Source organism: Mustela nivalis (genome assembly GCF_964662115.1).
Source record: "Mustela nivalis genome assembly, chromosome: 15".
Lineage (NCBI taxonomy): Eukaryota > Metazoa > Chordata > Mammalia > Carnivora > Mustelidae > Mustela > Mustela nivalis.
The window spans coordinates 88,161,369-88,283,264 of NC_139034.1; the positions used below are offsets into that span (position 1 = coordinate 88,161,369).

Consider the following 121,896-nt stretch of genomic DNA (forward strand, 5'->3'; position numbering starts at 1 on the left):
CCGGGGTCACCAGCCCCTCCCGCCACACCCCCAGCCCCTCCCCCCGTGTCACCCCCCACCTCCCTCTCTAGCCACCGTGGACAGACACCAGCGTCATGCAGCTGCCAGGTCCTCAGCTTCACTGCCCGTAAGAGGGACAGATTGGAACCAAGTTCCCTCTTGCCTCTCAGATTCCAGAGCCCCATCACTCTCGCCTCCAAGCTGCAGGGAACAAAGCACAATGGTGGGACCTTGTTGAAAAGGAAGGGGCACGGTCGGAGCCCAGGAAGGGCTTCAGGACCCCCACCCTCCTTCACGACGTAAGAAGAAGGAACATCTCGCGTGTGCTTCCCCCTTTCCCTCCCCGAGGCTGTCAAAGCTCCTTCCGTTGTCACATGCGTTTCTCACAAACATTCCGGCTAACATAACACTGAGGTGTCTGAAAAGATTCCAACAAGGGCATCAAACCAACAAGATTAACCTCGTAAGTTGGTTTAAGAACACAGTTCTCAGAAGACACACGAAAGGCCAACAGACACGTGAAAAGATGCTCAACGTCGCTCATCATCGGAGAAATGCAAACCAGAACCGTGATGAGATCTCACCTCACACCTGCCAGAACAGCTAAAACCAACAACACGGGAACCACAGGTGTGGGCGAGGGTGCGGAGAAAGGGGGGCCTCGAGCGCTGTGCGGGGGAAGGCGAGCTGGGGCGGCCACTGTGGAAAACAGGGTGGAGCATCCTCAGAAAGTTAAATATAGAACTACCCTACCAGCCCGCGATGGCAGTGTGGGTATTTGGCCAAAGAAAATGAAAACACTAATTTGAAAAGACACATGCACACCTTGTTTATAGCAGCGGCATCTACAATAGCAGAACTGTGGCAGCCGCCCAAGTGCCCATCTGTTGACGAGTGGAAGAGGACGTGGTGTCCAGACAGTAGACTAGAACTTGGCCAGAACGAAGGACGAAATCTCACCATTTGTGGAAACATGGACGGAGACAGAGTATAAAGCTGAGTGAGCTAAGTCCGACAGAGAAAGAGAAATACCATACGCTCTTCCTCACATGTAGAATCTAAAAGACAAAACACATGAATAAACAAAAAAGCAGAATCAGACCTGAAACACAGAGAACAAACCGTGGGCTGCCGAGGGGCGAGGGTGGGCGCTGGGCAAAGCGGGTGAAGGTTGCGGGAGTCACAGGCTCCCGGTGGTGCAGTAAAGTCACGCAGGTGAATAGGACCGCAGGGGACAGCGCCGAGAATACTTTAACCTTTCCACAGTCAGATGTCGGAGTCAGTAATAGCGGGTGATGGGCGGTGAGCACCCCGGACCGCAGTGAGCTTCTGGTGATGCTACGGACGATCAGGTCTGGTACGCACTTGAAACGATGTATTACATGTCAGCTACACTTCAGTTAAGAAAACTTTTTGTTAATCAAATACTTGTGGGTATGCGACACGATAGCTTGTCGTTCGGATGATTCCTGACTATTGTAATGTCTTTTGCCGATACATGACTAGGAAGAGTTCTGAAAAATCCTTCTTTAAGCTCTGCAAGTCGGATCAAATCTCATTTTAAGAGGCGGTGTGCAGAAGCACCACACTTCATTTCTCAGGTGTGCAGCTTGCTTGAGTCTGGGGTGGACAGCGGCCCACGTCTCTGGGGCCCCCCGTCTCTGTCTCCGGTGCCCCCAGCAGTCCCTACGCTGCCCTGCACGGACCCGGGACCAGCCGGCACCAACTCCAGACCCGGCTTCTCTCCAGCTCTTGGAGGTCGGTGTGGTGAACTGCATCTCCGCCTCCAGAACCAGGTTCCATCACGGTCAGTCCGTCGGTGTGGGGGGGGCCGGCGGTGCAGGGGGAGGGGCACTCAGGTCGGAGGGACCCGAGAGCGTCTTTACCACCACGACTCTCGGCTAGTTTGCTGCTCACATGAGCCAAGCCACAAACACGTTGAAGGAAAGGAAAGGAAGAAAGGAAACTGGAGGGAAATTAGAGAAATTGCTACAAGGGCTCCTCTTCTTCTTCTTTTAAACTTGGTTCTTATTTGAGCTCCTTGCAGAGCCCATCAGCGGAGATCTGTGCTGTTGGACCCGTTCTCTGCCAGGCCACTCAGAAAGGTGTGACCTGGTTTAAGAAAAGGTGATATTTAAGAAGAAAAAGCCTTCCGCGCAGAAACATTAAGGATGACTATTCACATGTCAAAAGATTTGCCTGTTTCCGGAAGTTTCCTCACTGTGCTTTTTCAGGTGCTATACAAATCCAATGTGTTTTCAATGCCTTTCAGTTAAAAGAATTGATTCACACTCAACTTTATTTCAACGTTATTTCAACTTTATTTCAGCTTAAATATAATGCGATAAAAACTTATTGTTCCGCGTTTCATTCCGGGGGAATCTATTTCTTCATGGTTGATGGAAGCATCCGACATGGGAGCTGACAGCGTGTTGCCGCAGGAGGTTCTGTGGGTCCTGCACCGTTCCGCCGCCGACTAGTAGCGAGTCGTGGCCCCTGGCCTCAGTTTGCTCACCTGTAAAGCAGGAGCAAAGATGCTTGCCTACTTGGCCTGTGTCTCCAAAATTGTGATGGGTTTAAAAAATGAGACGGCCAAGGCTGTGACCCTCACCAGGAGGGGTTGTGGCCGTCCTGCAAGGGCTCTGCTGGCCGGGAGATGGGCTATTCCTGGCAGTGCTGGGAAACCGCGGCGGTGTTCCCGGGGGCCAGGCTGTTTCCCTCCAACACCGGCTCGAGCGTGCAGGCCTCCAAGATGCTCCCTTGCTCATCCTCCCTCGGAGCCTGCTCTGCCAGGACACGATCTGATCCCCTCATTTCACCTCTGGCAGACCTGATGGCCCCGCAGCTGCTCTCCCGGGGCAGCGAATGGGGAGCGGAGGATCCCACGCCCGCCCCAACGTTTGCTCCGGCTTCCTGTGAGTCACCTTGCTTAATCCGCAGTCACCGCATGGAGGTACGTGGGGCCCGTGTGCCTCGGAAATGCCACAGCTGCCCCATTCCGGCGACTTGTTCAAGGTCACACAGCACGGGAGATGCATCAGGGGCTCGGGATTCAGTCTCCAGCCCTCCGGACGCTAAGGCCGTTCTCTGACCTTGGAGTGGAGGCCCTGTCCTCTGTTACAGGCAGGGACGAGGGAGCAGCCAGGCCTGCCCGGGGCAGCTGACCGCTCGCCAGCCGGCTCGATTTATGGCCCCAAAGGAGACATGCGGAGCAATGAGGTGTTCTCGCCCCACCGAGGACTTCTGGAGTGATCCACACTCGTGCACGTGACCCGGTGGGTTGGCGTCAAGTTCTTCGTGTCACACGAGGCACACGTTGGACCTCCGGCTCCCCAGAACTCCAGCCATCCACTCCTGGGCCCCTATAGCCAACAGCCCCCTCACATGGTGGGAACAGGTCCCCAGTGAGGAGGTGTCCGCATCTGATGGCCCAGCAGTGGGGCTGGGGAGCTGCCCGTCCTGAGCCCCGAGCAGAGCGGCCCAGCCACCGGCACACAGAAGGGGGTCGGGGCGTCCCGGTGTCCGCACATGGGCCGGCCCTGACGGAGTGAAGGTGAGTTCACGGTGTGCGATCCTTCAACATCCAGATGCTGCGACTTCACACAAAATCGTGTCTAGGTCATTTCTCCGTGAGCTGGTCACACGATACGATGGCCCCTCCTCTGTCAGCGGCAGTTACTGGAGGCGAGATGTGGCCGTGGCCCGAAGGTCCCTGTCTCCGACAACATGTTGCCCCCCAGCCCCCGCCCAGCCCAGTCTGTCCATACAGCCCTGACCTGCAGGCTGTCCCTGGGTCTGGAGTGTTGTCTGCTGTGACAGCCCAGCCGTCAGTGGTCCTGGGAGGGGGCGGGGCGGGGCCTGCGCTCACAATACAGCCTGAGCTGACTCCACATGGGGAGGGCCTCAGGGTGGGGGGAGGCTTCTTTGATCTTCATTCCCCAGCCCCCAAATCTGAGCCCTGGCCATTCACCCCTACAAATAGGGTTCCCTAAGCAACCACTGAGGGCTGTCCTGATGACAGCAGAGGGAAGGTGACGGGGAGGGGGAGGGAGCTTCGGGACAAAGGAATGGGTACATCCTGTCCAGTTGAGGGCCACCCGTCCTGGGCCTGAAGCTCCCCGGTGACGGTCCATCCAGACCCATCCCAGTGCTTTGTCCCTCTGCTTTTCCCTCAGCCTTCAGACCTGTGAGGGCCCATGGGATTGGCCCCGTCAGCCTCCTGATGCTATGGGCCCTTTCCAAAAGAGCGCTGAGTCACACGGGCTGAGCCAGGGTTGGCGATTAGAGAAGGAGTTTGTAGGAGAAGCTGCAGGAAGGGAAAATGGGCAAAACGGAATGTTTCATTTTCAAGAAATCATTGCTTCACGGAAGAAAACGAATGGATTGCTCTTACTGGCCCTCCTCGTCCTGGCTTTTCTGCCAAGAAAGAAGAAGCACAATTTTTAACCTTCGTAGAACAGAGAGAGACAGCTGGAAGGTCCAGCAAGCAGAAAACGAAGGGTTTGCACAAATGAAGACCTCTGTCCCGGGTGCGGAATCTTGGCAACAGGACATGGGCTGCAGGCCCCTGCAACGTGCTCTTTGAAAGCTTATTGTTGAAAGAAAGACCAAATTCTGGGTCCATAATCAATAAGCCCTTTGATGAGAAATAGAGATGTCAGGTCCTAGGAGTGGTCACTACCGCGTGAGGTGACATCACGCCTCTGACCAGAGGCAGACACAGGACCGTGTCCGCAGGAGGGATCCAGGGCTCTGGCTGCCACTGCAGCCCCACGCTCAGCTCTGCTCAGGGATCTGAGGCGGTACACACTGTCCTGGGGCGCACGGCCACGCCCACCCACGCTGCTCCCGTGACAGAGGACCTCCTCCCTTTCATGAATGTCGGCCTTTGGGGACGCCACCTCCTCCCACATCCTTCAAAACCACACCTAAAAATACTCCGAAAATCCTTCTCACAGAAGGTGATGGCCCTATTGATTAAAAGAAAATTAGATTGAATTATTTTGGGAGACATAATGTCCATCATCAGTTAAAACGTATGTTAAATTAATTCATTTGCTGGTTTCAGAGCAGACAAATTAGGAGCCACTGGGGAAAATCCTGTTACAAATAGAATCTCTTAAAAAGACATATATTGCTTCTTTCCTATTATGCTATTCTTCCTTCCGTCAACATTGTGCACACGCGGGCACACACTGACGGCTCCGGTGTCACAAACGCATATTTTATCTCAACGTTAGTGTTTTCATAAAGTTATTGGCTTCTGCTGCGACGTGACCTGCCGCAGGCGCACCGAGCTCGGCCAGACCGGCAGCGGCTCCGCTGGGCGCCGCGGGCTGGGGCCTTCCTAGCCCTCCCAGCCCCCCAGCCACGCGGTCTGAGTGTCCCAGCCTGTGTGTCCGGCTGCACCTGAAACGCACGTCCCACTGTGTGTCCCACTGTGTGGGAGGAATGGAGCCCAGGAGGAAAAGATAACCGCTGGGTCTCTCTTCAGCCGTTGGTTTCAGTGACACAAATTGAAGGGCGCTGCCCCCTCCCCACCCCACCTGCAGCTCGGGGCACCTTGAATCTTGTCAGCTGTGAGATGGGTCTTTCTTGCCCCCCTCACCTCAGGGAGACGGAAGTTGGAGTCGTGAATCGTGAATCGTGAATCAGCCGGGCTGACGGCCCAGCCCAGGCCCAGCGGTCGGTCGGGGGGCGGCTCCTTTGTCTGGGCGGCTCTGACCTCCGTGGCCAGGTCGCCTGTGGGAACCGCCCAAGGAATGCAAGGGAGGGGCACAGGGGGGCCGGGGTCCTGCCTCTGCGGCCACCGGCCACCGGCGGGTCCGCACCTCCCCTGGCCCCATCCCAGACCACACCGGGAGCCAGTGCGGGCGCCGTCCTGGGTTCATGCCTGGGAAGGAGGTGGCCACATGGCGACCCACTGAGGTTGGGAAGCTCGGGGCTGAAGCTCAGGAGGGAGACGAGTGTGTTCTTGGCTCCAAGCTGCACAAACACCCCGGCTAGGAGGGGCCATTGCCCCCATGCACGGCCTGGGCCTTCGTTCCGTGTAGAACAAACGTTTTCAAGAAAACGTTAAAAGTCATCCGCGTCTCCCGGCGAGGGTGGGTCTCGCTCACCTTCAGGGACCAGTGGCACCCACACGCTGGCCCACGGGGCTCACGCGTTAGCCACCTTCCCCACACAGGGGCCGGTGGGGCAGCACCACGACACGGGGTGCCGGGGTCTGAGCCCAGATGGAGGAGGAGGGAGGGAACCGGCCTGAGGTGCCACCAGAGATGTTCCGAAAAGAGAAGGTACGGCATTGGCGTCCGTGAGTTTGGTGACGTTTCTATGTCCTCGGGACACTAGGCAGGTTCTAAACTTTCAGTAACTGGCTTGTGTGCTTCTGTCCGTTTACTTGGGATATTAATTTTAAAAACCCTTCTCCAGGCAGAATAAGACCCATGAAAGCCCGACACTGATGAATTCACAGGGGCCTCAGACAGTATAATACAGACACTTAAGACAACGAAGGCCACGCACCGTTCTGACCACAAAATGTCCTTCTGGTCTCCTAAGGGCAAAAATTATTTTAAACAATTAACTCTTTTTTTTTTTTTTTTTTAACCCAAGCAGAGAGAGCAGCAGAGAGAGAGCGAGAAGCAGGCTCCTTGCTGAGCCAGGAACCCACCCCCACCACCATGCGGGACTCGATCCCAGGCCTCTGGGATCATGACCCGAGCTGAAGGCAGACGCTTCACCAACTGAGCCACCAGATGCCCCATGGCTGACAGTTCTAAGGGCTTCGTGCATTTCTTACAAGTTGTCACAAAAGCAAAAAGGAGGCAAGTTGGGTCTTATGTAGAAGAAAAGAAATTACCTTCCATGTCTTCCAGAAAACTTCTAAAATAATCCTTAACATTCTATGCATTGTTTAACAAAATTTGAAATACAAACTCCAGGACCACATTACTCTGTCACCCAACTCATTTTTAGAAAGTTTTGGTTTTTGTTTTTGTTTTTAAAGATTTTATTTATTTATTTGACAGACAGAGATCACAAGTAGGCAGAAAGAGAGGAGGAAGCAGGCTCCCTGAGGAGCAGAGAGCCCGATGTGGGGCTCGATCCCAGGACCCTGGGATCACGACCTGAGCCGAAGGCAGAGGCTTTAACCCACTGAGCCATCCAAGTGCCCCTTTGGAACGTTTTGTAAATAGACCATCATTAACATTTTTCCTTTTTAAAAAAAAAATCAGAAATTATATTCATTCACCTTGAATTTTTTTGTGCGTCCTCACACACAGGAGAAATTGCAAACATCGTTATGTTATCAGTGTTCCTTCCAAGGTAGGAGGTGATGTTGGGCTTATTGTATATTGCCAAGACCGGAAAACCTCACCCTCCAAGCCTCGCAGGTCATGCTGGAGAGCTGTTTGCGGATCTTCTCACTGGTTCTCTCTCTAAACAGATCCCATCCAAATTTCAGTGTTCACAACCATGATCTGTGTCGAGGAAAACAAGTTTTTAAATGCACAGGAAAAACGGAAAAACAAAGGCAGGCACTAACACCAGAAGAACCACATTCCCTGCGCGGGGCCTTCTATTCTGCCCAAAATTAAAAATAGAAATCCACAGCACCCCGCAACTCTACTGCCGGGAAGTCACCCAAAGAAAACAAAACACTGATTTGAAAAGATCTGTCCGTCCTCGTGTTCGTGGCCGCATCATCTACAACAGCCACGCTGCGGAGGCCAGCTGAGCGTCCCCAGCACAGGCGCGGACAGCGGAGATGGGCTGCACAAGCTGTGCAATGTGGCTCAGCCGTAAGAAGGCAGGAAACCCCGCCGTGGGTGACAGCGTGGGTGGACCCAGAGGGCATTATGCTAAGTGAGGTCAGTCGGTCACAGAGAAAGAAACTGATTCTGGTTTCACTCAGAATCTCGGAAACAAATGAATCAACAAACAAAATGCAGAGAACAAATGGACAGTGGGGGAGGGGCGGGGTGGGCGGGCAGGAGTGGGCTTCCAGGGAGGGCAGGACTGGCTCATTGTATTTTTAAGACAAACAAATGCCCACAGACGTCTGTCCCGATCTGTCGACGCGCAGAAAAGGCTGCGTGGCCCCCGCCCCTTTCCCGGGTGAGCGGCGACAGGCCGTCACCGTCCACTCTCCTGAGGCTGCAGAGCCCCCGCGTCTGGGTGAGCAACATGGATTACTCCTCGCGTCCCCGAATCCCGGGACACTCAGGTTGCTTCCGGCTGTTGGGCTGTTGGTCAGCTCGTCGGAGCAGCGCGGCAGGGAGTCACTCGTGTGTGTCGCTCCGCATGCTGCCAACGGGTCAGCGAGCAGGTTCTAGAATCAGGACGTGTGATTCTCCGGCGCTGCCCTGATGGACTCCGCCGTGGCTGAGCCGCTCTGAGCAGCCCCGGAGAGGGTCTTTACGGGGCCGCACTGCCAGCAGAGCTTGGATTTTTATCCGCTGCATGAAGAAAATGAGAGTCTGCATTTCAACATCCCAGGGGAGCAGGACAGGCCCTCCAGCGCGCGGGGCGGCCTCCGGTGTGCTGGCAGGAAGCCGACCGAGCTCGCACCCTCCGACACGCGTGGTCACAGCCCAGACTCACTTCTCTGGAAAGGGCTTGGCCTTCATGCTGTGCAGTTTGGGGTGGAGACAACTGAGTACGGGGGAGCCGTGTCGTTCTGCCCCTGCCCCTGGGTCCGCACCTGCCCCTGGTTTGGGGGGCGGCAGACGGAGCCGGTCGGAATCGGGGGAAGCGCCACACCCGAGCCCTCGATTCTCGGAACCCGTCTCGAAGGACACAGATGCCGTTCCCTCGTCCTCCCGGCACCCCTGCCCTCCCAGCGCCCCCCGCCCCTCTCCGCTCGGGCCAGATGGTTCAGCAGCCGGCGGCGAGCTCACTGACATTGGCCCCGGGGCCAATGGCTGACATTGGCATTTCTGCACGCGTGGGCAACCTCTCTCGAGGCCACAGAGCCCCTGTGGCCCTGGCGGGAAGCTGAAATGCTCCCGTTCGCTGGGAACAGGGTGCCGGAAGCTGCGTGAAGGGACGGACGCATTCCTCAGTAGGGTGAGCGATGTGTGGAAACAGCTTTGAGTGGAGCACGGATGCAAACGCAGGACGTGATCAGGTCTTGACACAAAGCGCTTTGCCTGTGTCCGTAGCCACTTCCCACCGGGTGGGGCAGCGTCCCGCCCAGAGGATGCCGGCCCCCACTCCCCACATGGCCACTGGGACAGCCGCAGTGGGGGTGGCCTGCGGCAGACTACGCAAGAGGAGGCCTCTGGCCCCAGCCTCCCCTGCAGGAGCTGCGCACACCTGTTCACGGGCCTCGAAGGGACAGCAGGGCTCAGCGAGGCCCCCTCCCAGCCCCCCGTGCAGACAAGGGGTGAGGCACCTGCTGCTCGAGCCGGTCTGCCCCCTTCTTTATCTTCCTGTCTCTGTCTTGCAGGGGAAGCCTGGGTCCTACTCACTATATTTCCTGCAATGAAAGGACAGTCATTGTTTGTCCCCTGCTCATGATACAAGACACCAAGAACAGAAAGCCACTTGCTGTCCCTGCTAAGATTTCCCTCCTGGGTTCTGATGAGCTGTGGGGGAAGGAAGGCACCCCCCTGAGAGCCGAGGGGCAGCCTTGGCCCAGCCTGTGGGCCTCGAGTCGTTCCTGCTGCCCCTCCCTCCAAGGACACCCCCAGGCACGGTCCCCTCCCGCTCGCTGGACCCAGTCCAGCCCTCGTGGTGCTCTGGTTTGCTTCCCGGTCTCAGAGAGGTGAGAGTTCGCTGAGCGGAACCTCGTTGCTTTGCTGACCGTGTGAGGCCAGAGCGATGCTGCGGTCGGTGCGGACACGCAGGGGAGGGCCTCAGAGCCGTGGGGAGCTCGCACTGGCTCGTGGCTGAGGGGAGGCTGTGACTCCAGCGGAGCTAGTCAGGGAGGGAAGAGGGACTCGCCAGTGGGAAAGATGTCGATGTGAGAGAACTTGTACTCCCGGAAGAATTAAAACCAGGAGCGTGGCTTGGCGTCGGCTGCTCAACTTACCAAATGCGAAGTGAGGACGTTTACTCCTGATCCCCAGGTAACGGGCGGCCACCGAAGTGCTCATCAGCCAGTGTATAAAAGACAAGTCATTGTAGTAAAAATTCTGGTTGTTTTTTTTTTTTAATTCCCTCGTGATTTTTTAATTAGTTAAAAATACTAAGACCTAGGGGCACCTGGGTGGCTCAGTGGGTTAAGCCTCTGCCTTCGGCTTAGGTCATGATCCCAGGGTCCTGGGATCGAGCCCCGCATCAGGTTCTCTGCTCACCGGGGAGCCTGCTTCCTCCTCTCTCTCTGCCTGCCTCTCTGCCTACTTGTGATCTCTGTCTGTCAAATAAATAAATAAATAAAATCTTTAAAAAAAATACTAGGACATAAAAGTAATTGACTTTTTAGAAAATATATTTGGAAAAACGCAAAAGACAAAACAGAAAAATTTACCCATGATAGCATCACTTTCGAAGTACAGAAACTCTGCCCCCTACGATCAAGACACAGAGGATGGAGAGATGGGGAGGCTGGGAAACTGGGGAACGCCTCGGGTCAGCAAGTGCCCTGTGTGACCTGGTGCCCCCATCAGAACTACATGCGCTTAGCAGACGACACGGAGCCATGGAGGGTCTGCACCCCGAAGGCTTGCATTCTGCACAAGGACATGCGGTGAGCTCCGCCGCAGGCTGTCTCTTCAGACACTGTGAGGACAAGTGCATGGTGCGTGTGTGTGCACGCGTGTCTGTGCTGCGTGGGGCACACTGTGTGCATGTGTTTTTTGGCAGGTATGTGTGCGTGTGTACATAGTTGCGTGTGTGCTCAGCATGTGTGTGACGCATGCATATACACGTGTTTGTGGTTGTGGGGGTGTTCATGTGTGGCCGTGCATGTGGTTGTGTGTGCGTATGTGTGGGTGTGGGGGGGTGCGTGTGCATTTGTGCGTGTGTGTGTGGTGCACATGTGCACATAGTTGCGTGTACGTGCATGTGGGGGTGTGCATGGTGCATCTGTGTGCGTGGTGCATCTGTGTGCGTGTGTGTGCGCACGTGTGCGTGGCTCTCCACTTCCTGGCCAGCACGAGGGAAGTGGAAGGATTATTCCCAAGAAGCGGGAACCACCGCAGCAGGCATGGGCCGGCACCGGGACCGTGGCCCCTGCAGCCGTGCGACTTCCTGCTGTTGCCCTAGATGCTGTCTGCGGGGCTCGTGCACCTGGTGGAGGGGCCCCACAGAGCCCCCGTGCAGCTGACACAGCTGGTGCCGGCCCCATCACCGCTTCCGTCCTGATGAGTCTCCAGGCTTGGCCGAAACACGTACAGGCTGAGCGTTAGAGACTGCTCAACGCAATCCGCTCCATCTCTTTGGGGTGTGATAGTTGGTTAGGGAATAAGGAGCAGCCTGGTTCTAGAAATCAGCACATACAATGACCTAGTAAATTGTACCATAAAGAAACAGAACAATTTCCTATTGTTTTAGAAAACCCTGGGTCTGATCTTCAATGTTCTCCTCTTAGCAGCAACACAAGACCGCAGGGAAGCTGCCGTCCTGCACGTGGCAGCGGTCCTGCGACCTCCGGCTCCTGGGCCTAGGAGGCCCCCGCCTAAATGCCTTTCCTCTGCGTTCAGATCCACTGAACCCCAGGAAACTGAGTCAGTTGCCAAAGAAAAGCCAAGAGTTTATTCTTGAGAACGTGGCCGGCCAGGTGCTGTCAGCGGTCGTGAGCGCCTGTGGACAGAGTGTGCGCGTGTGCACAGTGCAAACGTGTGCACGTGTGTATGTGGCTGCGTGGGTGTGCATGGGGTGGGGGTCCTTCCGGGAAAGGTGGCAGGGGATGCACAGCATGGCCAAGGGCCGGCTGCCACGAGACTGAGCACGGGGAGCCCACGTCAGGAACCTGGAGCAAGTCCCGCGGGACCGAAAGCCGCACCGCCATCCAGACGGGAGGAGAAAGACAAGAAGGAAAGGGTGATGGCAAGAAGCCACGGGGACAAAAGCCAGGGCGTCCACTGGACCCCCTTCCTCTGTGCGCCCCGCTGAGACGGCTCGGGCAGGACCCAGAGGTGAGGGCGTGCTTGTCCCTGGCTGTCTCTGCAACGGCGAGGCTCCGTGTGGAGAAGCTCCTCGCACCCCGTCCTGGGGTGGGTTCTCCTCTAGCGACACCGAGCCCGCGTGGGGGGACCGGAGCCGCGGCGGGAGCACGGCCACGCCCAGGACGACCTGGCCCTCCCTGAGGGTCCCCGCAGAGATCCTGCTTAGAAACGCGGCCCCCAGCCTCCTCCCTTCGACTCCGCCCCAGTTCCTGAAAATCACGAGAAACCACAGTCTCGCCCGTCCCCCGTCCCGTGCTGCCGGGCGGAGTTGTCCCTGCGGCCGGTGTCCCTGCTCTGAAGGCATCGGCGAAGAGCTGGGAGTGTGTCTTTCCCTGATGGACAGCTTTTGGTTTCGTTACAGTGAAACATTGTCGCGTTTCCGCTAAGTTTGAACAGGATCCATAGCCGAGCCGCGCTGAACGATCAGCCCTCATGTTCGCGCTCATAATTATCACCTGTAATTGCTACAACAGCTAACAATTACCGCCGGCGGCAAGAGTCGGGGACGGTGCCACTCATGAACGAGACACCGGGGTTCTCGTCGCACGGGACCATCCAAGCTTGAGCAGCAATGGAAAACACAGAACGCTAAATAGACATTCAAATGCCGACAAAATCCTATGACACAGTAGTTCTTTCCTGGCTCAAATCAAAATTTTAAACAGTTTACTTCCCTCCGTCTTCCCGAGAGTTTTATGTAACAAACTTCCAGTGTCGTGACTAATAGCGGCTCTGGGCGAGCCTCAGCCTGGCGGCGGCCCCTCAGCCCGTGATGTGAGCTCCTTATTACAGGGTGCATTATGCAGCAGCTCCGCGCGGTGATGGGACACGGCAACCCCGCTGTGAGGATGCCTATCAGAGCTTCTTTTAAAGCCCTTTCTCAATTGTCAGCAAAGTATTTTTTAAGGTTAAAAGGTGTAAAATTATTCTGAAATGCTTTTCTGACCTGTCGCCTATCACTGCAAAGAGCTAGAGTTCATTTTTTTCTAAAATTGTATTTTTTTGAAATGCAGTAATATTATAAGAATAAGCTTTATAAGAGGAAAATAGTCCCATGAAATGTTCATGATTTTTTTGCATGCGTCCTTCTCCAATGAATGCAACATTAGCCATTGTTTCATGCTCCGAATTGTAATTCCTGGTGCAGGTTTTCTTGCTCACAGCCTCGGCTGCTGCGGAGAATTAACGTAAATGACCGTTACGCTCACACTCCCCTGCTTCTCCCCCTCCGTGTTCTTCACCGCTGTCCGTGCAGCGGCCGCCCCATCCTCCACCCCGTCTCGCCACGCAGCGGGGCCCGGGGCCGGCGGGCCGGTGTGCTGGACGCTGCCCCTGCCCGAATCGAAATGGCCCTGGGGGTCGGCGGGAAGGCAGCCGCCGCGCGGTTCTCGCGCCCCCCTGCCTCCGTGCTGCTCCGAGCCTGCGGGAGAAGGCCCAGCCTCAGCAGATCAGTCCAGGTCAGCGACCGCTGTCATGTTCGGTCCCTGGCCTCCGAGGCCCCGTTCCCTCTGGGGTGGCGTTTCCGACGGCTGCGACTGTTGATGCTCCCCTGGTAGATTTCGAAATCCAGTTTCTGCCGAGTCCTGGGAGAGCCTCCAGCACAGTCACGTCCCAGGCGCCGGGAAATCATCCGAGAAACTCCCCTCGGTGCAGACGGCGAGCCCACCCCGACCTCTCAGAGCAGGGAGAGGAGACGCGGGGCAGGTGCACGCACGCGGAAGCTCGAGCTGGCACCCCGTCCGTTCCCAGGGTCAGATGTGTGCGGACAGTTTGCAGAGGAAGGCGTTAACCCGTCCGATTCCCTCTGTCCTCACCCGGCCACCCACGTCACTGCCCTGTGCCAGGTGCAGGGACAAAGGGACTGCTGGCGTTCCCCATTCCCAGCCCCAGTGTCGGGGACGCACGTCACTCTAACGAGCGGACATTCTGTGAGGCCCTCAGCTCATTCCTTACTGCAAGGACAGCACAGGCACCCAGTGTCACAGCACTGAGTGACAGTTGTCAACTCAGGAATTCTTCACGAGAGAAGAAACTTAAAATCACCTGAAATCATGTGGCTTCGGGAGCGAACCTTGAGAGAGTGTCTCCCCCAGACCGGCGCAGTCTCTGGAACATTTAGGCGGTGTCACAACCACGGGTCACAAGTGACATTTTCCAAGTGGCAGAGGATTCAAAACAAAACCGGGTTGACCTGAAGGAGAAAAGCCTGAGCCCTCTCTCTCTTCTCTCGGTGGAAAATGCAGCCCGACACCTGAGCCACACGGTCCCGTGAGCCTGGCTTCGATGACATCCGAGGTGCTTATCAGCACAGTAAAAGTGGCTGCGGTCTTCTCTGTCATTCTAAGCAAATCTATATGTTTGCTCCCCATGTTGTATTTCTGACTTTGCATTCCTTTTCCAGCGGGGGTCCCCCACACCACGGGCTGTCAGCACCACATCTGCATCTGCCGCCACTACTGTCCCCCGTTTCACGCCCAAAGACAATAAAAATGACTCTAAGGCCTCCCCCCCAGTGAAAACAGAGACAATGTTGTTCTCATTTGTTCGGACTTGGAGTCACCCCGTCTCACGAGATGTCAACCCCAGAAACGCTTTGGTCACGGAAGGAAAATACATAAATACGCACTCCGTGTGTCTCGTTGAAAACAGTGACCAAATTTTGCGGATGCAAAGAATGTTTTAGACACGGTGCACCGTGTAATTCTGCTTTTCTCTCCTACTGATCAGTGTCCCCTCTGTCATCCAGACTTCAGGCCAGTGCTGACAGGTGACAGGATCCCGGCCGGGTCCGCGCGCCGTGGGGTCCCCATGGGCGTGCGCTTCCGAGAGCTTGCCCCACGTGTCCTCCACATCCGTCCCGCGGGTTCCAATCCCCACATGCAACACGGATCCTGAATAAGACACAAGACTCAAGACACAGGACCCGATGGCCGTCACCTTGTTGCACAGCCCCGAGGGACTCGTCTCGCCCCAGCGGGTCACGGTGGTGTCCCCTGCCCTCCCGACTGCCTCTGGTCTTGAGAAAACGAGAGAACACGCTCTGGGACTTCCGAGTGCCGAGTGCTTGCTCACAGCTGTAACCGTATTATTGTAACCGAGTTTTGAGGTCCTGAAAATGTGTGCATTTCACATTTGGACAAATATGGCAGAAGAAGGTGAGGATTAGGCATAATTTCTGAAGCCAGACGCAGCTCTGTGAGCATGCTGCGAGACACGGACATGCTACCGAAGTTCCTGATTCCTCCTTTGTCAGGTGAGGGCCCTAACAGCGTCCGCCCCATGGGGCTGTTTCAGGGTTTAACAGATGCGGCGTACGAGGTACTCAGCACCTGCCTGATACACGGCGAAGGCTCAGGAGTTCTAGCGAGTGTCCCTCTCTTTAGGAGTCATCAGAGCATTTGAAAACGTGTTCCACCAGTTGACGTCCCATATTGGAAAACATTTTTTTAAAAATTAAAGTGAACCAGAACATGTTTGCTGAAAAAAGTAAGGCCCCTGGAAAAGAGATCACCTCACGCTGCGCGGCGACAAGCTCCAGCCCGATGACGTTACCCCGGCACCAGGGAGCTCAGATCCAAAAGGGGGTCCGAAACTGTTTTGTGCCTGTCGGGAAGGAACTTACACCCCTCACAGGACTCCCTGACGTTGAGCTTTGCCACCAGCTCCGGCGGCTGCTCGTGGCCAACCTGACACTGCCCGTCCCCAGCGGAGCTGCCTGCGTCCGTTCATCGCCCGAGCCCTCCCTTGGCCTCGTCTTGCTCCGTCCTTGTTCAGTGGGCAGGAGGGACCCCCAGGGCCACCGTTCAGCACAGGCCGCGTGTGGGATGCCAGGAGCCATCACAGGGGCTGTTTCTGCTGATGATGCAGGCGCTTCCCCCACAGACCCAGACCCCGCACTCGCCCCTCCCTCAAGAGCAGCCAAATCCTTCCTGCCGTCTGGGCAGGGCGACTTCAAGAACTTTTTAGACATGTTGCCCCTGAAAGAACCGTCCCCCAAGAAGGTCAGGACGGGCCCCTGGACCAACGGGAGAGCGCAGGCTTTCTTAGCAAAACCTGCCTCAGCGGAGCCGGTCGCCTGCACCCCCCCAGTCCCACGTCCGCGCTGTGTCCGCCGCCCGCAGCCCGGGGCCGTCCCCTCCCTCCCAGGCCCTCTTACACTCACAGGGCCGCACGCCCACCCCGAGCCACGCCCCGAGTCCTCTGCTGAAGCAAAAATTGTACGAAACAGGGAGCTAGAGAAATGTGAAATGTGGTTTGGAAGGTGCCCGGCTCGGGCCTTCCTGGGAGAGGACGTGCATTTTCAAGCCTTTGCGCCTCCATCTGCTCACACGCCGAGGCGCGCACCATGTGGGGCCAGCGCCAGCCTCGGGCCAAGCTCTCCGCTCTCCTGTCTTGCAGCCTGAGCCCAGCCTGGACGTGCCCACTGCACCTGCTGTGTGGCTCCCGGTACTCTGAGTCCCCGAAAATCCCCGAGGCACCAGGCACACTTGTCGCTCAGCCCCGCAGAGCCTTCGGGGCTCGTCCGGACCCCACGCACACTTAGTGGACACCCATACGAGCAACGGTCTCACCGTCAACTCAGGAGGACCAAGCGAGGCGGGTGTCGCGCCCTTTGTTCATTTATTCCTGGCAGTTACGCTGTCTGGTGCAGGCGAGGTCACGCTAGACGGGCATACCCTGCTCTCCGCGGCTGCGAGCGACGGCGTTTCTTCCTCAGCTTCGCGCTCGCCTGCCGCAGGCTAGCTGTGGACCCCGCTCCCCGGTGTGGCTTCTGGTTCACTGTTTTCCATGACACTTGGCCCCTCCTTTTAGAAGGTTCTTCCTTTTCCGTCAGCCTCGTTGGCCATATTTGAAATAAGCACCAGACATACAAGCTCCAAGTCTCCTTGCTTGTAGATGATGGGCCCAAAGGTCTTCTTACGTCCCCCAGATCACAGCCCCTGTGAGCCCAGGCTGGTAGCTCTTGGGCACTAGTACCTTAGGGGTCTGGCTTCTTCCCCGCCTGACCCGAAGCCACGCGTGCGGGGACGTGCCTCTCTGGTCCTGCTTACACCTACCTTTCCCGCTGGCTCGACTTCTTGCCTCCTTGCCGACATGTCTGTTAACCCACCTGCTGCTGCTGTGCTGGGCTCTGCGGGAGGGCCACACTCGTGGTCTCATCACGAGCCGTCCTAAAGGCAGTCGTGACAAGCACCCCGGCTGTTCCCTTCCAGCTGAGCCTGCTAAGAAGCTCCAACAGTGGGTGTCGCGACCGTACTTCTGGAGCGATGTTGGCTGAAGGACTGAAATTCAAACATTAGGAGCGGTTTGAAGCTTTCCAAGTTAATTTTTTACGATTTTGGTGGGAAGCAATTGTCTTCTTTCCTCCTACAAGTTAATAAACTTGTGGATTTTCCACCCTCCCTCGATTTCTGGTCACAAGCGAGCAACCCTTGTCTGAGCTCCTCCCTCTCTCGAGATACGTTGCCGAACGCAGACAGGACCACTGTTGTGGGATGAATTGTCTCCCAGGAAAGATATGTCCAAGGTCTTATCCTCAGAACCCATGAATGTGACCTTATTTAGAAATGGGGTCTTTGCAGATGTGATCAAGTGAGATGTTTACTTCTCATTCCTGGTACTTGGCTATAGAGGCTGGTTGGTGATTCTGTTCCCGCTGGGACCCTACTGGTGGGGCAGCAGCCATGCCGACTAGAGCCGACACCATAGCGGACGGCTGGGAATTGCATACAGGTCCTAACACAGGTCCCGTCTCTCCTGAGGCCACTCCAACATCAGTGGGGACTTAGGGACAATGTTATGTGCCTGGGAAAAGAATTAGAAATACATGTTGGTTATTACCAGTGGTTGTAGGTGCTGTTTAACTGGTCTCATTTTGAAAACCGTATTTTCTGCCCACAGTTTGCTGGTAAATAAAAATGCCGTTGTGTTTTGTACTGTGACCTTGACTCTGACTATTCAACCCTGCTTAGCCCTCTTGTTAACTGTGAGTATGTGTGCATTCTGCGAGGGGTTTATGTGTGGATAACCCCATTGTCTGCAGATTTTGAGTGTTCTTATCATTTTCCTGATCAATCCTTAAATTTTTTTCCTCCATTTTTGGGCCTGCTGGAATAGGCAAGACTTTAAGTTCAGCATTGCACAATTGTTGATAAATGGTATCCTTATTTATAAATGATTTTAAAGATAACAGCTTCAAATTTTCTACCGTTAAGAATGATAGTTACTGGAGGCTTTTGGCAGCGACTCTGAATCGGGCTGAGGAAGATACCGTCTGTTCCCGGTGCAGTAAAAGGTGTAGCGTTACTGAGATCGTGACTGTCAAATACATATCCTGAGTTATGACAATAATTGTGTGATTCTTCCTCAGTCTGTAAATAGGCTGGTTTTTATCCATATATTCTCCTAAGGTGATAGAACTCTTGGATTCCTGAGTCAATCCCAACCAGACGGAGCAAGTTATCCTTTTAACAGACGCAGCCGGGTTACATTTTGCTAAGATCCTGTGCGCAATTTTTGTATGTTTTCTCATGAGTTGATTGGCTAGAGACTGGTACATTCTGGTAAATAAAGCAGAAGTGAATCTTATTCTCATGGTCCATGACATCATTAATTTCAAGGTCAGCACCGATCAAGTGCCAGGTTTTCCAGGAGGAGCCGCTCTTACATCAGTGAGACACATTCTAAGTGTAGCTGTTTCGACCACTGAGGAAAGCGACACACCGGTACAGGGTTGAGCGCGGCTTCTCGCTCCCTGAGCCTGAATTTCCTCGTTTGTAAAGGCTAGAGCACCTCTGAGGTGTCCTTTGGTCTCAAAGTTCTCCTTCTATTACACCGTCTCCCCAGCGGCCTTCTTGGCCCTGGAGGGGCCGCCCACACCCCTCCTGGACCATCACAAGTAGCTGAATGAACAGATCCCTTTCCGAGAGGCGACGGGAGGCAACAGAGAAGTTGCTCTGGAGCTAATGGGACAGGTTGCAGGGTCTGCATGCAAACCACCCCTTCCCAGAGTGGCGGCCGGAGGCCCAGTACCTGCCCTCGGAGTATTGGAAACCCGCGAGAGTCGGCCCCCGGGGTCACGCTGGGACGACGCGCTCGCCGTGACAAGGACAGAAGGCCCAGTCCCCTCCCTCTTCTCTGATTTACAAAACTACTTGTACATTTCTTTTTTAAAAGGGTCAAGGTACTTCTTGGTGTGTAAATAAGTAATGACATCCTTTACTGACAATAATTCCATTTCAGACTAGAGGATGGATATTCTCCTGCTACTTAACATATGAAAACATTATGTATGATAGTTTTATTTAATCGTCTTCTGACCTTAAAAAAAAAGGTATTCACTTTAGGGCTGAAATGCGGACATTGTGACGTGAACCCTTTGTGTGAAGAACTCTAAAAATAAGCAATGATCACAAAACCTTTTTATTTTCATTTTAACAACCACCCAAACAGGATCTCCAACCTGAGAAAAGCAGAAGAGACAATTCCTTCCGTTTCTCGTGCCACAGATTCATCGGGAAACCTCAGGCTCTGTTGGGATCCATTTTGAGTGACCTTGATCTTCGACGCTTAATTCCTCCCTTTGACTGCCAGGCTCAGGGTCCTGATTTTCGGAGGTTCATAAAACGGGATAAAAAGCTTTCTAAAAACCAAGTAGCACTGGGGCACCTGGGTGGTTCAGTGGGTTAAGTGTTTGCCTTCAGCTCAGGTCAGGATCTCCGGGTCCTGGGATCGAGTCCCGCTTCGGGCTCTCTGCTCAGCGGGGAGCCTGCTTCCCTCTCTCTGCCTGCCTCTCTGTCTACTTGTGATCTCTCTCTGTCAAATAAATAAATAAAATCTTTTTTTAAAAAATCAAGTATCACTTACAAAATCGGAATTTCTGTGAAGTCAACTCACTGTATCCCTGGATTTAATTTTCTTGACACATACTTGGGGTCTTTTCTTTAATGGATCAAATTTGGGGGAGATTCTTAGAGCTGGAAGGTTTAGAAGTGACAGTGTTGAGTCAAACAAAACGTCCGGACATCCGGCTCCAGCTCCGGTGACGGCTCTGTTTGCTCCATTGGGTCTTGGAAAGCTTTTCTGAACCAAATAACTGTTAAAAATCCAAAAGCTGAAACTCTCTGTGGAGAGAAGACACAGGGCTGCGGCATCACAACTCTCACCCATCCTATCCGAACATCGACAACACAAACCAACAAAAGGACAAAATCGTCAAGGGAGGAAAGAGCACGGAGGAGAAGACACATTTCCCCGTCAGCTGCCGGCTTCTCTCCAGACCCAGCAGCAGGAGCCGGGAGGTGACAGCACCGCCTCTCAGCGGGACCCCCGGCTCCGGCTCCCACTCTCCTGGTCGCCCCGTCTCCTGACCCAGTGCACACTAAACTTTCAGGAAACTGCTCCGTGTTTTCTCACATCCCACTGCCCCGCGGCACACCGGTCCACGCGGGACAAGCCCAGAGGCACTGAAGCCCAGAGGGGAGCTTAATTACATTTCTGTGTGATTCCTTTTGGCTCAGCGTTCTGTGAACTCTCCTGATTCCTGACAGTTTCTCCAACTATCACGTTCCAGTTAGCAAGTGTGGGAAGAAATCGTGGTTGTGCAGCACCTTGGACAGAGTCGTTTTCCGTCTGCTCCGAAGTTCCTCAAAGAGTCCGTTCCCGTGTTCCGGGACAAACGGGTTCATGACACCATCACCATGGTGGTTTCTTACTCAGGCGATGCCAGGGACCGGTGACCAAAAGACAAGCATTTTACACTAAGAAGTGGTGGCCAGGTCTCAGCCCTTAGGGACCAGGCTGCCTTTCGCCCGGCAGTGACGGCCCAGGACGGGAGAAGGGGCAGGAATGTCCGGATCAGACACCAGCCGTGATGTCAGTGCCACCGCCCGTGTTTTGTGCAATAAAACTGAAGGGTCATCTTCTGGTGCAAAAAGCTTTCTAATGTACTCACACAGTACGTTACGGTTCCGTAAATACCCAGAACCCTGAAAACCCGACTAGTGGTTTCTCATCCACGGACCTCTAAGGGTCTATGATCGCTTCGTCTACTGTGGTGATTTAATAATCGTGTTCTGTGTCTTTTTGTTTCAGATTTTGTAAGCACCTGTTTCTGTGGCTTCCCCATCGGACTGACGCCCCAGGACGGCGCCTCCCAGACTGTCTGGGGGAGAGAACGGCTCCTCAATTCTAACCCATTGAAGACCTTAGTTTATAGAACCGAATACGAGCCGATTCCTAGAAACTAAAAAGCAAGCCCTCATCAGGACCACCACGTGTTCTAAGCTTTTCCTCGGTTTCTGCACCTGCAGTGTGGGAAGTCGGCCCGTCTGAAAACCACACACTCGGCAGAGCGTTGCCTGAAGCTGCGGTTCCCAAAGTGTGTGTCAGGGTGCCCAAGAGTGCCCCAGGGACCCCACGGCACCCATTTTCAAGGGAAACGTAGCCGTGCTCAGCACCTGTTGGACCTGCAGAGGAACCGTCGGCCCGGGGCATCTCGTCGCCTCAGCATGGCCGGGCCTCGTTTCTCCTGACGGTGGCTTTCTAGCCGTCACAGAGCGAACCCGAGTCCGGCGCAAACCCACTGCTGACGGGAAGGGAATGTGCCAATTTCCCATCTGACCCCAAGCTTGAAGGGGCTATGGGGCGCGGCGCAGACGCTCACATCCATGAGTACGTGAATGGACGAGTTACTCGATCCCCTGCCACCTCGTGCGTCTGGGAAAGTGCTGGGCGGCCGACGCCTTCCCACGTTGTGCCCTGAAGTCTTGGTTCAAGTCGTGAGGACGTCCTAGCGTTCTCAGGCAGTTCTACCTCATCTCGACGTCTCGTCCTTCCGTCTGGAGAGCGTCTCACCTGCTGACAGCACACCCCCCCCACCCCCCCACCCCCGTCTTCAAACCCTGTTTTGCCCGAAGGGAACAAGAGGTCCAGGTGATGGGGCTCGAGGGAGGCCCAGGAGGCACTTTTCTCGGAAATCTCCTCTGTGGAGCGCATCTCATTTCTCCCAGCCGACACCCCCGCGAGGCAGGGGGCCGCTGCCCAGGGCACAAGGAGGCAGGCGCTGAATGCGGGCGCACCCTGTTTACGTTTCTAAACAGTGGATTAAGGTAGAAATGTTGAAATCTCTCTGGATTTCTGCCCACTCTAAATCATTCATTACTCCTCACGGTTTTAACTAATGTTTTCCCCATTTGACATTTGGACCCACTCGACTTTTAAAAAGTCACAAATTGTCCCTAATAACAGCACAAATTATGTGGGCTGCTGACGCTAACAGCTCTCGCGCACTCTGTCTTCCCTGCTACAGCCAAGCCACCTTCATTAACCAAACAACGCGTCCGTTTAGCATAATAATAAGGCAATTTCCTGTTCTCGGTGTTGACACGGAGATCCGAGGAAGTGACATTTTATGGCTAAAATCACAGAGCCCCAATGTGCCAAGGTCAGGCCAGGGGTCAGCCCCACGGGGGCACACGTGCCCTGCGTGCGCTCGGCGGTGAGGCGGCATGTAGGGTGGGCGCGGGCCGGGCCCTCCCCCAGCTTCCCTGCGGCCCCTCACAGGCCTGCGCAGAGCTGTCCCTGGCTCCCGAAGGCCTGCCCACCGGCCTTCTCCGTAAGGATGGACATTAACTACTTCCCCGGAAGTCAGCCCAAGACCACTGCAGAGCAAAATTAGAAGTTTGTTCCTCCCTTAAAAAAAAAAAAGAAAGAAAGAAAGACGGCACCTGGGTGGCTCCGTTGGTGAAGCGTCTGCATCAGCTCAGGTCATGATCCCAGGGTCCTGGGATTGAGCCCCACATCGGGGTCATGACCTACAGCAGCCGTGATAACTGGTTGAGGAGACCCTGGGCGCTGGCCACGTCTCAGACGGAGTGCGGGCTGAGCTCAGTATCCCGCAAGCAGCCGCCCAGCAGGGACGCAGCCGGGAGTGGGTCCCTGGGTCTCCAGACTCTGCGGACGAGGAAGGGCTGCCGGGCCTTTTCCCCACACCCATCCACCCCCTGTGGGCGTGCTGTCGCACAGACCTTGTGTCCCTGCCCTCGGAGGACCGCGCTGCCTGTGAGCCTCGCCCCAGACCCTGAGGGAGGCGCAGGAGGGCGTGCGCTCGCACTGAGGAAAAGAGGAATGGAGCGTCTGCTCCTCATGGGACACTAACTCTACAAGACAGCGAAGGGGAGAGACAGGCCCTTCAGCCGGGCCGGCACCACGTTTGTTCTAGATCTGCACGGAAACCAGGCGGGAACAGTAGGCAGCGGGACGGTGCATGGGGCTCCACGGACGAGCGTTCTCCTTGTTCCCAATCACCAAGGTCACTGGTGAGACTCGGGCTGCGCTGGGCAGAGAAAAGCAGCCTGGGGAAGGGGCGCGTAGGACAGCGGACCCAGGCCCGTCCCGGGCAGCCGCAGACACCCGGCTCCCCGCACGCCGGCCTGGCCCCCGGCAGGCTGTTCCAGCGCAGCCTCTCAACCTGCCTCCGGGCCATTCGCTCACCTTGGCTCAGCTTCACCCCGCCCCTGCAATACCCACCACCCGCCTCCCACCGCCCAGCCAGAGCCCACGGCTGCCCGACAGGCTCGCCCCACCCAGGGAGCATGAGATGCGCTCGCACCCCGCTTGGTGCCCCTTGGTGGGGACAGTTACCTCCTGTTCGGCTGGAAGTTCATGCAGACGAAGATTACTGACTCTGTTTCTCCTGTTTCCCCTCGGGGCCAGCTCAGAGCCGGACTGGGTTTGGTCAGACGGAAGGGCACTGTCCGGAACGCTCCTTATGCTCAGCCGGCGAGTGGGAGTGTCCCCGGAGGGGCCCAGGGCGGGGGCAGTGGGCAGGCGTGGGCTGGTCTCCGCATTCCCAACATCTCGAGCCCCAGAACTTAGTGCTCTTTCTTCCACGTTTGCTTTCCCTCGACGGAGGAGATGAGGTTTTGACACCAGCCAAGATCCAAGGCACCAAAGCAGGGGTCTGCGCACAGGTGTGATGGGCCAGTGACCATCAGTGAAGGTGGCCGGGCAGCAGGAGCGTCTGGGGGGCCAGGGATGGTGGCCCAGTCGGCAGTCTTCCATCTAAGAGACCCTCAGTAGCCGCTGGGGAGTCGGAGCCCCAGGGGCCTGGGAGCGTCCTGTGCTTCTCTCTCTGTTTTATTCTCCTGCAAACCTTCGAAGAGGCATGGGCTTGCACTCTGGATGCTCAGGACCACTCAGAAGAGCCAGGCCCCCGGGTGCTGCAGAGGCCTCCAGGTCAGGCCTCGATGTCCCTTGGGGTCACATGACCAAGGCCGGGCCAGTCAGAGTGGCCAAGAGGATGCCGGCTCCTGGCCATGGGCCTTGCCCCACCTGCAGGAGAGTCTGTCCCTTGAGAACCAGGGACAAAGCAGAGGCAGTCAGGACCAGAGTGTGGAGGCCAGCAGGCCGGGCCAGCCTGTCCCCCGCCGGCGGGATGCGGTCAGCGACATAGGGCCGTGTCGGCACAGTCCCCTGAGGCCCAGGAGGGACGTGTGCTGGGCCCCACAGGAGCCCTTCCTTCCCTCCTCCACACACACTCCACGTTCACTGATTACTTGGCCGCAGATCTCCGCTCCGGAGACAAGGCCAGAATGGGCACCAGGGCTTTGCGGCAAACCGTACACACTGATTTCTCAGGAGCCCTTCGGAATGCGTGAAATACTCAGGCCTGCGAGGGGCGGCCACGGGCCCTCCCCTGCCAGGTGGGCGCCAGTGGAGGGAGAACCTTCCAGGGGGCCTCCCTCAGGGCACTGTCCCCCTGCCGGGCCTCGGTCGCCAGTCTGCTGGAGGAGGGGGTGGGTTCTTTTCTTTCTCCCTAGTCTCTCTCTCTCTCTCTCTCTTTTTTTTTAGAAATGGAATTTTAAAACAGCCAGCGACTAAGGCAAACTCGCAGGATAACAGTCTTCACAATTTACATAATGCGAGGTTGGAGAGGACGTGAGGCAGTCCTTTTAAATTGTGTGACACAGTTTAAAATAGGGAACCTTGGCTGGCATTAAACCACAGTCCTCGGAAACACAATTATAAAGCACTTAGGACGGCTCGACCAATCCGAAGCCTTGATTGGCTGCCCGTCCCTCACCCTGTAATCTCTCATCTGGACCCGCGGGCGGTGGCTGGGCTGCTCCCCCGGCCATTGTCAGGGGCGGCCAGTGTTCATTTTAAGAAACGCCACTTTCTATTGCTTTGGTCCTTGTTCCCAGAATGTCAGTCCTGGGTAACGGGACCCTTTGTTCTGCCTGAGGATGCTGATTCCGTGGCAGCTGCTGGCTGGGAAGGGCGGCGGTGGGACCGGTCTCCACGCCAACCCCACGCTGGGGGCGTCCAGACTCAGCGCAGCTGGGGGACGTCTCTGCCCTCCCCACACGGAAGCCCCACACCTGAGCACTGTCCGTTTCTCCATCTGCAAAATGGGACCGATGCTGCAAATGACCTAATAGACAAGCTTAAGGGATAATTAACAAAATGTGGAGATGCGGGAGCCGTGAAGACTCAGACCCAACGGCCACGGCCCCATCACCTCACCCACGCTGCCGGCACTTCCCGAGCCCTTTGTGCCAGCTTGGGGTCAGTGCTGGCTTCTGGGTCTGGCCTCAGGCCTTCTAGGAGCTCGGGACCATGCCAGGGAGACACGTGTGTGTACCCCCCAGACAGATGTGATGTCGCAGTATGCAGCTCTGAGAGTCGGTAGCCACAGGGCATTAAAAATACCTTTGGGGACACGCAGGACACAGGAGGCAGAGGGTGGGCCTGAGTTGTCTGCGGGCGGTGGGCATGGCTCACAGACACGATGCGGTGGGCGTCTGGCTATGGGCATGTGGGGCTGCGTGCAAGGCCCCCCAGGTCACTCTAAGGGCATGGAGAGCACTGGGAACAGGCACCAGGCCCCTGAGCCCGTGAGAGGCAGGGTGAGAACCCTGGCACCCCAGCCCGAGGGACCGCAGCTGCTCCTTACCCACCGGACACCCTGATTCCTCCCCTGCGAGCCAGCAAGCCCATGTGGACGCTGCCGGGGAACACACGTGCCAAGCGTGTGAGACAGATGTCTGGCCCCTCCTGCGGATCTGAGGACATGGTGGCTGTCGGCACGGCCGCCCTTGACCACAGATCCTGTGCAGAGCCACAGAGGCCTGCCTCGCCCTGGGCCCCATGTTCCCAGCGCACGAGGCACGGGTAGCCCACGCAAGGACACGGTCTGGGGTTGGCTCTCAGAGCGGGCAGAGACTCAGCCAGAGACGGGGACAGCTCAGGGCAGGACCCAACTCCTCAGCAAAGGGGTGCGGCCTGCCCCACGCTGAGATGAACCTCCTCCCCTCCCTGTTGTTCCCGAGATGCTCAGCCTGGGGCCCTGACATGAGGGCCTGCACAGCAGGACCGCTCACGAGCTGTGTGTACAAGCACATGTGTGCAGCACACCACGCACGTCCACGTATGTGTGAACACCACGTGTGGCTCACACATGAATGTGCATAGCACAGAGTCCACCCCGTACACACGCACGCCGTGTGCTGTTTGCACACACACATGCATGACACAGGACACAGGTCACGTCCACATGCACTCGCATACGGTATACAGCTTACACACATGTAAGTGTGCACATGGTGTGCGATGCGTGCACACCACACACATCTATGCACACAGGTGTGCACACTCCAAGTGTGGTAATACACACCGATGCACACACGTGTGCCCACAAGCCTGCACCACGCCTATGCACATGTATGTCCACACACACGCACAGACACAGCCCCCAGATGTGTCCCCGGCGGAGGGACACACGGGGCTCTCTGCAGCCTCGAGGAGACTCCGTGGCAGGCCCAGGACGAAGCTGAGCCGCGGGCTCCCTCACCGGCTCCCGCCTCCGGCCGCGGCACGTCCCTGCAGCCCCCAGGCCGGTTCACGCAGGCCCTGGCCTCCCTTTGCTCGTGCTCGGGAACGTCTGGCACATGTGAGCCCCACACAGAGAGGCATTCTTTGTCACCGGTCCCATGTTCACCCCACGCCCTCACCGCCCCCTAACATGCCCTGAGGCTCCCTGGGGAGAGGTGTGCTGTTTCAGCCCCTACTGTCCCAGTGCAGCGGCCAGCAGGCCTGTCCTACCCATGACCCCCACGAGGGCCAAGACACCGGTGGGGATGGCTCCCTGTGCCCGCCCGTGGGCCCTGCGTGGTGGCAGACGGTCTCTGCACAGGACGCCCACGCCAGCCGGCCCCGGAGAAAATACAGCCCGTCAGTGACCTTCTACCAAGGCCGGAGGACAGCCCTTCCCCAAAAAGCTCTAGATGTTCGTAAACTGAACTAGAGACAAGTTGGTAACACCCACTGCGTCTTCTCCATGAGAAATAACCACCCGTGACCTCCTGAAGCTTCGCAGACTCAGGGCCCGGCACAGCCCGGGTCGCTGCGGCTTCAGAACGGCTTTGCTCCGCTGTGGGCTCCTCAGGCGCCTGGCGTTCCGGCTGCAATCCCGAGCGTGAGCCATAAAAGGTTTGTCCCTGACAGCTTCACCGCGTTACCGGAGCTGCACTTTGCGTCCTCATGGGGAGCATCTCGCGCGTAGACATCAGGAGCACTTTCCCCGGTGCACTGACACGTGACCCCAGGCCGCGGGGGTCTGCACGCTAATGTCTAGATATTGCAGAAATACAGGATAAACCAAAATTATATACCTCTGCACACAACAGCCCTGTGAGCGCAGCCGGTGCTGTATCTAACAGGGGCAGAGAAAACGCCCAGGAAAGGTGACGGTCTTTGTTCCTGCACCAAAGGAGCCCCGCGATGCCGGAGAAGGAGGGGAAACTGTGTGTGGGATCTGCAAGCCCCCAGACCCCAGAGAACACCGGTGATCCCACTTCACAGCCCTGCTTAGCTCCTTCCAGGGCTGGGGGCAAATTGCCACATGGGGGGGCCTCCCAGAAGCACCCCGCCCCCAGCTCCCGGGTCGCAGGGAGGAAGGCCTGTCTGCCTGCTCTCTGCACCACACAGCAGCCTGGCGGCTGGAGGGCTGGACTGCATGGGGGCGAAGGAGCCCAGGTCTGCCCCGGAGAGCTCCCCACTGACCCCCACTCACAGGGAGCGTGCTCCCATCAGAGCTGGCCCAGATGCTCCTCCCAGAGACAGATCCCAGATCACCACTCTTCCAACTTTACCAAGCAGCTTGAGATCAATTCGGGGGGTTGCAAGCAGAATTTAGAGAAAAATAGCCCTTAAGAATAATGGAAAAAACGTTTAACTGAAATCGGGTAGAGATGACGATATCGGTGAGCATCACAGGGAAGGCGCTGGGCCACAAGGTGCTTGTGTGTGCGGATAGGAACAACACTGTTTGCGTGTCAGACGGCACTAGACAGGACGTCCAGTGCCAGCTTCCCAGGAAGTTAAGGATTTCTCAATTGGTCCCCAGTCCCACGGCTGCACGGCCAACACACAGGCCAGACGAGGTGAGCAGGTTCATGGGAGGGGCTCAGAGGACCCTGTGGAGTGACCATGGTTGGCCAATGACGCTGCCAGCGGGAACGTGGCCAGCAGCCCTGCACCAGCCACAGGGGATCAGTCACAGGGGTAAGACGGCCCTAAATCGATGGTGGGCTACCTTTCAGGGCCGGCCCCTCACACCCAGCACAGCGTGGACCACGATCAGAGATGGTGCCGGGGCTCGCGACGGACCCACCGATCGATGTAGTGATCTCGGGGGAGACAGCAGCTGGAGCTCCTGCCACCGGAGATAGGAGAGTGTGCATGGGCCCGGGGCAGATGCAGGACAGGCAGGCTGAGAAGCCCCAGCCCCTCACCCTGCAACAGTGACCCCAGGGTTGACATCACGGCTCCGGAAGCTGCAGATGTCTAGGGGTGCGGTCCAAAGTCCAGGGTAGCAGGTTCTCTGGGACGCGGACAGCTCACACGCTCACCTGTCCCTGCTCACCCCCTGGACGGTCCAGAAGCTATGGCTCTGGAAGGCCGAGAGGAAGGAAGGCCACCAGCAAAGTCAGCTCTGCTTTCCGTTCTGTGCAGAGGAAATAAACTTCCCAAGCCACGACTTCTATGAGGGGCGATCCGGTTTCCATGAAGCCCCACCCGGACCAGAGTGAGCTTCCGGCTCCCTGTGACTTCTGCTCCAGCAGAAATGAAGACACAGGGCCCTGCTTCTGGAGGCTCACTGCTCCGTCCTCGGCCGGCCCCAGGAACCGTGGGGTGACGCCCCCCCCCCGAGCTGGAGGTGGTCTCTGGGAAGAAAGCAGCGCTTCGGGCCAGCAGCCGGGAGTACACTGTGACTGCCCGGAAGTCAGACATCAGAGAGCTTTATGCCGTCCACAGCAGAGGCTTCTGTGGGAGCGTGGGAGCCTCCGTGTTTTAAGAACTTCCTAAAGATATGTTCAAACCTCCGGTCTGGAGACGGGGTCATTTTCTTTCCCATAGATGTGGGGATACTGGGGCGGGGGGAGCCTTGGCTGATTCCAAGGAGAAAAAAATGTAATTTCCCGGATTGTCCCATGTTCCCCTTAATCAAGTGTAGTGTTTTGTTTTTTATTTTTTTAAAGATTTTATTTATTTATATGACACAGGGAGAGAGATCACAAGCAGGCAGGGAGGCGGAAACAGGCTCCCCGCTGAGCACAGAGCCTGATGCAGGACTCGATCCCAGAACCCTGAGATCATGACCTGAAGGCAGAGGCTTCAGCCACTGAGCCACCCAGGTGACCCGTGTATTGGTTTATTTTAATAATAAGTAATAAGTTAGAGGCAGTTAGCTACTTCTTACAGGGTTTAAATCGCTTCTGAAGTGTGGGACTTTCGAGAGGAAGATTGGAACTCTTTTAGGTGAGCGGCGAGGCAAATACAGAAGAGATAATCTCTCATTCCTTAGCTGAAAGTTAGGTTTATTTTCACCGAATTCAGCATCCCGGAATGCCTCCGGCTGGAGCTTCACTCAAACACCAAGCATGGGGTGGGGAAGGACCCTCCGTCCCAGGAAGTCACGCACGTGCGCGCATGCGAGCCTGTCCCTCAGGTCGTTGTTCCGTGTCTGTGTCAATCCGGGTCAACCGTACGCAAGGCAGAGGCCCCGGGCGCGACCTGCGGGGACCTTGGCACAGAAGTCACCCGTTTAACCTACGCAGGTTTAGAAACCTTCTCCCCCAGAGGGCATCCGCCCCAAACACCAACGGAAATATGCATCTGAAATGTAATTCTGTCTTTAAATCTTTGCAAATATAATGGAATTGGGGCTTTTTTGGACGCATGAGACAAAGGTTCTTGCTTCCTCCCACCCATTTCTGACTTCCCAAGGCAAACAGAAAAGCTCTGTCCCAAAATGAGAAACTGGAGAATGGTGCTGCCCCGTTAGCTGGGCAACTGCAGGTGGACAGACGTCAGTGCTGCCCCCAGAGGCCATGGTTCGATCAAAGGTGTGTGTGCGGGGCGTTGGCGATCGGATCCACAGCCCCTGCCAGCCGTGACCCCCTTGGGCCGGGGGTCCTGCCGTCGGCACTGGCCGGAAACATCCAGCCCCCCCAAGGAGGAGTGCGCGGCCCCCGAGCCAGGCCCCGTGCTCCTGCAGACCACAAAAGGCCCGAGAGCTGGGTCTATCTCCTGTGGCTGAGTCCGCTCCGGGAAACCCAGCCGGCTGGCTCTAGCACCTTAGCCAACACACTACCTTGTCAAGGGTGGAAGCTCGATTTGAGTAAATTGTTTTTTCCTGACTTGAAAGTAGAACGGTGCGACGTGGCGGGACCAAGAGAGGTATTTCCCTACAACTGAGATACATCGTCCCTCCTCGTATGCCAGCGCGGCCATCGTGGCCACGCTGAAACCGCTTCCTCTGCGGCCAGACCCACAGTGCCTGCAGGGCCCGGGGAACTGACGCGGGAAGGAGGGATGCAGTGGGAGGTACTGAGCCGCCCGCTGCGTGGACGAGAACCCGCGTCTCTGCCACACTCGCCCGCCAGACCCCAGAGCCACTTACTTTTCAAAGCAGGTGTGAAGGAGCTGCCTGCAAACCCGCGGGCACCCGACGCCCTGGAGGCGTCCAGGCCGGGCTCAGGGACGGAGCCCGTCTGCCTCTCATCCACATGGCTCCCAGGGGCCGCACCCCTGCGTACCCCAGTTACATTGTAATTCCTTCGGATAAAGAGAAAGACGTAAGAACTGCAATCAAAGAGGGAGACGCTTTATTGATGTGTTATTTATGAAGGACACACAAAGGCTGGTACCTCATTTTCAATGGCAACGCTAAATGCAAAATAGCAAAACAGCAATATGCAGCGAGCTCCAAGGGGAGAGGGCTCTGGTTTATAGGGTTACTCGGTCACGCATCGGGTGTGAGGGCGGGGGCGGTGTCGGCACAGGGGGCGTCAGGGACGACTCAAGGAGACGCTCCACGCAGAGGAAAATGGAGTAGGAACGAAGACCTCAAGGTGCAGAAGCATCTGGGCACTGGGGGGCTCCGCAGTGAAGCGTCTGCCTTCAGCTCAGGTCAGGACCCTGGGGTCCTGGGATCCAGCCCCGTGCCGGGCTCCCTGCTCAGCGGGAAGCCTGCTTCTCCCTCTCCCGCTGCTCCCCCTGCTTGTGCTCTCTCTGTCTCTCTCTCTCTCGAATGAATGAATAAAATATTTTTTTAAAAAAGGTACAGAAACATCTGAACACGTAGAAGAACGTGCAGTGCCGTCTGCATCTCTGAGGACGGCGTCCTTGCAATGCTCCCTGCGGGGCCGAGGCCCACTGGGACCACAGGCCATGCCTTGGCTCCGGGTGCGAGGTGTTGGGAGCCGGATGGACACCTGCCCCGGGGTCCACCCACCCGGTAGTGGAATCCAGCCACTTCCCACACACCGCCACTCGTGTGCCTCCCTGGCACACAGAAATGCACCGTTGTCTGGGCCGATACGCATCACTGACCGTCCACACGTCGTGGATTCTGAGAAACCTTCCAAGTCTTGGGGGGGTGGTGATGGACATCTACGATGTCATAGAAATGTCATCGTCTCTTCCTTTTCATTACTCATACCTTTCACATTTTCTCGTCTTTTTGCTGATTCACTGTTGCATCGAAATAATGGTGGACTGCATTTGAGTTTTTCTAAAGATCAATTTATTTATTTTTACTTTAGAGAGAGTGCCTTAGCGGTGGTGAGGGCTGCGGGAAACAGCGGGAGAAGGACTCTGCCCCAGACGCCCTGCCGAGCCCCACGCGGGGCTCAATCCAGCAACCCCAAGGTCAGGATCCGAGCGGAAACTGGGTCCAATGCTGAACCAACAGAGCCGCCAGGCACCCCTTGACGGGCTGCAGTTTGGACTTGGTCTTGATTTTATACGAAAAATTTGAAATGTTTTACTATTGATAATGGGATTTGCTATACTTTCGGGTTTTTTTCCTTTTTGCTACTGTTTTAGAGATTTATTGACTTAAGGACACTTTCTTCCATTCTTATTTTAACAAGATTTTATGGTCTGTGGGCACTGAATCTTATCAAATCTTATCAAATCTTCAAGTTCTGGGAAGGTGGCGGGTGTGGCTCTCTCCTGTGTCCGCGGGGCTGGTGAGGGACCTGTGCGTTTCAGGTGCCGGGACAGCGCTGCTCGCTCCTGCTGAGGCCTGGTGTGCGGGAGCGAGCTGGCCAGCAGGCCTGGGGGAATCTGTTCTTCTCCAGCACCGAAGGGTTCATTGATTCTACTCACATTTTTAAAGTCCAAACGACTCCCGAACTCGAGGTTTTCCTGTTCCTCACCGCCGGCGCATCGCCGGGCCTCACTCAGCTCCGACACACAGGGACACTGTTCGCTCACAAAAGGAAGAGGAGGAATCTGGGGTGGGGTCAGCCGGGGAGGGAGAGAGCCGGGAGCGACCAGCGCCACCATGCAAGCGCAAGGAGGCAGCAGCGGGACCCTCCCAGGGTGCAGGGCGGAGGAGGGGGAGTGCATCTAGGACTCTGGGAGCAGCGGGGAGCCGGCGGGGAGAGGCAGGCTCCCCCACAACCCCCCCCCCACGTAGGCTGCTTCCCTTGGGGCGCCACACGCTTGTTTGCAGTAAATCAAGTGAGGTTCAAATTCCCTTGCAGAGCCTTCCACGGGGAGCCCAGACGGCAGGAGTGTCACGCACAGTCTCATCCTGGCGGACTCGGGGTAACGCGCCAACAAGTGTAACGGCCATGTGGCGAGGCTGCGGACGGCGGGGGGTTTCGCCGGGTCTCTGGCGGGGCGTCTGCAGAGTCCTCTCTGCTCTGGCCGGGCCCAGAGTCCTTATCTGCTCTGTGCAGGCCCTCCCACCCGCGTTCCACGCTAATCTTGTCTTAAGCTGCTCTGTGCCTGTACTGCCTCCCCGTGTCAGGGACCTCGTGGCCGTCTGCGCAACATTCTTGGCTTCTCTCCGCAATTACTGCAAGAGCTCTGGAAGCACACACGTCTCTATCGATTACTAAAGAGGCTTTTCTCCCCTCCAATCAGCTCCGCAGAGCAGCCCCACGGGCGGGGAACGGGGCGCCCAGGCTTCCTGTCTTTCCAGAGGCGTCTCGGTGTCCTGGTCCGAGTCCGCAGTGCGCAGACAAGAGCGATCACCGCGGCAAGTTAACCTGCGTCTCATCTCATTACGCGCTGGAGCCCGGGCTAAGCACCCAGTATCCGTAATCGCTCATTTCCATGGCCTCGTGAGACCTAATTTTACAGATGAGGATGCTAAGCCCTCTGAGCTGGCCCGGGACACGGTTTGCTTGAACAAATCGCCGCCACTCCTGCTGCCGGCTCACACGTGTCCTCCGGGCCACAGTGGCCAGGCCTCCCTTCTGAGCCGTTTCACTGCCGCTACCACTGGAGGGGGCCAGGAGCCGCTGGCCGACAGCAACCTCGGGGCGCAGGACCGGCTGGTGCCGCCCAGGAGGGTCACGTGGGGACGATCTGAAGCCCTGGCCCCGCAGGCGCTGCCTTGATCTGGGAGCTCACTTCTAGGTCCCCGGAGAACAGCCTTGCTGGGGTGAGGCCATGGGCACGCCTGACAGCGGGACCCCAGGCGGCGGACCACGGCGGGGGGCAGGGAGGGGCTGCCGCGTCAGCAACGGGACAAAGGGGCGCAGGACTGCGCGACAGAGGACGACCCCCGAGGCTGGCTCCTCTCAGGCTTTCTGGCGTGGGTGGCCCCACAGAGAAAGCTGGAACTGGGGGACACGGCCGGGTGTCCCTCGGTGCCTGGGGAGGGCCCAGCTCAGAGCAGCCCACCCAGAGGAGCAGACGGTACCCACCACCCGCCACAGGGGCCGAAGGCGGACGTCCCTGCCCTGGAGGAAGGCACTGTGGGGGGCCGCGTGCCCTGCGGTGCCCTTGCTGTTCATAACTTGGGATGTGTTTGGAGGTTTTTTTAATAGCGGGTGGTGAAAATCACCTTATAGTCACCATGACAAGAACCAAAAGAAGGAACGTTTCCCTGGGAAGTGGGTGCACAGAGCAGTCAGAGCGGGTAGGGCAGACTGTCCTCCGTGCCGCTCGCACCCGCTCCTCTGCCTGGCCCTCCCGGCACCCACGCCCACCACTTAGCGGTCCACCCGCCCGTGGGTCCCCAGCCGGACGAGCAGTCTCGCCGTTGCTGGTCTGAGTGGCGAGAGCCTATCGTGCTGCGGAAGCTCGCGTGTCCTCGCTCCCCTGCCGGCCACACTTGGACGATGGACGCCAGGCGGGCCTTGCTGCAGCCAAATGCCTTGGGCCAGCGCTCCCACTGGCCCCTCCGTGTCCACCCGCTCCCCTTGTGTCTGATGGCCACTCCCCAGGATGATGACTTTTCTCCAAGCAGAGCAGCCACGGCTCTAAACGGGCACCTGCTGGAAAACACCTGTCTTCCTTCTGGAGCTCAGTCGAAACCCACCTGGCCGCCCACCTGACCCCACTCCCCGCAGTGCTGTTCGTGCTGAGGGGAGAGACCCTTCGCCAGGCACCACCTGGCAGGCAATGCCCGTCCTCGAGCCGAAAGCCAGGGCCGGTACCCACCTTCCCCCCTCGCAGCATGATGTGGAGGAGACCGGCTCCTTCCATGCCAGACCCTACACAAGGTGGGTGCAGAGGAGAATGCATCCCGGCCCCCCGGGGGGCCTTGCTGCCCAATCAAGGGGCCAGGAAAGAAATGACCTTATCGGGAAATGGGTGTAGGGGGCCATCGGCATTGGGGTAAGCAGTCTGCACTCTCCTGCTTTTGAAAGGCCAATGTCCCATGGACACTGCCCTGGCCCTGCCCCTCCCCACCTGTGAGGACTGGAGAGGAGTGCTCCCTGCCTCTGTCTGTGCGGCCGCCAGCGTGACCATCTCCTGCTTTTGCTGTCTGTGGGTGGAAAAGGCGAGTTAATTTTTCTAAATGTTCCCCACATTTGATTACTCAAAAACAAAAAAAAAAGATGTGTGTCTTTGGGAGGTTGTGAGGGCGCCGGGGTTGGCTCAGTGGGTTAAGCCTCTACCCTCCGCTCAGGTCATGATCCCGGGGTCCTGGGATCGATCCGGCATTGGGTTCTCTGCTCAGCGGGGAGCCTGCTTCCTCCCCCCTCTCTCTGCCTGCCTCTCTGCCTACTTGTGTCTCTCCCTGTCAAATAAATAAATAAATAAATAAATAAATGCCTGTCCTTGTGTAGTTCTTGGCTTGTGGACCATGCATTGAACCAGCATCTCCTGAGCACCTACTGTGTGCAAGCCCTGGTGGGAGGGCGGAGAACATGCTCGGGAGGGCGATGAGTCGCTTCCAGGCATCACACGCACAAACACGGGAAGTCATCTGAGGGCTCAGAGCTTGCCCGGTGACTAAGTGGGGACGGATTCTCTACTGCCTTTTCCTGCCCAGAGCTCGGATACAATCCTGTGTCAGTCATTCCTATCAATAACCAAGGGATGTAAGTAAGAAGAAAGGTCCAACAGAAGGATAGAAAGTTTCAAGTGGTTCTCCGCAGGCGTCAGCTAGCGCTCAGAAACTAAGTATCTGAAATTTAGTGGCTTACGTGATACACTTTGTTGTTATTGTTATCACGTGGCTTCTGAGGGCGGGAGTTGAGGCTCGGAGTGGGTCCAGAGGATTTCAGTCCATGCGGCGGCCACGGCTGCATCCTCAGAAGGCTGGACGGGGCCAGAGTGGCGCGTCGTGGGCGGCAAACCTCTGTTCCTGCCCGTGGACAGCACCACAACGTCTGTAATGACCTGGATTCAGAAGTGTCACAGTGTTGCTCCCGCAAGATCCTGTTGGTCACACAGGCCAGCCCCAACTTCCTGTTTTGTTTTAAGATTTTATGTACTTATCTGAGAGAGAGCGCGCACAGGCGGGGAGGAGAGGGAGAAGAGGTCCCGGCCCCACCCCAGGGCCCGGACCTGACCTGAGCCGGCGACGGACACTTACCCAACGGAGCCACCCACACGGCCCCAGCCCCACTCTTCTTAACAGGCTTTCTCTTTAGACCAGTTTTAAGTTCACAGCAAAATCGAGGAGCAAAATCCTCCCTGCTCACCCCCAGCCCCGACTACCTCCGATCTTGACCATCCCCACTGTTTTCCTTTTCCAGAACGCCATGCGGTCGGCGTCACAGGCCGTCGCCTCTTCTGACTGGCTTCCTTCGCTTAGCGATGTGCATTTCAGGCTCTCCGTGTCTGTTCAGGGCTCGACGGCTCATTTCTCTTTAGCGCAGCAGAGCACAATGGCCTGGATGCACGACCTCATCTCTGGACGAGACAGGACGCCCGGTCGAGACACCTGTTCTTGACTCTTGCTTTGCATCTGTCTGTCCAGCCATTAGAGCCCACTGTGCAAAAAGGACTGTTTCCCCGACTTGCCCTGGCACCTTTCTCAAAGGGCGCTGTGCTGGTTCACGGCTCCATACTGCCTGCGTTGGTGCTGCTCTCCGGTGAACCTCGAAACCAGGCTGAGCCTCCAGCTTCGCTCTCTTTCCAGAGGGTTCTGGATACTCTCATTTCTCTGCTTTCCATATGAATCTTAGAATCATTTTGTCGGCATTTGCATCTCGACCTCTTGTCAACTATCAATTCGCCTATGGATCTATTCGCCCATCACTACTCTCTATCTATCCCCTATCACCTATCAAGCGATCATTCTCGATTTGGGGAGAATTTGTATCTTACAATATTGAGCCTCCCGATGCACGAATCCCTGTTCATTTAGCTACCTTGGATCTCATTCATTGGCATTTTGTAGTTTCAAGCACACATATCCCGCATGTTCTGTGGCTGGATAGATACCTAAGCATTTCTCTCTTTTTTGGATACAATCAAAATGGCTCTTCTGAGCCTGAAAGGTTGGTTCCCTGTGCCCTCTCCAGCTTGCAGGGACCCATTCCACAATCGTCTTGACAGAAATACAGCCTTTCTTTCAAAGGTTTTGCTGTTGTGTCCAAACACCCTTCCACGTGCAGATAGCTTGCGGCCGCGCTGGAGGGTGAAGGAGAGACGGGCAGCCCCCGCTATGGCAGGCCCCGTTCTAGGATTTTCTCCAGAGCTTTCTGCTGTGATCGGGGGAGAGGTGATCGCGGCAGCGAATTCCGTCTTGGCTCACACAGAGCTCCCACGGGAAGATGACTTGTCACAAAGGCAAATGTTTACTTGACATTTGGATATTTAACTGCTCTTTTTCTGGAGCCACGTTCGGTAACTTCTGTTGATGAAAAATATGGTCCTGGGATGCCTCAGTGACTCAGTACTTTGAGTGTCTGCCTTCGGCTCAGGGCATGATCCCAGGGTGCTGGGATCGAGCCCCATGCGGGGCTTCCTGCTCAGCGGGGAGCCTGCTTCTCCCCCTGCCTCCCCTTCCCCTGCTCGCAGTCTCTCGCTCTCTCTGTCCAATAAATAAATAAAATCTTTAAAAAAGAAAAATACGGTGCATCTCCTCTAGCTGCTGGTTTACTGGCACGGAGTAGTCTGTCATATTTGTTTATTACTTCGCATCAGCTGGTCCACTCAGATTTCTGCCTTTTGATCTTGGCCTTGGTCACCTGAGTCTCTCTTTGAAAAAAAAATCATTATTACTAATCTAACTACAGTCTCACACTTCTGCTGATCCCCCCCCCCCAACAAAAGACCTGGGTTTTAGCTTCAAAGTTTCTATCATTTATTTTCTTTTTTACCAGATTTTGTTTATTTGAGAGCGAGAGCACAGCAGGGGGAGCAGCAGGCAGAGGGAGAAGCAGACTCCCACTGAGCAGGGAGCCCGATGTGGGGCTTGAGCCTGGGACCCTAGGATCACGACCTGAGCCAAGAGCAGACACTTAATGGACTGAGGCTCCCAGGTGTCCGTATCATTTATTTTCCATTGCACCAATTTCTGTTCCTTTTTTTTTTTAATCATTTATCTCTTTCTATTCACTTTCAAACTTGCTTGTTTTTTACCAAAAACTCAAGCTGTTAACTCTGATCATTGCACCCAGATATTTCTTCTCCTCTAATACATGAATTTAACTCTGTAAATGTCCCTCAAAATGCTGTTTTACCTGCAGCCCATAAATATTGACATGGTGTATTTTCATACAATTCATCTAGAAATGTAATCTCACTTCCTTTGTGACCGAACCAGTGGCGTGTCTGCTCGTGCCGCGAAAGTGCCGAGCACTGGAGGGGTAGCCTCGTCATGTTTCTGAGGCGACATCTACCTTAAGTTTATTGTGGTATTTTCTTTCAAACCACATTCAGGCATTCATTTGGTCTTACTCACAAGAATTTAAATTAAATACAACCTCTGCCTGATTCCAATCTCCTTAATCCATTGAGCAACCCGTGGTTAGGGTGTGCGTGGCTAGAACATAATCCGCATTCTGTGGGCGCGAGGTGTGGCCTTCAGGAAAGACCAGCCGGCGCAGGAAGGTTGTTGTGTTGCCTAGACCTGCTTCTGTCACCGAGTTCTGGCCAGTTCCTCTGTAAGTGGCTGATCCAGGGGCTTCAAGTCACCAGCTGTGACTGTGGGATGCCCTGTTTCCCCTTAATTCTGTCTCCTTTGGCTTCATAGGGATCGAAGCTCCTCATCATGGAATTTGCACTTATCGCTACGACTTCCTCCTCCAGTGACTCTTTTTATTACAACATTTTCTTCTTTAGCTCTGGTGATGCTTTTTATCTTGAAATCTGTTTTCCTGGTATTGCTATAACCACCCGCGCTGCTTATGCGTCACGCTGGGGAGTGAGTCTTTTGGCATCGGCTTCCATCCGTCTACCTGGGACATTGCGGGGGACGCCAGCTGTCCTGGAGGGCGGGTGGCTGGAGGTGGAGGTTCTGCTTCTGAGACCCTCTCGTCTCTCCGCGAGTGCGCAGCGCCCCGCTCGGGGTCGTGACGGCACGGCTGTCTGGGGGCTGTCATTTCCCATCCGTCCCCCTGGGACTTTGTCGTTTCTCTTCCTTGCACACCCTCTTTGGATTATTTAAACGTCTCTCATGAGGACTTCAGGGAGGTGGAACTCATCTGGGTCACCCAGAAAATAACAAGGTGACCTTAGACAGCTCGCCTGAACAGGTGCCCTAAAGGAGGCAAACAAAACTCTCTCCGGGGGGTGACCTTGAACGAGGTCAGGTCACCTCTACGAAGGGCTCAGGGGTGCCCAGGAGCGTGGGCACAGACACACACACACGAGAGATGCCGATCGCTGTCGGACGCCGACTGGTGACAGCACGTGGCGGTTCCCCAGACAGTCCGCGAGAGCAGCGACAGCACTGATGAGGCCGAATTCGGTGATAGACGTGATTTCTCCCGTGTTTCTTCTTCCGTTACTGGACACCGTATGCTGACTTAACGTCTGGATACCTAAATTTGAATTTTCATTCTGTGACCTAATGGTTGCGTGAATGAGGGTGACGTGACACTGTCTGGGTCTCGGTTTCCTTGTCTATAAACAGATGCTCAAATCCCATGATCGGTGAAGCCCGTCCTACATCCCACGTTCTGTGGAAGGAAGCCGGACAAACATGAGTCCGCAGAGGTCCGTAGAGGGGCACCTGCTTCAGTACGGGCCCGTGTCAGGCCCCACCAAGGACGTCTGACGGGGGCCCCTGCGCCACGAGCCACGTCAGGCACCTGAGCTGCCACAGGACTGCGGGAGGGAAGAAGGCTGCGCCCTCGCCTCGGCCCGGCAGGAGGGCCCCGCAGCAGATGTGGGGGCGGGTCCCTGGCTTCGGAGCCTCCAGTCCGCCTGCCTCGAGCCGTGCTGCTCGCGGACCAGCACCACGTGGGCAGGCTCCAGGGAGCCCCCGGGCGCAGAGGACAGTTGTGCCCCGAAAGGGAGCAGACACACCCAGGGAAGGAAGGCTGCGTGAGGGGCGCCGCTGGGAAGGAGCGGAAAACAGAAGGTAAAGTTAACGCAGCGTAATGATGGTGTAATTTCTGAATATTATGGAAGAGGCAGCCTCAAGACAAATATTTTTGAATTTCTAATGGAAAAATAGCATTTCTTTTATTTATTTTTTATGTATTTTTGAGTGTTAACAAATAGTTCTAGTGATAATTAGCATCTTTGTGTATTTATTGAGAACAGCACTAAATCTGTATATTTACGGAAAAGTGCCTTCGACACAGATAATAGCACAATTCCATGTTTGTGAATTGACAGTTTTCTCTAAACAGAGAGTAGAAATTCAGCAATTATCACTACAGCTGTTTGTTAAAATTTGACAATAGATAAATAATGACTAGAAATCAATCTTTTCATTAAAATGCAAGAAACAAAAATATCTAAAGGAATTTTATTATTCCTTTAACAAGTCCAGGCCAGTCTTTAGGAAACTCCGACACATACATTTGGCGCCGTCTCCCTTTCTGCAGCCACACAGCAGTCCGGCTGCCGTCACAGATGTGCTGGTGCTGGAGACAGTGTGGGGCACGGGGGGTCGGGGGCAGCCGGGGCCGTGCACCCCCTGCCCACCGCACCTTCATCTCCGCATCCTGAGGGTGAGGCTGTGCACACGCGGCTCACACACCTTCACACACTCTCCCCCTGCTGCACGCCCATGCGTTTTCACGCTCACACACCTCACATGTTCACTCGCTCACACATTCACACACACATCGGCACACTCATACACATTCTGGCACAACTGCACATTTTATACACACTTGCACAGCTGCACACTTACACACCTCACACACTCGCACTCGCACATCTGCATGCACACACCTGCTCACACTCTCTTACACACACACAGTCACACGCCGGTGCTGCTTGAGTTGAAGTGCTCGCATCACCTGCCCTCTCAGCCGACCGGCCCCACGAGTGCGTTCCTGCCCCAGATAACCCCCTGCTCCCAACAAGCAAACAGAAAACTGGTTACTGTTGCAGAGGTGAATTCGCGGGAACCATTCAGTTGGATACCGCCTGGGATCAGCTGTGCTGCGGGCTTTACCACAAAGAAAAGGCAGGAGTCAGGAGGAGAGCCAGACGGAGGCCGCGACGGGCCGCACCGGGTTCGGCCCGAGGAGGGGAGGCTGCCGCCCGCCGTCAGGAAACACAGACGCGCTCCGCACGCAGCACGGGCGCGGGGTCTGTGCCGTGGGCTGGGCTTCCTACCAGGGACGGGTCAGCCCGCGGCACGGGGGACAAGGGCCACCCCGGGTCGTCCACGGGGAGGTCTGCTGCAGGGTTCCTGCCCGGCTCCCAGCTTGCTGCGCGGTGGGCAAGGAAAGGCAAATCCCCGCTCAGTCTCCACCTGAGGGTCTGGGGCCAACGGGAGCCCTGCCCTCCCGACCTCGGCCTGTCGTCCGCCACCACAGCCCTGCAGGTGCGCGGGCACCTGTCGCTTACCTGCGCCGGGCGTACATGCTGCTCCTCACGCTAGGCCCACAGGAAGGCCCCCCCACGAGAGCCCGCACGGCTCACCGATCTCCGGCGTCAAGCCTTCCCTAGAAGAGAAATGCAGTGTCCCCACCTGGGAGCAGACACATGTTTTTCCTTGGTCTTTTCCCTTCTGCCCTTCTTAGACAACCTGTGTTCTAGACGAACCCATCTCACACAGGGAAAAGCCAGTTATTAGGAACTAGACAAGCCCTCCAGGTGTGTCCGGAGAGGGCGTCGGCCACCCCACCACCGGATCAGCCACCTCCCAGCCTGCGTGTCTCCCGTTGGCCACGGTGGGCTCGGTGGTGACAAGGCAGCACCCAAGCCGCCGTGGGCATGAGGACGGAGCCGAGTGTGCAAGGGGGGGTCTTCTTGACCTGCTGGTGGGGACAGGCGAGCCGGCCAGGAGGCCGGGAACAGGACTGCAGGGGAGTCACAGGTCACCGTCTCAAAACTGGATCCAGTTGGGGTCCAAAGGTTGGTCATAAGCGGAGGGGAAAATCCTCACCTTAAGTTTCCGCACCAGGACCTGAGCCGAGGTGGGCCCCACGTGACTGCTTGTGGCGTGGACGAGCAGGTTGTCTGTGGACCATCTTTCTGCCTCGAGGCTGGACGCAGGAAGCGTGGGGCAGGAACAGCTCGTCCACAGGGATAGTTTCGAGAAATGACCTCAGAGTCACTCACAAATTGAACATCACCCCTGGGTCTGCGCCCCAACTCCACCCCAGTGCTAGTCCCCCGTGGGACCTCAAAAGATATAAGCAGTAGGCACCTAGTTCAAACTGGCTTAAGAGAGAATGCACTGGCTCGGGTGCCTGGAAAGTCTGGCATCAGGCATGGTGGGATCAGGCACAGGAAAGGCTTCCTGGGGGAAACTGCGTGCTCCTGTGAAAAGGAGGGGTGCAGACACTGGCCAGGAGAAAGGGTCCTGTGATCCCCCTGAGACTCTACCCGGCGGCCTGCCCTCCTGTCCTTTCCTTGGTCTACTTGAGCAGAAGCCGTCGCTGTGATTCTCAGAAGTAAAAGAACCTCACAATTCCAACCCACACAGTCATGGGATTAACCAAAATTTGCGATTCTAACACACCAGAGAGTGGCGATGGGGCCTCATCATAGAAAGAGGTGAGGTCGGTTAAGAAAATTCAGCCATGATCTTCTCGTTCTAGCTCTTAGCCAAAAGGCTGAGAAGGCTTCAGTCATGATCTTTTTGAAGAAAACCCTCTTCCTAATTTTTTTACAGAGGTATTTATTTTTTTTCAAACATGGAAATAGACCTGGTCAGTGGGGTTAATTTATCAAAACATTCTGGGACAGACAGAGTATTTGTAATTAAGCATTGAAATCCAACCCATAAACACGCAAGTAAATACCGAACTGGTGTGAAGTGTGGGTTTGGCCTCGCCCGCAGTCCCCTGCGGGCACTAGCCGTCCCAAAGCAGGTGAGTGTGAGGACCCCCCTTGGAGCCCAGAGTCACCTCCAGAATCAAGAACTGTAGAAACACCACCTTTTATCCATTTTGTGTAAAGTGTGAACACAATCGCGGCTCCAATATTTGTGTTGTACCTTCCACAAAATGCTGTCTATTTTCTGCCTTTTCGGTGCACAGGCAATTGTGACATTCTTACGCCACTCTAGGTAAGTGAATTTTGTGAGGACTTCATCCTCTGGGTTCAAACACACTGCATTTCCTGGTAAAATTTTATTTTGCAATTATTACACTTTTTAAAATTTTTTCATGCCATAAGATGTGAAGTCCAAAATATTTATGTTTCTGATTGTCAGTCTTCCCTTCTTCAAGATGTCGAAGTGAAAACAAAATAGACAACTCATTTTGTTGAGTCAATACAGGCGTATTATCACAGCGAGATTATAATTCGGCCGCACAATACCTGCATTTTCAGAGCACAGCACGGGAGCCGGGAGGTGCTCGGCGGCGCAGCAGGTAGCTAACGTCAATAAACTAGCCCAGATTTGTGCTCCGGCGACAGAGCAGGGGGCGGACTGCAGCCTACAAAAGTTGATGAAAAGCGGAGCTAAGGTCAAAGCCACCCGAACCCACTCGCAGCTGGGGAGCGGTGTGGGCAGATCCGCAGGAAGGGACTCCTCTGTCGGGGCCGCGGCTCCATCAGGACACCCGGGGTCATCCAGGGCAGAGACACATGGACCCCCGGTGACCAGCTCTGTCTGCAGCGGGGACATCCCAACACCGGCCGGCCACCGCCCTCTCCTCAGCGCCCTCCACCGCCACCTCCCAGCCCTGGACCTCCTCTTCCTCCTCCTCCTGCCTCCTTCCTCATCCCTCCTCCTCCTCTGTGCCGGCGTCTCTCCGCACCGCGCTCTCAGCGTTCTGACAGTCTCTTCTCTAGAGACAATTTCATAACAAAATAGACCAGATCTCAGTCACACACAAGTAACAACTCTGACGGTATTTAAGCACTTCTGAAGCCACTGAATATACGTACAATCTGAATGTAAATGTCTGTTTCGGCTCCCAGAAGCACTGTCTCCACTTAAAGACGCCAAGTTCCCTACAATGAGTCGATAGCAGATCCCAAAATACAGAACAATTTGCTGGTTGCCTACCACGCGCGACTTGAAGACTTTGGGTGTGTGGCTGACTCTCGGGCGAAAACACAGACACACTCTCCCGCCCCGTGCCCAGCACCGTCCTGCAGGACAAGGCTGTGCGCCCGTCCCTGTCGCCGGAGGAGCTACCAGATGTGGGACTCGGGACAGCACAGTTTTCGAGGCTGGGGGCCGTCCTCACAGTGTTTCCTGGAAAGAGCCCCTCAGCACGTTTCATGCAGGAAAGCAACTCACTCCCACCGGCTCCGCCCCCGCGGGGACTCCCACCCGCTGCCGTCCAGCCATGGCTGGGGACACGTGGTGGCTGGTAGCGCCCGTGCCGTGGCCTGAGAGCCCAGCAGGTGCCGGCCCAGCCTGGGAGGAGGACGCGCACCCCTCCACCCCATCCCCCTGGTGATGCGGTCGTGGGGCTGGAGGGACCTTCTGACACACAAGTGTCGTCCCACCGTGGTGACACGGAAGAACGCGTGTCTCTTCCGTCGGAAACCAGACACACCAGAGGCCTGCCGCTTCCACACGTGGCCCAACGGCTCCTCGGCCCTGGAGCCCACGGCGGGTGACGGTGGACAAGGCCAGTGCCTCACGTCCATCACGGGCTGTCGGACTCACCCAGGTGGCGGTCACGGGCGCTGGTGCCATGACCACCAGTACCCGAGCACGGCGAGGCGTCAGCCACACGCACACCTCCTCCCTCCCCTCCGGCCCTCCCGTCCTCACGCCCAAGAGCCCACCTCTGACCCCACACCTGCCGAGGACTCGCCTCTTCCCCAGGGCGCAGGTGGACAGGTCTGGAGGCCGAGAAGTGGGTCAGGATGTCCGTGTCCATCATTCTTAGGTGATTGAAAACCCCAAAATGCAGTGGCCTGGGTTTCAGGTCTCTTCAAACGTGTTGCCACCCCCCATCCCAGGGCCCTGACCGCAGGGGAGCCTGCAGGCAGACCACCGGCCCCCACTCCGGGCCCAGTCTGCCTCTTATCACTGGTGACTTGGAACCCCCAGGCCTGGGCGCTACCGCACACAGAGTGGGGCCGTGACCACGGTGTGAGCGCCAGCCCCCCTGCTTCCCCGGGCGCCCAGGCCAAGACCAGCCTGCATGTGTGTCCCTGGCACCCAGCAGTCCCACTGGACCTGCAAGGCCTAGCAAGCATGTCCCCACCAAGGCCAATGCTGGCCTCTCCTGCCTTCGCCCCCAAAACCCTGAGTCCACTTAGAACAGGCCTCTGACCTGGGTCTGGCCACAAGGAAATGGGTCCCGGGGGTCACAGAGGCCCTGCTGGGCTGTAGTGGCTCACTGGCCTGTCCCCACATGGGCCCCATGTAGGGTATCTGCCCTTTCCCATCAGACGTGCGTTCCAGGAACAGGCCCCCTGACGGCTCCCGCCAGGCCGGAGAGGGGCGGCTCACCCACGAGCAGCATCCTGACTTCGCAGGTGCTTGGTTCAGAGCCCTGGTCCCTTTCTTCACACGGACTCTGCTCCGGCTCCCATAGACAGGGTGTCACCCTGAAGCAGGCTGGGGACACTCACGGTGGAAGGGCTTCTGAAGAGGGTCCCGGGGACGCAGGGCAGGGCCAGCCAGAGGAAGGGACGGAGGGGCTCTTCGGGTCGTCCTGACTTGGTGGCTTGACTGCGAGCTCCCAAGTGACCATTTGCTATTTCCTCTGGAAAGGTCTGCTAGGGCTACTCCATCAACGGCTCCCAGGGCCACACCGGGCAGTGTGCAGCCTCCACAGCCGAGGTCTCACTGTGCCGGTCAGGCCACCAAACAGGTACAGGAGACTTGAGCCCCCAGTACCCTCCCTCGTCGAGGGACCCATAGAAGCCACGAAGCTGCAAAGGGCCCTTGTCCCATGGGGCCCCAGCACGAGGCTCTCCTCTGCTCCAGATCTGTGGCCACAGGACAAGAGGCAAGTCTCCTTCAGAGTTCTCTGCCCCCCCAGAGCCTGCCCCTCCCCTGGGCTCCCTCCCCTGTGTCCCTGGGCCGCCCCTGGCCTCAGGAAGGAGCATTCATGTTCCAGATGGCCAAAGAGAGGAGGCCTGGGCTTGGCCCAGGGCTCTGTGCCCCCGAGACCCCGACAACTGCACTGATGCCCTGAGGGCCACGCCTAGCCTTGGCCCAGGGCTCTGTGCCCCCGAGACCCCGACAACTGCACTGATGCCCTGAGGGCCACGCCTGGGCCCAAAGCGGCCTCCCCTAGTTCCGTGCACAGCCTGACACTCCCGAGATGGGCCCGTGTCCACCGCACCCACAGCCCCGGCACCTGGGTCTCGTCTGCCTGCAAGGCCTCATCCCTGCACAGCCCGTCGTGCGTGGTGCTCTGTCCGCGGGGCCTCCCAGCGTCTTCCGGAAGATTCTGGCCGCAGGCCGGCGTTTACCGACTTGTGGGCAAATTCCACAGGGTGCACGCGTTTCCCAGCTGGGGCGGGACAGCCTGCTGTGTGAGCTCCCGTTCCGGTCCTCCGGCCCGGCCTGTGCTGCGACACACGGGCACTCGCTCCCCGCATGCGTGGTGATTTCACGTTCGCCGTGAGAGGAGAGCCCGGGCCCACGGAGGCCGTGGAGATGCCGCCCTCCGTGGAAATGCACACGCGGCAGCAGATGGCCTAGGTTGTGCTCGCACAACAGACAGGGACTCCTGGTTGCTGTAAGCGCTGTTTTCCCAAATTCTCCACGTGGAAGGCGCAGCACCCTGACTCAGGGCACGTGGGAGTGCAGAAAGGCCCTGGCGCAGGGGAGGGTCCAAACACCAGCTCCCATGGGGCTGCTTCCCCATAACACGACTTCAGAGAGCAGGAGAGACCCCCCGCCCCAAGTCCCAAACCCCCACTGCGCGGGCCCAGCCTACCCCTCCCTGCAGGGCACCCACTGGTTGGTTGGAGGAGGGGGAGTTCTCCAGAACTGCACTTTGAAGCGGGAGCTCCCCCGGGGCTGGAAGATGTGGACTGTTTCCTGGGGCCGTCCTCACAGGGACCAGTCCGGGCTGAGCCTCCTGAGCCTCCAAGCCTGAACAATGAGCCCCGAGATCACAGTGTGGGTCCCAGGGGAGAAGTTAGAAAATCGGAATCAGAACAAATTGCCACCACGTGTGACTTCATAGGAAGAGCCTCTGACTGATGGGGGCTCCGGGGGCCAGATGTGGGACCAGGTGAACTATGACGACAATAGATTATGTCCCACAAGACACAGTGAACAGTCGAGAGCTTGGACCGGCACAGACACGTAATCGATACGCAAGGGGACGCACGGCTGCAGCGGCGGGTGACTTGTCACCATAGAGCGGCAGGTGTGGACGGACGGAAGGCCGCACCCAGGCGCCGGCCCGCGGTAGGTGCAGAAGGCAGGAATACTGATGAGGCCAAAATCGGTGAGTGAGAATAGAGTGGGAAACAGGCTACTTGCCTTGTCCCCAAATACCTTCCCACAAACACTTCCTAGTTACAAAAGGGAAAACCACAAGCCCCCCATGGAGGAAGCTGGCAGGGCCCTGAGCCCCTGACCCAAGCTGCCCTCTCGGGTGCCTAGTGGCTCCCGTGGGTGCCCGAGGAGGACCCAGCACCAGCACCCCCACAGGGTGCCCCGAGGAGGACCCAGCACCAGCACCCCCACAGGGTGTCCCGAGGAGGACCCAGCACCAGCACCCCCACAGGGTGCCCCGAGGAGGACCCAGCACCAGCACCCCCACAGGGTGCCCCGAGGAGGACCCAGCACCAGCACCCCCACAGGGTGCCCCGAGGAGGACCCAGCACCAGCACCCCCACAGGGTGTCCCGAGGAGGACCCAGCACCAGCACCCCCACAGGGTGCCCCGAGGAGGACCCAGCACCAGCACCCCCACAGGGTGTCCCGAGGAGGACCCAGCACCAGCACCCCCACAGGGTGCCCCGAGGAGGACCCAGCACCAGCACCCCCACAGGGTGTCCCGAGGAGGACCCAGCACCAGCACCCCCACAGGGTGCCCCGAGGAGGACCCAGCACTGCTTCTGGGCATTCTGGCCTAAAATGCAAGCTCTCGACTTGTTCAAGAGGAAAGCTCGGGCAAACCCAGCAGAGCAACGGGTGGGACTTCCCGGCTAGGATCCTGCGAAGCCGGCAAAGCCCTTAAAGACAAACGTGGCCGGAGGAACGGTCTCAGATCGCAGAGCCCCGGGGAGACAAGCAGGTGCGCGGCCCAAGCTCAGCTCGTAGACCAGAAAAGGGACATTTGTGGGGAAGCGGGCAACCTTTCGGTAAGGCCCACAGGTCACCTAGGAAGAACTCGGCAGGGCCGGCTTCCTGCCTCTGACCTCGAGCTGGGGTCTGTGACTGCTCACGTCTGGGGAAGCCGTGAGGAAGGTCGGCGGGAAGGCTTTGTTTCCGCAACCATTTTGTAGAGTAAATTACTTCAGAACAAAACGTTACAAAATAAAGCAGGGGTGCTGGTGAATGGGCGTTCCCTCCCACGACTTGCCCTGACCACGGGAGCTGCCCACAGCGCGTCCCAGCGTGGGGACACCTGAGTCCCTGCGGCTCGGCCCAGGCCTGCGCTCCAGGAACCTGGGAGGCCTCCGCCAGGTCCCCTCGGCCTCTGTCACCCGCTCACCCAGCGCCGTCCAGCACCTGCCCCAGATCTCCCGCTCTCCCCGTGGACACTAGGACCCTGCCTCCCACGCAGATGGGGACTTTCCCGGGAGACCACAAGAGACCCTGCGTTGCTTCCTGCATCTCTGACGGAGCCCCGTGTCCATGCGGGCAGGCCCAGTGCTGTCCCGCAAACTCCGGCCGACAGCGGCGGGATGCGAGCCCCATGCCCTCTCTTCTAGGCCTTGTCTTTCTGGTTTTGCACGTGGTTTTAAGGGTCACTGGACTCCAGCGTAAGGGAGAGGGAGGCCTTTTCTATGGGCCCTGGAACTTCTGTCAACGAGGGTCATGTGCTCCCAGAGCTGCCCTTGGCCGCTCTGGCTGAGTCACACGCACAGCCTTGTTGGTCGGTACGCCGGGAGGCGGAGGGCTCTCCCCTCTGTCCGAGGGTGAGGGAGCTGTGTGGGTGTTCCCTCGGGCCCAGCACAGTGCCGGGCCCTGGGGCCGGTGGGGGTGCCGGGTTGGGGCGTAGGGTCTGTGTACCACCTGTGGCAGACCCCCTGCAAACCACTGTGGGCACCCCGAGGCGGGACAATGCAGCCGTCAAATCCACCAAGGAGACGGTCTTTTGCAGTCACAGAGTGAGGGCACAAGTAGGAGTGCGTGCGTCGCCGTCCGGCCCCAGCCGAGCGGTCGGCTCCCTGATGCTGTCCCCTGCCCCAGCTGAGCGGTCGGCTCCCTGATGCTGTCCCCTGCCCCAGCCGAGCGGTCGGCTCCCTGATGCTGTCCCCTGCCCCAGCCGAGCGGTCGGCTCCCTGATGCTGTCCCCTGCCCCAGCTGAGCGGTCGGCTCCCTGATGCTGTCCCCTGCCCCAGCTGAGCGGTCGGCTCCCTGATGCTGTCCCCTGCAAGCCCCCGTAACAGGCGCCGCCGCAAACCTCGGCCTCGTGTTAACATCAGCACGAACAGAACACAGCACAGGTCACGTGCACACGCAGTGTATAAACGCGTGTACAAGGTAACACGCACGCAGAACGGGCACGCACACTCACGCCCACGTGTTCCGTGCCCCACGCAGACATCAGTGTAACGTGCAAACACGGCATGGCGTGCGTGGAGGCAAGCGTGATGCACCGTGGCAAACATCAGTGTGCACACACATGAATGTACGACACGCATGAACACCCACACAAGATGCTGTGCTGCGCACGTGGCACGTGTGTAATAGCCCGACAGGTCCTGAGTGTGTGGGCATGTGTGTAGCAGGCAGACGACACGTGCATGACGTCCGTGCGTGGTACGTCTGCAACACACGTGTGTCAGGTCACACGCACGCATGACCGTGCACCTGCCCAGCACGCGCCATGCACACACAGGGTTACAAGGCACCTGCAGCGCGGAGCTTGGCGCTGACACCACCGCTGCATTTTCACAAAGGAGGCCACACGCACCGCCACTCTGCTTTCTGAGTTAGAAAGTGGTTGGTTTGCTGAGTATCCACTTTGGAAGCCTTCTCCCATTTTGGAATGTTCCAGGCATGCCTCTGCTTTCCCATGCACGTGTGCGAGTGCTGGGCCCACCGGGGGGGACCAGCCTCCTGGCCCCGCTCACGTGGACGCCCCTGAGTGCCGTCCCCCCCCAACTCCCGCCCCCGCTAGAAGCTTCCCTGGGTCATTGTCCCTGTGCCTGTGGGTTTCCAAGAGCCCGCCCTCCCCTAGGGGCCCCTCCCACACACGCCTGGCGCCAGGCTTCTCTTTCTGGAAGTCACAAAGCCTTCTGCTGGAAAGGGAGCAGGCAGTCCCAGCCCCGCCAGAATGAATGGCCCCTGTTAGCACTTGCAGCAAGGGCTCTGTGCTGCGGCCAAGGAGCGTAATAAGTGTGTCGTGAAAGGAAAATAGTTTTAATTAAAGCTTCTGAGAACAGTGCCAAGAAAACCAAGGCTGGAACAGGCCTGGGACCGGGGGCTCACACCACACCTGCTTCTGCGACGGGCGAGCAGAGTCGGGCGGGGGATGGCCACAGGGCTGGCCGGATGCGGGGGGCATGGCCCCCTCCGGCTCCCCCCGTGACCCTTGAAAGGGATCAGAGACCGGGGTTCGTCAGGGGGAGTGTCCCTGAGCTCCATTCATGGCCAAAGTGGTTCCACCTTCTCCCGTGTTCCCTCCTTGGTACCCAAGTGGGGAACGTCCTCTCGGCCGCGCGCTTTTCTGCCCCGAGCGGTTCAGCTGCGCCCTCCCGGCCGGCACGTCCCCGCGAGGCCGTGCTGCTTCTGAAGCTGGGGTCGCCCGGAGTCGGGGTGTGCCCTGCAGGTGGTAACTGGGGCCGCGGCGACCCCAGGGAAACCTCCAGGGCTCTCCTCCTTCCTTTCTTTCAGAGACTCAGGCCTCCGGCCTCCGTGGAAGGACCTAGGGGACATCCGTCCACTACCCACAGATGCTGTGCGAGTTAACAAGAAAATTCTGGAGAAGGAACGGGGATGGGGGATGGGGGGGCCTTCTGTGGGCTGTGAGGTGGCAGCCGCACTTCCCAGTGGAACCAGGAAGATGCCGGGGCTCTGCTCACCGTGGGCCTGAGACCCCGAGAATCGGCGCGGAAACCAGCGAGTCTGCCCCGCCGGGACTCGTGCCGCAGGAAGACGTGCTGGCCCCGCCGCCGCTCCGGCCAGAGGAGCACCGTGGCCGTGGGGGGTCGGCGCCCTGCCCTCAGCCACGTTCAGATCCCCTCCTGGCTCGACGTTCGCCGAAACCTTCTGCCGGGCTCACCCGATCCCAGGCTGCCTCTGACGACTTCAGCCGCCTTCCTGTAATGAACTTTGAAAGACCCGGAGCATATTGGTAAAATCCAGCCCTGCTCACATCCTCGCGACTGTCAACAGCCTCCCCAGTTACAGGAGGGGGTCCCGACCCCTCGCACCTGGTAATTAAAATTGCTAATCACCAGCAATTATCCAGTGGGGCTGTAGAGGGAGAGGAACTGTTTGACCCTTTGCCCACAGCGGGAACAATGTTTGCTGTCCGTCCGGCGCCCGGCAGAGCCGTCCCAGCCTCTGCCTATTAAGTGCCACTAATAGGAAACATCTGCGGGGCCGTCGGGGCCCAGGTCCGCGCACAGGTGCCGGCGCGAGGCTGCCAAAGCAGGGCCGGGCAGGAGCGTCCGCCAATCAGCCGCAGCCCGGATCAGGCCCCGGCCCGCTGGGAGGGACGCGCGACGCAGCCCTTTGTCACGAAGGGCCGCTTGGTCAAAGCGCTGGGTGGGGATTTTTTCTGTCGTCTCTTTAATGAGGCTTCTCCCTGCTCAAGAAGTGAAGGATGTCGGGGAGCCTTTCATTGTGCAGGGGGGCGGGGCTTTCTGCCGTCCTCCTGGGAGGGCCGGGGCTTGTTTGCTGGGCCTGGCTGGGACCAGCTGCTGGGGGGGCCCGCAACTACTTCAGGCTCCCGAAGGGCATCGTCCCGAGCCCCTGGGTCCCCGCGGAGGCCCCGTCCTGCAGGCACACACCCGCCCCGCTCTCTCCTCTTTGCCGTTTGAGGATGAAATGGTCCCGGAGGAGAGGCACCTGCTCTGAGCGGCTTTGGACAGAAAGTCTGCACGACACGCAGATTTAAAGGACCCAGATTCGCTCGCTGGCAGGGAGGAGGCACATGCAAGGGGGTTTCGGGGAGGCCAGGCGCAGTGATGGGAAAGTCTGTGCCATGGCTCCCCTTTGGTCCTTTACGAAAACGTAAAGTCGTGTGAATTTTAAATCATGCATTCTGAAGAAAATCTAAAAATAAAATAAATAAAACGAACTTCTTTACCCTGAGTCAAGGGTAAAGAACCCTCGGTTCTCCACTTACACGCTTCATAGCGGTCTCCCCCCCACACTGGGGGTCAGAGACCGCCCCAGGCTCTCTGCAGAGTGTGGCCATCAACCCCAGCACCTTCTCAGGGGGTCGGTGGGGTCAGAGCTGGTTTCTCGCCAACACTAGGCTGCTCCTGGACTTTTCACCGTGTGGATGCGCACACACAAGCGTCCCCAGAGCACAGGCAGGTCAACGTGGGGAGCCTCCGCGCGAACCAGGGGCGCCCAACGGTACCACGTTGTCACGGGGTGGACCACCAGCCGCTCCGATGGGCAAGAAAAATGCCTGTTTCAGTTCAGAATGTGCTTGATGAGGCAGTAAAAAGTATGATTTTATTCACTCTTGACCCGCAAGGACACGGGCTGGCCTCCTCGGTGTGAAACCAGCGGCGCCGGCTCCTGGCTTCAGGGCACAAAAGGGCCAGCCCCAGGCTGAACACGCTGCTGCCCCATCTCAAAATTCTTTTTTTTTTTTAATTTTCTTTCTTTATCAGAGAAAGTGAGTACAAGCAGAGGCAGACGGAGAAGCAGACTCCCCGCTGAGCAGGGAGCCCGATGCGGGACTCGATCCCAGGACTCTGAGATCACGACCTGAGCCAAAGGCAGAAGCTTCACCAGCTAAGCCACCTGGGTGTCCCCCATCTGGAAATTCTTCATGATTTTTTTTAAACCAGGGACTTTCATTTTCCTTTTGTACCAGGTTCCACTAATGATGTAGCTGGTCGAGGCGAGGGCTGTCTTTATGACTCTGTGATGAAGTTAGCGTGCGCGCGCGTGAACCACACCTTCGCAGCACGTCGGAAAGCTACAGCCACCACGGGAAAAGGGGACAGTGCCGCCGTGGGAGCTGCAAGCCAAACGAGCCACTTTTTCACGGCCCGTCCCTCGTCGTTCGAAGACCGGCTGGCCGACCGGCTGGACACCCCGGCACGGCTGTTTGGCAAGGAAGGGACGGCGTGAGCCTGTCACTTTCAGGGAAGTGGCGGAGCGTGTGTGTTGTCAGCAGTAAGATTTGAGCTTTCAAGCAAAAATGGAAGAAAATGGATCTATGACCTTGAGCTTGACAGATTCTTAATACCTAAAGGCTTTCTGGTGAGATCAGCAGCGCCATTAACGCGCGTGATTTTTTCGGTCTTGCACAATGACACGCGTCAACACTGGGAAGATCTCTGTAGCCCCGTGCAAAACCGGCAAGTGACCGGGCAACGCGGGAGACAGAGCGACGGACCCTCACGTACCAGACTGGAAACGGCCTGCAAGGGGGGTTTCCTTCCTCCGCCTGGATAACCTTTGAAGAAACCACCACGTGTCACACTTCTCCGTAGCATCAAAGCGTCTCTGCGTTCACCTGAAGAGATGATTAAGGTGCCCTTTCCCTTTCCAACTAGGTGTTTGAGGCTGAGGCCCTGGCAGTAGAAGTACAGTGACTTATTTTCTCCTTTTAATGCTGGTGGTATTTTTCAAATGAGTATATGTCACTTTAAAATCTTGTATTACATTTGCAGTAGGAAAATATACTACCTTTCATTTTTGAAAGAATAAGTACGTTCTTACCTTATTGAGCCAGAGGAGCCGACGAACTTGATATTCTATTCCAGAGCTCAGTAAGCAGCTCTCGCTCAGATGTGGAGGAAAGAGTGCAGAGTCTCTGCAGTCATTCCTGAAAGAAAGTGTCCTGTTTCTGGGGGCGGGGGGAGCCTGAGGCCTGGAATCATAAAATTCTAGCTCAGAGCCCTGAGCCCCAAAAGACAAGCATCACTAAAAACATTTCCCGCTTTATTAGAAAGAAGGTGATTTTTTTTTAGAATAATACATTATTTAATTCGATGCATCCAAAATATTACCAATCAAATCCTAATCGATACACAATTGCTGATGAGTCTTTATCACTGTTACGTTCAGTGCTGAGTCCTCTGACTCGGGGCAGCGCGCCCTCAGAGCCCCCGTCTGGCAGGCTGTGTGGACACCCTGTGGCCTGGCCTCAGAAGCAAGCTGCTCGTCACCCGTGTGTGTCTCCACTGCTGTGGAAAGAACCTTGCGCGTGGCCTGAAATCGGGTCGGGAGTCCAGCCGGGGTGGGGAAGGGCTCCCGCCTCGCGCGGGCCAGTGGCTGAGGGCCCACCTGCACCGTGTGGCTGGTCCTTGGCCCTCCAGGGCACCCTCGGGACCTCCGGCGGGACGCTGGACCCAGCCTCCTCCCCACACTGCATACACACAGACCCTTCCAGCGTCTGGGGAGAGAAATAGCCAGCCCCGGGGGCAGAAATCCTCATCCCGAACCCTCTGGCTGCCCCCAGGACATGGCCCCCCAGAGGACAGCTTACTGAGGGCACCGAGACCACTGGTCCTCCAGGGACAGCCTCCCTCCTCTTGCCCGATTTCTAACCGGTGCCGCCCCAGCCTGGGTGCCTCACAGCCGAACCTCCCCTTCCCTCTCCCTGTCTCCTAACGCAGTCGGTTTCTGGTGTACATTTAGTTTCCGTGAGAGCTGCTGCTTTTTAAACCGTTTCTCTGCAATCCCGTGGCTTCTCCTGGCGAGGCACCGCAGCCTCTCTCTGGCTGCAGGTTCGCCTCCACCGCCGGCTCCTGGCTGTCACGCTCCCACGCCAGACTCAGGGGCCATCTGCCTGCGACAGGATGTGGGGGCCGATGGGGTCTCCCTGACCGCTGACTCCCCTGCCAACCAGCCAGACCCCGAACACGCGGGCGTCTGGGACCTTAGAGCTCGGCAGCCCTATCTCGATCCCCGGCGCTGGTCAGGGGCGGGCCCCAGTGGGACTCTGGCGAGGCACGACCCACATCCCCAGCCACGCACCCCAAGATGCCCAAAGCCCCAGATAGTCTTGCCCTGCAGAGAACCAGCCCTCGCTGCCGTCAGCTTTACAGTGAGGAGAGCCCGCTGTGGAGCTGCGCCAGCCACGCTGCACACACAGCACAGGGACCCCTCAGCGGGCCTCTCCCCGACGCCCCCCGGACGAGTCGCTTCACATCTCTGCCGCTCGGCCGCATCCTCGACTGTGAGATCCTGCGGGGACAGAAGCAGGACGCATAAGGGAACTCACACAGGGCCCTGCTCTCCAAAGGTGATGCAGAAATGGTGTCAGCAGACCAGAACCGTTCCCAGCAACACGGGACCTCTGCGGCTCTCAGCCCGTGTGCGCGTGCGTGTGTGTGTGTATGTGTACAGGTGTGTGTGCATGTGCGTGCTCCCGTGTGTGAATGTGTGTGCATGTGCTTGTCCTGTGAATGCGTCCGTGTGTGGGAGCATCTGGGGTGTGTGCGTATTGTGTACTGTGTGCATGTGCACACGTGGATGTGTGTACGTGCTCTCTCGTGTGAATGTGTGTGTGTCCATGCGTGTACGTCTGTAGTGTGTGTACACGTGTGTGCCTGTTCGTGTGTGTGCCTGCGTGTGTATTAATATCTGTGTGTGTGCGTGTCTGTATCGTGTACAGTCTGTGTAGGTATGTACGTGTGAATGTGAGTGAGCCTGTGTGCATGTGTGTGTCTGTGTTGTGTGTGCCAGTGTGCGAGTGTGCTGGGGAAAGCAGACACAAACAAACAGGCAACCATTATCTACACCTGTGGTGCCTGATTTTGCATGTTGACTTGGCTGGGCTCAGAGGTGCCGGAACGAGGGAGTTTCTGGGAGAGAAGGGTGTGCTCACGGCCAGGCTGAGCGCAGAAGGGAGTCTGGGTGCTGCCTTGGCCCGGGTACCCAACTCTTCCTGGCCCGACACCAGTGCCCCTGGTTCTCCGGCCTCAGGTTGGAACGGGACCTTCCCTGCCCCTTTGCCGCCCGGGGCCTGCGGCCTGTGGGCTTGGGCTCGGGGAGGCCCTGGGAGCCCGTTTCCCCAGCAAAGCTCTCCCTGCTCAGCTCTTCAAAGCAGTCGGGCCTGCTTCTCGGTAGGGAGCTAACCTGAGCACACGGTTGAGAAGTAAATTTCTAAGATTCCTTCGTCCCACGTGACATGCCATAGTTTCCCTCTGACTAAATGTGCATTTTTATTTTACACATCTTACTAAAATTTCTCTACTTTAAGTTCCAGAAGGCATGGGAACTCTATTGCCAGGGAGGTCACCTGCAAAACATTCCTTTTCCTTCTCTCTCCTTTCCTTTCCTTTTTTTGCAGCTCCTCGGACTTCCAAAACGTGAGGCCAGACAAGACGCACACGCAGCCCCTCCTCACTCACTTTCTTTGCGGGGACAAGACCCCTGCACAGGGGTCTCCGGGAGGACCCTCCCTTGTCCAAAGCAAGCGAACATGCAAATGAGAAACCATTTGTCAAGGTCCCTCTGGACACGGAGGAGGACCTGCCCACTTGGGCTCAGGATTCTGATGCTAATTCGGTTCCCTGGGGCCTGGGGACACGGGGCTAGTTTGGAGGATCTGCCTGTGCCCTCGGTGAACCAGAAGGAGAAGCTTCCAGGCCGTGGCACCCAAACCTAGCCGGGGCAGGTGGGTCGGCCTTGCTTTACAACCTCCCGAAGATGATAAACCGCAGACGCCTCGCGAGACCGGCTCTGAGAGGCACTCGGTGACCTCACCTAACTAGCCACGTGAGGAAACCAGAGCTTCTTCCTCCAAACCAGACCTCGGATCCCCGCCCTGTCCCCTTCCCCACGGCAGGAGTGGTGCCAGGAAAAATCTAGAACGCCTCCCCCATTCGCTGGAAGCCTCCTCTGTTAGCTGGAAGCCTCCTCCGCGGCTGGGACGCCTCCTCCGCGGCTGGGACGCGGCGCCTCCTCTCCAGACCCACATCGTGCCCCAAACACCAACAGCGCGCTTTTATTTCCTGTGGGGAAATCGGACACTTGCTCCTCGGGAACACAACGGGCAACCGGTTTCATTTCAACCTGGGAGCCTCCCAGGCGTTCCCTGGGACCGTAGGCTCCGCTTGCTCTCAGGGGTCACTGCGATGGCATCACGGTCACAGGCTGGGAGCCCCTCATCCTGGCTCAGGGCCTTCCTTCACTGCGGCGAGAAACCCTCTCGGCCACCTCTCAGCCCCCACGCGCCCGCTGGGTCCCACGCCGCGATCGCGTCCAACCCCCGCGTCGGGAACTGCACGCCGTGAACCGCAGGCGCCGCGGCCTCCCAGCCCCCAGCCAGCCCCTCCTCCAGGCTTCTGTTTCGGACGTGAGCCAGAAGCTTTAATAAAAGAATCCAGAAAGCAAGCAAGCTCCCTGTGGAGGATTCATGGCTCTGACGACGCGCGAGGGCCGTCGGGGGAGACCCTCCCGCCCTGGGGTCTGAGCCGACCCCGCAGAGCCCGGCCGGGCGCATCGCAGGCCTGAGCTGCTTCCCTGGGCCTTTCCCCGCAGGACCTGTCTCCAGGCGGAGGTCGCCGGCCGCCTGCGCAAACGGTGACCGTACCTGCGGAATCACGCCTTCTATGAAATCAAGCTGCTGCCCGCCAGGGAGCCCGGAACCTGCTGGAACTGTGCGCCGCCGTCTGCCGGGCCGCCGTCTGCCGGGCCACCTCGTTTACTTGAGGAGACACTGGAAACTTTGCCATTTGGAGAAGAGAGACTCGCAGGCCCACACCCCTGCCCGGGATCCTGCCTGCCATCGGCTGGGAGACGCGGACGGTGCCGGCAGGTGCTGGACCCACACGACCGACCCGTTTCCAGCTGGGTGTGCACACTGGGCAAGGAGATGACCTCCGACGGCGTGCTGTTCTCACATAACCCGCAAGCTTTGCAAGACGTTTTTTGATGCAGGCTCTGCTCACAAGCGCACGACGGCCGGGCAAGCGGCGTTCTAGGTGGACGCCGTGGCACTGAACTCTGCTCAGCTGTCCCCAGCAGAGGATCCCCCTCAGGCACCAGAGTCTATTACTGGGAGAGCGCGCCCCGGCCCCCACTGCGTGGACAGTCTCTAAGGAGATGCCGCCCCAGCAGACGGAAATGCCTGCGTGGGGCCAAGACATCTAGGCCATGAGTGGGTCACCCTGGGTGACACGTGACCTCCCCCAATACCCCAGGGGCTCCAAGGACACCAGCAGCATCAGGCTCAGAGTGACTGGGGCTCCCGGCTGGCCTGTCTCTCCAGGGACACGGAGGGACGCGGCCCACCACTGGCCGGGCCATGCTGTCGTGACTCATAGACGCTCCCGAGGAGTCACCTTGAACAGCGGAGTGGGAGCAGAGGCGACGCCCTGCGATTGGTAGCAGTAAACGCGCAGCCCCATGTCCCTCGGCCGTGGAGCACGGACCCGGAGGAGCCCTGTCAGCGCGGGTGATGGATGGAACTTGAGATGACCCTGGCAAATTAGGGTGTGTTAGCGTGAGGCTCGTCGGTGAGCAAGCCATAAATTACAGACATATCGCAACTCTACCAACCACTCTAATGAATCGAACGATGGTGGTAATTTAATGTGGGACGCGCCGGTTTAACCCTCGTAAGAAATCAGCCGCTGGTCTCGACGAGGCAGCCAGCCCAAAGGCACCGTCAAGCCTGGAGCTCAGCCTCTCTCCCCAGCGAGCACGTGCCGCGGGATGGCAGGTCTGCTTCGGTTCCCCTGCGGATTACAAACAAAAGTTCAAGACCCTACAAGTAATTACATTATTTCATACTTAATTCTTTCTTGAGCATTTTTCTCCCCCACACATAATCTTCATTATAGTCTTTTTCCCCGAAATGATCCCATTAAATACAAGGAGGCCACGAGCCCCGGCGTGCGGTGCGTTTCTGGGTGGTGACGGACCACACCGGGGTACCACGCGCTCCGTGGCTAAAGGCGCAGAGACTTTAACCCGAAGGGGAGGCAGGAATCCCACACTGATGCGTCACCTGCGCTGTCCTGTTGCAGAGGCGAGGGGGAATTCATAAATAAAAATAAGGCGCCGAGGCAAACCCTCGACATTTTCCGGCCGTTACTGACAGTCGCACCAGGGCTGTGAAGCTATTTCAGAATCTGCTGTGTATTTTAGGGGAAGTTGCATGTAGAAATAACTGACAAATGAATGTTGATCCAAAGAAAACTGGAAGCTCAGGTGGGGAGTTAAAGGTAGTATGTCATTATTTAAACAGTGTTGACACGGTGAAGAGCATTCTTCGGCTCTTACGCAAATGGAAGGGATGTAAAACCGTGCCGGTGGATGTAATTACAGTTTAACAGGCGCCACTCGGTTCCTGAGGTTACAAAACTAGGAATTTTTTAAATAAATGACCCCTAGCCTCCTGTGTTTTCTCTCCACGGAACGCAAGTATCTTTTACTGGATGCGCTACAGGAGGACGTGGTCCTCCCTGCGCCACAGGGCAGCGGCCTTGCCGCACACTCTCCCACGGGCGCCCCGCGCCACCGGCTTTTCTGTGGCAGGAGCGCCGTCGCGTCTTCCACAGCTGGGGCAGGGGCGGCCGTGGAGCCCCGTGGCCGAGGCAGCGGCGTCTTGGCTTCGGGGACCAGTGAGGACCCGACAGCTCTCTCCAGTGTTACATCGCACCTTTAGTCCCATTGTGTTCCAGGACCTTGAGAAGAACGTCCGAATATTGTCTGTTCAGTAACTTACGCCATGTGATCATTAAAGAACCAGAATTATTCACTTAAAACGTGAAACTCGGGAAAACAGCCTGTGCACCTGTCATCTGCCGTTCGGGCCGAAAACAAGAAATAAACTCTGAAATCCCCCATTTCCTTTGGGGAGGCTGGACTCCTTTTGTTAAGTTGGACCCTCAAAGTTTAAGCCCTGGGAACGGCACTTTGCAGCTTTCCGACAGACTAGCGCCTCGCGAGTGCGTCCTGAGACCATCCGTCGTGTGGCATGATGATGTGGAGAAGGGCCACGGCTTCCCGTGAGCGGCAGCGGCGGAAACAGGCGTGCAGTGGGTGCTGCTCCTGGACCATCCGGCCTTGCCCTGCTCTCTGCTGCGGCTCCCGGGCTTCTGCCGGCAGAGACCAGCCCGCGGTGATGCCCCAGTATCACCCTCCCAGCCCACCAGGCTCGTTTTCCCTAACTACTAAGTACTTAAAAAATCACACATTCTACCTAAAAATCCCACTTTGGAGCCTCTCTCCAGAGATCAGGCCTGACGACCGGGAGCTCTGGCTCCCTTCTCTGGAGTGCGAGTTTGTAGGGGATGTGGCATCCCCTTACTCCGCCACCTCACTGAGGACCCCCGGCCCCATGGACATGTCCCCAAACACCGAGCATAGGGACCCCCAGGCCGCCCCACCAGCAACAGGCTCCTTCTTGTGTCTCTGCAAGTTTCATGTTCCCAGGGGGGCTTAGGCCACGCAGACTCGGGGAAGGACTCTGCTCCTCAAAGCACGGCCCGGGCACCGCGGCCTCAGTCCTGCCCACAAGCGGCGTATAAGTGCGCGGTCCGCGGCAGAGCAGGATCCGCGGGCACGCAGTGAAAGCCGGTGACGGCCGGCTGTGCGAGACCGAGGCTGTGGGTACTGAGAACTCGGGCCTGATCCTGACACAAAACCCACACATAGTGAGCACAAAGGTGACCCGCGTGCATGTGTAATGACCACGGGACATGAGCCACGAGCCCTGGGACCCGTGCCAGTGCAGGGAGGCTGGGGCGGCCCCTGCCCTCCAGGAGGCCATGTGGGTGCCGCATGCGCCCGCGATCGCGTGCCGCCCAAGAAGGACAAAGGTGATGTCCTGCGGGCCGGGGTCCTCATGAGCCCACAGCCTGCCAGCGGTGTGGGTTCCCGGCCGCCACCCCCAAGCTGAGGAGCCGGCACGTCGGCCGCGAGGCAGAGATGCGGGGCTCGAGCCGGCACACCTGGGCCCGCGGATGGCGGGCAGAGGCCGCACCTGCGTGTTTGCCTCCTTCGTACACACACTGTGGTGCGCACGGCACCGTGTCGGATTTAATGATCACGGATTGGAACAGTCGCTTCTGTCTACAGAGATCAAGAAAGTCTTCACCAAAAAGCACCTGCCGGAGCTGGTCGTGTAAGGCGAGTAGGGTTGAGGTTGTTTCTCCGTAGCGCGTCCTCGCTCTGCTCTGTCCTCCAGCTTGGCTGATTCAGGGCGATGTTCGCCTGAGGCCCCTTGGGAGGACAAATTGGAGGAAAGTCTGGATTTTTTAAGTAAAATCTTTGCGGCTTCCCTTGCTCCTGATGCCCTCTCCTGTGGGCTCAGGAGTCCTACACCCTTCCCCACGAACTGACTCACTCTGGCCCCCACGTCCTATAGGACCCGAGGAACCACCCCGAGCCCCTGTCCACTGGCCAGAGCAGGCACCAATGGGTGTTGCTGGCTTCAAGGTTCTCCCAAGAGTGGGGCCCAGGCTCCCCAGATGCTAGCCCAGGTGCAAGCTCCCCACATCTGCGCACCATGGCTCTGGCCCACAGAGCACCCGTGGCTGTGTCTCCGGTCCCCTCGAGGAGCACGTGGCCCCGGCCAGCCCAGAACACTCACCGTCCAGAGGAGGGAGCCGCACCCCAGCTCCTCTCCCGCCAGCTGCGAGGCAACAGACCACGAGGGCTGGAATAGCCTCAGCCTTCTCCTTTGCCAATGTGGAGCTCTAGAAAACCTCTTCCAGCACGTACGTTCTAGAATATAATTAGGAACGGTTATGGTCTGGAAGCATCTCCCATCTAGGAGGAAACAGCATGCTTGTATGTGGTTCACAAGCCGCAGGCAATCCAAATCTATGTTCCGGTGTTTCTCCTGGGCGTGCGTGGCTGCGGACGGCTGCACTGGTCGTGCGTGGCTCTGCCTGGCTGTGTGGGGTTCTCACAACTGTTCTGGTGTGAGCTTTGCTTACCTGCTCCAGCTGGATGAGCCCCTACAAACACTGTTTCCTCGTGTCGGCCATAATGTCTACGCCACGCCTTCACCACAGACCCTATGCCCAGTTAAGAGCGTGGGCCAGCAAACCACCCGAACTGTGTGGCTTGAAACAACAGTGTACTATTACCTCCACCGTCCTGGGTAGACAGGCTCAGCTGGGGGCTCCTAGGACCCCTCACTCGGCATCGGGAGGAACTGATGCTGAGGTTGTCGGAAGGTACCCTCCTGGCTCGTCTGGGCCCAAGCTAGGGTAGCGGGAGCGCTGGACACTGCCTTGCAGTCTCTCTGGGCCTGTCCCTTCAAGTCCAGAAAATGCATGGAGTCACTCAAGTCTCATGTATTATTATTCAAAAATCAGTTATAATAGCTCAAAAACCCACAGCCCTTGCAAACTACCTTGGGAACCTGAAGCAGTGTTGGGGGTGAGGCAGCTGCTGCGGGACTGGCCACAGCACGATACCGCACTGCCACGGGGGCCTTCAGGGAACACCCGCCTCGGGAAAGCGCTGGGCGCACCTGCCAAGGCAGCGACTTCGCAAATCTGGGGGAGGTGGTGCATTCCCTTCGGACCCTCATCAGGAGCTGCTCACCAGTCTGGAAAGTCACACCCCGGGCCCCTGGCAGCCCTGTCGCCACCGTGCTCGGTGCGCCAACAGGACACATCTGTGGTCAGTGCACCCCGAGGCTCTCTCTCCGTGCGTGTAATGTGGACACCAACACAGGCAGCAGCCGTCGGGTGTTCCAACGCCCGGCGGAACACGCTCTCCTTCCCACAAACTCAGAGACTTTTAAAGCCGAGAACGAGCTCGTCCTCGTCGTCCGGCCCAGAGACTCCGCTGGGATCTCATATACGCGAGTATCAGTCACTTTCCTTCTATCACAGTTTATCTCGATTAATTTCCTCCAGTAACGTTAAACATAACGCTGTTTCTCGGGTGTGTGGGTCCGTCGTCAGAGGGGCGACGGACGTCCGGGTAAAGGGTGGTGGTAGCAGGTTCATCGTAAAACACGGCGGCCCGGGAGCCTTGCCTCGGAACACGTGGCAGTCACCAGCTCTTGGACCGCGCGTGCGGCGGGACAGCTGTTCCCTCGGCGGGCAACGCGCAGGCTTCCGACGACCGGCGACCATCCCCGGCTGAGGCCAGCAGGCCGACCAGCGTTCGTGGACACCCGTGCGGAGGAGCTGCTAGGAGCCGTCAAAGTTTCCGTGCTCTGACCTGACCACACAAAGACAGCAAAGAGCGGGAACTTTGTCTCCACACGAGCCGCGGCGTCTCAGAACAAGCAGCTCTCGGAGGCCCAGGAGCACGGCCAGCGCGGAGGCTCTCGTCCTTGGAGCCGTGGGGCCCGTCAGGCTTTCAAGGTGATGCCCACGGCGGGGAGCCGGCCGTCTGAAAGCAGGCATCTATCTATGGCTTCACCCCCAAAACATCCATTGTTTTCAGCCACAGGATGACAGAGTTATTTCAGAGATTTGTATTGGCCTCCCCTCTCGGGGGTCCTGCCCCTCAGAACCTCCCGTGGCTTCCTCTCACGCAGACGCTCGCGAGGGGCCGGGGGACCTTGCCGACCCCCAGGCTTTAACGGCACAATGAGGCGGCGCCTGGACCCGGTTGTCAGAAGAGGAGAAAATCTTAAAACGCTTTCAGAAGACAAATCAGTGGGTAGTTACGTAAAATAGGAGGAGAGGGAGAGAACAGGTTGAGCAGGTAGAGAAAGAGGTTCTCAGTCAGACTTGCGTGGGACGGAGCGGTCGCGGAGTGGGGAAGCCGACGGGAAGGCTGCAGGGAGGGGCGACGTCTGGGCCAGACGCGGGCAGCACCGAACACCCCTCTCCTGCGGGAGTGGGCCTGCAGGCACCAGGTGTCCCACTGTACAGATGGGGAAACCAAGGCACGAGGAACCCAAACTCTTGCCTGAGCTCACAGACGATCTGACCCTGGCGGTCCGGCTCCTGACGTGGCCGCCCCGCCTCTTCCCACACCCGCAGAGGCCGTGGGCCGTGGGGAAGATGGGCACAGCGTGCAGGGGGCTGCGGGGCTGGAGCAGGAGGGGCGGGTGGGCCCAGGGGTGCAGGGTGCTGGGGCTACAGAGGAGGAGGAGGAGGGCCCAGGGTCTGTAGGGAAATGAAGTGGACACAGAAGTGCAGCCTGGAGCGGTGGGGTCCGGTCCGCGGGGTCCCGGAAGCAGACCGAGTTTCTACTTCCAAGCGTGTGGTCGAGTTCATGTGCCGGGAGAGGGTCCTCAGGCAGGTGCAGGTGAGAAAACGGAGGGAAACTCTGGGGGGCGTCGCCGCCGCCCGGGGCTCTGCCGGCCTCTCCAGGGCCGTCTCCTGCTGGCTCCAGCCCACTCCCCACCCCTTCACTCCCTGGCTCCCCCCCGCCGCGCTCTTCCTTTCTCCATCAGTGTCTGTTCTCAGCGTCAGACTTATATTATGGGTATTATTACGACCTCACATGCACTGAATTATGTGGGGCCCCTGGGGGGCTCAGCCGGTGAAGCCTCTACCTTTGGCTCAGGTCATGATCTCAGGGTCCTGGGATCGAGCCCCGCGTCAGGCTCTCTGCTCCGTGGGGAGCCTGCTTCTCCCTCTGCTGCTTCCCCTGCATGTGCCCCCTCCCACTCGCTCGCTCTCCCCCATTTCAAATAAATAAACAAATAAATCTTTTAATAAATAAAATAAAACCCTAACAAGACCAGACTTGGATGAGGCTTCACTCCCTTCAAGTGAAATGAAATTCAGAAGCTTTCAAAGTAAAAAAAGTCATAAGGTAGTTCAGGTTTTTACTCACGTAGATATTGTTCATTTTGCTGAGTCAAGGTTTTCTGTCCTTTGGGGGGCCGCTGAGGGCTCTAACCCGCCATTCGCGCGAGCAACCCTAAGTGTGGCGGCTGTGGGGGCGTCCTTTCACAGCGTCCTGCCCCGGGGACTCAGCAATGCCTCTGTGAGACGCAGAGTCTGTCGCTCTGCGGCCAGGCCACTGCGACTCCTAAGCTCAGGAAGTGGCGTTCAAACTTCACTTGGAAAACTGGACTCCATTATTTCAAACAAAAGTTACAAGAAACATGCAAATGGAACGGTGGGTTGTTGTCTTGCAGCAGACGAGGACAGCGTTTCGGGGCACCGATGCCCGAACGTGGCCCTCCACTGCGCACACGACGACGCGGCCCAGGCTGTGCAACTGCTGCATGAGCAGAGGCTGGGGTACGTTCTCCTACACATGCCTGTGCTCCGTGGCTCCAGCCGCAGCCCTGCCCGTGACCCGCTCAGGGTTGGCACGACTTTGATCTCCGAATAGAATTAGCCCCGATCCCTCTGCCCAGTGGACGCTGTATGACCCTCACTCCACTGTCTTAATGGTTCCTTCACTACAAAACCACAATCGAATGACCGTGTCAGCCATCTCCGAGGTTTGGAAGTGGATGTTCCTAACATAAATCGATAGAAAGGAAACCAAAACGGAAGGGCCCATTATTGTTGCAGATGTCTTTGTGCAACACAACTTTGCACCGAACTCCGGGCCACCCGGAGCCCCCAGCAGCCGTCCCCCGTCTCAGGCACTCACCTAACGAGGATGTTCACAAGCGGCTCTGCCGTGGGGACCATCGGACGGACCTGCAAGGCTGGCCCGTCCACCCCCTAGAGCGGCTGGCTAGCAGAAGTGGAAAATTCAGACTTCTGAGTGTTCGATTCCAAACAGACACAGAGGGGTCCCAGCCACAGCCTGACCGTTCCCTGGACCACAGAACTGCGTGTTCCTGCGACTTCCCATTGCGTGACTTTTCAGTTAAACAGGCAGAGGCACAAGAAAGCCCCGCACGCACGTTTAGAATTGAGTGGAGGGCACCTTTAGGGAGCCGGTCCTTTCTGCCTCCAGACCAGCTCTCCGGGAACCCTGAGCCTCCTCGGCAGGTAGGCGCTGGTCTGCTCTGCTCCTGTCCTTCAGACTGACCATGCCTTACCGCACTCCCTGAAGCCGTTTCCTAAATTAATTAGCTCTTGGGTGTCTGTGGCTGCTGACTTATTAACATGTTATTCCTTCTAAAAGTATTTAATTCTTAAATGGTACCCCCAATAACAGTATTTCAAGCAAAGGAAGAAGTCTCTAATGGTGAAAATTCAGCCACGGGAGCCAGTAAGGAAACCACCTGGGTCCGTGTGGGTTTAAGGAGCTGCGTACTGTGTCGACATCTATGGTTGGTTCTGGGAACTGCAGCCGCCGGCGGCATTTCCTCGGGGGTCGGCCGCAGCCCCCCAGCGTCGTGGAAATGCACTTCTCCTCTGAACACGTCAAAGTCCAAGGAGAACCGCTGCGCTTCCACCTGCGCCTCTGGCTCCAGGGCTGTTACCTGCGTTGTTAGGAGACGCGTGAGCTCTTACTTACCAAGCCCAGGCTTGGGCGAGTGGCTGCTGCAAGGAGACTGATTCCGGGGGGTCCGAGACGGACCCGGCCCCGGCCTCCAGGCTCCAGGGTCGCCTCTAAAAGGCAGCCAATGAGAAAAAACATCTTTCGCTCATTTGCAAAAACACAGCAGCCGTGAGCGTGAACTGGTTTGCTAAGGTGTCTCCTCTCTGCAGCATTAGAGACCCAGAGAGCGCCCTTTGCGCTTTCCCGAGCGGACGGGTCCTGCCGCTCTCCGGACTCTCGTGAGTGAAGAGCAGAAAAGAGGGGCAGGGGAGCCGAGCAAGTGCAGACGGAGGGAAAACGGCCGGAGGAGAACAGCGTGCGAGCGTGGAGACAGGACAGCGTGACCCGTGAGCCCGGGCCGGGTCCCCGCGCCGCCACCGAGAAGCCGGTAACTGTCCTCGCTGCGCCCAAAGAGCGCGACCCTTGCTATGCCTCCAGGAACAGTTTCCGGGGAAAGGTACGTCCTCCGTGGAGGCGAAGGTCTCACCAAACGCGCGTGCGATGTTACCGCAGTTCCCACATTCAGCCAAAAGTTCCTCAAGTTAATTACACATTCTCCGAGCGCGCGGCCTCGTCTCTTCATATCTGCACACGTTTCCTCGCACTTTTGTTCTGATTTTTAAAGAACCTTGACTAATTCACTTTAGTGCAGAGCTAATCCCACACCAGAGGGCTAAGTATAAAACAAGTGACATCCTCAAATGGGTGACAAAAACGAGCAGACTGGGGGTCATTAAGTGCTCATTAGCCGCGTGTTGTCACGTTAACTACGGGGTGTAGCGCCAATTTTCTCTTCTTTGTCAGGAGCTCACGCGCCCCGCTTTCAGGGAGCCGCTGGGTGGTGTGGTGCCCGGAGCACGGCCCGCTCAGCTCTGCTCCCTCAGGATCTCGAAGCGCCGCCGCCGTCACCACAACTTCCCAAGTTTGCCAGGAAGAAGCTGCTACCCGCGTCTGTCGGCCGCAGCGAGGGGCCGGCACGATCGAGCCTCAGAAAGGAGTTCTGGGCACCCGCACTCCATGCACAGACTGGCTTTGTTTGAAGTCGCGGTTTTAGAAGCTGAACAACGGTCACATGATCTGGACATTCGGGATTTCTGGTTTCAAGTCCCGGTCACACTTTGCTCCACGAGGAGCGGCCGAGACACGTCTCCAGAGCCTGCTCCCGGCCGTGACCGAGAAGGTTGGAGCTCACGCGAGCGTGGCTGGTGCCCCACTTCGCGGCCTCTCTACCCCGTCTCCCTGCTTGTCCCTCCGGGTGACGCTCTTTTAAGATGAGAGACTGAAACCCTGCATATCAGCCGGGCTTTGCGTCGCGGTCCGGCGCAGCCTTCCTAGCACGATCGAGGGATAAGGCGACCCCGTCCTCCAACAACACCGCCTTCTGTCCCGCATATTTGCTTTTGACAAAACAACGTCGCAAAGCACCATCGGGGCCCTCGTTTGAGTTCCAGAGACTGACTGAGTCCAACGGGACAGAGCCTGAAACCACCATGCTGGTCTCGGGAAACACCGGCTGGGCTTTTCTAGGCCAGACCCCGCTCGCAGCATTTCCACCGGGTGGCCAAAGCCGCGACACACGGGACCCGCCCTGGAAACGCAGTCTCTGCGAGAAAACAAGGAGGGTGAAGGAACGGAAGAAGGCAGGAGTGGTCCGAGGGGGCTCTGAGCGACGCCCTGAGCTGGGCAGACCTTCCCTGTGGCGTCTAACTTCCGTGGCCCACCCTTGGGACTCGCCGTCGAGGCACCCGAGACGCAGAGCTCTCGCCGCCTGTCGAGGTCCTGTGAGCGCCCCCGGGGCCTGAGCCTGTGTGGACAAGGCCTCAGCCTGGTCCGCCCAGGAGGAAGGGCCACTGGCACCCCCCCACAGTGGCCTCTGTGCACACGCCCCCCGGCAGATCTGCGGGGCCCCAGAGCCCTGCGCTTCTGACACAGCCCGTCGTTCTATTTAAAGCGATCTGAAGACAAAAGTAAGAAGACAATCGCGCAGATTGCAGAGACCAAAGAGAGGAGCAGGGAAGGGAGGCGACGAGAGCCGGCAACCACGCAGCACAAACAGCTCCGCAAATGACCGAGCCCCGTCCCAGCTAACAGCGCGCTTTAACACCTGAATACATCCACACGCCTGATTAAGCACTGACAGCATACGCCCGTGCAGGCAGATTACACGCTGTAATGTGTCTTTGCAAGAGGCAGCGTATTAATCACTGTTTGTATACTTCTCCAATTACGTTCCTTTAATTCCTTCATTGGGAGAACAGTTTACATTACAGCAGCCAGCGTCACTTCTGGTTTCGAAACAATGGATTATATGTATATTGCCAAATTACGGGTCTCCGGGATATTTTCATAAGTGAAAACAACTGTAAAGGGGCTTCAAAAACTCGATTCGGTTGGGGCGCCTGGCGACGTGCAGACGGACTCACGGTCACCTCCTCCCGCTGCCCCCCGGGCCTCCCGGTAGACACAGACATCCGACTCTCCCCCTACTCCGCTTTTCTGGGGGCAGAGGTTGGAAACCAGTGCGGGCCACAGCTCCCTCCCTGGCCCCGGGGCTTTCTGTCCCCCCCACTGACCCCAGTGGGGTTTGTTCCGTGCCCGAGGGTGCCTCTTCCCTCCCAGAACCCCCAAATCCTGCCAACCCCACCCGTCCAGATCCGGCCAGCGGGGAGTCTGGCCTGGGACCACGTGAGCGTGCAGAAGCCACGCAGCAGCAGCAGCGAGCAGAGCGCCTGAGACAGGTCAGAGAGCCACTGAAGGAGGGACAGGGCCGGACACAGCCAGGGGCGGCAGAGACGCCCCCGGGGACCGGACTCAGCCCAGTGAGCAGGGGCGAGGAGGCACCAGGAGGGGATAAAGGACTCAGACCAGAGAGCGCCTGTCCTGGCGGGATTCTGTGGCAGCCGAGGAGGCTCCGTCTAAGTGACTTGTCTGAGGTTGCCAGGCAGGAAGGGGTTAAGCTAGCAGGTGAGTTGGCCTATTAACCCCATACACTCCATGTCTCCACAGCTTGGCCATGCTGGCTGTGGGCCCCAGTGTTCTCCAGGTGAGCCCCAGGGACATCCAGTGGGGACTACTGGAGCAGACACCCCTCCCCTACTCTTCTCACGAAGCACAGTGAAACCCACTGACATCGTGCATCAAACAAATGCGAGAATTCTCCAGAAGACAGAGAGAAGGCAGAGGACAAGGGGCCTCAGGACCCAAGGAACAGCCTGGCAGTGAGGCCCCTGGCTTCTTGGGTTGTCTTGTGAACCCCAGAGGGTCCAGCTAGAGACGCTGGCACACAGAAATACCACAGACCCCGATGAGAATCCTCATTCCCTCTAACCAAATGACAGCAGCACGGGGTGGGCTCCTACTACAGATTAACACTGTAGCGGCTCTAATCCAGCCAAACACCACAGGAAAAAATGTCACCCTGTCCCAGCCACCGGCCAAAGTTGAATGGGGAGCCTTGCCTTGCCCCCTCACTAGGCTACTCTACCACTGCCCAGCCCAGGCAATGGTGCAGGAGGCTGAGCAGGGAAGCCGGACTCCGCTCACCTCCCCCCTCCTCCCCCAAGCCCGTTGATGTGATGGTGACCCTGGAGCAGTGTCAGAGGCCAGCCGGCAAAGGACAAGGTCCAAATGAGACCCAGAGTCTTACACCACGAGGCACGCACTGACCAGGTGTCAGAGACCACAGGTCACATGGGAGCAGGGAGAGAACGTGCAGAACGAGAAGACGTGAGCACACCCAACACCAAAGTCATGCGGGTGTTAGAACTGTCTGGTGAGGGTTTCAAAGTGGTGAGATCACACGCATCCACAGGAATCAATACAAGTGAAAATAGGATGTCTCCATGAAGACAGGGTTTCAGCAAATAAACAGAAAATAGGAAGAACCAAATGGCTATTTTAGAACTAAAAAATACAGTGTCTGAAGATTTTTTAAAAACTCATAAGGTGGGGACACCTGGGTGGCTCCGTGGGTAAAGCCTCTGCCTTCAGCTCAGGTCATGATCTCAGGGTCCTGGGATCGAGCCCCGCATCGGGCTCTCTGCTCAGCGGGGAGCCTGCTTCCTCCTCTCTCTCTGCCTGCCTCTCTGCCTGCTTGTGATCTCTGTCTGTCAAATAAATAAATAAAATCTTAAAAAAAAAAAAAAAAACCTCACAAGGTGGACTCTGTAGCAGAATGGAGTAAACAGAAAAGCATCGTGGAGGGGAAAAAACATAAGCCAGGAGACACTCCGCATTGTATCGACCACATCAGCACGCTAGCGGGGAAGGAGTCCCATGATCACATCGATTCTCGCAGAAAACCGTTGGACAATGCCCCAGACTGACATACAGGTTTAACACAATTCCCATCAAAATCCCAGCAAAACTTTTCTTCAGATATAAAAAATATTATCCTAAAATCCATATGGATTACAGACAATAATTATAGGTCATAAACATAAAATTTTTAGAAGATAAGTGAAATCTTCAAGACCTGAGACTTGCTGAGGGGATAGGACACCGTGAGCGTGGTCAGTGGGAAAACAGTGTGCCATGGGGGGCGCCCGGCCGGCTGAGATCAGTGGGACTCACTCAGGGCAGGACAACGGAGCAGAAGCTTCTTGGGTGCATGGGACCAGAGTGGCGGGCAGGGCGGCGAGGGAGAGACCGTCTGCCACAGGCAGTTGACAGATGCTCCAGTTACAGGCTTACACCGCAGACTGAAGAAGTGTGGGATTCTTGGCTCATCTTAGGAACTGTGGCTGGCTGTACATAGCCCATGGGTCAGCCAGGGCTGGTGGCTTTTTCCAGGTGGGTCACTTCATGGGCCTGTTGGCGTCAGCCCGGCGGGCACTCTGGGCCCTTCTGCTTCACTCAGATTTCCACTGCTCAGGCCTGTCGCCTAGCAGCAGCTTCTACACGCTGGATTCAGCAAAATTAAAAAGAAATGTTGCTCTACAAAAAACCTTGTAGGGAAGATGAAAGACGGGCTGCAGACCAGGAGGAATGTTTTACGCATCGAATATCGAACAAAGTACTCATATTTAGAATAAACATACAAAGAACTCTCAAAATTCGACAGTAAAAGAATTAAGCAATCCAGTCAGAAATGTGCAAAAGACATTGTTTTCAGTGGAACAATGGTTCCACAGAGATGCGTCTGTGTGCCCGGCCCAGAACCTGCAGAACCTGTGAGCATGTGTTCGCTGGCGGAGGGCAGCTGCGGTTGTAGACGGAATTAAGCTTGCTAATCATCTGAATTTAGATGGAGAGATCGCCCTGGACTGCCCATGTGGTCCTGCATTCGGTTTCCCCAGAGAAACAGAGCCAGTAAGTGGTGGATAGAGAGACAGATTTATCTCAAGAACTTGGCTCCCAGGATTGTGGCATGTCTCAGATCTGCAGAGCGGGGACAGGCTGGGGACCCAGGCAGGAGTGGTGTTGCCAGTCGCATCTGAAGGCCATCTCCTGGAAGAGGTCCCTCCCTCTTAAGGGAGAGCAGTGCCTTTGCTCTAATCAGGCCTTCCACTGATTGGATGAGGCCCACCCACATTACGGAGAACAATCTGCTTCACTCCAAGACCACCAATCTGAACATAAATCCCAACACACAGAAAAATCTAGGATAATGTTTGACCACATAACTAGGCAACATGGCCCAGCCAAGTTGACACAGGAAATCAACAATCACAGAGGCCACAGCAAACCCATACAAAAGGGAGAACCAGAGACAGGACGAGCTTTGAGGACATGGGGGGCCTTCTGGAAGCTAGGAGAGTAAGGAAAGAGGTTCTAGAGCGCTCCCAGAAGGCACGCACTGCCGCCAGCCACCGCGGTTTTAGCCCAGTGAGACCCAGTGTAGACTTCCCACCTCCAGAACAGGTTAGATTATTAACCTATGAGAGTTTTTTTATTCTTATTTATCTACTTGTCAGAGAGAAGAGAGCACAAAATAGCAGAGGGAGAGGGAGAAGCAGACTCCCCGCTGGGCAGGGATCTGGACTTAGGACTCGATCCAAGGACTCTGAGATCGTGACCTGAGCCAAAGGCAGCTGCCTGACTGGCTGAGCCCCCCAGGCACCCCGGTAAGGGCACACTGTTATGAGTGCGTGCTCGGGTCTCCCCGGATCGGCCTCCCACACCCTTCCAGGGAAACGCCGGGAGCTTCCTTCCACAGGTGCCACCGCGCTCTCTCGGTGGTCGTGTGGAGGAAGTTCTGGAGCAGGTCCAGGCCGTCCAGGGCCCGTGGTTGGAGGGGTTGTGTAACTACCTGGACGGCTCCCTGACGGCAAGCGAGAGTTTTCCGTCCTTCCTGCTGCTGCTCTCCATCTGTGGTGCCAAGGACCACATCCGAATGGCCCAAGTCCACACCACGGTCCGTGTCCTCAGACCACACATCACCCATGAACTCGAGTGGGACATGAGGACCATGAGGCCACCTGCAAACGTAAGCGGAGCGCACGTGTGGGATGGCACCGCAGATGTCCTCGGTGCCCGCCACGGTCCCTCCTCGAGGCCGACGGCTTCCTCGGTGTCCCGCAGGAGGAGAACGGCAAGGGCTGTGGTCGGGGCCTGTTCCCGCGATGAGAACACCGAGACGCGCCCGGGGCACTGTCATCCTTACGGTCAGTGCCAGGTTCGAGGAGGCATGGTTGTTGTCTCCTTGTATGACCACCCCCGGGACCTCACCCTGTCCACACCCGCGCACTGGCTGGGCAGACCAACGACCCTACTCTGAAGTGGGGATAGGCCTCAGTCCTACGTGGGACGGGCTTGAGGCCAGCCAACCGGGTGCTTCCTGGAGGAAGAACCAGAACCTCACTGGTATGACGGAGGGAATGAGCTCCTGTCTCGTGATCAAAGTCCCCCACGGTGAGAGAGCCGGTCTGAGTCTGAGAAGGAAGGAGGGGCAGCAGGGGTGCGGGGAGACAGCGGGGGTGTCTCACCTGCTCTTCCCAGACCCCTGGGACTGGGGGCTCCTGCACGTGCCGTGTAACCAACCAGCTCTCCTTCCAAGGAAACTCTTGACGTAAGCTGATTTCGGTGGGTTCGGCGGCTTGTCCTCGGAGTCTTGACGATCATCGCACCCCTCCGGGCTTCGGGATCCGCAGGTCGGACAAGGTCCAGACCAGGCAGGGAGGGTACCACGGGGCATGTCTGCTACCCTACTGCCGCAGCCAGATTCCTGGCCTCTTCTCAGTCACAGGTCCCCGGACTCCACCCCACAGAGGACAGGACCCGGGTCACTTCCTGTGATGACATCACAGGTCCCCAGACATGACCCTCCCCACACAGAGGACAGGACCCGGGTCACTTCCTGTGGTGATGTCACAGGTCCCCGGACATTCCACGGTCTCCCGGAGACCCAGCGGAGGGCCTTAGGGGAAGCTCGTCCTCCTTGGCTGCAGGGAACATGGCCGGGAGCAGAGGAGTGACCCTGTTTGTCCTGCTGCTGTCCTACTGGCGAGAAGCCAGGCTCCAACCCATCAACATGACTTCAGGTCGGTCACAAGTGTATTGTCGCGGCGGTAGAAACGCTGGCTTCGGGGGGCAGGGTCCGGCCACCACGGCTCGTCCCTCGGGTCCTTGGGACTCCTGGTCGACCTCTTCATCTGTTCTGGGGGAGGATGGAGCGTGTGGAACAGGTTTCCGTCCTGGAAGCCTTGTTGATCCAGAACTCCGTAGGAGGGGGCGTGCGCGACCGTTTTCATTACGGAACATGTCTCACTTACCCGAAGCGCAGGAGGAGCCGAGAGAAGCCCAGCCCGGGCCCCGTGACACGCCGGGGGGGGGGGGGCGTCCCGCACTTGCCGCGCACATGCCTGCTGCTCCCGGGAGGGTGGAGGCCGCCGCGGGCCACGCGGACGAAACAGCAGCCACCTTCGCAGCCGCTGCCCTGGCCGGATTCAGTCCCCGCCACCCCAGAGGCCCTTGCTGGGGACGGTTCCAGTCACCCCCCGGGCAGGTCCTGGCTCTGGTCCTTCCATCCTGGCCCCTTCTGCGTGGAGGGTGACCGCGGCCCAGTAGGCCAGGACCGTGGGGCCACTGCGACTCGCAGGACGTGAGGACAAAGGACTGCAGGAAGGGGGTGCCCTGTGACCCCCCACTTCCCACCAGGAAGCTCCGTGCTCGGGCCACCTGCCTCCTCGCCCACTTTCTTCGGAGGTCCCCAAAGACGGAAGGAAAGGGGACGGGACGGTCCCCAGCCCCAGCTCCCAGAGGTGGACACCCGGGCCCCGGAGCGTCCTGCGGGGGTCGGTGCTGCTCTCCTGGGAGCAGAGGCGCCCCCGGGAGCAGGAGCAGGGGTGCTGGCCCCGAGCCCCGCAGAGCACTCCCCCTCCCGCCCTCGCCCCGTCCACAGTGACCCGAGGGGTCGGGCCAGCAGGCCGGGCCGGGGTGAGAAGGCAGGCGGTCCGGGAAGAGGCGATCGCTCCCAGCTTCCATTCCTTACGGAAACGGAGTCTCGAGGCGTCTACAGAGGACAGTGTCCTTCGTGCGGCCGTGGGTGCGGAATGGTCTGTGACGGGGGTGGGGTCGAGCGTCCCACGACGGTCCCGAGCCCGCGTCCCCAGGAGCGGCCCCCAGTGCGGACGGACGGAGCGCCCGCGGCAGCCGCAGCCGGCCTGTCCCCTCCAGGACCTGCCCCCCCCCGTCGGGCCGGGGAGCCCCCAGGTGACCCCCGTCGCCTTCCCCGGCTCGGGAGAGCAGTGAGGGCCATCGTGTCTCCGTCGTCTATGACGGCCAGCCCTGGGCCGCCTCCTGGCTCGCAGCCGGGGCGCAGCGGCCCCACGCAGACCAGCGGTGGCCCCTCGCGCTGACCAAGTCCGCAGGCAGGGACAGTGCTGGGGACGACCCTGGGGGGGGCGGCGGACCAGCCTCTCAGAGACCGGCTCCGACCGGCCGAAAGCGCTCGCAGTTTCTAGGAGGAAACGGGACCAGAGGCCGGTGCGGGCAGGTGGGCGGAAAGGTCAGGCGGGTCCCTGTCGCGGGGTCCGTCCTGGGCGGGGTCCGGCCGGCTCCGGGCAGGCCTCACCCTTGAGGGGCCCGTGTCGGTGGCTCTGCTCTCCACGACGCTTGCCTGAGAGGGGAGAGGAGCCGGAAAGAAGCTCTTCATCAGTTAGACGGTTTGAGGCCAAAACGGAGGTAGTTGTCACTCGTGCTTCTGGGGGTCTTCGTGTCCGCAGACCCCGCTGCCGTCAGCCACGCGGCTCGGCCTGACCCCGGGAGAGACGGGGGCGGCAGCCGCGGGCCGGGTTTGCCTCGTTTGCCCCAAAGAATTAACCGAGCACGACCGCGGAGGTCCACGGGGAGCCCTTCCCCGCTGGCCGGCATGGACACCGTGCAAACGGGGAGGAGGAGCGGTCAGCGGATCCTGGTAGCTCCGGCGCCGGGGGTTCGAAGCCCAGACACCGCCGGTCGGGTGACGACAGGCGAGCCACAGCCCAGCCGCCACCGTTGACAGCGCACTTCAGAAACCGTGCGGATATTGTAAAACATAAATATTTTTCTGCACACGCTCACTGGCTGATGCGCACAAAGCCTCCCTTATAATTACGGGACAGACACAAAATGAAAAGAGTATTTTTAACAAAGTGCTTGCCGGCGCAGCTGGACCCATTCTTAATGACTCATTAATGCCTCATCCAAAGAGAACCGCACTGCTTTGCCGCGTTGCGGAAGGTCAGCACACTGCGAAGCGATTGTCATCTCCGCGCAGACCTCCGCACAGACATTTCCTGCATTGTTCCGAGCCCTCCGCGCGCAGATGAGTCCATTGGTATGCAGATTGTCCGTCATTAAACCCATTTGAAAATCAGCGTCGTCACTGGTTTGCTGTTGGAACCCGAGCGTCTCCAGACGCCGCGTGCACGCTCCGTCCGTGCAGCCGGGCCTGCGGCGGTCCCCGGGCTGCCCTCTCCCCTCCGGAGGCGCCGCGACCTCGAGGCCTGATGGGAGGCTGGCCTTGACCTCGAGTGGAGGACAAGGACCCGGGCAGCTCTGCTCTGAGCCAGAAGAATGGGAGGGAGCCCCTGCCTGGTGCCACCACAGCGGGGAGACGAGCATCAGTACCGCACACCGCCGGGTCCCCAGCACAGCGGGTTCGGGCCCGTGAGGCCGGGAAGGCGGCAGGTCGGGGTCCAGCGATCCCACGGAAGCCGCAGCTGGCCCGGCCGCTCCCCCACGAGACCCCGCGTCTTCCCTGTAGGCAGACCCTCCAACTCGCTCTGCTGACGAAGGGAGAGCGCAGGGGGCCGGTGTGTCTGGGACCCCTCCCCACCAGGGAACCCCAGAGGGAACAGCAGTCCGCACTCCCAGTGCCCCAGATTCCTATCCCCGGGTCTCCCCAAGCACCTGCTGCTGGATCCAGAGAGCAGGCAACGGTGTGCTTTTCACAAAAGGACAAGCGTGTCCCTCCTGGTCGGCTGTCCTCGGAGCCCCTGCAAGGGCGACGTCCTTAGAGCCGGGACGACGGTTCCCTTCTGAGCGACGGTGCCTGTGAGCACTGCCCGAGGGGGCAGGAGTCCCAGCTCAGGGCTCGTCCCTCCAAACACAGCCGCTTCGTTCACCGCTTTCCAGAGGAGAGCTCGGTCCTGGGAACCCCGGGCAGGGCTCTCCCCCGGCAGCAGGCTGGCAGGGACCCCAAGACTGAGACTACGGAGAGGGAAGTCCGGGCAGATTCAATGAATCGTGAAACTATCAGGGTATCTGTTTCCCCCCAGGTCCCATCACTGAAATGCCACCCCGTTCACAAAGTCAGGAGGATATACATCGAGTGTTTGGTAAGGAGTCTCCTCATATCAGCGTCTGGTCTGTATCGGAGCGGGGCGGGGGGCTCCCCGCACAGGTGGAGGGTGCGTTTCGGTTTGGGGCCAGAATCACAGTCCCCGTGGCCCACAGACTTAAGCCTTGTGAAGATTCAAACTCCCAGGAAGTTAAGAAAGAAGTAGAATTTAAAGCCACTGGACCAAAGAATGGCCTTGGGAAGTCACTGCGGCAAGTAAGGTCACCGGCCGGCAGGGCTGAGCTTGTTAGCAATGCCCGGATTTGAATCGAGCGCTGCCCAGAAGGCCTCCTGAGCTGGGGACCACGGGGCTTCCAGGGCTGCTCGAAAGAAGCTCGACGCAAGCCATCGAGGTCCCTGCGCATTTCCTAGAGGCCGTAAAGAAAGGAACAGGTGAAACTGATTTAGCCACGTTACCTGATGTTAGCGTTTGGACGCGTAACCAGCATGAAAGCACTCGTGAGATCTGTTCAGCGTTTCATCACACTGAGTCTTCAACGTCTGCTGTGCCCTTCGCAGCCGGGGGACATCTCCGTCGGACCAGACGCAGCCGCGCGTGTGCACGCGGCCGGAGCCCCGGAGCCCCGGAGCCCGCTGTGCGGGTCCGACGCTCGTCTCACATTTTGTGAAAGTGAAGCCCAGAGAAGCTCTCTGCGCTGAGGGGGGCTGGGGGCTGGGGACGCCTCTGTCCACAGGACTCGGGGCAGCAGACTGGGGAACCCCCTCTCTTGAGAAGGAGCCTGGGAGCCTGAGGCTGGGCTGCCCTCTGGGCCTGGAAACTCAGACGCCCACCCCCTGGGCGACATGGACACTTCCCAGCAGTGCCTCGGCCACGACCCTGGGCTTCGTCCCATTTCCAAGGCAGGTGTAGCAGAGGCTCGGGAAATCCTGTCTGGCGGCCAGGGCGATGGTAGACACACAGACGGACAGATGGGCAGATTACGTGAGGGAATGAGTCGATGAATGAACGTCCTCGGTCGCTGGGGAGGGGCCACCGGCTGCTCAGCTAAGCAGTTCCGTCTCCGGATGGGAAGGTTCTGGGGGCTCTCATGCCCTCGGGAACCTTCCGGCCCCTGCCCCTCCACAGAGCCAAGGGGAGAGACTTGGCGGGGCCCACCCGTGAGATGAGATGGTAGCGTGGGCTCTATGTGTGGTTCAGGGCGTGGAGAGAACCGGGGGGCAGGAAGGACCCCACCCCGCACAGGTGTGCATTAGACACCCTTCAAACATTACATACAGGTTAGGGAAACTGAGCCCTGAGCCGGAGCTGGGAGGTAACCCTGAGTCCCGCGAACCAGCCCGGCGGAGCGAAGCACCCCCAGGACCAGGAGGGGGGCCGGCCAGCACTGCTGAGTTTCCCGGCGGGTCTGACCGTCTCGGTCCCTGCGGGACTAGGGTCACCAGTGCCCACTCCATCCTGGGGCCGGCCACCCAAGGTCAGGACCTTGGGGAAAAGACAGGACAGCTGTGGGGCTCATCCACGGAAGCCCGGAAGGGGAAGCGAGGCTGCTCACCCCGCCTCCAGCCCGCACCTCCCCCGGGGGAGAGCGGGAAGCCGTGAGAGGCGGACATCCGTGTCTCCCGAGGCTCGTGTCGTCCACCGGCGAGCGCCGCGGAGCCGCCTCGGGCAGGCCCCCGGCCCGTGCATGGGGCAGAGACTCGGGGGGTGGTGCGTGGAAGCTCCGGGTGTCACAGGGATGGCTGGTGGGGGGAGGAGGGGTGAGACGTGGTTGCGGCTGGAGATGGCTTGGGGGGTTCCTGATGGAGGCACGGGCCAGAGGCAGCTCCGGGGATGTCTGTCATGGGGAGGGGGTCCCGAACATAGGCGCTCGCCAGGGACAGCCTGGGGGTCCCTGACATAGAGGGTGGCAGGGGACACCGGGGCAGTCGCCAGAAGTGGTTCCCGTGGGAGGGCCAGAGAAGCACTTTCAGATTTCTCTGGGTGGTCCCTTGACACAGGACAAGAGTTGGGGAAGCGGCCGTGACGGATCACATCCCAGCCAGCAGGGGCAGGTGGCCCCGGGATCGGGGGTGGGGGGTGCCTAACTTCCAAGATTGCTGCTGGAGACGGCGGTCACCTTCCCACAGCGGTGACTTCTCGACCTGGTGGGCTGGTGCTACCTTCATGTAGATCTGGTCATTGTGCGTTTGTATGTGCAATATCTCATTTTCCAGCAAAGAAAATGTGACCCTAAGAAATTAGACATGGCCCGGAGACAGTTTTCTCACTTGTACAGCCTGTCCGGGGCTCCCAGAAGGTTTTTGCTACAATTAGATGCAGGGTTCCTGGGGGCTGTTGGAACCTTCCGCTGGGCTTGCCTGCCGCCCGCTCGGGAGTGGTGTGAAGGCGGCTGCCCTCGGGCTCCTCTCGGCGCCGGGAACAGACACGGCCCGCACGTGGGGTTTGTCCTGTGGCTGCTCTGAGGACCTCCCGGGACGTCTGTGGCGGATGGTATTTCAGTCCCAGGGAGGCCACCGCAGCCTCCTTCCCAAGGTGGACTGGTTCCAGGAGCACTGAGTAGGACGTTCCGTCGCTTCCTGTCCCTGCCAGTGCCCCCCCCCCCGCCTTGGGCCCCCTTGACCCCAGCCCCTGGTGGGTGCTCTGGAAGGTGCGGTGAATGGTCACACGTGTGGAGTCCTGCCCCTCACACAGGGCTGGTTTGCTCAGGACAGAGACCAGGGGCCAGGGCTGGGCCATCCCTGACTCCCGGGCACCTGGAAAGTTGCTGGTACACAGTAAGAGCTCAACAACAGTCCCGTGAATACCCACTCTTCTCTGCGACCCATAATCTAACTAGACACCATGATTCCAGGGTCTTCACGTTGCTTCTCCTGCATAATAACTAGCCCAGAAGAGTGGCCAAGGTCTTCTCAAGGCCGAAGCAGGAGGAACCAGAGAGGGCACAGTGAAGAATGCCCCGGCCGTGCAAGGGGAGCCGAGCGGCACCTCCACCATGCAGGGGTGGGGCCCCTGTGTCCCCAGGAGCTCAGGGGTGTCAAGCCAGGACCCCGTGGTCACCTTGGCCATCTCCCGAGCTCATGAGGAGCGGTCACAGACCGTGCCGGCAACTCCAGAATGGTAGCCACTCCCAGGGCAGGCAGGAGGAAGGCCGTAGGTGGAGGCACCCACTGTCTTTGCCTGGAGAAGCCAAGTGCTGCTCAGAGCCCATCGCACGCCCTGCCCAGCTGCAGAGCCCACGTGGCCCTGCAGGGTCTGGGTGGGGGGGAGGAGGAGGAAGGTAAGGCTGTGGGGGAAGAAGGCCCCAGAGCTACACGAGAGCATCGCCCATGCCTGCCGTCAGAGGCTCTGTCTCCAGTGACACTTGAGGCCTTCTCCCCCGGAAGTCATGTCTCCCCCATGACCCGGAGCCAGGGTGGACAGCCAAGTGCTTTGCCCTGACCTCAGGGCTCCCGGGATGTGGCAACTGCCCACTGAACCAGGGAAGTCTGGGCAAACCAGGGCAAGGTGGTCTCCCTGCCGGGGGGCTCGTCTCAGTGCATGGACCAGCTGGCCAGGGCACCCACCAGCCTGCAGAGTTGGGGCGACTGGCCACTGCCCCCTTCTCCTTTGCATTTAGCTTCGATGGTCCCCGACGGTGCTAAATGCTTTCCGCATACACTGCTTTATGTGAACCTCCTCGCCCAAAGAGATAAACACAGACCCATGCTGCAGACGAGAAAACAGGGTCCGGGAGGAAGCTGCCTGGAACACGGTCCAGTGAGAGCAGAGACAGGTCCCCTCTGTCGGACAAAGTCCGGTGCTCTTTTGTTAAAAGCTTCCTGGGAGAGGTCAGGAAGGCACCAAGGGAGAAAGCAATGCTGCGTCCTTCAGAAATCAGGAAGGACGCCGTGCTCACACGGGGACGGCCCGGGGAAAGTCTCAGAGGGGACAGACTGTTCCCGGGGGGAGCGAGCAGTAGGACTGCAGCCAGGGCCAGGCTTCTAGCATGGTGCGTTTGGGGGACCCTGTTTATTCATCCAGAGTATCTGGGGGGTCTCGGGTTTCAGAAATGCTGGAGGAGGCAGTGGTCTCCCACCCAGACAAGGTTCTGCAGAAAGCCAAACCCCGTGTGCACGGCGCTCCTCGAGTCCCTGTTTCCAGTCCCGGCTTCACAGGCGGCCTTAGTCCGCGTAGAGCCAAAGCGTATTGTCCTGTACCTCTGGCTTTAACATGACTTTGTGTGCTTTTCCCAAGATGAAATTCTAGTCCAAGAGATGCTGGACCCAAATAAATCATCAATGGCTGGAAAGCAGAGGACCCCATCAACATTACCAACAAAACCGTTCATGGAAAAAAGCAAGTATACATTTTTTTGAACCTAGAACTGCGTATATTCCTGGGCTCGTGGGGGTGAAGGCACAAGCCCAACATTCCGCGTTCTTGAAGGCCAGCTACTTCTGGGGCAAAAACAAATGAAAACGAGAAAGACACAGTTGTCCCAAACCATTTCTAGAACCTTCCTGAGACTGGGAGGCCTGGGCTGGCAGAGACGGGTTCCCCTCGGTTGGGGTGGGCTCTGGGGTGCACACGCAAGAAGGTCTGTGCTCGGGCTGCGAATGGGGTCTAGCCACTGCGGGCACCGGGGCGCACGGAACAGGAGCCCCACCTGCCGGCGCACGGATGCGGACCCAAGCCTGCTGGGAGGGTGGGCGGCGAGCCTGACCCCGTTCCACGGGGGATGAATCTAGGGTCGGAAGCACAAGCCCAGGGACACCCAGCGGGTAGTGAGCCAAGATAGGGCAGCTTCACGGTGTCCGGAAGGCACCTGGACCCGAGAACCAGCTCGCTGAGAGTGCCAAGGCGAGTGTCCGGGCGACACCGGCCGGGGCGGAGCCGGTATCCGAACCCACCCGCTGTGCACGAACGACATTCGGCAGCAGGAGAGGTCTGCCCTGCCTTGAAGTCGTGCCTCGATGTAAACCCCAGTTCCCAGCACGGCGTCGCCCGACACCGCCGAGGCCCCGCGGCTGAGGGCAAGGCGGTCAGACGAGGCCAGACTCTCTCACGCGCGAACTTGCCCCCGCACGTTTTCAGTAGAACCTGACCAGGCCTCCGGCAGTCCCTGCGCCTCAGTGTGGACCGGAAGGCCCGTAGACGCGCAAGCACAACTCGTCTCCTTCTTTCTTCGTGTTCTTCCTCGCAGACCCCATCCTGGACGAGAATTTCCAAGTTGGTGCGCCTCAGAGTTACCGCGGACTCTCCGATAACCCGCAGTTGTCTCTTGGCAGTGAAGACAAAATTTTCAATAATGGTAAATGCAACCCCGGAGCCCCTGCTGGCGTCGAGAACCCAGTGGGCGGAGCCAGGCAGAGGCCGATGGGGACAGCCCCGTCGCGGAGGGTGACAGTGTGGCCGGAGAGGGAGGCTGCTCTCCCCGCGGTGGGCAGACCTCCCTTCTCTGTCCCGTGGCCCTGACCCTGGCAAAGCAGGGCCTGGGGAGGAAGACAGGAATGTCCCCGCAGGCAGGTGGCCGCCCGGAGGAAGGGCTGCCACACTTCCCGCCCCTCCCATGTCAGCGAGGTCAGTGTCCCTCCTGGGCGCGGTGGGTGGAGAGAGCCAGTGCCTCCCCCCAGCCAGAGGCCCCCGGGAGTGGGGGAGAACGTCCCTCCGACAGCCGAGGTGGCTGACATGACTTCCAGTCTGCCGAGGCTCCGACGGGCGCCACGGGACGACAGATCTTTCCTTTACCCTAAAGATGGCGCAGAGGAAAGGTCCCCGGCGTAGGTCACGGGACACCGGCTCTGCGGGACGTGGTGCTGGCCCCGAGGCAGGACCTTGTCGAATGGGGTCTCTCAGCTCCTTTCACTCTGCCGGTGTTTATTTGTGGGGACTGCTGCCCCGGGGAACGGCGAGTCCCATATGTACTCACTCGTTCCTCATCCGCTCACCCGCACGGGCGCTGGGGGCTCTGCCCACTCGCCGCGTGTGTCCCGTGGCCGCGACCTCCTCTGGAACACGTCCCTCCTTTCTGGCCCCTTGAGGCGCTCCCGGCCTCCAGCCCTCCCGCTGCCCCGGCCCCCGAGTCTGATCTCCTCTCCCAGAGAACAGAGCTCAGAAACGGAGACAGCAGGCGGGGAGGAGGCCGTCGCTGCCAGGAAACCACTGACCCCACGGAGACACGCGGCCACGCACACACGTGTGCACACACACAGAGGCACACGCACCAACACACACAGGCATGTGCAAACGGGGACACACGTGTACACACGGGGACATGCGCACACACACGCACGCACGCACACGCACATGCACACATGCACACACACGCACAGACACACACACGGGGGACACGCACAGACAGACACACAGGAACACGCACAGACAGACACACACGCACACACACACACACACACGGGGACATGCACAGGCACACGCACGCACACACGCGCGCACACACACACACAGTTACACTGAACTGTCACCCTCCTCCTCTCTCGACGTAAAACCCCGGCCGCAAGCCGGTGCCCTGAGCCCACCCGGTATCACACGGTTCCTCCAGGTCTTCCCTCCTACTCCTTTGTCACTTTCTGCTAAAAACACGGCTCCCGTTTCCCACAGTAACTGAAGCCCTGGCTTCGTCCTAGAGGCTCAGACTCTGCTACCCGCAGCCGGGAAGTCAGATCTGCCGACAGGAGAACCGTGCTTTGTCGCTAGCCGAATGCAGTTTGAAGGTCGCCTAGACTGGGTCTTTCCCCTGCCGGTTCTCTGTGCCTCGTCTTAGCTCGCTGCTACTACTGGCATCGTTTTCTGGTCTCCTCATGCTGTTGATTTTTGGTATTTGTATTTGAATATGTGAGCCTCAGCGTGGTTTTAAAAGTCATCGCAATAGAAAAAGGCACATCCCAGAAGCTACGAGTTGCCCACCACCGTGTGCATCCCCAGGAGACCAACCCCACAAGTCCAAAGTCCCTTTGGTAGAAATGAGGAGCTAACCGTGCACTCCCGTCCTCATCCCCTCCTTAGATGAAGGTCTCACCGCAAATCTCCAGCCTCTGCCCTGCTCCCTGCATGCTGCTCGCTGAGAGCCACTCCACACCCGTCTCCGCAATGGTGTCCGGTCTTGTAGCCCCTTTGCACTCCCAGTGCGTGCGGCTCCCGCCCTCGTGCAGTCCTTCTACGTGCTTCCGTGTGTTGTTCCCACAGTTACACACGAAGTCGCCAGGAACGGCTTGGGGCACACGTGTTTGCATGTCGTTGGGGACATAAATTCTCGTAACTGGGAGGCTGGGGCAGCGAATGAGTGAATATGGCTTCCGAACAGATGACATCAGCCTCGACACCTGAGCGATAACCTTCCAGACCACATTTTTAGATTAAGCTTGAGAATGATATTGGCATTTCCACTTAAAGTATTAAAAGAAAGTATGGGTCCGAGTGTTCATAAGCATGTAACCAAAACAATGTCCACCCGTTTTTTTCCATGTTCGTCATCAAAGAACCCAGCATTGATGAGAGTTATCAGCTCGGCGGTCCTGAGGGTTTTGGCGAGTCCCAGTTTTCTGACGGTAAGCACAGACTTTGCAAGGACAGTAACGGCGACTTGGGAACAAACCTGCCTGTGTGCCGGGGAGACTCAGGACAGGCCCCTCGTCCGCCTGGTGGGTGACGAGTGAGAAGGTCTCTGTCTCTGCATAGCTTTAACGCTTTCATTTGGGTGTGTGAATGCTGTTGATTTCTGTAGGTTAATGTTTTTGTTCTACCACCTTAATTCTTTTATTGCCTCAGTTCAGTTAATCATTTTTTCTATAGAGTTTTCCAAATATCCTGCATTATCATGTACAAATAGAATTTTCTTCTTCTTTACCAATGTTGAGGCATCTCATTGGTTTCTCTTATCTAATGGCATTGGCTTATATTTCGAAGATAGTGGTCACAAGTATCAGAGTTAGTGCGTTTCCATGCCTTATTCACCATCTTGGCTAAAATAGCCCTAGTATTTAGCCAATAAATACATTTCTGGCCCTAGAACAAAGGCATGCATACTTTAACATCTAAAGAAAGTATCCATCCATTTTTTAATATTTTGTCACACTCTTTTTCATTCTTTGGTAATACTCAATGTTTTTTCTTTTGGCCTATTAACGTGAATGATGTATGAATGAATTTTCCAATATTGAACCAACCTTGCATTCATAGAATAAATCTCACTTGTTCATGTTGATTGTTTTGGATTCTGTTTGTCAGTGTTTTACTTAGTATTTTTGAGCCCAGATACCGTTCATCAGTAGTATCAGTCTGCAGTTGTTTGTGCTGTCTTTATCAGGTTGAAATGTCAATGCTACACCTGCTTCACAATAAAGAATTTAAGCATTTTTCCTCCCTGTTGGAATCTCTTTGGAGATTTAGAGCATTGAAACCAGATGGTCTTTTCAGATTTTTTAGAAATGCCCTGTGAAACCATCTCGTTCTGGTGTTTTTTCTCAGGTAGTTCCTTAGTAACTTCTTCTGTTTCTTCCAGGAGAAGCGATTTTAGCAAACTCTTATTTCCCCAGAGAATGATCCGTTTCTTCTGTGTTCCTCGAACGTATTTGGACATTTGGACATGTCTAAATCATCTCATTATCTTAAAGGCATCACTTTTTCCCACTGCGATTCCCCCTTGTCATTTCTAATTTTATAAATATATGCTCTTCTTTTCCTTCCTAATTGGTCAGCGAGTAGCTTGTCTATTAATTTTTTCCCGAATTCTAGGGAACACTTCACTGTGTTTCCAGTCTGCTCTTCCTTAGTTTACGCCGTTGTCATCCACGTGTCTTTCTGTCGGCTCTTTTCATAGCGCACTTTGTCGCCTCTCGCCCAGTCGTAGAGCTGAGTGATCATTTATTTCATTTTACCAACAAGTGGTCGGTGCTCTGCCCCTTTAAACATAACCCATAGATTCTCATACACAGTGTTTTAATTATTATAATTTCCCAGAAGGTCTATACATTTTAGTTTTTACTTCCTTTTTACCCAAAAGTTGTCTAATGAAATGTTTTCCAATTTGCAGGTGGTTGGGCCTTTTCTCTTCATTTCTGTTAAAAATTTCTGGTTTTTATGATACTGTGACCAGAAAGTGTTTTTCGTAGTTCTGCTTTGTGTCTGACATGTGTTTTCTGTGCAACCTGATGTAGTGTCAGTTTTTGCGAATGCTATGCAAACACTTGAGAAAGTGTGTGCTGCATGGCCGGGCTGGGAAGACGCTTGCTGTGTGTTTACCCGCCTGCTGCTCGGCCGTGCTCTTCGAGTCCCTCTCTGCATGCCCATGATTTTCTTCCCCGATTCTTCTCCCGGGACGGTGTGCAAACTCCCCCACTGTAAATGTGTCTGTGTGTGTGTCCTTGCGTTTCCTGTAGCTTTCGCCGCACAAGCACAGTTCCTGTGTGGCTTGTCAGGAGCCCCATCTCTCCCTTGTGAACCCCAGCGCTCCGGGTGGGAAAGAGCCCACCTTTGTCCTGTTTCATGCTTTGGGGCTTGCATTTTACTTTCTCTGCTATAAGGATCACCACGATCCACTTTCTTACTATTTCAGTTTACCTCCTGTGTCTTTGTTTATTTCTTCGTTTTTAAACAACTAAGCTGTATCCCTGTAGGTCTACAATATAGAAGCAGATCTTTCCTGAGCCCTTTTAAGTCAAAGGAAGCCGCACTGTGAAGTCTGAAGCCTCCCTCCAGGGAAAGGGTCGAGAAAACAGTCTGAGCCTCCATCACCTCTCTGCTTCCCCTCACCTCCTGCTCCAGCCTGACATTCTGATGTTCTGAGCCAGACATTCTGTTATTTTAGTGAAAGTCTAACGGAAGGGTTAGGGCAGCTCCCAGTTCAGCTGGGCTCCTAGAAACCAAGGGGAAGTTGTAAGGCCGGCCTGGGAGCCCTGGATTCCGGGGGGAAGTGAGGCTGCTTTGCTTCCGTGCCCGCCCCACCCCCGTCCCAGGAGTCCTTTGGGTCCCCCCACCCCGGTGCACCGTGGCCTCCTGAGGGGGATGCTCTGTCCTCCTCGCGAGCCCACACTTTGTTCGAAGCAGGTGTCTGTGTGTTCTGGGTGGATTAACAGAGCATCACAGCTGAAGGGGAACCCAAAACCTTGGGGTCCGTTTGAGCACAAGCCCGGCAAAGACGCCACCATGGAAATGTGTAGAGAAAATGTCGATTCGTGAACACCGAGGAAAGGGAAGATTCCATAATGTTCTGACAACTTTGCAAGCAACTGAAAGACAGTGCAACAGGTCACTGCGGGCTGCACGGGGTGCCCGGTTCTGGGGCCACAGACGAGCCTTCACGGACCCAACCTGAGGCGCTCCAGGAAGCCTCGTTCCCGGTGCCCTCGTGGGCCTTGGATCCGGCTCATGAAGACTAACTGCTCGTCCCTGACCGTGATGAGCACTGCGGTGACGGCGATGCCCTTGCCACGTGCCCGGCACTGTCACGTCTGAATCACGCCATCAGCCTCACAGCAGCCCCGCGTCAGGCCCATTTCACAGATGGGGGCTGTGAGGCCTGGAGACCAAGGCTCTCGCCTTAGTGGGCCCTGGGGTGTGGGCCGCGGGACTTGCTCTGGACCCGGATGGGAGTGGCTCCTGCGTCCAGGACAGCTAGAGAAGCCTGGGCTTCCCACAGTCGCCCAGAGCCGTCCAGACCAGCTCTGCTGACTAGTTCTTGCTTTTTCCAGCTCTGTGGGCGGCCCCGCACCCCTGCCTCCGCCCTTCCTGTCTTTCCTTGGCAGATCCCACCTGCTCTGTCAATGGGCTGGAAACGTTGCCAGGGAGAGCAATGAGGTGGTGATTTTCCTTTCAGGTGCCGCTGCAGGAAGTGGTTTCCAGCTAAGAAGCCGGCAGGGAACACTTCCTGCCTCCCTGGGGGGCCCCGGGGTAAAGACCAGGAGCCCTGGAGCCCCTGCAGAGCTGGCTCCCCCCGCAGGCAAGGCCCTCCCCAGCCTTTGTGTGCCGATTTATCTAGAACTTTCTCCCGTCCTTTGGAAACCCATCTCCGCCCAAGAGCTGTCAGGTCGTCGGTTTTCCTGATGTTCTCTTCCCTTCAGCACAGACTTCAGTACAAAGTGGGTTTTGCTCGTTCATCGTCGGAGACCCCCAGAGCTGGCAATGATTCATCTGAACCAGGCTAGAAGTCAACCCGTATTGTCTGTAGACAAATGGTCACCTTGGAAAACAGTCATCATCTTTGTCTCTGGCCAGCAGTGGTTTGGGGACCTGGGGGCTTCCAAATTAGAAGGAGTAGTTGTAACACCTCCCTGAGGACTCATGGATTAGGTTGGGCCATTAGAAAGGACGGTGCAGGTCAAAAATGGTCCGATGCCGGTCCCTGGGACACTTTTGGGGGCCCCTGGGGCCCAGCGCAGCTGGGGCGCCCCTCAGGCTTCCCTCCTCTCCGTGCTTGGCCCTCAACCCAGGCTCCGCCGCTGGGAGCAAGGGCGCTTCCCACTCCTGTTGCCACAGGTGGGGGCTTCCCCCCCGGAGGGGCTCCCTGAGCTCCAGCCTCGGCCCCAGACAGACACACGGACAGGCTCGCAGAGGGCTGGTCTTAGTGTCTTTGTTCCACACGCCGAGCGACCCACACGTTTTGGAGTCCTTGTCCGTGGGGCACACTGAGCTCCACCACTGACCTCCCCAAAGACGTAAACGTATAGTCAACGTAACATCGTCCTCCGAGCCGTGCCTCGGGACTGTGAGACAAAGAGGGTTTAGAGTAGGCTCCGAGGAGTGAATCTCTAACGTGAAACTGGCCGCCAGAGCAGACACCTCTCGGAAACTCACTGGCTCTCCTTCCTGGGCCGGAAGGGTCCTCTCGGGCTGCTGAGCGGCAGGAGGCCACCGATCCTGTAACAGGACCTTTCTTTGATACATGATCATTTTCAGCTTGGTCTTAACCCAGGTTCTTACCGGTATCTGTCACCTTCCACTGGGAATCCAGCTAACCTTCCTGGCGTCTTACTCCGCTGAAGGGGGTATGCATGGACAAGTTTCTGTGAGGCAGCGGAACGCAGGATGCCACGCAGGGCAGAGACTAGGATCCCGTGAGACCCTGGCTCCCCCTCTTCTTGGCTGCACGATCTCGTATAAGTGACCTCCCCTCTCTGAACTTACAGCTCATCATCCGTGAGCCAGGGTCACAGCCCTTTAAGCGGTGGGACGAGTCCGTTGGGTGACAAAGGGAAGGACTTAGGGCAGATCCTGACTCGTAAGGCGGATTAGGCATTCCCACTCGACCTCCTGGGCTGTGGTAGGATACGGGCCCCTCCGTGAAACCATCCTCATACAGACTCACACAACCGTCACCACAACCATGACACAGAAGACACATCACCCCACGAGCCCGTGCTCTCTACTCAGCGTCTCCCACCACCTCCAGCCGTAGCAAACCCTCACTCGTGTCCTGTTCTGTCATTTTCCCTTTTCCGGAATGTTAAATACCACACACACTGTGTAGACTTTTGAGCCTGGTTTCCTCAGACTGCACAACACATTTGAGACTCGTGCACATCAGCCCATCCGTCGTCCGCTCCTTCCGTGGCTGAGCCGTGCTCCGCTGTGGTTGCTGCTGGTTTACTCCTCAAGCACCTGCCGAATGACACCGGGCTTGTCTCCAGGTTCAGGAATCACAGTAAAGCCCCTGGGAACATTTGCATACAAGGTTTGAGGTGACTGTAAGTGTTCCTTTCATTCGGGTAAAAAGCCAGAGGTGTGGCTGCCACGTTTTACTTCACAAGAAAGTGCCAACAGGGTCTCGAGCTCCCGAATCAGAGAGTTGCCGTGGGTCACCTGGGCACTGACAGTGGTGGTGATGTGCCCTTCCCCAGTGGTTCATACCGTCGAGCATATTTTCATGTGTTCATTTGCCATCTGAATACCTTTTTTGGTCCAGTGTCTTTTCAAAATATTTTGCCCATTTTCATGAGTTTGTTTTCTTACTGTTGAGTTTGGAGAGGTATTTCCATATTCTGGATGCAAGTCCCTTGTCAGACGCGTGACTGGGATGGGGCTGGCTCCCCATTGCAAGCGGTGTGCTTCAGAGATCAGGGGTTCCTAATACTAGTCCAACTCAACGGATCACTTTCCATTTTCTGAATCAAATATAAGAAATCTTTGCCTACTTCGAAGTCGCAAACATTTTCTATGTTCTTTTCTAGAAACTTGGGAGCTGTAGGGCTTACATTTCGGGCTGTGATCCATTTTGAGTTCATATATACGGTGTAAGGTCGGGATTATTTTGTTTGGTTCGATTTCTCACATGACCGAGGTCCAGCTGCTCCAACACCATTGTTGAAGAAACCCCCTCCCTCTGTTGAACTGCCTTGGCATGGAGGCTGACAATCCGTTGATCTTGTACCCGTGGGCCACTTTCTGGGGTCTGTTTGGTTCCACTGACCAGGGATCTGCTTTTCCTTAGACATCACATTGTCTCGGTCACTAGATGTTGATACCAAAATCTGGTATCAGGTACTGTGAATCCTTCCACTTTGTTCTGATTTTCAAAATCAAGTAGGTTCCTCTGGTTTCTTTGTCTTCTCATATAAGTTTTAAAGACAGTTCATTTCTGCAGAAAATTTTCTTGGGACTTTTGCTGGGATTGCCGCAGATGTTTAGATCAGTTTGACGGCACTGACTTTCTGACCGTATTCAGCCTTCCACTCTATGAATAACGCCATTCAGGGCACCTGGGTGGCTCAGTCGGTGAAGCATCTGACCTCAGCTCAGGTCATGGTCTCACGGTCCTGGCACAGAGCCCTGCGGCCCCCCACTCGGTGGGGAGTCGGCTTGCCCCCTCCTCCTGCCCCTCCTCCTGCTAGTTCTCTCTCAAATAGACATGAATGATGCATTTACTTAGGTCCCCCTCAGTTTCTCTCACCATGTTTTGTAGTGCACACCATAAAGAACTTGCATATATTTTATTAGATTTATACATAAATATTTCATATTCTTGATGTTATCATAAATGACACTACTCTTTAAATTTTGACTTCCAGTTATTTATTTCTCGTGTATAGAAATGTGGGGTTTTTTTGGTGAAAGACTGCACCCTGACACTTTACTCCCCTCACTCTTCAGTTCTGGAAGCTTCCCTGTAGATCCTCGGGGACTTACTACATAAGGAATCATATCATCTGCGAATAGATATTTCTTTCCTTTCCAATAGGTACACCTTTTATTCATTTTTCTTGTCTTACTCCACTAGCTGCAGTAAAATGTTGAAGGAGAAGTGCCAACGATAAGAATGGACATTCTTGCAAACTTAGGTGTATCTATTGTGGGCATAGAGAAATTTTTTTGGTAAAAAGTTAGATAGTAAATATTTTAGTCTTTAATTTCCAGTTGCAAATACTTACCTCCGCCACTGTAGCCCAAAAGTAGCCAAAGACAATACATAAAAGAATGGGAGCGGCTCTATCCCAATAAAACTGCATTTCCTGAAGCCAGTGCTGATCCCTGTTTGGACTAAAAGCCATAGCTTGCCGACCCCTGATCTACTGAAATGGTCCATCGGTTCTCTCTCTTCTGTTCCTGTGGTGAATTACATGTCTTGACTCTCGAGTGCTGAACTAGACCTGTATTTTCAAGATAAACCCATGAGACATTTTCCTTTCTATGTATTTTGGATGCAATTTGCAAAAATTTAATTAAGAATTTTGGAGTCTCTGTTCATGAGTGATGTTGGGGTGTGGTTTTTTCTTCTCTAATGCTTTGGTCTAGTTTTGGTTTCAAGATAATAACGGCCTCACAGAAGGAGTTGGGAAGTGTTCCCTTTCCTTCAATTCTCTGGATATGTCTATATGAAATGGACATTACCTCTACATAAGATGTTGTTAGAATTTACCAATGAAGACATGAGGGCCTGTATTTTCTCTGTGGAAAGATTTTTTTAAGTACACATTTTATTTCTCCTACAGATAAAGGGCTGTTAGTGAGCTCTGGTAGTTGGCATCTTTAGAGGACTTTGCTCATTTCATCTGAATAACAGCACGACAGTCTCTTATTACCCTTTCTAATGTTTGCAGGAACTATAAGGATGTCAGTTCTCTCATTCTTTATGTTAGTAATTTGTGCTCTTCTTTGTCCCTCGTAGTCTAATTAGTAGCTTATCAGTTTTATTGATCTGCTCAGAGAACCAGGCTTTTGGTTTCATTTTTCTGTATTGTTTTTCTATTTTATATGATTGTCATGTCCTCTCTTAAGTTTATTATTTTTCTCTCTATTCATTTTGAATTTTTTTCTCTCCTTTTTTAAATGACTGGTTAATGTACATACTTAGGTCATAGATTTGAGGCTTTTCTTCGTTTTTTATTATGAACATTTGGTTTCTCTTAGCTCTACTTTAATCTCATCTTACAAATTTCAAAATGCTATGCTTTTATTTTCAGTCCATTCAAAATGCTTTATAACTCTCTTTTGAAATTTGTTCTTTGACCCACAGACCATTGAGAAATGTGCTGTTTCATTTTCAAATATTTGGAGTCTTTTCCAATACCTCTCTATTATTGATTTATGATTCAATCCCATTTTGGTCAGAAAACACATGCCTTGGATATTTTTAATGCATTTTTTAAAACTTTCAGTATGGCCCAGAATATATTGTACTTTAGCAAGTACTCCCTGTGCACTTGAAAAGAATGTGTATACGTTGTTGATTTGTGGAGTGTTTTGTAAATGTCAATTAGATCAAGTTGGTGAACCACCATGTTCAAGCATTCTACATCTTTATTGAACTTCGGTCTCCTTGTTTACTCAACTATTAAGAAAGCAGAATTGAGCTCTCTTTGCCACATCTACTGTAAGGATAAAAACCATTCTCATCAATCAGACTGTCGACATTCCAGAAAATGTCGACATCACCCTGAAGGGACATACGTTATAGTGAAGGGCTGCAGAGGAACCCTGCGAAGGGACTTCAATCACATCAACTTAGAACTCAGTCTTCTTGGAAAGAAAAAGAAGAGGCTCCAAGTGGACAAATGGTGGGGAATAGAAAAGAACTGGCTACGGTTCGCACCATCTGTAGTCACGTACAAAACATGATCAAGGGCATCACACTGGGCTTCCAACACAAGGTGAGGTCTGTGTATGCTCACTTCCCCATCAACGTTGTTACTCAGGAGAATGGTTCTCTTGCTGAAATTCGAAATTTCTTGAGTGAAAAATACATCCGCAGGGTTCAGATGAGGCTAGGTGTTGCTTGTTCTGTATCTCAAGCCCAAAAAGATGAGTTAATTCTTGAAGGAAATGACATTGAACTTGTATAGAACTCAGCTGCTTTGATTCAGCAAGCCACAACTGTTAAAAACAAGGATATCAGAAAATTTTTGGAAGGTATCTATGTTTCTGAAAAAGGAACAGTTCAGCAGGCTGATGAATAAGATCTGAGTTGTCCATCTGCAGAAACAGTGAGAAGCCGGATGATTTTTGAGACTTATTTGTGATATTTTAAAGAGGCAGTAAAAGCTATACTGATAAAAAAAAAAAAAAGAAAGAAAGAAAGAAAAGAAAAAGAAAAGGAAAGAAAGAAAGCAGAATTGAAAACTCAGAATTTAAATTGTAATTGTGGATTTGTTCACCCTATCTTTTGGTTTTACCAATGTTCATTTCATGTACTTTGAATCTCTTTCATTGCATTTCATCTGCATGCATAACAATATGGAATTGTTCTATCTTCTTGGTGAATTACTGCTTTAACGTTAAGAAATGATTTTTGTCTAAAATTTAAGTAGCCCCTCTTGCTTTCTTTTGATTAGTATTCACCTGGGTGGTCTTTTCCATCATTTTATTTTTAACCTACTTGTGCTTTATATTTAAAGGGGAATTTTGTAGGCCATGTATAGTTAGCTGTTGGTTTTTTATGTAATCTGAAAATGTATGGTTCTTGACCATATGGGGTATGGTGTTAGGAGGAACTTTAATATCCTTGCCTTCTAAATCTACCATGTATGTCATTTCTACATCAGTTTTGATTGAGTGATTCTTCTCGTTATAGGTCATTTTCTTATAGACCATACTTTATTGCTTGTTTTCATGCCTGCTCGTTGTTGTTTGGATGCTATATACTATAAATTTCATTTTGTTGAGTGTTGAATATTATATTTTTAAAATACTGGCAAGCTTTGCTCTTGAACCCAGTTAAATGACTTTGAAAGGGTTGATCCTTTTGAGGTTCGCATTTAAGCTTTGTTAGGTAAGACCAGGCAGCACTCACTCCCAGGCTAACATTCCCTGATACTGGAGCCATAAAACTCAAGAGTTCCCTCCCCTGTGCCTTGTGTATAACGAGGCTTTTTATGTGTTCCAGTAGGGAAGCCATCTGCTTCTGGCCTGTGTGAGCTCTGGAAATTATTCTTTCGCCCTTTTGGGGGGTTCTTTTCTCATGCCCAGCCTCCCATCGCTTCTCACTGACCCATACTCAGCTGGAGACTAAGGGCAACCTTCTGCAGTCTCCCAGTTCTCTGGCCTCACTTGCTCTTTTGGCCTCTCCCAGTTTCATCTCCTGGCGAGGCCACAGGGCTCTGCCCATGTCCTCACTCATCATGCCAACGAAACTCTCCAGGCAGGAGCAGGAGCGATCGGGAGGAGCCCCGTGTCGATTTCCCTTCTCAGGGGTCACTGTCCCTTGCTGCCTGTTGTGTGATCTATGGGCAATCACTGTTTCATGCATTCTTTTCTGGTTTTCAAATTAAACTGGGAGGATGAATCTGGTCCTTGCTACTCCATCTTTTCCGGGCACGAAAGTTCAAGTAGTGGACTTTCACCCATGGCTTCCACGGGGAACGCTGTAGCTGTGAAAGCCCGGGATTTCAACTCTCTCAGAAGCTTCAGGACAGCCTGGAAGGATTCTTTCCCAGCAGGGCCTCACACCATCTCAGTGACCTTACACAAAGCTCCTATGCCTCACTGGGGTTTCAACTGCAACTGGGAAGTGAACCCAGTTCACTTTCCCACAAACCTCAGCGGATGCATGGATGTTCAAACGGAATCACACCCCCATAGGGACGGTATAGATGTTACCATTGCATGGGAAAGCCTAAAGGCTATAGATTATACTCCACAAATAAGCAAAATTAAGATGCAAAATTTTTTTGTTTTTGCATGAATTGCATGTTATTGATGAATTACATGTTTCCATAAGTCAGTCAGCCCAAATTGTATGCCAAATTTTCCTAAGCAATTTCCTCTAAAAAAAAGGTAAACGTGGCCTGAAACATTCAGGGAGAGTCTGATGTCGGCAACGATCTTCGTGGTATGGATTCCCACTGGGATACATAGAAACAGGGCGACCGTGACCTCCAGGAGAAAGCTGGAAGTGCTGGGTCCGCTGCTGGAAATGGCCTTCCTTTCTGCAGACGTGCTTCTTCACATTTTAAAATTCTACCATGAGCTTATAATACTTACTACAAATATGAATTTGTTGCCTTAAAATACTTGAGAGTGCTATCTTAAAAGCCTAAAGCAGCTTGAAGCCTCTGCAGAGAGTTTCCCTCTGTTGTTGCTGGAATAACCAACCACCTGTGTGATTTCCAGAGGGTCTGAAAAGACTTCATGACCCAAAGCACCACTCCTGACGTCTAGAGCGTGCCTGAACTTTGGGTTACCAGCTAAGTGTCCCATGTCATTCAGTGCCGTAATCATTAATTTCCTATTGGAATTAGCCTTGACAAAAGCCTCACTCACTCACTCGGTGAATGCCTTCTGAGCCCCTGCTGGGTGCTTCCCGGTAAGTGAGGGGTGGCTCTTCTCTGAACACCCGCAGAGCAATGGGAGATGCGGAACAGCCAGAAACAATGCAGGACTCACGTGTGGGACCGATATAAACATGCTAAAGTTAAGGTTTTTCTTAAGCATCCTGGCTGTGTTCAATGGAGTTTGGGGAGAAGTCCAGGGGGCGGATCTCCTGATACACCTTGAAAGTAGGGAAGGTCGGGAGGGAGAAGGGTGAGAGCACCCTGCGGGCCACAGCTGTGGTTACATCCCAAGAAAAGGAACCTTACACTCTGGGTGCTGCTTTGCATGCGCCCTCTCCCACCCTGCTCCATGGGGCCAGCGTCCACCCCGGACCCGCCCCATGGACCCCAAATCTGCCCCTCTCCCCAGCACTGAGACCCCACACAATGTTGTGAGACCCCACACAATATTCATGGGTAAAAAGGCCTGGACAGGGCAAGGGTAGGGGTTCATCCTTTTGAGGAGTGAAAGGTCTTCGAAAATATGTACCCAGATGCAAGGACATCATCCAAGGGACCAGAGGGAACCATGCAAGCTCATCCTCAGTGGAGAGGAGGAAACAGAGAAAGTTGACAACACATGTCTCCTCCAGTGCCCATGAGCCACACACACTAGCTTCTGGGCTCCCTGAAAACCTCTGAAGTTGAAAAGGAAAGTTTGGAATCACGCCTTCATGACTAACCAAATCTTGATCATTGTACTTCTTTTCTCCCCCAGGAAAGAAGAATTTACAAAACGAGCAATATAAAAAACTGTCAATTCTGGACAAAATCCTTCAAAACTTTGGGAAAACTTCAGGTAAACTGGAATAATAGATAAGTGGCTCCTTGCACTGGGACGTCCCCCGCTGTGAAGAGAAGTAAACCGTCTGCTCCAGGGAACCGCTCTCTGGAGGGGCAGGTGACTTGGTCCCTGGGCAGACCGGCAGGGGCTCCCGACGGGTTTCCTGTGTTGTCACTGCCGGGCTCCTGGCCCCCGAGTCCCAATCCGAGGAGTCAAGGGCCACATCCTGGGCGTGTGGGGCTGCCGACCTATTCCCCACGGCCAGGCCTGGGAAGGTCCTCAAATCTCACTGCAGGTGGCCTCCTGTCTGGGGCTGAGCCCCACACCGCTGGGCATCTCCGACCCCTTCCCTTTCAGACAACTTTCTAGCTGCTGGGGTTGGTCCATTAATTTCCCCTGGTGGCTTCTGCCCAGGCCCCATGCTTCTCCCTGGAACTTTCCAGAACACCTCTGCACCTCTTCTCCAGGCCAGTCCCCTCCTGTCTTCCCAGCCTCTCGCAGGTAGACTCTGTAGTCACGCAGATGGTTCAAATCAACTCCTCCAGCCTTCTAACCACTGCACACCCGTGATGTACCCCAAGACTGGCTGGTAGGGACGCACCACACCCTAATTTCGAGCTAGTGTGGTTCGTAAATGTGGCTGCTAAGCCACACGCATCGGCTCCTCGTAGATCCAAGCACAGGACCAAACGTTTAAGCCTGGCCAGCTTCGTGCACCTTCCCCTAGTGTTTGCTGAGCACCCGCCCGGGGCCGGGCAATGCTGGGGGGCTCCGGACTGCACAACGCAGACACGCGCAGCCCCGCCCTCGCGGAGCCCACATCAGGGACGGTTAGATGGCCTCTCCACTCCAGCCCGTCGGGACACTGCTGGGTCTCCCCCCTTTCATCAGCTCCTCCTCCAAGCCCCCGACCATGGTCGCTGTGGCCAGCCTGCCCTCTCGCCCTCCGTGTAGATGCGGGCCAGGACAGGGTCCCAGACGCATCCCTAAAGACCTCCTGGTTGTGCGAGTGGTCACTAAGCACCGCAGGAGCCACCCTGACGCTGCGGGGCCAGAGCCAGCCCTGGGGCCTTGAGACCCCAGGCCCCCAGTCTGCACCTCCCCGCAGCAGGCCCCCCAGTGCAATCAGAGGCAGAAAGGGAGGTTAGCGGGACCCCAGGCCCCCCAGTGCAATCAGAGGCAGAAAGGGAGGTTAGCGGTTGCTCCACTCACGGCAGAGTCACCCACTGGGCCTGACGCCCAGCCAGTTTCTGCCGCTGGGACAGATTTCGCGAGAGACTTTGCCGAACTCGCAGTTCCTGGGGCCTGGAGAGTTCTGCCGCAAGAACACGAAGTCTCCGAGGCCTCAGATGGCTCAGGCAGGGCCCTTCCACCTGACGAAGCCCCTGCAGGCCGGCCCCGTGCCTGGACGGGGAATGGGCAGCGGATGCCCCTCGAGGGCCGGGGCTGCTCCCAGCAGTGCGCGGACAGGAGGGACCAAGGTCCTTGGCCTCTGGGACCTGATGTCACAGGCGTGGGTCCACAGCGGGCTGCCCCCGAGGGGAGGAGGGCCCGGCCCCGCCCTGCCCAGCAGCAGAGCTCGGAGGAGCCCCCGCTGGCTTTGGGGGCAGAAGGCAGTGGCAGTGAGGCATTAAAGGGGGCAGTCTGGCCCCCCACCTTGTCCTCTCTCTGCGCTGCTCCCCGTCGGGGTCACGGCCTCATGCTCCCCAAGATCCTGCCAATTCTCTCCCCACCTGGCTCACTGCCAGCCTCACCCGAACCCACACCTTCCTGCTCCCTCTGGCCGCGTCAGCCCTGACCTCTCCAGCTCCGTCTGGTCCCCTACCATCTTCTGTGTGTGTGGGGGGGGGGTGCTGGCCGCCCCGCAAGCTCATCCTCCCCACCCCCCACCCGGAACCCCCTCGACTGGCGGCTCCATCCAGCCGCCACAGCACCTACGACTGCGGTCCACAGGCCAGGGGCGCTGGAGGCCGGCTTCCCGCTTCTCCAGTCCCTGCAGAGGCGGGAATCCCCAGGAGGGTCCGAAAGGCAGGCCCGTGGGGGGGAGCAGGGCTCCCAGAGTTTCAAAAGGAAACCTCTTCTCTCCGAACAGGGAACTCTCTGCAGTGAGCGGACGAGGGGGGCGAGGCTCTGAAGGGCTGCAGAGGGCGGTCAGCGCGGCCGTCTGCCCCGAGGGGCCCCTCCGCAGCGTATCCAGACTCCGTGAGACCCCACAGCCCCCAGGAATAAAGAGCATATATGTGCACATGTTGTTAACCACGTCGCGCACGGAACCGTGTTTTATTCACGCAACTCCAAGTAGGGCTCCGCTATTTGTTAAGTGAGAGGGGACGTGGGTTTTTTTCTTTCCTTCTTTTTTTTTTTTAAGGAAACAAAAATTATTGAGCCTGAGAAAGAAGAGCTTCTCGGGGTTCCTCTCTTTGAACAGGACTGGGTTTCAGGACGCTTCTGAGAATTCTGTCCACCATGAGCCCGAGTCAGCCCCCCACACCTCCCTCCCGTGGCAGCCCCTTGCAGACCGCACACGCACGGGCACGAGACACACACACGAGGCCCATGCGCCACAACGCATACCAGACACGGAAACACGGGGTCTCTGGGGTGTGGAAGGTGACCCACAGCAGTTCTGGGGGGACCAGAGCTGCTCTTGCAGCAAGCGCCCTTATGCAAGCCCCTCTGACTGTGGGCGGTTATACCTCTGCTGGACTCCTGAGGTGAGGCTGGGAAGAGCCATTCGGGGCAAATGTGGCCACCTCCTTTCCCCAGAAAGGCAGGTCTGTGGAGGCCACCAGGCATGTCTGAGAACAGGCCCGGGGAGAGAACTGCTCTCCCGAACTACAGCTTTAGCGATGGGTTGGTATTTGCTCTAGAACACAGATGGAAAGTGACTTAAATGGAGCCGTCTCATGTGGGACTGCTGCACGCGCTTCTCGAGAAAAACCAAAGTCCTCCCCCCTCTTTGATGTCCCCAAGTCAGCGGCAGCCTGGAGGCCCGGGAGAGGCTGACCACGGGGTTGAGGCTTTCATAATCCTGGGATCCACTGAGGAAACGGAGGCAGAGAGCGGACACTCAGCTGCCTCGCGGCCCGGCCAGCGGCAGAGCAGGGCGCACGCACCCGGATTCTGAAGCCTCTCCCTCTGCACCAACCACTTTTCTGCCCCCAAAAGTAAACAGATATCTCAGTGGGGTTTTTTGGTTCGTTTTGTTCATATAGTTTTAATTTTTCTGTTTTGTGCTTGAATCTCATGAAATATTCTTAGATTTCTTTGTGATTTATACGCCATTTCCACGCTGAAATGCCAGCGCACAGCCTCAGCACAGTGCGTGGGAGGGAAGCATCCCCGCCACGTGTCTCCACTCAGGTGTTGGGGGCTTCCATCGCACGTGGTCACATGGACCCTGGTGGAGCCTGTCCCCAGAGGGACCTCCCTGCCCGGTGTGCTGAAGGCATCCTTGGTCCCAAGCAGGACTTCACAGTGTTTGTCCCCAGGGGAGCTTTGACAAAACAAAACGTAAAAACATCATTGACCAGCCACACCCCCCACTCCTCTCCCTCATTCTCATGGGATCCCTGATTACAGTGATTTTCAAAAGCTGAAATTTTAGTGATTTAACAGTTAGAGCCCATCAGGACAGAACGTTTCCTCTCAGTGACAGCATCAAAGCCCCCCCAAGTCAGACACTGGCTTCCGATGTCCCTGAGAGCCATATAGTGTCCAAGCCTGTATCTGAATGCCACAGGGGAGGACAGTGAACTTTCAGGAGCTTAAAATATAGCTGAGAACTAAATATGTGAACAAAACATAAATACCAGTATTACCAGCAAAAATCAAATGAGGAGTTGGTGAAAGGAACGTCCCTGAGCTGGAGGCGAGCCTCCCTCTGAGTCCAGAGTCAAATCGGGCAAGCGCTTCACGGACAAGGTGGCGCCTCTGGAGGTAAGAAGCCGGGGGGGTGGGCACGGCCACTCTGGGCACGGTGACCCCCTGGTACATGTTATGGGTTGGAAAAGCTTTTAAAATACTGCTTTATCCTGTGCTTTCAATTTTGGAAACTTATTGAGGCGTGCTTTATGGCCAAGCACGGCCATTTTTGGTGACTCTTCCATTTCAGCCTTGGGAGAAGTGTGTGTCCTGCAGATGTCCTTACTGATTAAACTGCATTGATCGGGTCTGTCAGTGTCGGGGGCGGGGGTGCATTGAAGTCCCCTACTCTGACTGTTAAGGACTTAGTCTTTTGTAGCTCTGTGAGTTTTGCTTTATAGATTTCAAAGACTAAATTACTATATCTTTCTGTTGAAATGAAGCCCTCATTGGGTGACATGTCTCTATCTGTGTATTTCTTCTTGCCTATAAATCTCCTCTGTTTGATATTAATGACATGACTACACTAACTTTCTTCTGGTTAATGCTTGCATAGCATGATGTCTTCCAACCTGTAACCTCCAAATTTTCTGTGCATTGTATTTCATGAATAGCACTTTAGGCACTATATAGAGGGTGCATTTTTTAAAATTCCATCTATCTTTTTGCTTTTTAGTTTTTTAATCCATGTACGTTAAATGTGACTAATGATACAGCTGGGTTTATATCTACTACCTTCCTATTTGTGTTCTATTTGACTCACATGTGGGAATTTTCTTCATTACCTTATTTGAGTTAATGAAGTTTTCTTTCTCATTGTATTTTTTCCTTTATTGGATTGTTAACTATACTGTTTAAAATATTCCTTCAACAGCTTTGTTAGAAATTATAATATGCATCCTAGATGTACTATAAATGAAAATAAATTAGAACTTTTACAACTTCCTAGGAAACACGAGGACAGGAGAACTTTTAACCCCACTTACTAACCATCTTTTGTATTGGTTTCATTATGAGTCCGTTATGAATTTCATTATGAAATACCACAGACATTGTAGTTACAGTTTTATACAGATTTATACTCACCCTTCTTCATACTCTCTATTCTGTGGTGGATTTTTAATGCCTCCAACTAACAGGATATTCCTATGACTAGAGAATTCCTTTTAGAATTTTAGTGTGAGTCTTCTGGGTATATTACCAGGCCTTTATTTTTCTGAAAATAGCTTTATCTTCATTTTTGAGGAATATTTTTTACTGAATATAGAATTCTGGGTTCACAGCTATTGTCTTTCAGGGTTTCCATTGTCTTATGCCTTCCATAGTTTCGACTGAGAAGTCTGCTATCTCCATCCACATTCTCGATGCTCCTTTTCTCTTCTGGCATTTTAAATAATTTCTGTCTACTGATTTCAGATTTACAATGACTCTGTCAGGGTGAATTCCATTGCATTTGTTATGTCTGGGGTTTAGAGTGATATCTGAATCTATGGCTTGGTTTCTTTTGTAAGTTTTGCAAAATTCTAGTCTATTTTTTTTCCAATAATGATTCTAAGTGATTTCTTTCTCTTCCAATTCTACATGTTAAGTCTTTTTACTGTGTTTCATATGTTTCCTATAATTCTTTTTATTTTCCATTCTTTGTTTTCTTTTATTCAGATATGTTCTACTGACCTACTTTCAGATAACTTACTCTCTTCAGCTGTGGCTAATCATCTACTTTTTACTAAATTTCAACCACTGTGTTTTTAATCCTAGAATTCCCATTTGATTCTGTTTTGTGGGTTCCACTTCTCTGTGAAGTTTGCCATCTTGTCTATTTTACTGAATTATATTAGTCATAGTTATTTTTTATCTGTATTCAGTAACTCCAATATTGAAGTTGTTATCCAGAGTCTAATTCTGTTGCCTGGATTTTTGGTATGATTGGTGCTTTCTGGATGAAGGCTGGACATTGTGTTGTGAGATGCCACAAGGACTCAGGAGGGCCTTCAGATCTGGCATCTAGTTAGAATAAGACATGATCATCTTGAGTTGTTTTAACACTAGGTTTCAGTCTTCATAAGATATGGTCTAGTTCCAGTTTCTCTTATTTATTTCTACAAGGCTTCTGATTTAAATCAGAATTTGCAGGGCCTTGAATTTTATTTTTATTTTATTTTTATACTACAAAACTGCTTTTAAATACTCTCCTTAGCAACTTAACCTCTTGGCTACCACTCTCCACTCTCCTCATCTCTGCATGCGCAGCTGAGGACTTACAGAATGCTTTAGAGGGGCAAACAGATCAGATGTGTAGACTCACTATACTTCACATGCCTTCTCTCTGACCCACGTCCTGGATGCTTCAGAAGCCTTGAGCTCACATTTTGTATTCCTAGCCCTGGGGAATTCCCGAAAGCCATGTAGAGCCTGATTTCTGCTCTGCTTCTCACCCTCTCTGTGACTGTGTAAGAATTAGCAAATGCCTCATGGGGAAGATGGGCTTATAACTTTTTTAAAAAATATTTTATTTATTTATTACTTAAGAAAGAGAGAGTACAAATGGGGTGAGGGGGCAGAGGGAGAAGCAGGCTCTCCATTGAGCAGAGAGCCCGATGAGGGGCTCGATCCCAGGACCTTGAGATCATGACCTGAGCTGAAGGCAGAGGCTTAACTGACTGAGCCACTCAGGTGCCCTGGGGAAGATGGGTTTAGAATACAAAACTCACATCAGTAAATTGTCATCCTCTCTGGAATCTTGACTCTTCAAGTTCTTAGTATGTTTCCAGTGTAAACACTTGTATTTTAAACAGGCTTTCCCATTGTTTTCGGTGGAATACCAGGTCCACCGTCAGCAGCTCACCTCCTCCAGAGGTGGACCTCTGAGAAACACTGACTGTCCTGGACAGTAAAGAGAGAAAATGAAAGAAAAGGTATTATAAGTAAAGATTTATAAGACTTATTTATTTTTATATTTAGAAAAACAGCACAAAACAGTACTCCCTCTTATAACTTGTGGTCTTTCTGATGTGAAAATAGTGCTGCTGGCTATCATGAGGAAGCACTTTGAGTACCTTCCCAGAGGTGGGGGGTGGACATTCCCTTGAATCATTCACTGTCCCCCATTCATCACAGACCAGTCTACCCAGATTTGACATCATGCCTCCAGGGCCTTCAAGTTGTATAATTTTCAGACTCCCAGACAAATGTGTTTTAGTGCCTGCTCAGTATGTGTCTCAAAGAAAGAAGGAAAGGCAGACTCCTGCTTTGCTACTATGTGCCAACCTAAAGATGTGGAGAAAATTAAAAGAGAGGAACAAAAAAATGAAAAAGAGAGTAAAGAATCTATTTAATTTTCGATGCAGGAAATTTGTTGTTTACCAGTGACAGCCACTTAGAAGTGTGGAAAGAACCCTGAGGAGGCAGGTGAGGACTTTTATCTCTTCTGATACAAATATAAGTGGTTCCCCAGGTACATCAGACCAAAATGCAATCTCAAGGAATTTTACCCTTATTTAGGTATCTATTTTGCATAGCATGGGAACGGATTCTAAATAAGGACGAAACAATTTGATTGAGAAACCCAAACTACAGAATGAACAATGTTAGTTTACCAATAGGTAACCCAACCTGTCAGCCTGGAAGAGAAATTCAAGAGCATGGACAGGTGCGACTATCTGTGATTGTGGTGCTGAGTTGCAATCCCTCCTCCCTGGTTGAGCTCCCAGCCAGCAACCCTTCCAGGCACATGGTCAGGCTCCATGAGTTCACCAAGCAGCTTCCTTCTGCACAGAACCTTGCGTCTCACCCTGGTCCTGAGTCTGCTCCTTCGGTTCTTCCATCCCGTCTTGGGGTTCTGCTCCTGGAGCACGTGCCCTCACTATGGCCCATATTGGTGCAATGTCCAGAGAACCCTCAGTTTGTCTGTCAGCAGTGAATGAACACTTTAAACTACATAGAGTTCGGGGTACGGCTGATGGCCACTCTCGCTGTGTTGGTTTGTGGTGGGTAGTGTCCAGATCCACGCAGTGCGGGGCTGTGGCCAGCCAGACACTGAGGTGTGACACCCTGCAGACGGACTGGAATGGCTGCAGAAGACTTGGAGCCCCTGTGCTCATCCCGATGCTCCTGGGACACTCTCTGCAAAGGTAGTTCCCTTTGGGGTTGCTCTGCTGTGCTCCTCTCCAGCTGCAAGTGCAGCAAAGCCCTACCCTCCCTGCAGGTGCCAGGAGGCAGCTGCTTAACTCTGTGTCTCGGACTGGTTCCTCCAAACGAGGCTCCTGCATGAGCAGCACCCACTATTCTGGGGTTCCTGTCAGAAGCAGAAGCATGGGAGCTTCGGTCTGAATTATCCCGGGTGATCCCGGCCGCTGCCTCGGGCACCTACACTTCCAACACAGAAACCAAGACTAAATGCTGCATATGGTCCAGGCACGAACTTGTGTCCGAGATCCCCACTCCTCTCTCTTATTCAGGGAGGGTGTCAGCTGCCCAGGTCAAGGCTGGGCTTCGATGGACACATTCCAAACCTGCATCTTCCGAGAACCACACATCAGAGGCCAGGAGTTCACGGTGTCCTCTGGGCCTGCAATGGCGTTGGTGAGAGACCTAAGACTTTGGATGAGCAGAGAGGACACTTAGGAAGGAAGTAGCTGTGGTGGTCACTGGTCACTTGCAGAGCCCAGACGCTGCCCAGGTGCGTGGTCTCCCAGCCTCTTGACTCAACACCCCGGGGCACACCTCACTGGTTCACACAGCACCTGCTCGGCAGATGGACCCATTCTTCCGGAAGGTGCTGTTGCTGTGCCCAGGTGTCCCCTAGGGGCGCCACACCCTGGCTTTTGTACAGGAGAGTGATGGGGTGCAGGGTCCACCAGGTCTCCTCCGCCTGGCAGCTCTGTGACCCCACAGACAGGGCCCCGCCCACAAGTGACTGAGCTAACGCTTCCCAGCCTGTGGTGACCACGAGCCCCGCAGATGTCGCTTGGGTCCGCGTCCCAGGACTTCACTGTCAGCACTGGCAGCAGCATTGCTTTGATCCCAAACAGGAGCCTCCTCGCCTCTGGAGCGTTTTCTAGAAGCAGCCCTGCAGGGACGGGTCTGCTCTCGGCGGCGAATAAAGCAAGGAGGCCAACCAGTCCCACTGTGTGGCCTCCTTGGAAAACAACCTGGAGGCCTTTCCCCATGGAAAAGGTCGTTTCTGCTCCTGGTGGTCCTTGCTCTCAGTCCACTTTGGAGAAAGAAGCAGCCCTGGGCAGCCCCGCCGCTGCCCAGCCGCACAGGGAGCACACGCACACACAAGGGATGCTTGATGCACACGCGTGTGTGCATGTGGGAGGCAGCCTCTCCCCACGGCCCATCCCGGTGCACTTTGGGACGTGAGCCTCAGTGACTCACACGGAAATCCACTGGGTCCCCGCAATGGCCTGTCTCAGACCTGCCCGCTCAGTTGACCCCCCCCATGAGGCCAGCATTCGAGCACTGTGTGGCCGGCACGCAGGGCGACACTCGCCGACATGCCCGGCTCACACGGACACCGAGTGCTAGAGCGAGTTCAGCAACCACTTTCTGTAAAAGGCTTTGCAGTTTCCACGGCTTCTCTTGCAGTCAACGCCGCGGCCGTCACGGCCAGAGACAGTTCACAAACGGGAGACCGTGTCCGGCAGCGCCGTCTTTCAGAATAAAGTTGGGCTCGGCCCCCAGGCGCAGCTGTCCGACAGAAGATCAGGACGAAGGATACCCCCTCTGTGGACATGCCCCGGGGCAGGGACCACCAGCCCGCCAGCCCGGCGCCCGTGAGTCACCTGCGTGACTGAACAATAATTTTACGTTTCACTTAAGTCACATTAGTTTAACAGTGAATGACCAACATGGCCGGCGGCTCCCAGACGGCGCGGCCACCCCAGGGAGACTCCTAGGACTCACTCACCGTGTCCCTGGGTGCCGGGGCCACTGTCCCCGCGCCCCTGTGTCCGTCATGTCTCCCTAAGGCCAGAGACGGTGCGCCGCTCGAGACAGCCGCAGCAGCCGGTTCATGGGAGGAGCCCAGAATGCCGTGTGGGTGTGCAAGAGGCTGGAGTGGGGTGCGGGGAACCCTCTGAACCCCCTGGGCCGCCCAGGTGCCCCGGAAACCCTGTCTAAAGACGTTACTTTCAAGTCGCCAAATAGAGTTGAAAACGTTTGCCAGAAAATGTTCTCCAGTGAAGCAGGCGCGTGGTGTCTCCAGCTCAGAATGACGGCACGCGTGAGCCCCGCGTCTCACAGAGGCAGCTCCGAGCGCCCCGGGAGGCGGCCCCACAGGGACACGCACCCCCACGCGCACGACGGCGGAGGACAGGCCCCGGGTCCTTGGCCATGCTCCGTCGCGGTGTTTCCCACGCAGAATAGGAGACGAGGGCTCGCCACTCGCAGGTTCCGAGGACCAGCCGAGACCACAGTGAGAAACGGGACACCCGGCTTGAGGGAACAGCCGTAACCAACTGAAACTGACGCCCCGTCCCACCGTCAAGGCCAACTACGTGCCCGACGCTGCCCAGGGGTTTCCGTGTGGCTGAGCGCAGCCCACACAACAGACCTGTAGGGACATGCTACCCCTCCCACTGTCGTGCTCCACCCCACTGTCCCCCGACCTCACACACCCACAGTCACACACACACCTGCTGACCCCCACCCCCCACCCCGCCGTCACCATCGTCCTGCGAGGGACACGCACGACTGCACTTCGTTACCTGTAGGAGTCGGAGACCCCAGCAGAACAGAGCCCGCAGCGCGTGTGCCATAGAGATGATTTCAGGAGACGGTCTCGCCCGCTCCAGTGGCCGGTGCCTCTGACATGTGCGGGGCGGCAGGCGGGAGGCCGGGAAGGGAACGGAGCATCCCACCCCAGAGGCCACCTGCTGGCAGGACCCCTCTTATTTAGGACCCTCGGTGTTCCTCTGAAGGGTTTGGTGGGACGGCGCAGCCCTCCCACACCATGCGGCCCCACCACCTACCCAGACCCTTCCGATTTACCTGTTCTTCTCCCGTAAGAAACTGTCTTCCCGGCCACTTTCCTACTGGTGTTGGGCCCAAAGTCTGCGTCCACGGCCCGGCCGTTGACCCATAGAATCAGCCAGCGCCCGCCCTACTGCGGTCACCCAGAGCAAGCGGGGCCTGGAGGCGTGGGGAGGCGCTGGGGGGCAGGCTGAGCCTGAGGAACCAGGGGCAGCCCCCGGAGCTCGGCTCGGTCCAGGACCTCACTCTCTGTCCTGCGCTGCCTCTCCGTGGTTCGTCTAAGAATGACAGCCGCCCTGCCCTTCCGTAGTTCAGGAGTCAGCCCAGCTGAGGACGGCCACGTGACAGAACCTGGTGGCTGGCGACTCCTCCAGGACAGGCATCCTCCACTGCAAGAGACACATGTCCTCACCCCACGCCGCCCACCTCCAGTGACGGGCTCAGACCACAGAGACATCTGCCCCGGGAGCGGGCCCGGAGGAGCCGGCTTGTAGGTGGACACAGCCTGGACGGCACAGCCCCGGGTGCCAAGGCTCGCCCCAGAGGCTGAGCGGCAGGGACCCCGGGCAGAGCTAATGGGAGAGGGACCCTGCCTGCCCTCAGGGTCCTTGTAACGACACACAGGCCGGTCGCCCTGTCTAGGCCTTGAGCTCGCCATCTGCAAACAGGACCGACGGCCGTGAGCCTGTCACAGGAACACAGGGACAGCCCGAATCAGGACCATTCATGATTCTGGACCACACACAGTTGCGATGCACAGTGTCAAACCTCGGTGACGTTCTGCACCCTCCTCCCTGTCTCCAAAAAGGCTGTCAGCTGGGAAGGGCCTCGGACAGTCCTGCGCAAGGCCGGCCCACCCCTGGACGGCCCAGGGTGCAGTGTGGGGACGGCCACTCTGGCCAGCTGCACAGCATGCTCCCCGCCCGGGTCTCCCTCCACTGCGTCCCACAGGACAGCACAGAGCCGGACACTGACCACTAAACCCATGGGGGACCCGGGGGACAGACCTCTCCCGTGACCGCTACCTGCCCGTTTCCCTGTTTCCCTGGGAAGCTGCTTTCTCCGCATCCTGCCCCGACCCCAGCCCGACGGCTCCTCCCCCGAGCGGCTGCACTGTCCCTGCTCACTCCCCTTCTCTCGGTCTCTCTACCGCCCGTGAGGACAGGCGAGGGGAGGGCTGCGCACACCAGCCCCGACAGACGAGCTGCTCTCTCTGGACTCGGGGACCCATCCTGGAGGCGGCTCACAGGTCACCTCGCCGAGCGGCCGGGTTGACTTGGGGGCTGACCCACGGTGTGGCCCTCTGTCGCTGGCAGCCAGCCACCCACCATCCTGTGGGACTTTCTGCTGGGACCAAACTGAACTGCCCTCCCATCCTCCAAGAGGTGTGGGACATAAGGGGGCTGGCCGCTGGAGAGGTGATACGTCCCCTCAGGCTCTGCTGGTCGGCGCACCTGCACGAGGGGCGTGGCTCCGGGTCTCCGTTGGTCACACATGGCGCCCCTGCTTGGCCAGACTCCAGCCGCCGCGCCAGCTCCAGCTGAAAGACCCTGCACAGCTCTACTTCCATACCTACCCACGCCGGCCGGGACTAGCGAAAAGCCAGGGGTTCATGAACTCGGGCTGACCTGCTCTTAGTCCTGTGCTGACATCCAGGTGCTACAGAAACGTCTGCTTTTGGGGAAAGCAGGCGTCTCGTCAGCACAGTAGCAACCCAGGGTGATGGCCGCGTTCTGCATGACATTCAGTAGAGATGCACGGGGTCCTGCAAGGGGACCTGGGGGCCCGGGGCAGCTCACGGGGGGCTGGGAGCGCGGGGTGTCCCACGGTGGGGGGTGCTGCAGAGCACAGAGTGTCCCACGGTGGGGGGTGCTGGAGAGCATGGGGGCTCCCACAGGGGGTTGGGAGCATCGGCCATCCCACCCCTGGGAAGTGTCCTCAGGACAAGGTTGCAGCCCTGGGCAGTCTGTCAGCAGGGGGCTCAGTGGTCAGCAGGGGTGGGCTGCCATCCACCTCATCCAGCCTCTGGTTCTGACCTGAAGATCAGAGTCCTGTCTGCACCCAGTGACCACCGCCTCCCGGGTGCACCTGCCAGAGCACATCTGGTCCAGAGTGACTGCCCAGAGCTGAGAGGACCCAGGAACACTTTAGGACGTGTGGGAAAAAGAGGACACAAGGAATCAAGGTCATGGCCATGCAGAAGCAGGGGAAGGGCTCGTGCTGTTTGGTCTGGACTGAGACCACACGGGACACAGCGCTGGGTTCAAGTGTCTTCACAGCTGACAGTGGGGTCGAGCTTGACTCGCTGGCCCAAGGGGTCCCACAGACACGGGCGCAGACACCCCAGGCTGCTGGAGACAAGGTCTTCCCTAGGACAGCCTCTGAGCCCCACTGGACTCGGGGGGAGGGGAGACCCGTGCGTCCTCTACTCCTTCTGGCTCCTCCCTGGGGCATATGGAAAGTGGAGTCACCCCTGCACCGCTCAGTCACCAGCGGAGGACTCTGGCCCCTGAGCCATGCCAGAGAGCTCGGGGTGGGCCCTTCCTGCAGGCAGGACAGCAGCCCCTCCTCCTGAGGGGGAAGGGTCCTGGGGACGGCTGGGCCAGGCTCCGCGGCCGCCCTCCCACCTCCTCCCCGCCCGTGGGGCCTGGCCCAGCCGTCCCCAGGACCCTCTTCCACTTGGTGTCACAGGCTGTGCCCACAGGGTCCTTGTTGCACCTGTCGGCCACACGCCGGTCCCGCCCGCCTGCAGTGGGACTGGGGTCCCTCCCGGGGCCTGGGTCTTGGTCATCCTTGCTCCCCCTCAAGCCCAGTACAGGAGCTGGGTCTTGCGTTTGGTGTTTTTCTGACCTTTGGATCAGTTTTTCAGTGTCCGCAAACCTCTGTTTAACTTTTTTCGTCCGTAAACTAAGAATCCATTATGATCAGAACAGGCATTTGTTGCTTTGCTGGTTTCAGGTGCCCGGGGTGTGGATCTGCGCCAGTCACTGGGGACAGACACCCACTGAGCGCTCCTTCGGGCACACGCGGCGTCCCCCAGGCTCAGCAAAAGCGGATCACGGTGCCTGAGGCAGTGATGAGAGGTTTTCCACTGCTCCTTGGGCCTCCTGGACAGGGGCGCCACCCCAGATGCTCGGGCTCTGACGGGGGCCACGCCGCAGAGACCAGCACGTCCCCGTCCCTTGAGGGACAGAAGGACCGACAGCAGCAGAGCCCGGCCTCTGAACCAAGGGGCCTGTTTCCTGTCTTGTCTCCTTCCCGCGTTGGTGTCCCCAGACGCACGGGTGTCTTGCCCGGGGACCTGCGTGCGCTTCCATGAGCCCCGAGCTGTAAACACTGGGAAACGCTTTAAATGGACAAATTGAGTTTTACCAACAACATGTCTTTCTGGTCCCGTGACGGCTGACTAGTGCACTGACTAAGCTCCGCAATCCTTGGTCTATTTTTAGACTCTGATTGATGCCTTCCCGTTGGATGTGATTCAACCCAACATGTGCCGCCGCGTGCAGCTGAGAGTAAACATTTGCCCGGGCCCGGCTCCGTGTCTGCAGGGGCCTGACTACAGGAGGAACAGGGCAGAGTCCACGGTCTTCACGGAGCCGGCGAGAGGACAACGGAAGCCTCTAAGGAAGGAGGCGCAGAAACCAGACCTGAAGACACCAGACACGATGGCTTGTTCACTGGCCAAATCGCATCTGCACCCCAGCTGTGCCGGGAACCTTGTGAACCAGGGTCGGAACTGGGTGGTAGAGACCAGAGCAGCCAGCAGACCACACCACGTGACACCTGACCACGGCGGGACGTGGGCATTGGCTGCCCATGGCCCATGACAGGAAAGTCCAGAAGGTCTGGGCCGGGCTGACAGGGAGACCCCGTAATGCCCAATTATTCCAACGGAGCCCCTGGGCTCCCATAGCTTCCAGCTCCCAGAAAAGGTACAGACACCTTGGAGAGGAGACGGGAGAAGCCTCAGCCACAGGCTGGTCAGGACATGCCTCCCAAAGGGAGCATTTCACCAAGACCAGCCACGGGAAGAGGCCACAGGCCCTGGCAGTGCAGCAGGCTGGTGGGCGTCCCGACGCGGGGACCAGGACGGAGAGGCACTACTCAGAGGGCACAGAGCGATGGCCCTGAGCTGCCCTCAAGCACCCACTGACCCCAAACTGCCCCACGAAGGCCAGAAACATCATCATTGAGACGTGAAGAATGAATTGTTTGGGGACACGTGGATCCTGGCACAAAAGGCCACCCACAGGGCACGAGACGTGACACAAGGGCCCGCGTGACAGCGCCCCGGCCCCAGGAGGCCAGCAGCGACATCCTCTCGGACACAAGGCGAGCTTTCTCTTCCCTCTTCAGAGGAAATTAATAAAAATAGTTGCAGATTACGAAAAAATATATGTTAGCTCCTGCAGTGAGAACTTAAAATCAGTTATTTGTGGGATGACGCGGCACGTGAAGAGGGAGCGGCCCCACGTACAGCCTACCCCATGGGCTGTAGGCGAGGACAGTGGGGCTGGGGGTCCCCGGGGCCGTCAGCAGATGCCCCACGCGGGGAAGCCAAGCGGCCAGCTTCCGCCGCTTCACCCAGGCAGACTGCATCTGCGTGAGGCCAAGACCACATCTTTCAATTCCATAAAGACTAAAACACACAAACACTGCCCTCCGGGAGACAGAATGTCAGTCTGCAGTCACCCACACGGTGGGGACCCACACTCTGTGAACGACAACAGGCAGGTCTGGGCTCCCCTCTGAGAACCCCCAAGAGCCAGCCAGTGCCACGCCGCTGTGCCCTCTGCTCATACCATGGACGCGAACACGGGCCACGGGCCACGGGCCGCAGACCACCCGGGCCTCAGCCCGCACCAGCCGACGGCCCTTCTTCCAGGTTGAGCCCCAGGAACGTACAAGATACACAAGTCGGTCCAGGCTCAGAGCAGAACCCGGACGCTGAGGGTAAGAAATGAAGACGGCTTCTCGCCCGGCCCCCCAGCCTGCAAGAGGTCTGCCGCCAGCACCCCGGGAGCCCGCGGGAGCGCGAGGGGCGCGGCACATGCACGGAGGCACAGAGACCTCACCTGGACACCCGCCTCCTCCGGCGTGCTGCTCTGTCCGCAGAGCTCCTGGCTGCAAACTCGAGCCAGCAGGCCCAGCCACCAGATTCCACAGCCCTCCAGGGACGCCGGCGGGAGGTCTGAGCTCCGCAGCCCCTGGCGGTGGAATCTGTTTTCCCCGAAGCCGCGGGAGGAGGCCACCCTCCCCGCCTTCCTCCCCGCAAGCAGCCCCCAGCGTACAAGCCGCCGCAGCGCCGCCGCGGGGTAACTCCGCGTCCGTTCCGTTCACGTCCAAAAACGAGTCACGCGCTAGCTTAACAAATTATCTGCAACATCCCCCCGATCCGAACTCCCCTATTCTCCCAACAGTGCAATGAAGGGCTGACCTAAAATAGTGATCTCTGAACTTCTTACAATGACAGCTGGAATGTTCAAATTCAGGCATGAATCCCAACAAGCACGTGCATTTAGTTACAAAGTATAAGTAAGTGTTACAATATTATGCATGTTACAGAACAAAGAGGACATTCTAGAAGGACAGCTTAAGGATGAGGCAAATTATTTGAAAACAATTTTAAATGTATCAACTCTTGTTTGACTAAAATATGGTAAAGTCGGGTTTATGAGCGAGTGCCCTGCTTGCCGTTAGGTTTGAGCAAACACTGGGTTTGAGGATTTTTGGCAGAAGCACTCTGATATGTGTTGGTTTTTCTATCACGACCGAGAGAAGACTCCTCGCAGGACCCACAGGTCAAGCTCAGGGGCGCACCGCAGTATTTCTAAACCGTATGCACATGATCACGCCACCGACCCGCGTGGCCAGTGAATTTCTACCCTCGGTCAGTCAGGCGCTGCGCCCAGGTCGTTAGAAGGTGCTGAACTTCAACGATTCTTATGAGTAAGCCCAATCAACAAACACCCTTTGTTTGAGATATTTTAAAACAAGTTTAAAAACTATATTTCCAAGTTTTTTTAAGTGTTAAGTTAAACTTAAAAAAAAAAAAAGTGACAGATGTTCTTCCCAGCAAACGCCCCCGACGACAACCTCATATCCTCTCCCGGCCCAGTGCGCTCGCCTCTCCTCTGAGAAGCAGCTGCTTCCAGAACGGGCCAAACATCCTTAGCGAGGTTCTGCCCTGCAGGGGCTGGGGTTTAAAACTGCAGAGAATGCGAGCTCCGGAGTGCAGGACCGCGGGCCGGTCCCCTCGGACACGACCCACCGCCAGCATCAACGCCCCACTGCCGGCCCGAGACACCCGCCAGCTGCGGGCCACGGAACATTCAGGATCACTGGCCGCCTCCAGATGGGATACACCGAGGCTCCCAGACGGCCTCCACGGAGGACATGGGGCGCAGCAGGGGGCCGGCACACGCGACTGTCCCCCCAGCGATGGCAGCAGCCTCTGCAGAGATGGGGGAGCGGGGGCCAAGGCCGCCAGGCACACCCGGCAGGGACACACCCTGGTGGAATGGGCTCCGGGACCGCCCCCTCCCAGGGACCCTTGGTTGGGCACGGTGGGAACAGGGGGCATGGCACGGGCTGAGAGGCCCCCGCAGGCCCCGGGGAAGCACGGCCACCAAGACGGAGGGAGCAGAGGAGCCCACGGGACCAGCTCTGAGCGGCCGGCTGCAGTCAGGCAGAAGAGCAGAGAAAGGCCAAAGCCCTGTGTGAAGAGGAGATGCTCCCCTTGGGGCAGGGCCGGGGTCTCCCCAGGGGCAGGTGCGGCATGACCCCTGAGGACAAGGCAGTGGGACGGAGATGAACCCATGGCCACTTGATGAGAGAGAGAGAGAGAGCGAGTGTGAGTCCTGACTGCCCTGAGCTTCTGAAGTCCCTGGGGGCGAGTCGACCTCCAGTGACCATGAAGCCCCCAGCCCTGGCACCGCTACAGAGACTTGATGCCCTGCTCCCTGGACTCCAAAGACGCCTGCGTGCCGCGTGAGTCACTTGCTTCCATGTCTGCTGCGCTTTCCCAGCTTTCCAGCAGGGCGACTACAGGCAGAAGGTATGCAAGAGCCGGGGTGCTGGTCTGCTGCCTGTGGACGTGGGGAGAAGACCCCCATCTAGCTCACGGGCACGCCCACAGCTCTGCACAGCCACCTGGCTTAGTCTCTGCTGTTCTCTTACACAAGTGGACTTCCGGTGTCGATTAAAAAATAATACAGGGGGGCGCCTGGGTGGCTCAGTGGGTTAAGCCGCTGCCTTCGGCTCAGGTCGTGATCTCAGGGTCCTGGGATCAAGCCCTGCATCGGGCTCTCTGCTCAGCGGGGAGCCTGCTTCCTCCTCTCTCTCTGCCTGCCTCTCTGCCTACTTGTCATCTCTGTGTGTCAATAAATAAATAAAATCTTAAAAAAAAAATACAAGGCACATCAAAGAAACACCCAGGAAATGTGCCCCAACAAGAAGTCGTCGGTAGGGGCCCCCACTGGCTCAGTCACTGGAGGCCTCTTGGTCACAGGGTCCTGAGTTCGAGCCCCACGTTAGGTGAGGAGATCATGTAAAAAAAATAAATATTAAAAAGAAGTCATTGATAGAAGCAAACCTGGAAATGACTCAGACACTGGAATTTCTAGAGAGAAACTACGACAAACGTGTTCGAGGACCTGGACCACAAGGAGGCCCACGTCCGCGAGGACAGCAGGTGGGACTCGAGGAACGTGACCCACGCCGTCAAGGAGGACACATCTGCCCGCGTGCGTCTGCACAGCAAGCAGTCCCGGGATGGCCCAGATGGAAGCAGAGGAAGCTGGGGCAGGGCCAGGGTGCGGGGCCTGCCCTCGCGGGTGACTGCAAGCCCAGGGAGTCTGAGGCTCGACGACATCCAGGGAAGTCACAGGCACGGAGGCTAAAGGGCACCAGAGAACCGGGAAGCCACGAAGGAGAAAGACAGAGGACACGGCCAGAGGCAGGGTGCGGAGTCCCCCACGCAGAGTCAGACCCGCAAACAGCCACAACAGAGAAGGGGACCCCGTGAGCGAGGGGATGGGGGTTCAGACCCCTCCCCGCCCCAGCGCCGGCCCACGTTCCCCAGGATCCTCCAGCGCCCCCGGGGGGACTGCACACGGCCACCCGGGTCCTTCTGTGGCTGAAGTGTTCACACTGTAAAGCGTTTGCATCTTGTCTTCTTCGTAGCATGCCCTCCCCGGATCATCTCCGGGACACCCCAGGCAGCCGCATGGCTCTGGGGACCACTTGGCTGGGGGAGGTGGGGGCCCTCAGCTCTCTTCCCAGACCCTTCCAGATGTGGCCTGTCGCAGCCTCGGTCACCAGGGTCCCTGTGGCTGGAGCACAGCACACGCCCCTTCTGGAACAACCCTGCCGTCTAGTGCGTAGCACATCTGGATTGGAGAGGCGGCGGCTCAGGGCTCCGGGGCCAGGGGTCTGATGCGCGCGGCTCCCCCACCAGCCTGCAGCCCTGGCCCCGGAGGCTGGGCGCCTTCTCCCAGCCGCACCCTTCCCAGCCTGTGCAACTGAGAAAAGGAACCAGCCCCTCTGCAGCAAGGAGGGACGGGAAGCCAGCTTTCCAGCCAGCGGGACACCCGCAGTGGGAGCGGAGGCTGAGGCAAGCGACCCCTCCCTCCCCATCCCCAGGGATGTCCCCGTGGGCAGGGAACCCAGACCCTGCCAGTGACACAGCTCCAGGCTTGGGACCAGGAGGACGAGCAGCAAGGGTGGCCCACACTCCCTGGGGTGGACGGGGCGGGGGGGGGGGGCGCTGGCGCGTTCTCCGGTGGCCCTGGAGGGTGGTGGGTGAGCCCGCGAGAGACAAGACGGCTTGAGGCTCTTGTCAGCATCATGAATCTCAGCTCTAGATAAGCTGCTATGCAGAATTCCCTCGCTGCATTTTTATTAAAACCTTAAACCCAGAATAAAGGCAGAGAAACACAAATTTATCTCTCTTCTTGAAGAGACACCTGGCAACACGTCCACAGAACAATACCCATAATCACTTCGCCGAATTTCCATACCATTTGACTCAATTTTCTGGAAAGCGGAGGATATTTTCGGAGCCCAGAGATCTGTGTGTCATCTTCCCCGCCCCCCGCCTCCCACCCGGAGCCCCGCGGAGCCCTGGCGGCCCCCTCCCGGCAGGCGGCCAGGGCGCGTCCAGAGCGGCAGGGGTTGGGGGGGCTGTGCTGGACGTGCTCCCCCCGACCCTGCGTCCCCGCCAGGCCCCGTGCGGCTCACAGCACCGCTGGACGGCCCCACGTGCCGGAGGAAGGGCGTCGGCTCCAGCACCTGGCAGCCGGATTATGAGGCACGAAAAGCCCCTCGGGGCACCGCACAGGGCACGTCTGTGACTACACATGCAGGACACCTTCCTCCTGCCGGGAGGCCATGCAGCCAAATGAGCGCAGGGTGAGAAGCCCCGTGTGCACTGGGGCCGCGGCGGGACATCTCGGTTGAGGCGGGACATCTCACTAGGTGCCCACGACACACAGTCATCCCGCCGCTGACCCAATGGGTTCTTCGACGCCCAGGCCACGCGAGAGCCCCTGCTGCTCGGAGAGGGCGAGAAGGCTCAGGGAGGAGCCCCCAGCCTCACCCGCAACCGGCCGCAGACGGCTCCCGGACAGGCTCTCCGGCCGTCACCCCGGGCTTCCCGGGCACTGAGCCAGCCGCGGGCGCAGGACACAAGCTCCGAGGAGCCTGAGGGGTCTGCAGAGTGGGCGGGACAACAGGCTGGAAACACGCCCAGGAAAACATCGTACTTGTGCCTCGGTGCAGCTTGCGAGGACTCACCTGAACCGCAAGCACATGCCAGCACGCGGGCAGTCGAGGCCCCGCGAGTCAAAGCGGCCGCCAAGGGTCTTCTCCAGCCGTGCCCTTGGGAGGCAGTGACTCTGTCCTGCAAGGCTCGAGTTGCAGACACTCAGACCCCTCACCCGGAAGGAGCTTTGGGCCGTAGGGAAGACACCGACATCAGCAGGGTGACGCCTGGGCCTGCAAAATGGAAGGCCCGTTGTTGGCTGGCACACGGTGACAGGGTGAGCTCAGCCCATTCACCACCTCCCTTTGAGCCGCCCCCTGAGAGGTCTGAGCAGACGTATGTGTGGGCCGTGAGCATCTTAGATCTTCACATCTGGGGAGGCCACTGATCTGAAACCCCCAATGCCACACTCTGAAACGCATCACGGCCCTCACAAACCAGCAGGGTCACACGGCTCAGCCCCGGACACAGGAACCCTCCGGCCAGTAACCGTGGCTCAGGAACTCCCCAGTGCTTTGTCAAACTTCACCAGAACCGCGCCGCACTCTGGCGCTTCTGCCCGACCTTCCCTCCTCCCCTCAGGCCTCTTCCATGAGGATCTGACCTGAATCCTGCCCAGCTGGCCTGACCAGGCTCCAACACATCCCTGCCACCATGGTCACTTTCTGGCATTTCTCCTAATAAAGCTCTCACGTGACTAGCCCTGCCGTCTACTTCTGGGGGAACCAGCACAGGTACAGAGAAAACCCAGTGAAGCGACAGATAAGCTATTACACTTAGTGGACAACTGCCACCGTGGCTTAGCAAGATCTCTGGATACAAAATCAAATGAAACTTAAATGCATTTCTGTGTGTCAGTAGCAGGTAAAAACCCTATCTTAAATTTTAAAAAAAGAAAAGAAAAAGAAAATACAATACTATTGCATTTTTACAATGAGGCCCCTAGGACTAAATCTAACAAAAGTTGAGGTAACACATCACAGAGAAGTTTATAGGATGTCGAAAAGCATTAAGAAAGACAAAAGTAAGCATGGAGAGCTATACAATGTTCATGGACTGAAATAATCAATATTATAACTATGTGAACCTTTCTCCAAACTGATTTATAGACAGGACAAACCTAATTGAAAACTTATTCTTTTGGAGGGACTGGACCCTTAAATGTATATGAAAGGAAAAAGGTCAGAAAATGCGATTCTTAAAGAATAAAAGTTTGAAGCATTTTCCTTGAGATAGCAAGGTCTATTACAAAACTATAGAAATTAAGACTGTCTTGTGTTGACTCAAGGAGGGACAATTGGACCAATGATTTTTGGCTTATGAAAGAATAACATTTTACACCACACTTCCCAACTGTTGGTGTCCTGAAACTGAATACATTTACGGAAAATAAATGAATTGGACTCCTACCATCTGTAAAAGCTCATTCTGGCTAAATTAAAAACAAAATGTGAAAGACACAACTATTACATGTTTACCTTCCCCGATTCCAGGGTTAGGAAATGTTCTTAAACAAAATGCAGCATTTGCTAGTATAACATTTTTATAAAAGAAAGACTGATAAATGGGTCTACAGTGAAATTTAAAATAAGAAAAGACAACACTGAGAGAGCACACAAGAAGCTGAGAAAAGATTTGTACAGTATCTCGGACTGACAAAAGACTCGTTTTTAAAACATATGAGACCCCCATAAATCAGTAACAAAATGGCGAGAAACTCTCCGAAAATTACAAAAGATGGAAACAAGCAATTCACACATGAGAAATCTCAGCAGCGAGTCTACACAGGAAAACACTCCCACCTCACCAATGGCAAAAACAGAGTGAAAGCAGGAGACACCAGCACACAGAGGACAGATGGGCACTGAAGTCCTGCCATGTCTGTTAACAGCTAAACACTGCAGACAACCCACTGACAAGCAATAAACTGTGGTGTGTCCAAAAATCAGAATAATACAAAGCAATACGTGATCTTCAGTTACAACTGGAGGTGTCCATTGTCAGTATGAGACTTACATCTTGGGTATCGATACGACCTCACATACAAAATGCTGAATTACATGGGGCGCCTGGGGGGGCTCAGTCAGTCAAACATCTGCCTTCGGCTCAGGTCATGGTCTCAGGGTCCCGATACGGGGCTCTCTGCTCACCGGGGAGCCTGTTCACCCCCCGCCGGCCTCTGCCTACTCATGATCTCTGTCTGTCAAATGAAAGGATAAAATCTTAAAAAAAAAAAAAAAGAGTAAAATGCTGAATTACAGATTCCACCACCAATTCTTCACTGTTGGCAATGCAAACACAGGCGGCAAAATTAAAAATGAAAAGCAGCGCGTGACTGACCCGAGTCAGGATGATTTATCGACACAGAGAAAGCAGGAAACGGGAAGAGGCAAAGGAAGCTGCACAGTATTAGAAAAGCCCATATTTCAAAGTAGGAGGGAGGAACCTGGCTCCTGGATTTATAATTGATCTTTACACTTGATATGTACAGGGGCGCCTGCCTGGCTCAGTCGGTTGAATGTCTGCCTTGGCTCGGGTCATGGTCTCAGGGTCCTGGGATCGAGTCCCGCATCAGGCTCTCTGCTCAGCAGGGGGCTTGCTTCTCCTTCTCCCACTGCCCGCTGCTCCCCCTGCTTGTGCTCTTTCTCAAATAAACAAACAAAATCTTTTGAGAAATAAAAAAATAAAAATAAACGATATGTAGAACCTAATTGTATAGGAAAAAACCTGTGTGACGAAAAGCTGCTTCTCTCAGAACAAAAAACAAAACCCGATAGCAGCACTCCAATGGAACAGCTCTCGTCAAAGCATTGCCAAATGCAATGATCAATCCTCCATCAGAATCAAGTCTGCCTCCCAGCAGCATTCAAAAGAGCTGACTGCCAATTTCCCGCAACACCGCTCCCCTGGCCTCCGCTCCCACGCTCCTGCTCCGCGCCTAAGTGTTGGCGTACTTCAGGCTCATAAATCCCACGCCCTCAAATGCCCCTTATATGTTGATGACCCCAAATGTTCACCATTACCTCAGGGTTAGCCCTGACCTCTCCTGATTCCCAGACTTGTTAAGTCCGGAGCTAACCTGACACCCTATCTTGAAAACGTTAGCTGCTCTGGCTTCCCAGGATGACTAACTGCATGCTAGTTAGAGAAACTTCCATGCTCTTCCCAGGTTCGCTCCCCTGCCCGGGAGACTGCAGACTTCCTGTAGGGCTCACTTCGGCTGTTTGCTGAATCTCCGAGACACCCCAGTTCTCCAGTGGAGCTATACATTGTCTCCTCCAGGACATGGTGTCTAGCTTCTTTGGTTGCGTTCGGTTTGGTTTGATTTCCATCAGGCAGAATACATTTGGTCTCTATGATTCCATCTTGGCCAGAAATGGAAGCCCTCTCCAATAACGCGGAGAGTGCAAATTAATAATGCTACATCATAAATGCTTAGTAATTATTTGGTGAACGAAGTCCCTAACTGTAAACTACCGAGTACAGGAGAGGAGAGGCAAGATGGCGGAGGAGTAGGAGACCAAGATGACATCAGCTCGCAGCCGATCAGCTGGACAGTTATCAGACCATTCTGAACACCGACACACTCAACAGGAGATTGAAGAGAAGAAGAGCCGCGATTCTAGGAACAGAAAATCGACCACCTTCTGTAAGGTAGGACGTGCGGAGACGTTAATCCAACGTGATGGGAAGATAGACTGTGGGGGAGGGGCCAGCTCCCGGCAAGCTGCGGAGCAGCGGAGCACAAAATCTGAACTTCTAGAAGTCAGCTCCATGGAGGGACGTCACTCCAGAGGCTAAGAGAGGGGTGGAGCCCTCGCAGGGACAGCATGGTCTCAGGTCCCACAGGGTCACCAGAGGATCGGGGGTGCCTGAGTGAGGCAGAGCTCGCAGGTATCAGAGTAGGAAAGCCGGCTGCAGAGAGGGAGCCAAAGAGTCGGTTCTCAGGTCAGGGTTACCTTAAACCATGACCCGAGGCACAGTCGGACCACTGCCCTTCGAGCAG

At 56.4% G+C, this 121,896-nt stretch overlaps 1 protein-coding gene, 1 long non-coding RNA gene and 1 pseudogene across 5 annotated transcripts; 2 read left to right on the forward strand and 1 right to left on the reverse strand.

Annotated features, from left to right (window-relative positions):
- Nucleotides 1-41,585: 41,585 nt before the first annotated feature.
- On the reverse strand, nucleotides 41,586-74,050 carry LOC309849012. Its single transcript, XR_014303411.1, has 4 exons — nucleotides 73,970-74,050; nucleotides 73,294-73,462; nucleotides 42,403-42,502; nucleotides 41,586-41,959 (listed from the first exon to the last, which is right to left on the reverse strand). It is a non-coding gene; the product is annotated as an uncharacterized lncRNA (long non-coding RNA).
- A 307-nt stretch (nucleotides 74,051-74,357) lies between these two features.
- Nucleotides 74,358-99,544, forward strand: SPACA7 (sperm acrosome associated 7). Of its 3 annotated transcripts, XM_082701207.1 has the most exons (7): nucleotides 74,358-74,524; nucleotides 77,744-77,803; nucleotides 82,001-82,102; nucleotides 82,950-83,057; nucleotides 85,243-85,311; nucleotides 97,220-97,300; nucleotides 99,378-99,544. In XM_082701207.1, the coding sequence occupies exons 1-7, from the start codon at nucleotides 74,437-74,439 to the stop codon at nucleotides 99,392-99,394; spliced, it is 525 nt and encodes a 174-aa protein (XP_082557333.1). In that variant the 5' UTR covers nucleotides 74,358-74,436; the 3' UTR covers nucleotides 99,395-99,544. The 3 variants fall into 3 exon arrangements, with proteins under 3 accessions (XP_082557333.1, XP_082557332.1, XP_082557334.1); XM_082701206.1 differs by lacking the exon at nucleotides 77,744-77,803 and having other exon boundaries at nucleotides 85,243-85,404; XM_082701208.1 differs by lacking the exon at nucleotides 77,744-77,803.
- On the forward strand, nucleotides 89,752-94,286 carry LOC309848916 (large ribosomal subunit protein uL6 pseudogene; annotated as a pseudogene). Its single transcript has 2 exons — nucleotides 89,752-89,765; nucleotides 93,572-94,286. The product of its transcript is annotated as a large ribosomal subunit protein uL6 pseudogene (transcript).
- Nucleotides 99,545-121,896: the final 22,352 nt, after the last annotated feature.

Coding starts and splice junctions, on each gene's coding strand:
- SPACA7 (XM_082701206.1), top strand. CDS start 74,437: ATGGCCGGGAGCAGAGGAGTGACCCTGTTTGTCCTGCTGCTGTCCTAC. Junction 82,103..82,949: donor AAAACCGTTCATGGAAAAAA/GCAAGTATACAT, acceptor TCTTCCTCGCAG/ACCCCATCCTGGACGAGAAT. Junction 85,405..97,219: donor ACAGGCCCCTCGTCCGCCTG/GTGGGTGACGAG, acceptor TTTCTCCCCCAG/GAAAGAAGAATTTACAAAAC.